This window comes from Ascaphus truei, chromosome 21 (genome assembly GCF_040206685.1).
Source record: "Ascaphus truei isolate aAscTru1 chromosome 21, aAscTru1.hap1, whole genome shotgun sequence".
NCBI lineage: Eukaryota > Metazoa > Chordata > Amphibia > Anura > Ascaphidae > Ascaphus > Ascaphus truei.
In genome coordinates this window covers 14,004,681-14,136,023 of record NC_134503.1, presented here as the reverse complement: position 1 = coordinate 14,136,023, position 131,343 = coordinate 14,004,681, and the positions used below count along the sequence as shown (strand labels likewise).

Below are 131,343 nucleotides of genomic sequence, written 5' to 3'. Positions count from 1 at the left end.
CCTTTGTGTTCTTGTGGAATTACGAATCCTGTAGGAATATGGCTGATACTTTGCTCTGTTCCTCGCAGTCACCGATGTACACTCTCTAGAGAACCTAAAATAAAATCTAGTGATAACCTTTCCACCCATTGCCAACAGGTGTCATGACCAGAAAGTTCTGCACTTCTATGTACAGATGAAACCCTACAAGACTCCACTGCATGACCCCGGCACTGCACTTGTTGTGTCTGACTTGGGTGTACAGTACTGATCACTATTTACATATTTACATGGACTATTGTGAACTTCTTGCCCTTTTATTTTCTGCACGCCGCATTCTGAAAGTAAGCCCCAATGACAAAGCTTTGTGCTCCGTTTAACTAATCTGGGTGCAGTACATAGTCTCATGCTTCGTTTTCCAAACTTGTCTTATTCTTTCTTTTTGCATTCTCCAATATTTTTCCTACGATGGCTTAAGCCCCATATATTCTCGTCATGATTTTTTGCTTGAAGCGCCGGAAAAATGTGATGATTTACCCACTGGGCACACAATAGTCTCGTTGGTACTTTCTAAGATGCTCTTCCCATTCTTTATTTTGCCTGGTCTTCCTCCTGCTTTTCAAGTCCTATGTTCTCTAATATCCTGTGTACGATGAACCTTCATGTCTCGTCACCCATGATTGTGTTCAATTCCATGTCACCGGTCACCCGATTCTTGTAATTAATTGAATTTTGAAAAAAGTTTACCAATTTCCTGTGGCTGGGCATCTCTTGCGGCAAGTACTGCAGTGAACACAAACATTTACTAAAAGGACCTGGTGGCAGTAAAGTGTGGAAAACTATAGAAAAGATTTGACGATGACCATATTGGAAGAGGGACAGAGGGTGCTTTGTGTACAAATTGTAAAATAATCTTCATGAATATGAATAGAAAGGAGGCGTGTTTAGATAGGGAGTTATCAACATTTCTTATCACGCACTTCAGTTATCTGCTCAAACAACAATCATGTTAAGGAACTGAAGGAAAGAAGGGACCAAACCCTGACATTTACCATAGGGGTTTAAGCACTCAGTTTGCTGCCTAGTGACCATGCTCTGTCATGCGGTGGACGTTACCCAAGTAAGTCACTGATAAACACATGGGGACATATTGGCAAGCAGTGGTATTCCATAAGATACCTTTTATACCAGAAGACATCTTCAAACCCATTCACTTTAATGAGGCAACAATAGTTGAAATAATAAGAGGAATAATATTATATTATTTCTTCTATAGGGCTGACAGTGTATGCAGCGCTGTACACAGTGAGTCATCTAATTACCTAATATAAAATCTGAAATTGTGGGGGGGGGGAGAAGGAGGGGAGGTAAGAGGGGACAGATTAGGCAGCCTTAATTTGAAAACAAACATGTAATATCTTATATTGCGTTTCATCAAACTGTTCAAATATAACCCAACCATAGTTTGATATGCAAACGCTCGCAGTCGCCTGTACTGGGGAGAATATTTATATGAAGGAGCTAAATGAGCTGTTTTGCGAAAGGAGTAGAGGAGAATATAATTTCAAAAGATGCACTTTGTTGTATAGGTCTCTCAGTACTTTTTGGAGATAAAGTGTCTAATCTGAGGGTATGTTAAAACTCTGTTCTGTACTTGGGATCTGTTTAGTGTCTTTGATATCTGCGAATGTTCTGATCTTTGTGTTTACAAACATGTCTTGAGCTCTAAAGTGTCCATTCCTAGTCCACCAGGTAAACTGCTCACCACCAAGGCCGGGGAAAAACTGGGATTTCCACAGATAGGCATCATGCCTGTATGTGAACTTGAGAGGGATATTTTCAGTTATACAGGTCATGAGACTAAATATCCCAAATCTAGACAGATATTTTCATGTATCTTCAGCTTGTCATGATCTGCAACCCGGTGATTGGGTCCACGTGAAGAATCACAAAATAAAGGACTCATTGGTAGTACGCAGGGAAGGTCCATATCGAGTCCTAATCATGACCAGCACCACAGTTAAATGTCGAGGCCGAGACACCTGGATACACGCTTACCCCTGTAAGAGGTCTTCACCACCAACAACACCAAGTACTTCTACACCACCTACAATACCTGAGAGGGCATCTCCTCTTGGGATCATGGATAATAAAAACCCAGAGCCTCACCAAGGAATAGGTTGAGGCACCTCAGGTGCAACAGCGATACAATCTTCAACCAAGGAAAAACAAGTAAAGGACTATAAAGCCCACCATGGAGCATCCACGCCGATCACGATATCGTCCCTGGGACTGTGAACAATGGGATGCCTGTATTTGCCATCATTTCAACCAGCACTCTGGTGGGGGTGACACTATCTTATGTGGTCTCCAGAGATGATCAGTGTATGGGTGGCAGAACTATGAATGCCACCAGCCTCCTTAACAGAACAAGAATGGAAATAACCCACCCATGGAAACAGTACCCGAATAGTTATCTCCAGGCCGCTTACACATATGCCAATATACTGAATGTTTATAACTGTTGGGTATGTGTTCATCTCCCTTTCAGCAGCCACAGAGGTATACCAATGCCCTGGAACTATACTGACCTTTGCCGACAACAGACGATATGGAACAGAACTGTTGGGCATCTTTGCCCAAACACTGAAATCGATATCTCTGCCTTTTTCCATAGGCCTAACCCCTCAGACTAATTTGCCTCTCCCTTCAGCCCTGACCCCGGAACCAGACCCCACTATTCTACTGATTCAGGATTTAGATCTCGGGTACGGGTCGGTCTCTACTACCCACCTCTTCCAACCGGGGTCTGTCTCCTTGACAGTACAAAACAATGGAGAAGGCCATGTCCCTGCAGGGCCAAATCCTGAGGAGTCACTCCAACCCCCTGGCTACGTTGGATATAACATTGGACTCCATTGCCTCCACCTTGCAAACCATTGTTACCAATTTTCTCTCTGCCTTCCCTGCTGATTCCTTTGGAAAGCTAAGGATGGTTATGTTTAAAATATATTTGAGTATTGAATTTTAATTAAAGCAAGATGTGGCCTTTACCACCATTTTAAAGAGTCTCATCTCCTCTCATAAAGTTTAAGGGGAATATGCGTACTGGGCGGGACATTAATTCAAGGGAGACGTTTGAGGCATCTGCCTGCTATAAAGCCTTACAGCTAGTGGAATAAAATCAGCATTTAGTTTAGGCTATTTCAGTACAGACTGGGAAATATGGGGCTTCGGGTGGCAAAGATTTGCAATCTTTACCGGTCCCGGGGCAATTTGCGAATGTATAAAGAAATTTGCAGAACCTTATTTTACTTTCTTCACATTACAAACCTTCAATAATTTCATACGTGCCTCAACGAAAATTGCCCACGTTTGTACGAATCAACAAAATAACTAAACAAATTGCAGAATCTATTAAGTCTAATGAAAATGAGGAGAGTGCAAACTACGATGTATACAAATGGCAAATTTGAAATCCATTAAAAAAATAGTGGATCTTGGCAATCTTTGCTAAATGCCTTTTTCATACATTTTGGTTATTCACGATCCGTGGAAATGTTGTCAGATCTGCGAATGTGCAGAACTGTTTTCCGTGTCTCCATATTCAGCTACTGTACACAACACTGTTGAGAACATAGAAATAATGCTTTTATCAAAGAACAATATTCTTGCAAACTGATGGGAGTATGTATGCATAAATATGGGATAATACACACTATTGAAGCCCCCGATGAAGCCACAACGGTGAAACATATGTTGGGCAGGCTAAGCGTCACCACCTAGTGCGCTGGCTATATCGGAGAGGTCTGTTGCCTTCTCTCAGTTAGAGTGTTTCGGAGCCTTCTAAAGGAAGCACAACACTCTGACTACTTTCCTATTTGTCATGGTTCTGAGTACAAGACACATACTTTGTGATCTTGAAATAGCTGTTCTGCTAAACATAACAGACCTCTAGGTTCATTTACCTTTGAACCCGTTGCTGGTACATATGTGTGTGTATATATCCGTATACTAGCATTAGCTGGCTCAACAAATATATTATTCTGAGCACACACACTACATTAAGCTATACTCTCCATTTAGGTGTAGTCCTCAAACTATATAGAACTGTATTGGTATAACTACCACTGTTAGTATAATTATATAGCAGTGGGACATTCTAAAATAGTTATTCCTAGCATACACTGTTAGTTTGAATTAGGCATACAGTTACCTCCTCCGTTTTTTAATTTATTTTAATCACTTTGGTTCACGTTAGCTTTTTGCTGCAATAAATATATTTTAATCATTTATTAATAAATAGTAATTTTTAACATAGGTATAGGTGTTCTCTTGTGCGGCTATTAGGGTGCTTTCTTTCTTTTCTTTGCTTATCATTAACCCCATCCCTGCCAGCACCACCTCCGCACTCTTATTGCAGTTTTTGTTCCGTCACCACACATTCACAATTTATTGGTTCCCCATATCTCCATTGGTGTAGTGCAAGGTGCACAATTTGACCTTTTTAGGCCATTCTATCTTCCTTTGATAATACACACTACCCTGAGCTTTCGTCGCTTTTATTGGTCATTAGATTAATAATGTAGGAGAAATTCCCACGTTTAATGTTAATAGTGATCATATGGTGGTGTGATATATTTATTAAATGAATCCCTTATTAAAATATTTCTTCCCATATCCACAAATTACAGATAGAATTGTAGCTCAAAGTCTTTATTCAAAGGTTTGTAACATTATAATCCAAGAGGATTCCCCTTGTAAACATTTTTTACAGCTATTTCCTCCTCTTGACCCACATGAAACTTTGTCCAATGCTATATCGTGTCCATTATAGTACGTTTATCCCAATCATGGGTTTCTGTCGCATAGCCATATTTCTTTTACTTATTGAATGGAGGATATGTGTCATAATTCTGTTGCTTGAACATACGTATTGTCCTTCCTATATACCTCATGCCACATTTACATGCTGTATGGCCATATATACTCTGGCTGGGTAACTCTTGTAGCAAGACTATATGAAAACAAAACATACCAGCGTGAGGTGGCTTTAAAGGGTGGGACGCTATGAAAAAGTTTTAATGATGAGAATAACACAAGAGGGACAGAGAATACTTTGTGTAGAAATTGTGAAATGGTTAATAATTCATAAATATGAAAAGACAGGGGAGGTGTTTAGATAAGGAGGAGTTATCAACATTTCTTGATAAACGTGTCTGTTCTCTGCTCAAACAACAATCCAGTGAAGGAGCTGAAGGAAAGAAGGGACCAAACAACCAACAACTATCATGTGGACTTCAGCAATCACCGTATTCTTGCTGGTGACCACGCTCTGTAATGCTGAGAACTCATGCCCAGGTAAGTCACTGATAAACACATTGACAAGACTTAGTATTATGGTGACTCTTCCACTAGATACTGAACAGAGATCTGAGTTCAGGATTCTATGAATTGTCACATTGGTTCCCCGAGCATCGGTCGCCTAATTTACCCTGTTTGTTTTTACGGCAAAAAGGTTTGTTGTATATTAGCAACAATATATAGTGTCAAACTGGGGAATGAAGGGCCCATAGGGCATAACAGGGGGAAAAATAAATATATATCATGGGGTTGGTGTTGGAGAAGAGAATGAGTAACATAATGGGGAGAGATTGTGAAATGAGGGGGTGGGAGTGGGGTGATAGAATGCCATGGGGAGTGGAGGTAGTGACACATTGAGAGAGTGACCGGATGGAGGGGGGGAGAGGGTGACCTGGTGAGGGGCAGAGAAAGAGACTTGGTGAGGGGAAGAGAGAGTGACTTGGTGAGGTGAAGAGAGAGTGACTTGGTGAGAGGTAGAGAAAGTGATTTGGTGAGGGGAAGAGAAAGTGACTTGGTGAGGGGCAGAGAGAGTGACTTGGTGAGGGGCAGAGAGAGTGACTTGGTGAGGGGAAGAGAGAGTGACTTGGTGAGGGGAAGAGAAAGTGACTTGTGAGGGGAAGAGAGAGTGACTTGGTGAGGGGAAGAGAGAGTGACTTGGTGAGGGGAAGAGAGAGTGACTTTAGGAGGTAGAAACATTGACAGGGGAAGAATTACATGAGGGAAAATGTGACCTGGGGATGGAAAAAAGATTGACCTGGGGATGGTTGAGTGATATGAGATGGAGCGTGACATGGGAAAAAAGAGAGTTACATGGGACGGGAGAGTGTGACATGGGAAAAAAGAGAGTTACATGGGACGGGAGAGTGTGACATGGGAAAAAAGAGAGTTACATGGGACGGGAGAGAGTGACATGGGAAGGGAGAGAGTGACATGGGAAGGGAGAGAGTGACATGGGAAGGGGAGAGTGACATGGGAAGGGAGAGATTGACATGGGAAGGGGAGAGTGACATGGGAAGGGAGGTGTGACCTGGGAAGGGGGAGTGTGGCATGGGAAGGGGGAGTGTGGCATGGGAAGGGGGAGTGTGGTATGGGAAGGGGGAGTGTGGCATGGGAAGGGGGAGTGTGGTATGGGAAGGGGGAGTGTGGCATGGGAAGGGAGAGAGTGACATGGGAAGGGAGAGTGTGGCATGGGAAGGGGAGAGTGGCATGGGAAGGGAGAGTGTGGCATGGGAAGGGGAGAGTGACATGGGAAGGGAGAGTGTGGCATGGGAAGGGGAGAGTGGTATGGGAAGGGAGAGTGTGGCATGGGAAGGGGGAGTGTGGCATGGGAAGGGGGAGTGTGGTATGGGAAGGGAGAGAGTGACATGGGAAGGGAGAGAGTGACATGGGAAGGGGGAGTGTGGCATGGGAAGGGAGAGAGTGACATGGGAAGGGAGAGTGTGGCATGGGAAGGGAGAGAGTGACATGGGAAGGGGGAGTGTGGTATGGGAAGGGAGAGTGTGGTATGGGAAGGGAGAGAGTGACATGGGAAGGGGGAGTGTGGCATGGGAAGGGAGAGATTGACATGGGAAGGGGAGAGTGACATGGGAAGGGAGAGAGTGACATGGGAAGGGAGAGTGTGGCATGGGAAGGGAGAGAGTGACATGGGAAGGGAGAGTGTGGCATGGGAAGGGAGAGAGTGACATGGGAAGGGAGAGAGTGACATGGGAAGGGAGAGTGTGGCATGGGAAGGGAGAGAGTGACATGGGAAGGGGGAGATTGACATGGGAAGGGGAGAGTGTGACATGGGAAGGGGAGAGTGACATGGGAAGGGAGAGAGTGACATGGGAAGGGAGAGTGTGGCATGGGAAGGGAGAGAGTGACATGGGAAGGGGGAGTGTGGTATGGGAAGGGAGAGTGTGGTATGGGAAGGGAGAGAGTGACATGGGAAGGGAGAGAGTGACATGGGAAGGGGGAGTGTGGCATGGGAAGGGAGAGATTGACATGGGAAGGGGAGAGTGACATGGGAAGGGAGAGAGTGACATGGGAAGGGGAGAGTGACATGGGAAGGGAGAGAGTGACATGGGAAGGGGAGAGTGACATGGGAAGGGAGAGAGTGACATGGGAAGGGAGAGTGTGGCATGGGAAGGGAGAGAGTGACATGGGAAGGGGGAGTGTGGTATGAGAAGGGGAGAGTGGCATGGGAAGGGAGCGTGTGACATGGGAAGGGAGAGATTGACATGAGGGGGAGCGTCACCTAGGCTGGAGAAGAGAGAGTGACCAGGTGGGGGGAGATTAAGTGACCTGGGAAGGAGTGAAAGAGACCTGGGGAGGGGAGAGAGGTATAGGAGGAGAAGGAAGATTGACATGGGAAGAGAGTAACCTGGGGACAGGGGGGAGAGACAGTGACATGAAAGGGAGAGTCACCTGGGGAGAGAGATAGTAATAAGGGGGGGGGAGGAAGAATGGCACAGGGATAGGAAAGAGTGACATATGGGTGGGGGGGAGGGAGGGGGACAAAAACCCTCCACAGTACACCATTAAAATGGACAAAAAACAAAAGGTGACACTGTGTGCTCATTTGCATGTTATTACCCAGAATCCCTGGCTGCAGTAGAAGCATTGTATGCTAAGAGATGATGGCAAAAGGCAGGGTTGCAGTCTGTCCAAGACTTGAAAATGTGTTCCCAAGTGAGATTTGCATTTGCTGCACCGTATGGTGGAGGGGTTCTGACGCTTTTAAACTCACTATAACTTATTTTGGGTTTGGTTGTAGCCAGTTCCAGCTTCACATTGCAAGTCAATATCCAGCCTCACTCTGATGAGACCCAAATGGGATCAGGGACAGGAAATAATGCATTTTTTAAAATTAAATAACTATGTAAAAATGTGCAGCCAGGGGAATCAAGCATCTGATCTCCTGCAGGGTGAAATCAAAATGAGTGGCCTGCCACCCCTTTAGGAACACCCCTGCTCTTAGGCTCGCTTGGGATTTCCCGGTCCCCCGGCAGGCCAGTGCATATTTATTCCTTTATAGGACAGAAAATAAAAACGTAATTGGGCAAAACACAATTTGGAGCTGGTGTGTAATCCTATGTGATACAGATGTTTAAAGCATGTTGTAAACAACATTGGGCTGGGTGCAGTATCCACACATTGAAAACAGAATTAATGGTATAAAACCTCCCTGAAAGCTGTAAACGTCTAAAACCTCACTCCCCAGGGGACATCTGCAGTAACAATGTATTAAATGCTCAGCTCTCATTTTTAGCACTGCCAGTTTCTGAGCCAATATCCATTCCTAACACTGATAATGCACAGTATATTTCTGGGCTGAAAGATTATCTGGAAAAGTATAAGTGGGTTTTGGTTTTGCAGCTTTCATTTCCTGAAGGGAACATTGTAGTTTACTCTCTTACCTCTTTTTTTTCTCACTCCCTCTTCCACCTCTTTACCCTGCTTGTCTCTGCCCACAGAAGTGAAGGTTGTGGGGGTTGGCGACTCGGACAGGTTGACCATCCTCAGAGGGTGCCCTGGGGTCCCGGGATCTCTTGGCCAAAAAGGAGAACCTGGATCATTAGGAGAGAACGGTGAGTGTGTCTCCCACACAAGACATGTGGAATCGCCATAGGCTGTATTACCTCTCAATGGGCCTACAAGAATCTGTAGAGATGTAGCAAGGACCTGTGATATTGTCAAACCTCTGTACACGCTGTTATATTAATAGGTGTAAGAATCTACAATAGAATCCCACATCTCCAGGTACAAAACATCTACCGAATGTAAATGTGAATGACCCCAAACAAAACATGGTGAACATTTCTCCGTTTACCCTGAACTCCGAACTCCACAGTATCATCTTTATATTAAGATGTAACAATCTGTTTTGTAACAATGAAATTCCATTAAATGTTTCCCAATTTAGCATTTTCCATGTGGAGAATAAAGCAATTCAGAAATACAATGAAGTCAATACATAAAAAAAGCTCTACATTGTTAAAACACAGTTGTGTAAAAATGTAACTAAAGTGGGTTTTTTTTCCTGCTAGTAATGTTTCCTCCCATGAATTAGCTTCATCAAATACAAATAGAGTCCTTGTTCAAAGCATCTCGTTCTAGGCGTTCAACAGATGCTATATAAGGAAACTGACAAACATATACACACTTGGGCCACACGCAGGGTCAAGAAAAGCACCAGTAAACATATTATTAACAAACGCAAAAGGGATTTTGTGGGGATTGTAAGTGAGTGATCAGCACTCCAAAGAAAACATACAAGTGTAACGTATTATAAATACACTGCTCACCTTCATTTATGGAGGTTTGATGTACAACAGTTTTCAGGTGGTTATGGTTGCTAATATATACAATATTGATTTGAAAAAATCTCTTATTTCTATAAGTATTGTATTGTTTTTCAGGACCAAAAGGACCCGCAGGGAACGCTGGGAAGGCTGGACCGCCTGGGCAAAACGGTTGGTGACAAAGTCCCAGTCCATACAGGTTGAAGGGGGTCAAACTGGCACCCTTACAAGATGCAGGAATTATAAAATAAACTTTATTTACTGCAGGAGCTGAGCTGCTGCCCGGGAAACTTGCAGTGGAGCCGCCAGCGAGGGGATCTATGGGAGGCAGTTAGCAGCAGAAAGTCACAATTGGAATTTGAATGGGGAGATGGGCAGTTGATGGCAAAAACCCAAAACAGAGTGAGAGAGCAACAGAGAGGAGACTGTAACTGGTTTAACCACTAGGCAAACTGAGCGGTTGCCTAGAACGACAACATTTTGGGGGCGGAAAACTGGGGATTCCATGTAGCAGTAGGGCTGCCGATGAGGGGGGTGGGGGAGAACAGCCGGGTCAACTGTCCCTAACGTGCCAGAGGTCAGAGGTGCCTCTCAGAGGCGGCCTGATGGAGGCCGGTAGAACTGACAGGCACCTCTGTGGACAACCTCTGACATGCACCTCTGTGGGACCCCTCTGACAGACCCCCTCTGTAGTGTGATCCCCCTCTGGCCCATCATCCAAAGCTGCAGGTAAGAACAGTCTGCATCCCACTCTCTCTGTTGTGGCCCTGCCTGCCCCCCAGGCACATAACCTTCATCTCTCCCTCACCCCGCCCTCCCCCCCGCCCCAGGCACATAACAATACCCCCCAGGCACATAACTGTACCCTCCCCAGTGCAATGAGAATGTACAATCAGTAACATATTCTCCTTTTTAATGTAAAATAAATGTCATTAATATTTTCTAAAGTTACACATTGTAGGAGGGGGGGGGAGACGCTAAGCTAAAGGTTCACCGAGAACACCTAAAGCCCTTGCACTGGCCCTGAATACAGAAAATGTATTAAAACATGGATGGTGAGGAAGGACAAGGACAAACTACTGTGACTATGCATTGGAGTCAGGAGCCAGGCTTTTAAAGAGAGAGACAGAGAGCCCTGTACACAGAGGCAGAGTTATATGGACAGAAACAAGAATACAATGGAAACAGCAGGACTGCCACCAACTAACAGTAGAGAGAAAGGACAATGATGAGATCATTTATTTTGATGGGAGCTTAATAGAGAGTTACGTTTAGGTTATATTGTATTAATAGCAGTTTACTTATTAAAAGAAAATGAATAGATTTTTTTGTAATGTAACTTTGATTCAAAAGTAAAGTTAAATATTTGTGTTTGCTCTGTGTAAGAGGGTTACAGAACTGGCCACCTGAACACAAACACGTTTCCACCCTCTTACACGTATAATGTATTAATTTAAGAGAATTAGAGGGAAACTCCCTTACCTTTGATTAGAAAAAGTGGTAGCCCTTTGAATTATGGGAATATTGGGTATACATTTGAACTGGGGGAAGTGGGTCGGTCATTCATTCCTACAGCCTGATTCCTAGATCATCCCTTTAAATGCTGAGTCCACTTCTCTCATCACCCCCTGATTTTCTATCAGACCTTGATGAAGTGATACCCTTCTGAACCACTGCTTCCTCTAAAGAGGTATTTTGAATATGCGTATTTTACCTTCAATGTACAGATAAATCTGCCCATTTTGTTTAGTCTGGCCAGTGGTTTTTTGGAGCTGTAGATAGAGTTAGATGACCCATGGTAAGGTATAAAGTCATGAATTGTTATTATCCTCTCTTGCATCTGCATGGAAACAAATATGTGTCCATTCAGCAGTAAGGTACAGATGTAGCAAGACTTACTACCCCCATATGCAGGAGAGGTTGTGATGTCTGGAGCGCCCGGGCCGGGGCTCGATCCCGTCCAAGATTGCAATAAATTGCCCAGGAGGATGAGCTCAGTGGGGGTCCCTGCTTCTAAATGGGACCACCATGGCAACATTAATCCTGCCGAGCCAGCCACGAGTCTGTAAGAGCTACGAGAGGAGAATCAGAGAGAAGCAGTCTCTCTCTGTCTCCTCTGCGCAGCTATTACAGACTGTCTGGCCCGGGCTGATTAACAGTGCTTTAGTCCTCCCAAGCCTCAAAATGTACTGCTGCACAAAGGCTGTAGATTTCAGCCTGTTGGTCTGTGCCCACGCCATCAGTAAATCTTACTACATCTGTATATGGCTAACAATTTTTCATTTAATGTTAAAAACTAACTTCAAAACTCATGCAAAATGATAGAGTACATTTGAAAAAAACTGGCCATATGCACATTTTGGAAACTGATACAAAGGGCCTTATCCTATATCCACCAATGTGACCATTAGACTATTTTTCGATGAAGTTCCCCATTGACTTAAATGGGGAATTTCAACCAAAAACATCCCGATCGTCAGCTTCAGCAAATTTAGAATAAGCCCCAAAGTCTTCTTGGACTCATAAGTTAGTGCTTTTATTGGTCAATTAACTTATTAATATATGTATGAATCTTAGCAGTATTGACAGACCCATTTTTTGATACATTGCTGGCACATAAAGCTGTAAAGTCGTTAATCCGATAATGTTTTCATTGTTTTTTGGAACAGGAGAAGCCGGCCCTGCAGGAATACAAGGGCAAAAAGGTGAGGGCTTCAGATAAGCACAACATAAGGGGAAGGGGTTTTCCATGGCAGGAAGTTTGGCAATATCCTTTTTTAATTTGTCCATCTCTGACAGCACTATTAACTATTCAAGATTATGCAAGTGGGAGCATCAATTTATGGGGTGAGAAAGAAGCTGAATCTGACGCAAAGATGTTTCTCAAATGAGATTTCATTTGATTTTAGCACAGAACACAACTAAAGGGTTAATAATATAGCTCTGACCCTGTGGGATGAGGACATGCATCCCTCCTCTAGAAAACGAATCACTCTCTAATCACCCATATCTACACTTATAAAAATAAATTAGCCCTGTATCATTAACACCTCATTCTGCGCATGCGTATTTTCCCATGAAAATATGATTGAAAATGTGAGATCTTTACCTTGCAGTAGTAGTTTCAAATAAAGAGAGACAGATTTCTTTCATAGCCGTTCCAAGCTTTTATTCTTCTCCGGCAAATAAGCTTTGTACAGACATGTGAATGGATAGATAACCTTTCACCTTGGTTGATATTAATGATTCAGGAATATACATTATGAAGCTTTTTTCTTATGCCCTTTTCTGGCTGCACGGTAAATGTGTTTTACATTTCATGACTAAATAATTCAAGCTTAAAACAATATTCCTTTACATCCTTATCTGTGCACCTTTATGTAAGATATTTGATCATGTTATCAATCTTTGGTCTGACATAAGAATTCCCTTGTTCTATAAAGATTAACTAATTTTCTAATCACAAAGATCTGACTACAGTATTTGTCTAATATCTAATACCCATCGTTATTATGCTGTCCATGTCCTGTAGTTAATTCATTGTTTTTTCCATCTCTAATATCAATCTTTATTACCCTGTCCATGTTCTGCCATTAATGAACTGTTGTAACTCCCAAACATTCCATTCTTATAACCTCTACATATATCTCAGTGAAACTCAAAATTCTATTTGTAATTTAGCAAGTTTATACAACGTAGAACTTATGATTCAAACTCAATTTTGTGTTATATATTAGTCATTCTACCCCCCCCCCCCCACCCCCTCTGATTTTGTCTGTGATCAATTTCCTATGCATTCTTTATCTTCTGCATTCCTTTGGCGTAAGGTGTACAAAGGGACATTCTTCTTTTCTTTGTATTCATTGTCCACAGCTAGTACCTAAATAATGCATTTAGCCTCTAACAAGGAACAGTTAAGAGAGATATTTTGCTTCTCTGGAGATTTACTTCCATTCTGTCTTGTAGACCTTTCTGTTGTCCCATATGGTCTACTAGCCTCATACCGAACATTAAATTGTTTTGTGCAGGAATACAACACAACAGGTAATGCTCAGTCTCTTGTGGGGAGCGCAGATGTCACCATATGGGGGGAATATATATATATATATATATATATATATATATATATATATAGTGTAGTGTGTTTAACACACTACACTATACACATATATATTTTTTCCCCCATATAGTGACATCTGCGCTCTCCACAAGCTTCTCCCTACAAACCAAGACAGGAGGAATTGGATCTTCTCCACAGAGGGTTGAGCAGCGAAGTTCACTATTTTATTTTAATCACTTATATTTATGAGCACTTTAAAATAATTTATATAAGATTTATCACTCACAGATCATTGCACCTCTATTAGAAGCATTCTCTGTTTTACAAATGCTCAGTCTCTGTTATGGGAGCTCCAAAAGGCAACAGGATGAATCCTCTATGGGCTGCCAAGAGGCCAGGTTTTCAAAATGTTTCTATTTAACAAAAACATAATCAAGTAACCTAGCCTTAATTAACAAGACAACTTGCTTAGGCATTTATTTCCCTGAAAACAAGACCTGCTGGTATGCCTTAATGATGGAACTTAAGAACCACTAAAAAAACAATAAACAATAAGCTTAAATAATGTGCTGCCAGGTATGGATCATTAAAGTGCAATACAGCACAATCAAATATAGACAGATTGCATAATCTTCATAATTCACTAAGAGACGTATTTTTCCCCCCACTAGGAGAGAAAGGAGAAATGGGCACAGCCGGGATATTGTATGGTGAGTGGAAGCCTTGAACACGTTAAATAGATTTTCCTGATCAAATATAATTCCTGAAAGCTCAGACTACAAATGACGTGAGATACAAAACACAGAGATATTACCTGTTTGAAACCTAATTACAGATATAGTAACAAACACCCTCATTGATCCAATGAAGAACTTGCCACCCTAACAACCATACAATTAGTGGATTGCTTAGGATGCCATTCCACATGCTTCACCTTTATCTGCCTGGTCTTCTGGCTGCATGTGTTAAATGGAATCTAGATAAGTGTAGACATTGTTGTACAGTATCAGCAGTAAACCCAATAAATGCAGGAGTTGAACGTGTTTTGTTCTAAGAAATATTCAGAGAATTGTTCTTGGTGGAATGAAGCAAAAGCAATAGATGTTGTATGATTATTGATACGTTTGAAAGCAATTCCTCTGATTGTGCATTTCATGCTTCTTATCTTTATCCCTTAGCTGCCAGGAACTGTAAGGAGCTGCTGGATGAGGGGTCATTTCTAAGTGACTGGTACACAATATATCCAGATGGGAGGCAGCCCATCAAGGTGCTGTGTGACATGCACACTGACGGAGGAGGGTGGATCGTAAGTCAACAGCTTGAAAGTCTTTCCTGTAACAACCCCCAAAATTAAACAAAATGCTGTAATAAAACAATTTTCATAGCCTCTTTCTTCAGACATCCTGTCACGAGAACATATTCTTACAACAAACCCCTTCTCATTAGGGATCTCTGATTAGAAAAACCTCTTTCACAGAATACCACCCCCTCATATTTATCAATAATACCACAAATACCACTCGCTTTCAGGGGAATTTCTAGCATAACCGCAGTAATTACATTGCCACCATGTTCAATACATTCCCACACACTCAAAAAACATTGTCCTTTGACTGAAAATCTAGCACAATAGTCGCTCATTGTATCCAGCAGCTATATCTGCTAGATCTTTCAATGTATTATATGCACTGATTAAAACCAGAACAGGAGGTATTTTATCTGGGTCTTTCCCTTTTTTGCCCTGTAGGTTTTCCAGAGACGTTGGGATGGCTCAGTGGACTTCTTCCGTGACTGGGATTCCTACAAGAAAGGGTTTGGCAGTCGTTTGAATGAGTTTTGGCTGGGGAATGACAATCTTCATATGTTAACATCATCAGGTAACAGTCATTGTGGCGTCAACTTCTCCGGTTAAATAAGCATCCATCAAAAAAAAAAAAGGCAGAAAAGTTGGAGGTTGTAGATGTTTTAAGTTCCTGAATATTTGACACAGTTAGCACTTGATGCAAACTCCCCTTTCATCTTGGAATTGACTTACCTTGTCTAAAAGTATAGGAGAAGTTACACAGTAACCTCAGCAGTTTACTTCTTCCTGTGCAACCCAGCACTTCCTAAGACCATCTACTCAAAGTCTGTTATTCATTTCCATGTGCGTCACATTCAACAGTTCTGCAATTGTTTATTTATATTAAGGATTGGCAGCTTAGCGGGTGCGAAATCTAAACTTCGCAAACTTGTTGGATTTTCAGTGTGTTTCAATGAACGAGGTTTTAGAATATTAACCACGCATCTGGGATTATTAATTAGGTTTTATGCCGACCAAACACGTATAGGAATTCTGTCTGCTTATCTTTTTATTTTATTAAACTGTCTGCTTTTATTGTATGTTTAATGTAGTAGTCTCTCTGTAAACTAAGCACTGTACTGCTTTTGTACATTAAATGTAGACTTTATTCAGTATATCTTTGGACTCTTATTGTACTTGCACGTTTTGTAGAGTAATTAAAATTTTCGGACACATTTTGTTACAACAGATTTATGTGTATTGTGCATATTGTGCTTAGTAAAAAAGGAACCAGAGACTTTAAGATTATCATTTTCTTTATCTTTGGTGGTGGCTGCAGATATAGAAATAATGTGATGGATTGAGGGAAGATATTATTATCATTGGTGGGACCTTGCTTATGTGAAGATTGGATCAGCTAGATTGATGTGTGTATTAACCCTTCTCACATATACAAGTCATGCAATCACAGGTGTGCTGTTCATGACTGTTTGCACAAAAGTTTAAATTCTCAAATCCAAAAACAATTGGGTTCTGATAAAACCAAAATATGTGAAACACCAATGAAACTACCCACCATCCGTTTATAGTCATGTCTGAATCCTAGGGCATGCCTGAGAGAACATGTATATCGGAATATATATTTGACAGTGAAACACTGTAAATAAGAGGTGGAAAGTGATCTCACACTTGAAGGCTGAAGTTCTATTTCAGCTTAAGAATTTTTTTAATACATAACAAAAAAATTTGATTCATACTTCCACCTCTCTCCACAGGCACCTGGGAGCTGCGCATTGATCTACAGGATTTTGAAAGCATAAAGTATTTTGCCAAATACGCATCCTTCAAAGTTTTGGGAGAGTCTGAGAAGTACAAGCTATTACTTGGGGCCTTCAAGGAGGGTAATGCAGGTAAGAGAAGATCCCCCAACATGTCAGGCAGGTCATGTGGACAATACATTGCAGCATGTAATGGGAATACAATAAGTCAATTGTGTTGCTGCTATTTTAGCCTCTTTTGGTGCAAATTATAACGGGAAGGGTAATTTATCAGTATCCCGGCTGCAATGCTGTTGCATGAACTTTTTTTTTCTAATTTTCAGTGTTACACCATTTTTGTAGCAGAAAGACTAAATAAATAAAGTACCCTACCATTGATTTCACCTCTGTGCTACCCTGAGAATAAATTGCACTGACCCAAGTAGTTTAAGAAATGTGCCCAATATTGTATTCATTGTTTCATTTCTCAGGAGATTCCATGGCCGTTCACAATAACATGGGGTTCACCACCAAGGACCAGGACAATGATGTGAATGCACAGAACTGTGCTCTACTGTACAAGGGAGGCTGGTGGTACTATAACTGTCACCATTCAAATCTGAATGGATTGTATCTGCTGGGGCAGCACAGCACCGATGCTGATGGTATCAACTGGAGCACTGGCAAGGGTTGGAATTACTCCCACAAATTTTCTGAAATGAAGATTAGGCCTGTAGCTAAGTAGAGGAACTGGATAAAAGAGAAAAGAGACCTGCATGCTGTCACGGTAGACCAAGCTTTTTAACACATGAATGTCTGGATCCTTGATTGAATACAAATGTGAAATAAAATTGTCCTGAAACAGGATTACACATTTTCTGTGTCTCCTTGCAACTCACAGAATCCTGTCTCCTTAGTTCAGCTGCTTGTTAGTTTCCCCTATTCCAGCAGCTGGCTGCATGTGTAAAGATACATTGTCACATATTCTTTTCTCCCCTTAGTGGTATTGGTTGCCTTTGCAACCTCCTATTCTTTTAGCTGAGAGTGGATTATTCCATCCCCCCCTTGTCTCCTTTGACAGTTAGTCTAATCCTGAGACTATTCCTGTTTCCCAGAAACACATACACTTCCTTTTCTACCCTAGCTGGCTGAGTAAGTACATCTCATGCTATTTACCTCTTGGCAAAGATGACCGATTTTTAACTTTCCCTACTATCAAGCACCCTCACTATAGAGAAGCCCTCTCTCACTGCACTACCATCTGCAAGTGACTTTGTATATTTGATGCCTTATCAATAAAGTGAAGAAAAGACAAAGAACTTGTGGTGCTTGTAAAAGGAATGAGTTAAGCTATCTGGCCATACTTATATCCAGCCTATACCCTGTGGCTGCAGAATAAAAATAAATTGTATTTATTTACATAAAGAACACACACACAACTTGAATTACAAAAATATCACAAATAATCACTTACTGGGATGGGGCAAAACAAAATAAAATGTCCACAGAACGAAATCCACAGAAATCAAGTCTCTAGGCATCATTCCCAAATGCGGGGTGATGCGCAAAAAGAGCTGTGTAACAGTCCTTGGCTAGTGGCGCGGCCTGCAACCACTCTTTCGTTCCCCCGATGCAGGATTCGTTAGCAAATCCTTAATCCTTCCTGTTGCAGGGTATATGCAACCACACGTGGGTTTCTTGAAAAGACTTATTTATTGAGCCTCAAAAATATGGCACACAAAAATAAAACAGCTTCTCTTCAGCATATATAACAAACAGAAAATAAATCCTGAGCGGGGCTTGGCCCTTTTCCCAACAAGGGCTGTTCAGAGTCCAGCGTAACAGTGCATCAAGACAGCGTAGTGAAAACAGACCTTATAGCAGGAGTTCTCCCTCGGCATTTCAGTATCTCACTGGTTTAGACAGGCTGCATGTGTGTGTAGCCTGGGGTTTTTAAAGCTCCTTTACGAGGCAGCTGGGATCAGACTAATTCCAATCCACCCAGCTGCATATTAACCCAGTCACTGCTGCACTGCAGACCTAAACATAGGTCTGCCAGGCATAGGGCTGACGTTTATTCACCCTGTTTCACTTCCGAATACTGGAAGCTGGATACAAATCTTTAGTTGCGCTGAAATAGTCTCGGTACCGCTCGCTGTGGCTTAAATGAATCAGATGGAACTTCTTACAAGATGGAACACTTAGATGGAACTTAGATGAATCTAAACCCTGATGGCTGAACAAACTTTTAAAAACTCCACCTGTCCTATCTTTACAGTCTGCAGCGAATCACTGCATGGGAACTAAACCTCCCACCTATGGGCATGCTCTGTCAGTACTTCAGGTAGCCTGGCAGAAGCTTCAATATGGCCACTGAGCATGTGTGACCACCTCCATCTTCTCTCACTTACCAATTAGCATATCTAGCCAAGCCTCCTTCCCTTGGGACATAATGCTTCCCTGTTGTAAATCAGTGGTGAGATTGACAGTCTTACCCCAGAGTAACGAGAAACAAGGTATATGTGATGCTCTAAAATTGTAACCAGTCCCTTAAATGGAATATCTAAATACATAAATCCACAATGGGTTAATCCAAGAAGCGATGGAGTGCCCCCAATATAGTTAAATAAGAACTGGTGGGGATAAGTGTGCTAGTGGAGTCGGCCTGACATCCACAACCATAAACACATAATAACACCCAACCAGTATGATAATAAAGGGACAATGTCCGTGGTAGACAGGAGTGAATAAGGCACTGCGGCACTTAACCTGTACTATCCAGGGGGCACTCTTGTCGTCAGCGGCATGCAATCCATCCGTTGTGGGTACAGGAAGATAGAGAGCGTAGATAGAGCACAGCCAAGGATATCCTGTATATTCCGTCCAGGAAGAAGAGAAAAAGCCAGGCCACTCCATAAGTAACAAAAAGAAAGTGATTTATTGCATGCTGGACATACAGCAAAAAGGACTAAGTGAACGCACCTACGCGTTTCGTACACGGGGTACTTTATCAAGGTGACAAGGATGTGAAATAGCTGCCTCTTTATATTTACCGGAACTACCTCTAAACCCATGGGGTGCCGCGTCACTGACCCGCGTTGCGCAGAGTCGCGGCAACATGACAAGCAGTCACTGGCATCTGCGCAGAATCGCGGAAACAGGGCGCACACAGCCATAGGTTGGGCAATTCAGGAAAAGTACAAGAATCAATACTAGAAACAATTGGCCTCCCAGGGGGGGAGACCAATGTTTTATGAATCTTTGGGAGATGGTGGAACACGGCAGTGGTGGGTAAAGGTTTGTATAGAAAGTCTATATCATTGTCATTTAACACTCCCAACATAGCGCCTAGATCTAGAAGGTGTTTTAACTCCCTTTGATATTTTTGGGTAGGATCAGATGGTCCGCCAGGCCAATGGAAACGACGTGACGTCAGCGCGACCACGTTCCGTGATGCGCGCTGATGACATCTATCCGTAGGCTGTGGTGCTCAGTGTAAGTAATATCTTGTACTTTACCTGAATTGCCCAACCTATGGCTGTGCGCGCCCTGTTTCCGCGATTCTGCGCAGATGCCAGTGACTGCTTGTCATGTTGCCGCGACTCTGCATGACGCGGGTCAGTGACGCGGCACCCCATGGGTTTAGAGGTAGTTCCGGTAAGTATAAAGAGGCAGCTATTTCACATCCTTGTCACCTTGATAAAGTACCCCGTGTACGAAATGCGTAGGTGCGTTGACTTAGTCCTTTTTGCTGTATGTCCAGCATGCAATAAATCACTTTCTTTTTGTTACTTCTGGAGTGGCCTGCCTTTTTCTCTTCTTCCTGGATGGAATATACAGGATATCCTTGGCTGTGCTCTACTTACCCCAGAGTAAAACTCCTCCCCACAAAGTACTTTTAAAAATGGCTTTTCATATCTAAATGTACTCATAACTTCAGTTCTGTAATGTTTCCTTACATGTGAGACATATTAATACATTCCGGCACGCATGGCGGTCCCAATGAGACTATACATCACCAGGTAATCCTACAATTAGGAGAAATATTAATATCTGTCTCTTAGTACCTGCTAGACCTCACGTGTCTTTTTTTTTTTTTTTTTTTCAAATAGTTTTATTAGGCATTGATACAACATATGATTTACAGTTTCAATACATTGCCTAATACGTAAACATTTTAACTTTTTCTGGGGTAAAGAAGGGGCAACCTTGGTTGTCCTAGAAGAAGGGGTCCTCTAAGAGTGAGGATAGAGGGGAAGGAGGGGGGGGGAGAGGGTGAGGGGGGGTTGGGAGTTCACATCCCGGGGGCCCTAAATCTGTGGCCCTTGGACCCAGTGAGTTGGCACAGGGGTTCGGGGGGAGTCTGGTTTCCTACTAGGGCCTTCATCTGTTGAGGAGCCACCAGGGTTCCCATATCGTATCGAAGGCGATAAGCTTTTGCCTTAGCATGGCCGTCAACTTTTCCATTATCATCACTTCATTGATCCTTTTTTTAATGGAGTTTTTGGATGGTGTTGTTTGTCTCTTCCAGGATGCCGCTATCTCGCATCTGGCCGCAGTTAAAATATGGGAGATTAATTTCCCAGTTGTCCGGACAATACCTGGTATTGGCCTTGCAAGTAGGAAGGTCTGCGGTTCTATAGGCAGTTCTAGGTCTGTGACCTCTTTTATCAAATTTTGGACCTTAGTCCAGTACTTAACAATTTCCGGACAGGTCCACCAGATGTGGGCCATGTCCCCTCTATGACCACAGCCTCTCCAACATAAATCTGACGCCAGGGGGTAGATCTGGTTCAACCTCGCTTGGGTGAGGTACCAGTGGAAGAGAATTTTATATACAGTATATTCTCCTTTGTTATGGTGCATAGGGACGTTCCTGAGGCGGCCTGCCAAATTTCCTCCCAAATCTCCCTTTCTATTGTGATATTCAGGTCTGCCGCCCATTTGAGCATGTAATCATGATCTTGGTTGGCTGTTGAGTTTTCTAGAATGGAATATATATCGGAGATTAGTCCCCTTTGATATGTGTTCGCTTGACACAGTCGTTCGAATTTTGTAAGGGAGGGGAATTCTGGGGTTGGGCACACCTTTTGGGCAAAATGACGGATTTGTAGGTATTTGAATGTGTCCAGTTCCCTAATTTTATATTTGGCTTTAACTTCTTGGTAGCTCAGGAGCGTGTCCATGCTCAGAAGGTCCGCGATCGTCCCGATCCCCCTCTCTTTTAGTCGGTCGTATAGCTTAGAACCGCATCCGGGAGGGAATTTGGGGTTGTTGGTTAGGGGCGTGAGTTGTGGGTTAGCTGAGCACAGCCCGAATCTGGTCTTGTGTTTTGACCATACTTCCCATGTAAACATGGACGCTTGTAGTTTTAGGTTGTGCGTCTGCTTATCTCCTTTATCTAAGCTCCATAGGCATGCCTGCAGAGAAGGCATTCTGGCATATTTAGATTCAATATCGATCCAGCAATGTTTGGCTGGGTTGGCATTCCACATAACAGCTTGTTTCAATTGTGCTGCTATGTAATATTTGTGTATATCTGGGACGGCCATACCTCCCCTTCCTCTTGGCGCCAACAGGACCGATCTTGCTACTCTGGGCCTTTTGCCCTGCCAAATGAAGTTAAACATTCTGTTTTGTATGCTCTTTAGATCAGCGCCAGGCACATGGACCGGGAGTGTCTGAAAGTAGTATAAAAGTCTAGGGAGAATATTCATCTTAACGGATATCATTCTCCCAATCCATGATATCTGGTAACCCTGCCACTGTTCCAAATCTTTCTTAATTGTACCCCAAAGCGCTGGATAGTTATCTTGGTATAGAGCTCTGTAGTGTCTTGATATATTTACCCCCAAATATTTAATATATACAGGACACCACCGGTAATTGAAATTTAGTTTGAGTAATTTCACTTCCTCATCTGGTAGGCTAATATTTAAGGCCTCCGATTTTCCACTGTTTATTTTGTACCCAGACACTTTACCAAAATCCGATAGTTCTCTTTGAAGGTTCGGAAGAGAAGTTTGGGGTCTGGTCAGGGTCAGAATGATATCGTCGGCGAATAGGGATATTTTAAAATTTGTTTCACCTATCTCGACACCCTGTATATTTAAATTGTTTTGAATTTTGGTCGCAAGTGGTTCAATCGTGAGGGCGAAAAGAAGAGGGGATAGGGGGCAACCCTGCCTTGTGCCATTTTTGATTTGAAATCTCTCGCCCGTTCCACCTAGGAGTTTAACCGCGGCGGAAGGGTTCTGGTAGAGAGCCCGGACTCCTTCCAGGAACATATCTTTGAAGCCAAATTTTTCCAAGGCCTTGTCTAGGAATAACCAGTCTATCCTATCGAATGCCTTCTCTGCATCTAGGCTCAGTATCATCGTTCTTGTTTTGGACATATGGGCATGGTCAACTATGTTTATTATTTTTCGCGTATTGTCCGCTGCTTGGCGTCCTGAGACGAATCCAACTTGGTCTGAGTGGATAAGTCTGGGTAATATGGGGTTTAGCCTATTCGCAAGTATTTTACTGTACAGTTTTAAATCGTTATTCAGAAGAGATATGGGCCTATAACTTCCACATTGGGTTGGGTCTTTCCCTTCCTTGTGGATTATTGCTAAGTTAGCTGAGGACATAGAGTTTGGTATTGGGGTCCCCTCCATAAAGGAGTTAAATAGGTTTAGGAGATGAGGTGTCAGTATGGGTAGGAACTTCTTGTAGTAGGAATTTGTATAGCCGTCAGGTCCCGGCGCTTTGGCGGATTTGGATGCTTTTACGGCCGCTGACAGTTCTTCCACTGTTATTTTACCGTTTAGCCTTTTGTTCTCCCCCTCTGTCAGGGAGGGGAGGTTACAATCGGCAAGGTAGTTTGTTATTGATGCTTCTGCGGTTAACTTTGGAATAGCGGAGTTGGATCTCAGATTGTATAATTTAGTGTAGAATTTGGTAAATTCCTCCGCTATTTTTTTCTCATTATAGACTATCTCACCAGACCTATTCTTGATCGCTGTAATCTGTGATCTTTTTTGTATGCCTCTTAACCTGCTAGCAAGAAGTCTATCGGCTTTGTTCCCTTTGTCGTAATACTTCTGGCCCGTCCATTTTAAAGCTTTTTCTACATTTTCTAATTGTATATCTTTTAGTTTAACTCTGGCAGCTGTCAGTAATTTGTAAATTTTCCGGGACGGGTTTTGTTTATGTTGCTGTTCTAGTTGTATAATTTTGTCAGTGAGCTCTTTGGTTAGTTTTACCTTGGCTTTCTTCCTATATGATGCTATCGAGATAAGTTGGCCCCTGATAGCCGCTTTGTGGGCTTCCCACAGGGTAGCTGGGGAGTCCACCGAGCCTAGATTTAGTCTGAAATAATTCTTTAGGGCTCTTTTGATCTCTTTTTCTATCTCTTTATTGTTTAAGAGAGAGTCGTTTAGTCTCCAATTATATGTGAATGTTTTTACAAATGGGGCCGTGAGAATGAGAGAAATCGGGGCGTGATCGGACCATGTGATTGGGCCAATATCTGTGTTGGTTGTTGCTTCTAGAACATTCTTGGTAGCAAGGAAACAGTCAATACGGGAATAGGTCTGGTGAGGGGCCGAGAAAAATGTATAATCTCTTTGTCCCTGATGTTGTGCTCTCCAAATGTCTACTAGAGAGAATTCCTTTATAATGTCCCTAAAGCTTTTCCCCAATCTTATTGCTTGGGGCGGATGCGGTCATCCCGGTGTGGTTGATTTGTCCTCTACTGGGTTTAGAACCATGTTTAGATCTCCTCCTATTATCAGGGAGGATAAATATTCCGGATCAATCTCCTCTAGGACTTTTCTGAGGAAGATCGGCTGATTCTCATTAGGGGCATAGAGGTTGATCAGGGCGATCGCGGATCCTGCCAGAGAGCCATACACCACAACAAATCTACCCTCTGGGTCCGTTGTGACGTTTGTTAAATTGAAGGGGGTGCCTTGCCTGATCAAAATGGCCACTCCCCGTTTTTTGCTACTGAATGTTGAGTAGTAACTCATAGGGTAAGCATTTTGGAAAGTTTTGGGTGGCTCCTGCGCAGTAAAGTGCGTCTCCTGGAGAAAGACAATATCACCATTGAGCCTTTTTAATTCTTGAAGGGCTAGCCTTCTTTTCCTATTATTCTGTAGTCCCTTTACATTAAGAGACACTAGTTTAATTGGTCCTTGCTTAGCCATTATCTCCTTTGTCTATGTGAGGTTTTTTTTTTTTTTTCTCGGAAGGATCAGTGGCTGGGTGTTCAGTTAGATGTTACTCTCGTCTTTTATGGGCCTTAGTTGACCAGGGTGTGGGGGGCGGGGGGGGGGAGAGGGTGGGAGGGGGCCTGCTGGGAAAGTGTCAGCAGGTAACAGTAAGAGATGAAAGTAGACCTTGTTCTGGTCTTAATAGAACAAGACCGACCTAACGGGTAGTCGGTTTGTCGGGTAAAGAACCCTTGGGGGGTGGGTCCGGTGACGGTAACCGTCCGAAGTGGGCGAGGTAGAGACTCTATAGTTCAATATTTTACCCGCTTTTCCCCTTCATTTTCTCGGTGAAGAGAGGGGGGCGCAGGGGTGGAGCTTATACGATGGGGGTCTTGGTGTAGTGCGGATCCAGTACTCAATATCTGGCTCGCCTTACCCTTCTTCAGCTTGGGAGTCCTCTATTTGCTGGGTGGGGGTAGTGGGTGGATAGGGTAGGTTTGGGGGGTGGGTGGGGATGGGGAAGGGAAAGTAGTCGGCAAGGGTTAGGGACAGGGATATACCTTGGCCCTTTATACTTGATTTCTTCTGCTAGGTCCTAAATAGACCCCTTATGTTCGAGTATGTATCTTGTTTAATGTGGGTTGGCCTAAGTTAGCGGGGTGTTACTTTTATCCCTGATGTCCATCCTAAGGGATGTAGCTATCCTTGGCGGGTATGAGTTGGCCTCCTGGATAGTTCTGGAACTGGGTGGGGGGGTTAGGAGAGGGGGGTAGGGGGGAAGGGGTAGGAGGGAGGGAAGAGAGGGAAGAGTGTTCTTTTTGACAGGATTTACATTGGAAGTGGTAGCCCCATTTATACATTCTTGATTTACCTATTACTTTAATGAGAGAACATTCCACGTTTATGGCTCTGTGCATTTTCCTTTGTCGTAGTCTCAGGAGAGAGGTAGCAGTAGTCGAACTCTTTAGCATTATATACATCTTCTGCTATGTAGCATATAACCGTGGATATCTTTGAGTCAAGTGTCAGTGCCTCTTCCGAGACGTCCTTCATTCTGATTAGGGATAGGGGGCTAGGAGGGGAAGGGGGAGGGGGGGCGGAGAGGGAGGGGGAGAGGGAGGGGGGGATGGGGGTAGGAGGGTGGTGGGGGCGGGAGGGGAGGAGGGGGGGAAGGGGGGGGAGCAGGGGGGGGAGGGGGGGAGCAGGGGGTGGGGAGGGGGGAAGCAGGGGTGGGGAAGGAGGGGGGCGGGGAGGGGGGAGGGGGCGGGGAGGGGGTAGGGAGTGGGTGGGGAGAGGGGGGCAAGGGGAGTACATGTACATGGCTCATTTGTCTAAAACATACTTTCTACAATGTGTAATCCTCAGTGGTATAGAGTACCAAAAATGACAACCTTTACCTCAACGCGCTATAGAGTTCGTAAGTGTGACCCTTTCAGTTGACATTTAGCATTACATTCAATGTATTTACTATTATTTCCCGTCGGGTTATTTCCACCTCTTGACCAGGGGGGTATATATATATATATTTTTTTTTTTCCCCTCCCTCTCCTCTAGATCTTAAACTCTTTATTCCTTTGGGAGGGAAATGGTAAGGGGAGGGGGGAACTGGAGGGGACGGGGACGTGGGAGTGGGAGAGTAAGGGTGGAGGAGGTAGAGGAGAAGGGGGAGGAAGGGGGAGGGGGATTGGGGGTGGGAATAGGGGTGGGGGGGGAGGGAGGGAACAGGGGGGATACTTATATATGAACTTTCTGCAATGTGTACTCCTCTTTGGTAAAGCGTCTGTACATCAATGTGCTATCATGAGTATGGCCCTTTGATTGACATTTAGCAAAACAGTACACATATTTACTATTGTTTCACGTTGGAATATATCCACTTTTTGATCAGGGGGGGAGTTTCTCTCTAGGTCTTAAAATCTTTATATCATTGGGGGGGAGGTAGAGGAGGAGGGGGGGCGAGGGGAAGGGGGGCGAGGAGAAGGGGGGTAAGGGGAAGGGGGGGGGGACGGAAGCACGGTAGCCCGGTAGGGGGGGAGTGGGGGGGTGGGGGGTAGGCGTAGGGGGGGGGGGAAGGCATGGGGGGGATAGGGAGGGAGTATATATATAGCTTCTAAGCTCTGGTGCATATTGTTATTACATTTCTTCCCTGTTTTGTCAGGGGTAACCATAGCCATTCTTTTTCAGTGAAGCGTTCTTACTTTGGGGCTTCAGATCAGTGAGCCTATAGGCAGAATTTCTTCAGATTTCAAGTTTTTTATGGGATATGAGTTGAGGCAGGGGAGGAAGGGTAGGGGTGTGGGGGGTAGCGGGGGGGGGGGCGGGGGGAAGCATGCAAGCGGCTTCCTCCGTTAAACTATAATATATAGCTTATGTTAACCGGGGTGGGGGTAAGGAAGGGGGGGAAATGCGGGATGGGTAGTTTTAACAGGGGGATTGATTTATCAATTAACTTTTACACAACTGGTGATAGAAACAATAATTAACTAAATTTCTAACATAACTGCCTATTAACTTTAATTTGGACTACCAACTGATGACCTACTAGGCCTTTAAACTAGATTGGGTTACAGACCCGTTCGGCGAGCAATCCTCGTTCTGAAGTCCTCTGGGTTTAGAGTTCGGGGGCTTAGTTTTTCCCGCCGGCAAAGACCGCGTCGTCGTCAGGTCCGCAAGTTGCGCGGCTGGTCTGTGACCCGGTCCCTGCTAAAGAAATAACAAGCGGTGGGCACCGCGGCTCCTCTCCCTTCATTCCGGGGAGGAACGGATGGTACGCCGGTCGCGGTCGGGAAGAGACGTAGTCTCGCGAGGATCCTGTTGATCACTTGTGTTGGTGTGCGGTGGTCGTCGGTCGGTCCGTGTTGCGGTTGCCTCCGTCTCGGGTGAGTATCTCTGGGCTTGTTTTTTCTTTTTTCCCCCTTTGTCACAGGGGGGATGTCGTCGGGGGCTGGAAAGGAGCGTGGAAAGGAGTGTCGGATGCCTCCATGGTCGTGGAGGTGCAGCTTTTCACAGGGGCCGCTACTTCATGTTCGTGTGGCGTTGTCCCGCGAGTCTTACCGGTGCTCGGACCGGGGGATCATCAGGTTCCTGGTTCGGGGGGTGGCGTTCTTTATTTTCCCAGGAGGCAGGGGGGGTTAATCCAAGGGCTTGGACCAGTGGGGTCATGTCTTCGGGGTATCTGATATTATAGAATTTTCCCTTGTGGTGGATTGTCAATCTGAAAGGAAACCCCCATTTATATTTTATTCCCTTTTCTCGTAATAGTAAAGTTAAGGGGCGTAATCCTTTGCGTCTATCCACGGTCTTTTTGGACAGGTCAGTGTAGACTTGGATGTCCTCCCCCTGGTATTGTATGGGGTCTTTCTCACGGCATGCAGACATAATTTTTTCTTTGGCCGTGTAACTATGCATATGGATGATCACGTCCCTTCTTCTGTTTGGGTCCTCGGATCTCGGGCCTAGAGCGCGATGGGCTCTGTCAATTTCGAGCTCTCTCTCGTCCAGGCCTTCACAGACGGTAGTGAAGAATTCTTTGAGGTATCCCCGGATCTGATTAGGGAGGACCTCCTCCGGGACCCCGCGCAGTCTAATATTCTGGCGGCGGTCCCGGTTCTGTTGGTCCTCGAGCCCATCTTTGAGTGCGTTTAGGGGTCCGTCCTGTGTCTTTTGGTGTCTTAATTTTCGGGGTAAATTTAGTTAAAATTCGTTTTATTTATGCGGGTCTCTGGAGCTCTCCTCTTACCCCTCCGTCTTGGCTGACGTCATCGGCACGCCCCGACCTCACGTGTCTTTAATCATTATGTGCAACTCGGTTCCACGGATACCCACATTATAATTGTTATCATGTTCAGCAGAGGACGTCTCATGATATTCTCATATTTAATAAGGTCACTCACTTTCATACCTTCTGTAGCAACGCCCCTGGCCACCCATAAAGCCCCTTGTCACTAGCATAACTGGACATCTGTCAGGACAAACTGTTCCCCTCTCCCTCTCCTCACTTAACACCTTAGAAGGTCAGTCCCAGACACAGGGGGACCACATCAGCATAGGGGCTCAGAAGTCTAAATTATGTAGTGCTTCCTCCGAGGTTTCCTGCTAGGCATTTCAAAGCCCAGTATTACACACCCTAAGTGTCATCTCCTGTTCTGGACTGAAGGAAGTAACAAGCCCCTAATGTCTATAATGTTGTCAGCTAAGTTAGGGTAACTGTAATGCATCAATTTTTTATAAGGCTTATAACTGATACATAACTTGGGCAGACATATACCATTAAGCCCTTATGCCCCGTGTAGGTTGTGGGTATTTTTTAACCCTTAATACGGTGATATGGCCCTCTTATGGTATTGTATGTCTTTATTTGTATATCGCCATTAATGTACATAGCGCTTCACAGTAGTAATACACATGGTAATCATAAATAACAAATAATATAAATAACAGGTTGTGGGAATAAGTGCTTCCAACATAAACGTAATATTTAGGAAGAGGAGTCCCTGCTCCGAGGAGCTTCCAATCTAATTGGTAGGTAGGAAGAATGTACAGAGACAGTGGAAGTGCTTCTGCAGGGGGCCAAGGTTTATGTATCATGTGTCTAGGTGAAAACATGTCCTAGTTGTTCCTGGAAGCCAGAGGTTGTAAGGAAGCAATCTGCTTGGCCAAAGTCAGGTCTGTTCCGGCGGGATCCATAATATGGCCTGTTTATTATGTCAAGGGGAGATCTATGGCAGGAGGTGGATCCCAGTGGCAGGAACAGCAGGAAGAAGGCAAAAGTGTACTTGGGGTCACAGGCAGAGGTGGGACGCAGGCGGCAAAGTAGCGTAGTCGGGGTCACAGGAAGAGGTCGGCAGCGAGGAGGCAGGAACAGGATGGGAGCAAAGGAACAGGACTGGGGCAAGGGAGCAGAACTGGGCAAAGGAGAAGGATTGGACAAAGGAACAGGAACAAAGCAACAGCAGCATAGCACCAGGTAACAGTGAAAACAGGAACCAAGCAGGTGCTGGAGGAACCAGTATAAATAGGCACTGATAGACAGGAAAGGGAGGTTTAAATAGGGCAGACTGAGAGACTGAATACAGGTGCAGGGTGTCATGATTCAGAGTATGGAAGGTTCTTTGAGAGAACTAGCAAGATCAGCAGCAGTCCCGGTGGATGTGCATGTGTTCTGCAGACCAGGACATCAAAACAAACCTGACACAAAGTGTTATTTGCACTTGAATTATTTCTTGTTTGTCAATTGTGTGGTGGGCTGGTAATTCACTCAGCCCGGCCAACACACAATGAAGTCTTCATTGGTGGAATATGGGTATCTGTTTTGGGCTAGGTGAAGTGCTTAGAAACAGTGGCGAATGGCGTAGACTCAGGTCGGTGAACATGTATTACAAAAGTGGTACCATTGTTTATCCCTAGCACTGAAGATCCTACCTCTGCGGGAGATATCAGGCTGAAAACTGGGAACCGAGGCCTGGGTCCTAGCCCCATCAGCTCAATTTCCATTGGTTAGTTTGAATTTCCAACTCCTTAAACCCGCCCCTTGGGCTGTCCTAAAGCACTATCACCTCCCATGGCCCAGATTGGCCTGTCTCAGGCAAGCCAGTGCTCTCTGATTGACCAACGCAGGCAATATCTTTGCTGATTCGTCGACAGTTGGTCTTGCATGATTTCGGATGGAGGCTAGTAGAGTATAAAAGCTTACGCAGATCAGCACTCCAGAGTTTTTCCATGGCTCAAATTGTAGCTAGTCTTGGTGTCAGAGACTACTGGTAAAATTGAACCTGGAATCGAATGGCTACCATCCCCATGTACTGGGATACTCTGTGGCCGATGGAACATGGAAGACATCCTGGGTAACGTAGCTACGGCAGCACCTAGTGATGTAGGATTCTGCTGTAACACTCTGTGTTTGTGAGTTAAGCTTGTATTTGTGCATTGCGTTGCTCCTGTTGGCTCCGGCCAAAATAAACTCCTTTGTTCTGTTTGCGATCCTGGTGTAATTGTCTCCCGTGACACTGATCATGAATTACACTGTTTTGTCACTGTTGTGAATTACTTGCCATCTTTGTGTGCTCTGAAAGTAAACTCTGAAGTCACAACAATGTGCAGCCTTTGAATCATTTGTGTGCAGTCTTTCAAGCCTCATGTTTGCTTTTGCTGACTCTCTTTTGCCATTCTCAACTCTCTCTATATTTGTTAAGAAAATTCAAAGATAAAGTAGAAGGCAGCATGAGACACTGTTTAAGATCAATCCTTGCAAGGAACAAAGCACAGCAATTGAGATAGTTCCTCTCAACACAGAAATTGGGCACATGCTAGGCTTGGACGATAACAAAACATCTCCCACGATAACGATATTGATGCATTTATCGCAATAACAATGTATACCGTGAAAAATATTTGATTTGAAAGAAAAGTCAGAAATTGTTCTATTAAATCTAAATAAAATGTGTTATCAATATATATATATATATATTAGATTTACTAGAGCAAGGGGTCATTCATTTCCAAACCCATGTCTGCACTTCACCTTTTCTCACTGACACTGCTCCCATCACCCCAACGTCCCCCTCATCCATCCACCATTTATCCTATCACTTTTGTCCTTAGATACGTACTCCCTCCATTAAAAAAAAACATTTGTTCTTACGAATTGTTTAAAAAAATCTGTTAATTCAATTTTATAAATTAAATGTGGTTTTAAATGGAGGGAGAATTTAAGGGTGAGAATGGTGGGATATTAGGGTGATGGAAGCAGTGTAGGTAAGAAAGGATGAAGTGCAGACATGGAAGGAAGGGTTGAGTCTCAGAGGGAGGGGAAAAGGGTCGAAGGGGTTACAGGGTCCCAGAAGGAGAGGGAAGAAGTCATGGGGGGCCATGGAGGGGAAAGGAGAATTGGGTTAAAGACTCAATGGAGTGAAGGGGTTAAGGCCCCCAGGGGGTAAGGGGTTAAGGACCCTGGGGGGAGAGGGGAAGGGGTTACGGTTCCCAGAGGGGAGAGTGGAAGGTAGAGGGAGTAGAGAGGGGAGGGGTTAAAACAATTAAACAAGTGCAGAGTAGTTCCTACCTTTCACAGCAGCCTCTGCTCTCACACACACTCCCCATGCTGCCATAAAATCCTACCACTCCCTCTGATTCAACATTCAGAAGCAGGAAGAGAGGGTGAGGACTGAGAGAGGCAATGAGAAGCATCACAGCGGCTGCACATCTGACCACAGGAGCCAGTCGACTTCCCAATATACTGTACCAAGATAACAGGTAATCTCCCATATCAGGACACGGGGAGATGACATACCCCTGTATGAATTGTGTTCACTGTAATTCTGTTATAAAGGATGTAACATTTCAACATCCTAGAAAGGGGAAAAGATATATCATCAAACATTTTCTTACGTGAGTTCAACTTTATGATTTATCTCTTATGTAGCCCTATGCAAAAGTGTATCTTGGTAAAATGATCAGACCACTTGAAAACAGTCAAAGAGCACACATTTTCTATTAGGAGGCTTATAGAACACCTAGTGTAATCCCTAAAGATTCCCCAGAGGCTAAGAATTTTCTTGAAGCCAAACATAATGTTAGTCAATTGTGTATTCAACTAATTGATTATATGGCACCCCTTAGGAGTGGGGGGGGGGGGAGAATCTCCTCTTTAAATGAGAAACCAAGTAGATCTATCAATTGAATTGTGTTCTGGAACCTGTTTAATTTTACCAGTCCTGAGGCAGCCGTCACTCCTCAGTGTAATGTTGCAACATTGTTACTCTCCCTTGGTTTCCCAGCCTGTTGACCTGCCCCTCCTCCTCTTGCTGGTTGGCATAATCATTGATTTATTTCCTTCTAGTCCAGGCTAGCATGCTTCCTTTTAGATCCAGCAGCCATCTTGGAACAGTCACCATTCCTACTCCTCTGGTAAAAGCTATTGTAATTTACCTATCCATGTTACTAAGCCACCCTATTTACCTAATATTATCCCACTGCCATCTTAGCTCCCTTTCCCATTCATTACTCCCATCCCCCAGTGTTTTCCCTCAGTACCTTTTTCCCCTTTTTATTTGTATTGTTGTTGCCCAAAATAAACACTTCAGCAACTAAGATGATTCTCTTGCTTGGTATATGGGATTGCGTTAAGCTGCCTGCCTCTACTCACTTGCCACAGTGATCTTGAGTCGGAATAAATTGCATAGCACCAAAAGGTATGAATTAAATTAGATTTTAGACCATTTTTGTGAAGTTCTTTCATAGGGATTATTAGTGATAGGATTTGGTGCCATTGGCCATTGAGAAGTAGATGTACTGTGAAAGGTATGGTAAATATGTTTTTATAATTTTTTTTATGATACTGTATATAGTTCATTGTATATTCTTCTTGGTTTACCACTTGACATGCATTTGTATATATTCATTGTATATATTTAATGATCTAGTCACTTTTAACACATGATATATTTAAATGTTTCCAGTATTTAGTTTAGTATACCTTTAAGAGACTTGTTCTCCTCATTATAGATCACTTACAGTATTCCTTGCTTGCATTCCAGGTGTTCTCATGTAGAATGCAACTTTAGCTATGATGTCATCACGTCTGTTGATCCGCAGATAGTTCCTGCGTTTCACTGATGTCACTTCTGGTTTTTTTTTTTCCGTTGTCACTTCCGTTTCACAAAGGAGATGATGTCACTATTATTACTCACCTACCTGATGAAGGGCCCACGTGGCCGGAAACGGTGTATCATCTGCATGCTCTATTGACGATTAAGATGTTGATTCCTTGCAAGGATTGATCTTAAACAGTGAGTCTAATGAATTGAGTGCTGCCTTCTTTCGCGCTTTTAATATAACAACAGCCGCATATTTCTTCGTCACACTATTTTCTTAGAGTACAAAATAAATGTAACCACTAATTTTGTGGTGTTACATTTTCCCGTCGCCCAACTGTTTGTGTATAAGTATCCAAACGTCATTAATAAAGTTAGCAAACACGTCAGCGCCTCCCTGTGGATGGGTATCTCTTGTGGCAAGGACTACATAAAAACGAAACAATAAATACCGGGTGAGGTCGTCTTAAAGGGTGGTTAGATATGAAAAAGTTGTAATGATGAGAATAACGGACGAGGGAAAGAGAATATTTTGTGTAGAAATTGTGCAATAGTCTTCATAGGTAGAAAGACAGGGGAGGAGTTTATATAGGGAGGAGTTTATATAGGGAGGAGCTATCAACATTTCTTGATAAGCTCATCTGTTCTCTGCTCAAACAACAATCCAGTGAAGGAGGTGAAGGAAAGAAGGGACCAAACAACCGACAACTATCATGTTGACTTCAGCAATCACCGTATTCCTGCTGGTGACCACGCTCTGTGATGCTGAGGACTCATGTCCAGGTAAGTCACTGATAAACACATAGACAAGACTTAGTATTATGGTGACTCTTCCATTAGATTCTGAACAGAGAGATTTGAGTTCAGGATTCTATGAATTGTCACATTGGTTCCCCGTGAATCAGTTGCCTAATTTACAATATATGTTTTGAGGGCAAAAATGTATCTTTATTGTACATTGGCAAGAGTATATTTACAGAAGTATCAGGCTTCATTGTCCCCACTGATGGGATATGGGCACCATCACTGCCATTGAATCCCATGGAAGCTCTCACTGGGAATATATTCCTTTGTGTGACAGAAAAGAAAAAAACAATTAAGCAAAACATAACCTGGAGCTCGTGTGTACTCTTCCATCAGGATACAGATGTTTCAGGGGTGTATGAAATAACATTGGGCTGGGTGCCGTGTCCACAAATTGAAAACTGGACTTTGATGATCACCGAATAATAAATAGTTTACAACCTCCCTAAAAGCCGTAGAAGCCTAAAACCCACTCCCCACAGGACATCTGCAGTAATGAGCTAATACCGATGACTAATATTGACAAAGCACAGTGTATTTCTAGTTGTAAGGATAACATTAGCACAGCCAATTCAGTTTAAGTGTAGTATTAATATCGATTCTCTGTTTAACCATCTCTTTCTCTATGTGGAGAATAGGTTGAGTCTTTCCACTTCAGAAGGTTGATTTTCCCACATTGAAATGTACTAATGATTACGAGAGAAGTCTGGTAATGATACACTGAGATTTATATTCTTCACCCTAAGAGAATGTCAGTTGCAGTAAACATTGCAGAATCCTTTAAACACATTCTCAGGGTTACAAGAGGCCATATGGTAGATTCTGAGCACAGCTGCAATCGTGGGCAGGTAAAGTGCCCATTTAACTAAAGATTATCTGGGAAAGGCTTGTGGGTCTAGGTTTTGCAGGTTGTATTCTCTGAAGGAAACAATGCAGTTTACTGTAGACTGTGGGTATCCAATCTGTCCCCTGGAAGCTCCCCCACACTAAATGCCTTCAGATAATCAATGGCACTCCAATTGTTAGAGACGCGTGAAACCTTTCTGAGAGATTGCAGGCTCAGGCCTCCTCTATTTTTCCTATTCATGTTCAACGTGTTTACTTTTACTTCTTTCTACTTCCTTCCCCCCCACCCCCCACCTCCTTTCTCTTCTGATCTATTCTAACCCTCTGTTCCTAATTCACTGCTTGTCTCTGACCACAGAAGTGAAGGTTGTGGGGGTTGGAGACTCGGACAGGTTGACCATCCTCAGAGGGTGTCCTGGGGCCCCGGGATCTCTTGGCCAAAAAGGAGAACCTGGATCATCAGGAGAGAATGGTGAGTGTGTCTCCCACACAAGACTTGTGGAATCATCATAGATTTCGACGGACCTAGAAGAGAATCCTTCATTGATATAATAGTGTGTGAAGAATAATATTTTTTTACTTGGTTAAGCAAGATACTAAAAAATATTTTAATTCCTACTGTCCTGTTAGCAATGTGTCTGCTCAGGAATTAGCTACGTCATACACAGATCTTCTGATGTCAGAGGCTGTATGAAGAAATGGATGGATACATACATACAAAATGTACAATCTGACCATTTATATTATTTTTCAGGACAAAGGGGATCTACAGGGAACCCTGGAAAGGCAGGACCAACAGGGGAAAAAGGTCAGTTGAACACAAATACTACATGATTTATACACTGGAGAGAACAAAAGAGACAACTCTTACCCATGATGAGAAGCATACAGGGAAAATGCAGGAGAAGATTAACACAGGAAGATTATGATATACATTCATTCTTGTAGAAAACGGTACTCCTACCACACCACACCTCAATACTAGCCAGCCCAGGACTTCCATCACTTTGCTAGTCAGTCAGACTTTGATAGACTGCTTCCTCCATAAGGAATTTTGAATATAGAACTTTTAACAAAAATGTATCCATCTATATTTCCCATCTTGCGTGGTTCTGTGGGGAGAAGTTCTATAAAGCAATAGGCAATGTTAAATAACACATCATATAAATAAATAAAGGAACTTAAAGAAAACACAAGCGCATTTTGAGAACTGGTGCATAGCTTCCTAGGGGTCATGTGGTAACCCTCCTACTAGTTAAAGTTAATCTTCCTTACAGATACTTATTAGCCTTTGCAACACTGGATAGACCTTCTACTGATAAACAAATGGCTCACAAACCTATAGAGTCATTAATGTCTGTATTATATTTCTTGGAACAGGAGTAGCCGGCGCTGCAGGAATACAAGGACAAAAAGGTGAGGGCTTCAGAGAAGCACGTCCTCCGAGAAGTTACAGACAGTGTCTTATGTATTGGAATGGCCAGATATGCCCCTGGAAAAAGAAAATACATCATAGTGCAATAATGTTTTAAAACCAATGAATGTGTTGTGAAGAGAGTCTTAGCTCTTGCAGATTCTCTACTCGTATTGTGTTCATTAAAACTTGCATATCCAAACTGTGGCTTTTTTTTAATTTGGGGAATGTAGTGCTCGTGTAGATCTGAACATAAAAGCATATAGCCTACCATAGTGCAGATCAGTTTAAAATGCTACTTTATTAAATAAAATCCATAAGAAATATACTTACAATATACACATTCTTTACAGGCAAGTAAAACATATAGCGCATAACATCCAGCCCCACAGGCAAGCTTCAGTCTCACCGCCTCGGCCGTGAGTGGCCCATCTGCTCTCGCTGGCATCTCACGTCTCGCTTGCGTCTCTCATGTCACTGTTTTTTGCCTACCAAGGGACAGGGTGTGTCCTGCTCTTGGGAGCTTCATTCAACGCATTTCACATGGTCTCAGCTTCGTCGGGAGACAGGACTCTCTTCACAACACAGTCATTGGTTTTAAAAGATTATTGCACTATTGAGTTTCCTTTTTCCCTGGTGACTTCATTTGCTCCCCATGGATCTTGGAAAAACTATTCAAAACAAGGAGCTACTAGAGATGGTTCCTACTAGAGGATCCGAGCAGGGAGTTGAACAGTATTTTTAAGTAATTCTAACATATATTATAGACACTTTGTCACCGAAATGTGTCACTATATAGTATTGATTATTTGTCACCACCTCTGCTTTATGCAGGTAAACGGTTTTGCACCTATTTTTGTATCTTTTGTACATTACCACTTTAAGTAATTGCACGTGGAATCTGCAGGGGCACCGACCTTTAACCCCTTTTGTGGGTAGATAGATATACGCTTGGTCAGCTATGTAACACCGCCAGTTATTGATTGATTGCACTGCTTCAACGGTTCAGCAGATATCTGACATCATGCCGTTGATCATTAAAGGCATTGCAACATCATGAGCTTTTCGGTAAACAAGCAATAACAATAGGATGAATACATTCTTTATTGATATGTTTGCGTTTGAAAAGTGCAACCAGATTAAGCAGCACAATCAGGTGCAACACTAACACAGTGCAGCACTCACAAACTCACTCGTGTTTTTACTCATTAGGAGATAAAGGAGACGCAGGCACAGCCGAGAATTTATATGGTGAGTGAAAACCCACGAATGTGTTAAATGGTTTCTCGTGGGGCCGGCTGGGCCCCCCCGAAGCCACCGGGCCTGGCCTGAGACCATCCTCTACTAAGGTAGGTCTATATTTTATATGTATTCAGGGAAGGGGGGTTATATGTATTTGGGGGTGTTTTTTTTTATATGTATTCAGGGAGGGGGGGTGTTTTTTATTTTTTATTTGAGGGTAGTATTTTTGGGTGAAAAATACATGGGAAGAGGGGAGGAAATAGAGGGGACCACGGGGTGTGAAATGGGGGGGGCTCATAAGACCGCCGACACGGGGGGGAGTCCGGTCGTTACTCTAGTCCTGTGCCCCCGGGAAATCTGTCTGCGGCCCTGCCTACAGTATCTTTCTCATCCAGCTGCTAGGAGCTGTAAGGAACTGCTGGATCAAGGATCATTTCTGAGCGGCTGGTACACAATATACCCTGATGGCAAGAAGCCTCTGACCGTGCTTTGTGACATGGATACTGCCGGGGGAGGATGGATTGTAAGTCAGAGGAGATTGCAAATGATTACTATTGTTAAAACAAATAATAATGTGCATTCTGTGTTTTGTCTTTGGCCACCGATCCTGTTATATGTATATTACAAACCCACATGCTTATAAGAGCAAATCACAGCATCAGTGTATCCTTTCATCTGGTAACAGTTCAGATCATCTCCTCTCACCCCTGTTGTGACCCTTTACTTAGGAATAATTCAAAGCATTTAATTTTAACCCTAACATGCCCATTCCCATGAGAGGATTTATATCACAGTTATAGTGACTTAGAAACAACGCCCCTTTAATAAATACACCCCCTGGTTGTCATTATCTGCTGTTCTCTTTGTAATAAGAACATACTCTGTATTATGGTCCCATAACATTCCTATTCACCCGTGAACATTATTTATAGTAGATATAGTAGCTGACAGCAGCTGTAACATGCATGTAATGTGCTAAAAAGCCTTCTCCATATACAGGCCCTACTGACGGCTCAGTGACGTTTCCCCTTGCAGGTTTTCCAGAGACGATGGGACGGTTCTGTGGATTTTTTCAGAGACTGGAATTCATACAAGAGAGGGTTTGGCAGCCAACTGAGCGAGTTCTGGATGGGGAACGATAATATTCACAGTTTAACATCTTCAGGTAAGATGGCGTTTGATCTTTACTTTGTCAATTTCTTCAACTGTTACTGCAGGCTTTGAGGGATAAAAGGACACACGGCCACATGTGGCCCACAAGGTGTTGCCATATGACACGTGGCCGCTCTGCCGACAGACCCTGGCAGTGTGTGTATTGTGGGGGAGGGGGGTATAGTGTGTGTGTGTATTGTGGGGAAGGGGGTATAGTGTGTGTATTGTGGGAGAGGGGGTATAGTGTGTGTGTATTGTGGGGAAGTGGGTATAGTGTGTGGGTATTGTGGGGGAGGGGGAATAGTGTATTTTGTGGGAGAGGGTGTATAGTGTCTATGTATTGTGGAGGAGGAGGTATAGTGTGTGTGTGTATTGTGGGGGAGGGGGTATGGTGTGTGTGTATTGTGGGGAGAGGGGTATAGTGTGTGTGTATTGTGGGGGAGGGGGAATAGTGTATATTGTGGGGGAGGGGTATAGTGTATATTGTGGGAGAGGGGGTATAGTGTGTATGTATTGTGGAAGAGGCGGTATAGTGTGTGTGTGTGTGTGTGTGTATTGTGGGGGAGGGGGGTATAGTGTGTGGGTATTGTGGGGAGGGGCGTATGGTGTGTGGGTATTGTGGGGGAGAGAGGTATAGTGTGTGTGTGTGTGTGTGTGTGTGTGTGTGTGTGTGTGTGTATTGTGAGCCGTTGATTAAGCCATCTGTGCTTAAGGGATATCCTTAAAACCTGTCCTGTTGGTAACCCTTGTAGACTGGATTTGGCCACTCTGCTGTAGTGCACGTTAAGAAGAGACGTGTGAGGTTTCAAACTCTCTATATAATATAATTGCATCTTTAAACAACACTCATGTTGAGCTAATCTAAGACCAATAAAACTATAACTTTGAACTAAGAAATTGTACAACCCTAAATTCAAGTCAGATTAATCTTCATGTGATGAAACTTCATGGGATCCTTTACATCATAAACAACAAGTGTAAGTAATATAGATGTACAGTATGCAGAAATTACTGGATGATCTGTATAGCTACAAAGGACAATGTTAGGAGCCCTCTAGTGTGAGATGAATAAGTTGCAACTTCTGCTGCTTTTGCAGTCAATTATTTGCCTTGTAAACCCAGAGGAGATCGTTCTCTTTACAATTCTCTGATTTCTCTCCCTATAACACTACATGTAGGTAATTTGTGTAAGAAAGAGGTTTGCTAACATAGGCATCTCAGTTAACTGCTTCTGCAGGGAGATCTCAATTTGTCACCCATGTTAAACCCTTCAGGAACCTTTCAGCTTCGCATTGATCTCACGGATTTTGATAACAATAATATCTTTGCTGCCTATGACGCCTTTGGAATTTCTGGAGAGCTGGAGAACTACAAGCTGATACTCGGGCCTTTTACTGGTGGCAGCGCAGGTAACGCTCAATCTCACAAACTATATCAGTTTTATCATAGAAAGAATATTACACCTGCAAGTTTTCATCCCACACTTACACCAGTGGGAAGGCCATCAGTATTACACACATATTGCCCTGTCAAGAATCCATGTCCCTAATAATGAACAAAGTACAGTAAGTAGGCAGCATTGCAAGCATCTTTCCCAGGGGCAAGGAAATGGTGCAGAATGTGTGAAAGGCATTAACAGACGGTGTATAAAAGTTCATGGTGAAAGAGTAAAGCTCTTGGACGATATTTATAAAAGATGTATTCTATAGGCTATTAAAATAGCGAGGAAGACAATCTTTCCAAATTGAATCCCAAAAAGTGAAACATTAAGCGTGTAAATAAAAATGAGTGACCTTCATACCTTTCAGTACGATCCCACCTTGACCACACATTGCACTGGTAGGTAGGCTTGCTGGGTAGAGTGCTTTGGGGAGCTGCAGAAGTACTAAGACTGAATGCAGTGACCCCTCTATTGATAGCCTCTCTTTAGAGAGGAGTCTGAACAAGTGTAGCACTATAGCACAGCTAGACCTGGAGAAAAGTCATTTCTTAAGGAGAAGTCATTAGACAACTTCTGTGGTGGCCTTTGGGATGGTTCCTACCTGTGAGCCAATCCGGAACAGTAGTCTCATCGGTCGCAGGTCCTAAGTGGCCCTTAGGCAGTTTCCTGTTAATGGCCATCTTAAGCTCCCGGAAATACCTACATGTCATGAATGAGAGTCTGCTGGACCGAAAAAGCTCTCAATGGCAAGACAGCTGTGATACTGCACCAGGAGAAAACTGAGTCCAGACACTGTAAAAATAATAATAATAATCAATCTGAACAGTTTGCTGCTTTACTCTAGAAAAGCTTTGCTCATGGCATTTGACACAATCATTCTGTTCTGTGCAGGAGACTCTCTCGGAATCCATAATGACCTCCCTTTCACGACTAAGGACAAGGACAATGATATACATGGCACTAACTGCGCAGAAGATTTTAAAGGTGCCTGGTGGTACGGATCCTGCCATAACGCCAACCTGAATGGACAGTATCTGAGGGGACAACACAGCAGCTACGCGGACGGAGTTATGTGGTTATCTGGCAAGGGATACCACTACTCGTACAAAGTAACAGAAATGAAGTTTAGGCCGGTTTAATGGAGTGTAGATTAAGAACACAGACAGGTCAGAGGCATCCCCTGGGCAGCCAAGAAAACTGCTGAGAATCCTTTGCCCTTTAACTTCTAGCATTCTGTGTATGAAATAGCTTCATAGATATTCTTACTGTAATCATTATACAATTATCAATTCATTGATATCCATGAAAATCACTGGGAATTTAAAGCTTTCACTGCTTGAAATGCTAGGTAATAATTATGCAAAGGGCTTAGAGTCTCTCTACCATGGTATATGTGGTAATCTAACTCCTGGGCACACCATTGTCTCATTAGTGACACTGTAACAGCACCTTTAAAAAGAGCTTGATTATTATTGTTTATAGTTCTAGGGTCGTGTTTACTAAGCAGTATTCTGCCATAAAACACCTTGTAGCACTGGAAGATACCCTAAAGCCTATTCAAGGCAATTGACTGTAAAATGTCCTGTGGCAGACGTATCAGTGGTCTTTTGGATGGATTAAGGATAATACGTATATATTCAGTCCTCACTGAAATGCGACTCTGTTTGTGATCGTGTCTGAAGTCCCCTCCAAACTATTCTATAGGAGCGATACGGAAGAAGACCGCGCTCGTGCTTCCAAAATATATGATACCCACTTGTTTTCTTTTCAACTGCTGTGTTGGAGCACTCGGAAGCTCCCGCAGTCACCGCACAATAGAGATCTCCAGAGACAGAATAAAGAGATACATAGAGCGCACCAGAGATCAGTATAAAGGCAGATTATATATTCAATAAAAAGTATATGCACACTTACAATTTGGAATACATTAGTGAGCATATAAACGATCGCCAAAAATGGAATCCCAGAGACCGTGGTCAGTGTCCTCCACAGGGATCCGTGTGCTGGAGTCTTCCTGTGTGTGGGGAGGTCACAGCACTTCCTGTAAGATCTCTCTCAATTCTATTTTATATTATACCGTATTGTTTATATTCATATTATTTACAACTTAAGTTGTGGCTTGGGGTTAAATCCCTTTGACGATTGTTGTTACACACTGACCACACAATAGATTTATGTGATTGGCCTAAACGGGTACCTAAACATGAGCTCCATGTTGTGAACGACCACCCCTGATGAAGCACGGATGTGCGAAACACATTGAGGTTACGTTGCACCACACCCTGTTGCGTAGTTCGCCAGAACTTGGTGGGCGTATATATCCCGTTAGAGTTCTTACAGGAAGTGCTGTGATCTCACCCCACACAGGAAGACCCCCGCGCACAGCACTGTGGGAAACACTGGCAACACATACTTTTTGTTGAATTTATAATCAGCTGTTTTCCTGGTCTCTGGTGCGCTCTGTATATTTGTTTATTCTATAGGAATGTTTCTTAGCCAGGGGTCTGACTATGACACCGCATTAACTTCCATTCAAGTAGTAAATTATGCACTAATTATGTTGTGGCAAATGAAATTGTTTTAATTGTTTATTTCGGTTTCAATCACTTTCAGGCAGCTTAATGAACTATTGATAAACTCAGGGGTGCCGCATAAATTTGAAGTTAACTGTGGGAAAATAAAATTGAGAAACACATGTATGTGGTTTTGAATAAAACAAATTAAATCTTTCTTTTTGCACTGTTTGATTTTGAGGTCCTGAAAACATCGACGGATTGGTCGCGATCGCTGGAAGTCATCTCAATTTGATTTTTCCAGCGACCGTAGCACTGTAAGCGCAGCCTAAGATCAGAAAGTGCAGAAATAGTGTTAAAGGATCCATTCCACAGCTTCACATTTACTGAGGCTGGTGGATGGAATGTCCAGGTCATAGTGGTCCTAATTCCCCTCACCTGCGCTCCTAATTACAGGAACAGGTATTTATGGCAGCTAGGTTTGCTGCTTCACTCTCTCTCCTGGAGGCTGGGGGTATCACCGCTCCCCTGTATCCAGTTCGGGGAGGACGCCTTCTTCACATATCGCAGTACCTGGAAGAATTGCCTGGACTATTGAGACGCTGTCTGTCCCCATCTATCAGATAACAACTCAATGTATATTTCTGTGCCTAAAGACTGTGGATATTATTGAGTATATGGTAACCCTAAACGGGAGTGTGTTATTTAAGCTGGGAACCAGGTTAGTTGGCCAGCAACAATTAGGTTGCTCTTATAGTGCCGGCGACAGCGATGCGACGTCGCGGCAAAACAAATGCATTGCCGCCGTCGCGTGTGCTTATAGTAGGCGCGACGCGACGGATTGGTCGCAATCGCTGGAAGTCATCTCTATTTGATTATCCAGCGACCGTCGCCTGACCGTCGCGTCGCCTGCACTATAAGCTTAGTCTTAGAAAGGATGAAAGGGACTATGTGAGAGTGGCCCACTATTGCTTATAAAAATATATTAATGTTTTTCTCCTTGGTGCTCACCCTCTGTTGACCCCGGCATCGCAAAGCTGGAGATACGTAAATATGAGTAGATATTGGAGGTAGAGGAAGCATCTTGTGTGTGGTCTGAAGAAAGGACAGGGTTATCCAGAAACGTTACTATATGTATGCCTGCTCTGATGCATTAATACAATAGAAATTTGTTTGAACTCAACATAAGGCTCCTGTTTGCTTCCTCTACCTCCAATATCTACTCAACAATTAGAAAGGCTTTTGCTGCTGTGTAGTTTGTTTTCCTAAAAGGTGTAGGCATTACTTTTATGATTTCTTTTTCTTAAAGTGACAGGCTGTATGAAATATTGTGTCATTAATATAAGAACAAACTGCTGAAGGTTAATGGCTGAGTGCGTACAATGAGTATTTGTTAAAGCTGCAGTCCCCTACGGGGACGAAATAAAACATGTAGAAGCCTGAGTTACGCACTATAATGCTACGTGTTATCCTTGTGTTTCTCTGAATAAGCCCAGGCAGACGTCACAATATATGCAGAAATATATTGATGTACAGAGATAAGTGTGGGGCTCATCCACATGATTATTGACACTGAAATGTTTGAGAACCCCTAATCTATGGCCCTCTGTAACAGGGGACGTATCCCTGTTCACAAATGTGCCTCTAATCGAGCAGTGTGGTGGTTAACTGCTGGTAGGCAATTAACTAACACCACCTGCCTGATTGCTTAGAAAAGCCTGTCTTTTGAGACAGGAAGTGAGACTCCTTAGCTGACACCTGAGCTGAACTTGGAGTCACTTGTCTTGAGCCCTGCCAGAAGAAACAGCAGAGCTGCTTTCAAGACACAGGGGAAACTTCTAAACCTGAATGCTGACAAACCCTGAAGAAAAGGTAGCAACCAGGGACAGAGAAGATTTTCCCTCCAAACCAACGAAGGGCAGATGTCTTGAGCGACAAGCTGACCACAAGACAAAGAGGACAAGATTCTAACCTGGAGCCTGACATTTTCTGTGCACACAAGGGTGCGGATCCAGGAGAGCAGAGAAGCTTCCCCTACAGCTGCCCAGCTAACAGATAAGACTTTTTCATATAAGACTATTATCTAGGTCTGTGTATTGATAAATGTCTCCATGATTTGGGGCTGGAAAAGAGCCTAGCTAACCAACCCAGTCAGAGAGGGCTGAGCTACATGTGTAGATAGTCTCCAAAGCAGAGAGATGTTTTCTTTGTTTGGCTCACTATTTCGCTTATGTTGCTTTTTTTGCTGTGTTTTAAGCGACAGGCACAATAAAGCCTTGTTATGATTTCACCTTACAACAGTCTCCATTGTGTACCTCTGCACATGTCCTCCTAATATGGTGCCAGAAATTTGGGATGAGATGTGGCCTGGAGATTGCCTGTGGAATTTTTTTTTGTGCTTTTGCCTGCATACAGTCTTGCAAACAAACCTGAGCAACAAAAACAAAGATTCACCTGCAGCAGAGATCAGAATTAAAGGGATACACACCCAGGCAGGAAACTTACACTGCACTGGAACCTACAAAACTACAGAAGGACTCTTTACCCCAATCCCAAGAGGAGAGAGACTGCTGAAGCAGCTAAACCTTATTTGCCTATCACAAAGTGTAATATGGTCATTGAAATAGGGGTTTTGCCTTCCAGCCATAGTCAGGGTTCAAGAAGTGAGTCAGCCCTTAAAAAGGGATAGGTGTTTGTTGTTTTCAAAAGTTTAGCTGAAGCAGTGAATACAGATGGTGACCCACGAGCGGTACTGATTTTGCTAATAAAGGTTGCCACACCGCATAGGGCTATCAGCTGTGAATGGAGTATATGCAGAAAAGTGTGAAAATTGATACATGACTGTGCTGAAGCAGGGGAATTTTTAGCAAACAAATGCAGAGTGTAAAATTGCCCTACCGGGGAAAAAGTAATTGCTGAACTGTGTAAAAGGTATTCCAAAGCCAATTGCTAAGTGTTGAGTCCCCCTGCCGGGAGTGAAAGAAATATTCCACTGCAAAGAATGTTTTTTTTTCTGCAAGTAAATAAGTCTACCTATGTATCTTGGGAGCAAAACAGACACACAAAGTGTGAAGTGTGGATGCCATAATACCCAAAGATGAGACTGAAAATTACTGAACTCAAGCAGAAAACCAAATTCTGTTGCTGAAGCGGAGGGATTGCACCTAGCAAGTAAATGGTATAAAGCAAATAGACGTTTTTACCTAGCAACTGCACATCTTGTATACCTGATAAGAGAAAATTCATGCACAGTACTGCTGATATTGTAAAACTTACCCAAGAAAGAAAAGTCTACAGAGATGCCTGTGAGAGCTACGACCTCTACAAGCAAAATATGCCCACCTGTAGCACTACCACAATTGGGGGTTCTAGCAAATACAGTGGCAACAGCTGCAATAGCGCCTCCTGAGGTCAGGAAGAAAATTACACCTGATAGCCTAAAAATGGAGGACAAGATGCAGCGTTCCTGTAATGAACCCTACCCCACGGAAGAGTGGCCCTTCCAGTCCAATAAAGAGAAAGACATCTCTTACGGGGAACACGAACCGAGTCACACCCCCAAAACACCCCAAGAATGGTGGGGGTGCCTGAACTCGGCACGAACCGAAAAGACCGCTCCCTTTGATGACGAATATGATCAGCAGGAGAAAGAGCGGGAGCAGTGGATCACCGAATATTTCCGTCAGCTATTACAGTTGCAAGAAAAACCGGGTGGATCCAGTGACGCTGCTAAAATTTCAAATGAAGATGGAGACCCCAGTATCCCTGAAGGGACGGTGTCATCCAAATCAAAAAGGCAGAAAAAGAAAAGCGGTTCTTCACTTACCGTGGAAGGAACAGACATGTCCGCAGATCCTGTGGAGGAAAAGGGGGGCCGAGTTGCCCTGCAGCCTAGAGAAAATGGAGAATTCGTCCCGCGGTTAACCGAATATCCAGAGGACCCAAGGCAGAAGTCGTGTACCCCAAAGAAGTGTCTGTCCGGTGCCAACAGTGAGGAACCCTCAACCAACCATCCCAGGGAAGCGGAGCCAGAACCAGTGAGTGTCGATCCCTTGACCTGCCCTGAGGATGCCCTGAAAAATGCCAGGCATGACTGTGATATACTCCGTGAACAATTGAAACAAAAGAAAGATGGTTACGCGGAGCTACTGAAAAATAACGTGAAGCTACAGGAACATGTGCTCGCAATGTACTCTGCAGCCAGGACAGAATTGGACGATTTCAAGACTGAGCTAGATACTGCAAATGCTACTATTTCCGCCATGGATGAAAAGCAGAGCCAATCTGATACAATGATGACTCAGCTGAAGCGGAAGTATGAGGAGGCACTAAAGCAGATGACAGTCTTTCAGCAAGAGGTTCACACTCTTCGCGTAGAGCTTAATGCCTCACAACAGGAGGTCAACAATGTCTGGACAGAGGTGGACGTATCTCAGAAAGAGTTTCAGACACTCCGCAGAGCACTGGATGCCTCACATCATGAGACTAACAGCTGCCGCACAGATCTGGAAGTTTCCAGAAAGGAACTACACAGTCTCACTGAAGAGCTGGACATATCTAAATAAATGATTGTCAATCTTAAGACAGATCTCAAAGTCTCTCAGAAGGAGCTTCAGACCCTCAACCTAGAGAAGGAAGTCTCACGCCAGGAGACTGACATTCTCAAAGCAGATGTGCTTAAATGGAAGGAGGACTGCAAGAAGGCCCTGAATAGTACATAGACTGAAAAAGGAGAAAATTTAAGATTACAAAGAAAAAAATTAAAACTCAAAGAAGAAAATTTTAATTTGACAAACGACATCAAGGAAAAAAATGAAAAGCTGCACAAGCTTAAAGAAATAAATAGACTTTTGGAAGGTGAGAAGTTTGAAGCAGAGCACCGACTGCAGAACCAACTGCAAGGTCTGCGTACGCACCTCGAGAAGGCCGAGGAGAAGCAGCGAACTCTGCAGGAAGACAATCTGCAGGCTGTTAAAGAAATTCAAGTGCTGCAGGAACGTCTGATTACCCAGTATGTCCCCTCAAAGCAGCATGAGAAACTGAAGGCTACCCTGAGCGTCGCCAAAGCATCGGCAACCCAGGTGACCTGGCACAAAAGGGAGCACAAGAAGGTCCAGAAACTAAAACAAGTAACTGTGGCCCAAGCAAAGAAGTTCATAGTGCTTCACAATGCAATAAAAATGTGGAAGCAAGCTCAGAGAAAGCAAAGTACGCAGATAAATTCCCTGAGAAGAGAATTGCAAGACGCACTCAAACAGGTTGAGACTCTGCAGACCAGTAACTTACAGATTCCTCCAATACGGAAAAAGGTATTGGCTCTGCCCAAGAACCAGTATCCCACAGTAACTAATGCCCGTGAGGACAAGGGTACAGTGAGAGTTGGAGACTCCACGCACCTTCAAAACAAGATTATGAAGTTTGAGCCACCTAAGAAAGCACTAGCCAAACCTACAGCTGCCCAACAGGCAACAAACAGAGGTAGGAGTGCAGAATCAAAGCCAGAAGAATCCTTAGCTGAGGAAGCTCTCTGTAAAAAGACTTTACTTGGAAAAAGTCCTCCTCGAGCGACTGAGGAGTGCTGATCTCATGCACCTTCGGGAGGAGACAAAAATAAACTGGAGAAAGGGCTCCAATCCCAGTGGGAGAGGGTTCTCTTCCTCCATCCACTCTCATTCGAGTCACAGAAAGATCTCGAATGAGAGTGGAAGGATGGGCTTTGGCCGTGGTAAGCCCGAGCTTCCCACAAACAGGGGAGGTATGTAACAGGGAACTTATCCCTGTTCACAAATGTGCTCTAATCCAGCAGTGTGGTGGTTAACTGCTGGTAGGCAATTAACTAACACCACCTGCCTGATTGCTTAGAAAAGCCTGTCTTTTGAGACAGGAAGTGAGACTCCTTAGCTGACACCTGAGCTGAACTTGGAGACACTTGTCTTGAGCCCTGCCAGAAGAAACAGCAGAGCTGCTGTCAAGACACAGGGGAAACTTCTAAACCTGAATGCTGACAAACCCTGAAGAAAAGGTAGCAACCAGGGACAGAGAAGATTTTCCCTCCAAACCAAGAAAGGGCAGATGTCTTGAGCGACAAGCTGACCACAAGACAAAGAGGACAAGATTCTAACCTGGAGCCTGACATTTTCTGTGCACACAAGGGTGCGGATCCAGGAGAGCAGAGAAGCTTCCCCTACAGCTGCCCAGCTAACAGATAAGACTTTTTAATATAAGACTATTATCTAGGTCTGTGTATTGATAAATGTCTCCATGATTTGGGGCTGGAAAGGAGCCTAGCTAACCAACCCAGTCAGAGAGGGCTGAGCTACATGTGTAGATAGTCTCCAAAGCAGAGATAGGTTTTCTTTGTTTGGCTCACTATTTCGCTTATGTTGGTTTTTTTTGCTGTGTTTTAAGCGACAGGCACAATAAAGCCTTGTTATGATTTCACCTTACAACAGTCTCCATTGTGTACTTCTGCACATGTCCTCCTACACCCTCCTTCAATTAAGGCAGAGCGTTGCCCACCTGTTAGATTTTTAGAAGATACCTGGTAAAGGCAATGTAGTAGCACTGTGACCACATGGAACCCAGATACTTCAGATCCAGGAGTAGTATAGGGTCCAATAATGACACGCTCCTGGGAGAAAGACATGGGTTACACAGTACAAAAAATGCATTACTAAAGTTATGTCACCACCTCCCTGTGGCTGGGGATCTTTGTGGCAAAGACTGCATCAAAACAAAAATATAAATACCAAGGTGAGGTCGTCTTAAACGGTGGGAAACTATGAAAGTGTTATATTGATGAGAAAAACAAAAGAGGGACAGAGAATATTTTGTGTAGAAATTGTGCAATAGTCTTCATAGATATGAAAAGACAGGGGAGGAGTTTATATAGGGAGGAGTTTATATAGGGAGGAGTTATCAACATTTCTTGATAAACGTGTCTGTTCTCTGCTCAAACAACAATCCAGTGAAGGAGGTGAAGGAAAGAAGGGACCAAACAACTGACAACTATCATGTTGACTTCAGCAATCACCGTATTCTTGCTGGTGACCACGCTCTGTAATGCTGAGGACTCATGTCCAGGTAAGTCACTGATAAACACATAGACAAGACTTAGTATTATGGTGACTCTTCCAATAGATTCTGAACAAAGATCTGAGTTCAGGATTCTATGAATTGTCACGTTGGTTCCCCGTGAATCAGTTGCCTAATTTACAATATATGTTTTGAGGGCAAAAATGTATCTTTATTGTACATTGGCAAGAGTATATTTACAGAAGTATCAGGCTTCATTGTCCCCACTGATGGGATATGGGCACCATCACTGCCATTGAATCCCATGGAAGCTCTTTGATATTCTGCGTTACAACAGGATATGTTGTGTTACCACTGGGAATAATGAGGCTAGATGCATCTATATTCCTTTGTGTGACAGAAAGGAAAAAACAATTAAGCAAAACACAACCTGGAGCTCGTGTGTACTCTTCCATCAGGATACAGATGTTTCAGGGGTGTTGGGAACACCATTGGGCTGGGTGCCGTGTCCACAAATTGAAAACTGAACTTTGATGATCACCGAATAATAAATAGTTTAAAACCTCACTAAAAGCTGTAGAAGTCTAAAACCCCTCCCCACAGGACATCTGCAGTAATGAGGGATTTAAAAGCTCAGCTCTAGTCTTAAACACTCGCAGTTTCTCAATTACTAACTAATTAATTAATAACAATTACTAATATTGATAAAGCATAATATAGTTTTTAGACTTAAGAAAAACATTAGCCCAGCCAATTCGGTGAAGTGTAATATGGATATTGATTCTCTTTTTAACTATCTCTCTAAGAAGATACCCATCCATTTCTCTATGTGGAGACTGGGTTGAGTCGTCCCACTTCAGCAGGTTGATTTTCCCCATTTACTGTAAAGCATCAGTCCAATCTGTCAGGTTTTTTTTAATTTTAATTGTATTTTTCCCTTTAATGTGTGTATCAATACAATACACACAATGATAAGTCATTAGGTAAGTTGCTGAGGTTACAAGGAAGAAGTCTGGCAATGATACACTGAGATTTAAGTTGTACACCCTAAGAGAATGTCAGTCACATTAAACATTGCACAATCCTCTAAACCAGGGGTGCGCAAACTGGGGGGCGCGAGATTCTCTGCGAGGGTCGTGGTGTTTACAAAGCCCCCGCGCTATTCCCGAACGCATTTAAATAAAATGCCGGGCAAGCAGGGATGGCCTCTAACTTCACTTAACTTGGCTCAGAAGGCTTCTGGCAACGGCGTCAAATGACGCCACGTGACATCGCGTTTCCATGGCAACGTGATGTCAGAACACTGGAGGCAAGGTAATAAGGGAGTGTGCGAGGAGTGGGGGACAGCCGGCAGTGGGGCGCAGGGGGAAAAGATTGCGCATCCCTGCTCTAAACTAATTCTCAGGGTTACAAGAGGCCATATGGTAGATTCTGAGCACAGCTGCAATAGTGGGCAGGTAAAGTGACCCTTTAACTAAAGATTATCTGGGAAAGGCTTGTGGGTCTTGGTATTGCAGGTTGCATTCCCTGAAGGAAATAATGTAGTTTAATGTAGACCGTGGGTATCCAAATCTGTCCCCTGGAAGATCCCCACACGAAATGCCTTCAGATAATTAATGGGACTGCAATGGTTAGAGACGAGTGAAACCTTTCTGAGGGATTGCAGGCTCAGGCCTCCTCTATTTTTCCTATTCATGTTCATCGTGCTTATTTGTACATCTTTCTACTTCCTTTTCCCCCACCTCCTTTCTCTTCTGATCGATTCTAACCCTCTGTTCCTCACTCACTGCTCGTGTCTGCCCACAGAAGTGAAGATTTTGAGGGTTGGAGACTCGGACAAGTTGACCATCCTCAGAGGGTGTCCTGGGACCCCAGGATCTCCTGGCCAAAAAGGAGAACCTGGATCATCAGGACAGAACGGTGAGTGTGTCTCCCACACAAGACATGTGGCATCATCATAGATGTCGATGGACCTAGAAGAGAATTCTTCATTGATATGTGTGAAGAGACCTTTTAGTTTTGAAAGCTGTGTACACACTATTATATTAAAGGATGTCACATGCTACAACATCTACATATCTCCAGAATCAATGCGGATACGAGAGAAAAAAAACACAATGATAAGCAATTAGCTAAGTTGCCGATCGATCCGTTCTCCTGTGATCGATTGGCGAACAATTACCCTAAATTCTGTGTCTGCTCAGGAATTAGCTACGTCATACACAGACCTTCTGATGTAACAGAGGCTGTATAAAGAAAGTGATGGATACTTACATACAAAATGTACAATCTGACAGTTTATATTATTTTTCAGGACAAAAGGGATCTACAGGGGACCCTGGAAAGGCAGGACCAACAGGGGAAAAAGGTCAGTTGTAGCCCATACTATATGATTTATACACTGGAGAGAACAAAAGAGACAACCCTCTTACCCACGATGAGAAGCACACAGGAAAATACAGGAGATTAACACAGGGGAAGATTGGGATATTCATTTAATCTGGTACATTAGTTATTACTACGTACCAGACCTCGCCTCTATACTGTACAAGCCAACTTTGATAGATCACCCATCTTGTGTGGTTTTGTGGTCTGGGGGTTGTTCTATGAAGCAATAGGCCAGGGGTGCTCAACTCCAGTCCTCAAAGGCCACCAACACACACACACATGTGTATATATATCTTTATATACACACATCTTAGCATATACCTATGTTTCAGCACAGGTGGCTCAATCAGTAGATTGACCCACCTGTGCTAAAGCAGGGGTATCCTGAAAACCTGAAACCTGAAAAACTGGAGCTGAGCACCCCTGGAATAGGCAATGTTAAATAACACATGATAAAATGTTCTATATCAAGTACTCCCCACACCATTTTTACTCTCCCTTTCATCTGCAGCAAAACATTTTCCCAGGTCTGAGATTATATAAATAGCTACAGTATGGGTAACAGTTTCACATTTCCACTAAGTTACGTGCAGAACAGTTTCTGGCATGTGATGTAGCTTCAAGAAATCCAAATAAGGGATCTAAAAGAAAACACGAGGAAGCACATTTGGAGAGCTGGCCCATAGCTTCCTAGGAGTCACATGGTAACTACTCCTACTAGTTAAAGTCAATCCTCTTTACAGATCCTTATTAGTCTTTGCAACACTGGATAGACCTTCTGCTGATAAACGAATGGCCCACAAACCTATAGAGTCATTAATGTCTGTATTATATTTTGTTTCTTGGAACAGGAGTAGCCGGCGCTGCAGGCATACAAGGACAAAAAGGTGAGGGCTCCAGAGAAGCACGTCCTCCGGGAAGTTACAGACAGTGACTTATGTATTAGAATAGCTACATACTGTATGCCCTTTGTAACCTATTTAACGCTGCAGGTTATTTATTGATTGCACTGCTCCAACAGTACAGTGTTTATTTATAAAAATGTTTTACCAGGAAGAAATACATTTAGTTACCTCTCGTTTTCAAGTATGTCCTGGGCACAGGGTTATGATGACAAATACATGGTTACATTAAAAGAACAGGGTATGCATTATATACAAGACACTGCATTCACAGTTAAAGATAATATATATTATAGGCGTATGTAACAGTTACAGAACAGATTAAAATGTGAGATATCTTTAGTTTTGAAAGAACTTAGACTGGTGGCAGCTGTGAGAGTCTCCGGTAGACTGTTCCAGTTGTGCACCGGTAAGAGAAGGAGGAGCAGCCGGATACTTTGCTTAACCTTGAGACCAGATCTCAGATAAGTGCTGCATGTGGTAGGGGTGAGGAGTGTCTTCACATAGGCAGGTAGCTTGCCCAGGAAGTATTTGAACAGTACAGTAGATATCTGATATCATGCCCATTGTTCATTGAAGACATTACAACATCACAAGCTTTTAAGTAAACAAGCAATAACAATAGGTAGAATACATTCTTTATTACTATATTTGTTTTTGAAAAGTGCAACCAGATTAAGCAGCACTAACAGGTGCAACACTAACACAGTGCAGCACTCACAAACTCACTCGTGTTTTTACTCATTAGGAGATAAAGGAGATCCAGGCGCAGCTGAGATTTTATATGGTGAGTGAAAACCCACGAATGTGTTTAATGGTTTCTCCAGGTCAAATTCAATTCCAGAAAGCTGTAATCACGTGATGTGAGATCACAACATTGAAAAATTATTTCCACCTAGGTTCAATAAGCTTACTTGGTTTCACTTCCCACTCAAAGTGCTGGAACAGTTATCACCCCGTAACGGCGTTATCTCCCATCGACGTGGGGTAATGTGTGCCATTACAATTACTGGTCAGCATGTATTAATAAGCACAAAAGATGGCACAACTGTGCTTTAGTTAAAGACCCTATTCCATTACTATCACTAACATTAATTAATCCCAGTGACATTTTATTCATTACATTTTTGGGATTGATGAATAAGCACTCTAAATCATTTCTAGTGCTAATTAGTATGAGATTGTTTACATGGAAACCCGGTGTAAAGTAACAAAGTGCCCTTCTCTGCTCCCTATTTCCCGGTTGGTCCTCTGACTGGAGTAGATACAGTACATGCGGATGTTCACTAAAATAAACAATGAAACACTGGCAAAGTAAGATATCTACTTAAAGGTTCTAATATACCATACAGCAGTTCTTCTACTATCAAGGATTTATCTGTTGCAATCAATATATGCAGGAGTAACCTCAATAAATACAGTGTTTCTCAGAAATACTCATATTGCAAATGTGGGAAAGGAACAACAAAAATATATGTTTTCTGTCCTTTAAACATCTTTGTAAAGCATATAGAGGCATCTAAATGAAGGTTATAAAAAGAGACCAATGAGTTTTTGGTTCAGCTGTCCCATAGCAAAAAAGTGCCACTTTTGGTCATATAAAACACAGTGGCATATATCCCTCTCCTGGTAGCAGCCGATTTATAATCTCAAGACGAAACATTACATGCATTCAGGACGCAGGATGGCTATCTATGAAGCCTAAATTGACCATGATACCTACAGTATCTTTCTCATCTAGCTGCTAGGAACTGTAAGGAACTGCTGAATCAAGGATCATTTCTGAGTGGCTGGTACACAATATACCCTGATGGCAAGAAGCCTCTGACCGTGCTTTGTGACATGGATACTGCCGGGGGAGGATGGATTGTAAGTCAGAGGAGATTGCAAATAATTCCTTCTGTTAAAAAAAGTGTGTTCTGTGTTTTGTCTCTGGACAGCAATCCTATTATTTGTATATTACAAAACCACATACTTATAAGAGAAAATCACAGCATCAGTGAATCCTTTCATCTGGTAACATTTCAGATCATCTCCTCTCACCCCTGATGTGACCCTTTACTTAGTAATAATTCAGAGCATTTCATTTTAACCCTAACATGCCCATTCCCACGAGAGGATTTATATCACAGTTATAGTGACTTAGAAACAACGCCCCTTTAATAATGACATCCCCTGGTAGTCGTTATCTGCTGTTCTCTTTGTAATAAAAACATACCCTGTATTATGGTCCCATAACATTCCTATTCACCCTTGAACAATATTCATAGTAGATATAGTAGCTGACAGCAGCTGTAACATGCATGTAATGTGCTAAAAACCTTCTCCATATACAGGCCTTACTGACGGCTCAGTGACGTTTCCCCTTGCAGGTTTTCCAGAGACGATGGGACGGTTCTGTGGATTTTTTCAGAGACTGGAATTCATACAAGAGAGGGTTTGGCAGCCAACTGAGCGAGTTCTGGCTGGGGAACGATAATATTCACAGTTTAACATCTTCAGGTAAGATGGCGTTTGAGTGGTTTTGTCAAATTCTTCTACCGGTATATCTTCAACTTTTACTGCAGTCTTTGACGGATAAAGAAAAGTTAGAACTGCTTTGCAAAGCAATGTGTGGCAGACCAGTAAATTGTGTGTCAAGCTCTAGAGTCTATACAATGGCTCTTCCAAGACATGCAATATAAAGGAGAGATAACACAGATGTCTGTTTTTGTATAATGTGTTTTGCTGTAACACTGTAGTGCAGGGGTAAGAAACTCCAGCCCCCAAGGGCCACCAACATGTTAGGTTTTAAGGATATCCCTATGTCACGTACAGCACACCTGTGAACACGTGACCTGTATATGGGACATGGGTTAATACACACAGCTATCCAGCTGATTCATTTTTCTCAATGCATGGACCCTCAAATGAACAATATTACCCCTAAATCAGTCCCAATATTCCATCTGTCACAAATGGCATACTTGTGAGCATATGATTTAGATACGCAACCAGGGTTAATACACACAGCCAACTAGCTGTCTCGCCTTTCTCCTTCGCAAGGTACTTTAAATTAGTTAATATTTACCATTACTCAATTACAATATACATCTTTAATCTATATCTATATATACACACACAAACAAGCCTGCAACAGACTAAATATAAAGAAACCAAAATCAGTAGAATCGCCTATAAAGAAATAATAACAATAGGATACTGACGGTGCTGGGGATAAAGCATATATGAAAACAAAAATAGAAAGAAAGCATCCCACGTAAAGCACTCTGGTGTAAACAAGTATAACACATTTATTAAAGACACATCATATGCAAACATGATAACATCCCTCTCTCACACCTCAAAAAGTAGGGAAAAACAGGCACATGCAACCTGTAATAACAGTGGGAACCAAAGCTAAAGCCAGAAATTTATAAGCAAAATAATAATCAAATGACACATAATATCAGAATGGTGAGGCTCAAAATAAAGCCTCCCTTCTGTAGACCGGCCGGTCAGCAAGGAAAAAGCTACTCAATTGAGAATGTTGATACCAAGACCTAGCTAAGGCAAAGACCCATAACAAAACCTGCTACAGCATGAATATGCACACACAAGCTGTTGCTATACAGTAGAAAAGGACAGCACTATGTCTAGATCCTGCTGTAATAATAACTAACAGGCAATGCAGAATAGCTGAAAAATATATGCTGTAAAATAGAAAAACAGTGTAATGTGCATATGATATTGAGGGCTGAAAAGGGACGGTGCTGGTAAGCTGCAGCAGTGTAAAAATCAGTGTCCTGTCTGAACTTCACATTGAAATGGGATGCAGTCAGTGCAGAGGATACTTAGCTCCCACGGAAAATCTCCTTAATAGTACAGAGTCCGATGACTAGGAGCCCGAGTAGGAACAACCTGGAGACCCGTGCCCGAGTATTGGGACGGATATTTACCGCTACGGCCACCAACTCGATACTCCATGCATCCAGTGCTCATCCCAACCACCAAATAAAGGGAGTGCCTGTTGGAGAATTTTTAAGACGCAAGAGGAACTGCTCTACTGACCTAACATTTAATCTTAGGGCACAAGAGATGAAGTCTCGCTTTGAAGCGAGAGGATACAGCAAATCTTCTATGAGGAGGGGGATGAAGATTACCAAAGCACGAACACGCACGTCACTCTTGATCCCAAAAGTAAAGGACACTGTAACAAGGGTCCCTGTTCAAAAAACTTGCCTCTAATCCAGCAGTGTGCTGGTTAATTGACCAGCACCTGGCTGATTAGAAGTGTTAGAAAAAGCCTGTCTTTGGGACAGGAAGAGAGACTCCTTAGCACACCTGTGAGCTGAACAAGGAGAGAGAGATTTATATATAGAAAACAATGCATTCGGCGCAAAAAGATATCACACATGATGAAGTAAGAAATTAGGTCATATATGTAAAAACGGGCCGAGAAGGTATTAATCACTAGAGCAATAGCAACATGGAAATATGAGACCAACACATTTATTTTTAGATTGTATCACACTTTATTACTGGCTACACCATTATTTGCATTTTTTTTATTTTCATATACACCATCACGTGATTTACCAGAGCTCCCCTTACCTGGAAGACTATAAATCAGAGGTCTGATCAAGAGTTTAACAGGCCATAAAAACGATTCTTATGTTTGTAGGACAATTTGTATCCACTGTTAATCTCTCGTTTGCCAGATTGATTAAAATACATAATCCCATTTGTGCCATATTAATTACACACTGCTTCAGCACAGATGGCTCAATCAGTGGCTCAGTTAATGAGCCAATGATTGAGCCACCTATGCCCAGGCAGGGATATCCTTAACCTCTATACAATATAATTTCATCTTTAAACAACTCTCATGTTGAGCGTCTCTAAGACAAATAAGACTACCAGAACCTTTAACTAAATAATTGTACAACCCTAAGTTGAGGTCAGATGAATCTTTCTGTGATAAAACTTCATGGGATCCTTTACATCATAAATAAGTGTAAGTAATATAGATGTATGCAGAAATCACTGGGTGATCTGTATACCTGCAAAGGACAATGTTAGCAAGATGAATAAGTAGCAACTTCTGCCATTCATTATTTACCTTTTAAACCCAGAGGAGATTGTTCTCTTTTCAATTCTCTAGGTTTTTTCCCCTCTTTCTCCCTATATCACTACATGTAGGTAATTTGTGTAAGAAAGACATTTGCTAACATAGGCATCTCTGTTAAATGCTTCTGCAGGGAGATCTCAATTTGTCACCTATGTTAAACCCTTCAGGAACCTTTCAGCTCCGGATTGATCTCACAGATTTTGATAACAACAAGACTTTTGCTGCCTATGACGCCTTTGGAATTTCTGGAGAGCTGGAGAACTACAAGCTGATACTCAGGAATTTTACTGGTGGCAGCGCAGGTAACGCTGAATCTCACAAACTATATCAGTTTTATCATAGAAAGAATATTACACCTGCAAGTTTTCATCCCACATTTACTGTACAGACATAGTGGGAAGGCTATCAGTATTAATGAAAAACACATGTATATTGCCCTGTCAATAAGCCATGTCCCTAATAATGAAAAGAGTAAGTAGGCAGCATTGCAAGTCTCTTTCCCAGGGGAAAGGAAATGGTGCAGAATGTCACAAAGGCAATAATAGACAGTGTATAACTGTTTAACGGTAAAAGATCAAAGCTTTTTGGACCATATTTTTAAAAGATTAATTCTATATGTATGCTATAAAATAGTGAGGCAGGCAGTCGTTTCAAAATTAATCCAAAAATATTAAGTGCATAAATAAATAGGAATGACCTTCATATCCCCAAGTACGATCACACATCCTGCCTATTATTGAATCAGAAACAGTGGTCTCATCGGTCACAGGTCCTGATTGGCTCACAGGCAGCTTCCTGTTAGTGGCCATTTTAAGCTCCCGGAAATGACTTAGGGGTCTATTCTAGTAGCTTTCATTTTAAAAAAAAAGCTCGTCCAGTTACGCTGCAAGTTTTTTTAATGTTGCCATCACGGTATTCAGAAACCTCAAATACCTGCGAAAGCAAAATGCCCAAAACTGGTGAGTAGCCAGCGGTGTGATGTTCGCCTCCCTAAAAAGAGCTAACCCGGCGACCTGCAGCTATCTGGCCTGCGCATATCTCGCCAGCGATCGCAAGATTTTAATAAAATTATTAAAACAGCTTCATTACCTTAGAACAGGGGTGCGCAAACTGGGTGGGATTTTGTTGGGGGGCGCGGAGGGTGCAGCGGTCCCACACTCTTCTCTGAGGCATTTAACTTAAATGCCGAGGGTTCGCGTGAGGCCTCTGCAACCTCAACTTACCAGGGTTCTGTAGTCTACTGGACGCATCGCCATGGCAACGCGGCATCACATGACACCGCGGGTCATGTAATGTACGTTTCGCCATGGTAAGACGCGGCAAATGACGCTGCGGGGTGACGTTACATGACCCACTGCGTCACTTGACGCCGGATCACAGAGAAGGGGGGCGCGAGCTCTGAGGCTGTCGCACGGGGGGCGCAGCTCCAAAACCTTGTGTACCCCTGCCTTAGCGGCAAGCCGCTAAGCCAATGAAGTGGTTTAACCTCAATAGCCTGTTTATTGGGGGCAGAGGGGGTGGATGAAGGTGGTAGTAGTCCCAGGGTGTGTGGTTAGGCCTGGCTGGAAGATTGCGGGAGGATTTAACCCCTTCACTACCATAGTGGTGGGACTGCTATGATAATGTAGTCCCGCTACCACCCGGTAGGCCTAAACATCCATCCTTGGGACTACTACCCCCTTCACCCAATCCCTCTATCCACAACAAACAAAAATACACACAACAACCCTACTACCCACCTCCTCTATCAGATATGGATAATAGTGCATTTGCCCATTCTAAAATCAAACATTAGCCAACCAGCATAAATAAAGTAAATAACACTTTCTACTTACCCCTGCCATCATGAAGGGCATCGTCGTAAGCATACTACAGGTCCATGTCCTCCGTTGCCTGCAAGATTATATGAAAAAATACAATCTAATTGCCCCATACCCCTTAATCACCTTAGCGATTATAACCGCTATAGTAATTAAAGGGTTAAACCAAACTCCCCCCACTACCCACCCGGGAGGCCTAACCATCCACCCAAGGGCCACTATATCCACCATCTAGCCATGGATTCGCACAGTGGTACATCATACCCATATAATGTGGGCATGATAAGCCACTATAGCAGTCAAAGGTCACCCTAATGAAAAAGCATGAAGGCCCAAAATACACAAGATATACACAAGAACGTAAACAACCCAACAATAAAATAAATAAAAAGCCTAATAGTACACATCAATAAAAAATGTATCACTAAAACAGCAAAAATAATTAAAATTCTATTATTCCAAAACATAAGAATACAATTAAATAAACAGCTATACAAGCAATTCATGAAATAAAAGCACTAGCCAACAAACAATTAATTAATTTAAACCGCTAACCAATCCTAAAATGTACTAAAAACAAGCCATCCAAATTCCAAACAATTTCATCCAAACAATAAACAGATATAGAAAAAAATAACCAATTGAAAACAAGCATTTGCAAAAAAATGCATTGGCTGTCACTGTATTTATCTGTACCCTAAAGGGGTACAGATTAACACGTTATCAGTCAATGGGCAAGCAAAAACATACAAATTAAATACAATAAAAAACCTGAAAAAAGATAATTACATACATTAAATATTTATCTTACCTTTAGAAGTCTTCACCCTCCGAATCCCGGCATATCAGGAAACTCTTGACCCGCGACGTCATCCACAGCAATTCGACTCCATCCTCCATGAAGATCAGCATCAAGTACCACAATCTTCTTTCTTTCTTCTTCTTTCACCGTCTCCTATCTTCTATAATCCTTTTCTTCTATCTTCTATCTTCCTTCACTCCAAACCCCATGTTAAATCCAAAACGAATGTTGCCACGTCGAGATCTTCTGCTACAATGAGACGTACAGGCCTTATATAGGGCCTGCAATGTCACATTTTAGGGTCAGATGTACAGCTCCAATCCGATTAGACGCTGTATCATTACAGCCAATGGGATTGAAGACAATCCCATTGGTTCCTGTATCATGTGATGTTTCATTTGTTAAAAAGGATGTGACATCACTTGGTACAGGAACCAATGGGATTGTCTTCAATCCCATTGGCTGTAATACCATGTGATATCGGCCATGTGGTTTTAAGGATGTGACGTACCTCCCTTGGAGATGACATCACATCCTAAGAAAAAAAGACTGTCACATGATACAGCGTCCAATCAGATTTGAACTGTACCATCTGACCATAAAATGTAACATCGCAGGCCCTATATAAGGCCTTTACGTCTCATTGTAGCGGAAGATCTCAACGTGGCAACATCCATTTTGGATTTAACATGGGGTTTTCATTGAAGGAAGATAGAAGAAAATGATTATAGAAGACGGTGAAAGAGAGAAGATTTTGGTATTTGATGCTGATCTTCAAGGAGGATGGAGTCGGATTGCAGTGGATGACTTCGCGGGTCGAGAGGTTCCTGATACGCCGGGATTCGGATGGTGAAGACTTCTAAAGGTAAGAAAATAAATATCCAATGTATGTAATTGTCTTTTTTCAGGTTTTTTATTGTATTTATTTATTTTTAGGTTTTGCCTTGCCGATTCTTACTGATAATGTATTAATCTGTTCCCCTTTAGGGTGCAGATAAATACAGTGACAGACAATGCATTTTTTGGCAAATGCTTGTTTTCAATTGGTTATTTTTTCTATTTCTGTTTATTGTTTGGATGAAATTGTTTGGAATTTGGATGGCTTGTTTTTAGTACATTTCAGGATTGTTAGTGGTTTAAATTAATTGTTTTGTTGGCTAGTGCTTTTATTTCTTGAATTGCGTGGATAGCTGTTTATTTAATTGTATTCTTATGTTTTGGAATAACATAATTTTAATTATTTTGCTGTTTTAGTGATTAATTTTATTGATGCGTACTATTAGGCTTTTTATTTATTTTATTGTTGGGGTGTTTAGGTTCTTGTGTATATCTTTTATTATTGTGTATTTTTGGCCTTCATGCTTTTTTATTAGGTTGCCCATTGACTGCTATAGCAGTTTATCATGCCCATATATCCATGGCAAGAGGGTGGGTATGGTGGTCCCAGGGTGGGTTGTTAGGCCTCCCGGGTGAGTAGCAGGGGATGGGGGTTAACCCCTTAATTACTTTAGCGCTTATTAACCACTACGGTCATTAAGGGATTAGGGACAATTAGATTGTATTTTTTCTTGTACTCTTGCTGCCGACGGAGGACATGAACCTGAAGTACGGTGACTAGGACCCCCTTCATCATGGCAGGGGTACGTAGAAGTTTTATTTACTTTATTTGTGCTGGTTAATGTTTGATTTTATAATGGGCAAATGAGCTATTATCCAAATCTGGATAATAGTAATTTTGCACATTACTGTATGTGTTGGGGGGGGGGGATTGTTGAGGGTAGAGGAGGTGGGTATTAGTGTTGTGTTTTTGATTGTTGGTTGTGGGTAGCGGGGGGGTGTGAAGGTGGCATTTGGCCCGTGGGGGGTGTTTATACCTACCGGGGTGGGGAGCAGGAGGGGTTAACCCCTTCATAACCTTAGCGGTATTGACCACTATGGTAATGAAGGGGTTAACTCCACCCGCAAACCACTCCCTATCCCCCCGCAAGGCCTAAACACCCACCAACGGCCAAATACCTTCACCCACCCCCGCTTCCCACAATAAACATGGCACCGGTAGTTAACCCCTTCATCACCTTGGCGGTTAGCCACTGGTAATGAAGTTGCCTGTAAATGCATTTTTATTACATCTGATTCATGCCGGGGGTCTCCGGTGCTGATATTAATATATATCAGCTCCGGAGACCCCTGGCATCAGTCGGGGGAAGGGAAAATGCATATTTTTTTCTAAATCCTCTCTCGCCGCCTCTCAGCTGCTTCTCCCCAGCCTCACACCAACGTTTCGTGGTGTGAAGATTTTGGGAGAAAATTGCCATTCTAGAGTCGCGGTTTGCCTCGATAAACTACTAGAAGGCTACTAGAATTGCACGAGTTTCAGAACCTGGTGATAAGTGGCTTATCGCCGCTCACCCGGCGATTGGTTTTGGACGGTAGCCAAACTGGCAATTCATGCCTTTATCGCCCACTTATCGAGGCTTACTGAATAACAGTACGAATTTTGGCCGAAAAGGCCTCTAAGTGGGTTATTGAGACTTATAGAATAGGCCCCTAAATGTCATAAATAATCTGCTGGACCAAAAAAGCTCCCGATGGTAAGATAGCTATGATCCTGCCCCAGGAGAATGAGACCAAACAATGTAAAACGAATAATAATCAAACTGAACAGTTTTCTGCTTTAATCTAGCAAAGCTTTGCTCATGGCATTTGATATTCTGTTCTGTGCAGGAGACTCTCTCAGTTACCATAAAGACCGCCCTTTCACAACTAAGGACAAGGACAATGATATACACGACACTAACTGTGCAGAAGTTTTTAAAGCTGCCTGGTGGTACGGATCCTGCCATCAATCCAACCTGAACGGACTGTATCTGAGGGGGCCGCACAGCAGCTACGCGAACGGAGTTATGTGGGTCACTGGCAAAGGAAACCAATACTCGTACAAAGTAACAGAAATGAAGTTTAGGCCAGTTTAATGGAGTGTAGACTCACAACACAGACAGGCCAGAGGCATCCCCTAGGCAGCCAAGAAAACTGCTGAGAATCCTTAGCCCTTTAACTTCTAGCATTTTGTATATGTAATAGCTTCATAGATACTGTATTATTACTGTAATCATTATACAATTACCAATTTATTGATATCCATGAAAATCATAGGGAATTAAAAGCTTTCATTGCTTGAGACACTAGGTAATAATTATGCAAAGGGCTTAGAGTCTCCCTACCATAGTACTGTGTGTGGTAACCTAACTCCTAGGCACACCATTGTCTCATTAGTGACACGGTAACAGCAACTTTAAAAAGAGCTTGATTATTCATTTTATAGTTCTAGGGCCGTGTTTACTAAGCAGTATTCTGCCATAAAACACCTTGTAGCACTGGAAGATACGTATGGGCTTTAATATGACATCAGTGGTCTTTTGGATGGATTAAGGATAATACGTATATATTCAGTCCTCACTGAAATGCGGCTCTGTTTGTGATCGTGTCTGAAGTCCCCTCCAAACTATTCTATAGGAGCGATACGGAAGAAGACCGCGCTCGTGCTTCCAAAATATATGATACCAACTTGTTTTCCTTTCAACTGCTGTGTTGGAGCACTCGGAAGCTCCCGCAGACACCGCACACTGGAGATCTCCGGAGACAGAATAAAGAGATACACAGAGCGAACCAGAGATCAGTATAAAGGCCGATTATATATTCAATAAAAAGTATATGCACACTTACAATTTGGAATACATTAGTGAGTATACAAATGATCGCCAAAAATGGAATCCCAGAGACAGTGGTCAGTGTCCTCCACAGGGTTCCACGTGCTGGAGTCTTCCTGTGTGTGGGGAGGTCACAGCACTTCCTGTAAGATCTCTCTCAATTCTATGTTGTATTATACCGTATTGTTTATATTCATATGCTTTACAACTTAAGTTCTTGCTTGGGGTTAAATCCCTTTGACGATTGTTGTTACACACTGGCCACACAATAGATTTATTTGATTGGCCTAAACGGGTATATAAAGATGAGATCCATGTTGTGAACGACCACCCCTGATGAAGCACGGATGTGTGAAACACATTGAGGTTATGTTGCACCACACCCTGTTGCGTAGTTCACCAGAACTTGGTGGGCGTATATATCCCGTGAGAGATCTCACAGGAAGTGCTGTGATCCCACCCCACACAGGAAGACCCCCGCGCACAGCACTGTGGGGAACACTGGCAACACTCTCTAAGATTCCATTTTCTGGCGATCGATTAAACACTCACTAATGCATTCTACATTGTAAGTGTGCACATACTTTTTGTTGAATTTATAATCAGCTGTTTTCCTGGTCTCTGGTGCGCTCTGTATATTTGTTTATTCTATAGGAATGTTTCTTAGCCAGGGGTGTGACTATGACACCGCATTAACTTCCATTCAAGTAGTAAATTATGCACTAATTAACTATGTAGTGGCAAATGAAATAGTTTTAATTGTTTATTTCAGTTTCAATCACTTTCAGGCAGCTTAATGAACTATTGATAAACTCAGGGGTGCCGCATAAATTTGATGTTAACTGTGGGAAAATAAGGTTGAGAAACACATGTATGTGGTTTTGAATAAAACAAATTAAATCTTTCTTTTTTGCACTGTTTGATTATGAGATCCTGAAACCATCCCCCACCCCCACCCCCCAACCTCCCCCCCCCCTGCAATTAATCCTTTACAAAAGATAGATATCTTGAATGAAATTAAAACTGAAAATAAATGTGGTGGAAATCTAGTTCCATGAATAGGAAATGAGGCGTGCTAAAGTTTAGCACCCTTCTGTGGATCTGAGCCCTTGTGTGCTAAAAGGTGCTAAGCAGTAAGGCACTTTAGGGTTCATCCATTCGCATGTTCCATAAAGTCTATCCCAATGCACACTCGTTCAGTTCTGCGCATCAAAGTTGCTTACTATATTATATCATGTATTCTTATCAGCAGCATGGTGCAGGAAAAATCAATGTTTCAGGGGATGAACATTAGGATTGGTAGCACTTTGATGATTAGTACCTAATGTGTGTCCATTGTGAGTCTGTTGTCTGATTGATATATATATTACAGGGAAGTAAAATAGTTAGTCCTCCTGCTATCCGGATGCAGCTATTATTATCCAGAGCAGGAGTTTTCAAACTGCGGCCCCTGAAACTATTAGATAATGACTAAATTCACACAGATTTTATTGCAGTTCGTGGAAAAGTGCTAATGACTTAATTTTTACATCTATGTCTAGTATTTTAATATGTTGTACATATTGTGACATGGTCCCAGGATATTAAGCAGCTGTCTGTCCGATTTAGATCAGAAAGTGCAGAAATAGTGTTAAAGGATCCATTCCACAGCTTCACATTTACTGAGGCTGGTGGATGGAATGTCCAGGTCAGAGTTTAGAGTGGTTCTAATTCCCCTCACTTGCGCTCCTAATTAAGGAACAGGTATTTATGGCAGCTAGGTTTGCTGCTTCACTCTCTCTACTGGAGGCTGGGGGTATCGCCGCTCCCCTGTATCCAGTTCGGGGAGGACGACCTATCACAGTACCCGGAAGAATTGCCTGGACTATTGAGACGCTGTTCCTATCTATCAGATAAGAACTCAATGTATATTTCTGTGCCTAAAGACTGTGGATATTATTGAGTATATGGTAACCCTAAACGGGAGTGTGTTATTTAAGCTGGGAACCAGGTTAGCTTTCCAGCAACAATTAGAAAGGATGAAAGGGAGTATGTGAGAGTGGCACACTATTGCTTATAAAAAATATATTAATAATGTTTTTCTCCTTGGTGCTCACACTCTGTTGACCCCGGTGTCTCAAAGCTGGATCCACGTAAGTATGAGTAGATATTGGAGGTAGAGGAAGGATCTGGTGTATGGTCTGCAGAAAGGACAGGGTTGTCCAGAAACGTTACTATATGTATGCCTGCTCTGATGCATTAATACAATAGAAATTTGAACTCAACATAAGTCTCCTGTGTGCTTCCTCTAACTACAATATCTACTCAACAATCAGAAAGGCTTATGCTGCTGTGTAGTGAGTTTCCCTAAAAAGGGTAGGCTTTACTTTTATGATTTCGTTTTCTTAACGTGACAGGCCGTATGACATATTATGTCACTAATATAAGAACAAACTGCTGAAGGTTAATAGCTGAGTGCCTCCAATGAGTATTTGTTAAAGCTGCAGTCCCCTACCGGGACGAAATAAAACAGGCAGAAGCCTGAGTTACGCACTATAATGCCATGTGTTTCTCTGAATAACCCTAGAAGACCGTGTCGGGAAGAGCCCAGACAGACGTCAGCGCTACGCTAGGGTGGCGTTTGTCACAATATATACAGAAATATATTGATGTACCGAGATAAGTGTGGGGCTCATCCACATGATTATTAACACTGAAATGTTTGAGAACCCCTAATCTAAGGCCCTCCTACAAAAGAAGGCAGAGCCTTGCCCATCTGTTAGAACAGGGGGGCGCAAACTTTTTTCCCTGCGCCCCCCTGCCAGCGGTCCCCTCACTCCCGCGCCCCCCCCCTAACCCCCACTTACCTGCGCTCCGGCGTCATGACGCAGCATCATTTTGATTACGCGCTGCCATGGCGACGCAGGAAGGAAGCCGCCGGAGCCTAGGTAAGTAAAGGTTTACAGAGGCCATGCAGCTCCCCCGGCACTTAATTTAAGTGCCTTCGGGAAGCGCGCGGGGCCTCTGTAAACCCCGCGCCCCCCCGCCGGCAGTCTCGCGCCCCCCACTGGGGGTCGCACCCCCAGTTTGCGCACCGCTGTGTTAGAAGATACCTGGTCAAGGCAATGTAGTAGCACTGTGACCACATGGAACCCAGATACTTCAGATTCATAAGTAGTATAAGGTCCAATAATGACACGCTCCTGGGAGAAAGACATGGGTTACACGGAACAAAAAAGGCGTTACTAAAGTTATGTCACCACCTCCCTGTGGCTGGGGATCTTTGTGGCAAAGACTGCATCAAAACAAAACTATAAATACCAGGGTGAGGTCGTCTTAAACGGTAGAAAACTATGAAAGTGTTATAATGATGAGAAAAACAAAAGAGGGACAGAGAATATTTTGTGTAGAAATTGTGCAACAGTCTTCATAGATATGAAAAGACAGGGAGGAATTTAGATAAGGAGGAGTTATAAATATTTCTTGATAAGCTCGTCTGTTCTCTGCTCAAACAACAATCCAGTGAACGTGCTGCTGGAAAGAAGGGACCAAACAACCGACAACTATCATGTGGACTTCAGCAATCACAGTATTCTTGCTGGTGACCACGCTCTGTGATGCTGAGGACTCATGTCCAGGTAAGTCACTGACAAACATATACACAAGATTTAGGATTATGGTGACTCTTCCATTAGATTCTGAACAAAGATCTGCGTTCAGGATTCTATGACCTGTGACGTTAGGCCCCCGTGCATTAGTTGCCTAATTTTCAATACAGGCAGTCCTCGGTTATCCGACACAATGTGTTACTCAAAATGGCGTTGGATAGCGAAATGTTGTAAAGCGAAACACGTTTTCCCATAGGAACACTGTTTTAATGAAAGGTTCCGTTCCTAAAGGCATTTTTAACACTAAAATACACCAAATATTTTACACAGACAATAAGATATGCAGCACACACATAAATTATATAGTGCATATATGTATTATATATATAATATAACATTATATATAATATAAAAATATAATATATTATATAGTATAATATAGTATAATATATATATTATATACACATAAACAACGTTGCAAAGCGTCGTAAGAGCATTGGATAAGCCGTTTTGGCATTGTAAAAATGAACATAGGTATGCATTGCATAGCGTTGGATAAGCCATTCGTTGTAAAACGAAGCGTTGTAAAACGAGGACTACCTGTATATCTTTTGAGGGCAAAAATGTATCTTTATTGTACATTGGCAAGAGTATATATACAGAAGTATCAGCCTTCATTGTCCCCACTGGTGGGATAGGGGCACCATCACTGCCATTGAATCCCATGGAAACACTTTGATATTCTGCGTTACAACAGGATATGTTGTGTTACCACTGGGAATAATTAGGCAAGATGCATCTATATTCCTTTGTGGTGGAAATATAGGTGCAAAATAGCGCTCATGCAAACAATGATAATTTAGAAACCTGTGATATAAAGTCCAAAAGGTAGTCCTGGAGCTGCCCAAAGAAGTTAATCTGGTATCTCCTAACCAGACTTGGGGCCTCATGCAGAGAGCATCGTTATTTCAAAACTCGCCATTTTTTGTTCAATTTCCCTCAGAAAACGGCATAAAATGGCGAGTTGCGAAAAACGCGCCATTTTTTTATTTCTATGTTTAAAACTCGCCTCGCGGCTGGCGAGAACCTCCATCGCGCCATTTTTAAAACTCTCCGAATGCAGAGAGGTGCGAACGGCAAGTAGCGGCTGTTCGCGCCAAAAAAAGGCGCGATTCTCGCATTTTTGCCGCGCCATGAAAATATGGCAAGATGGCGCTCGCCGCCTATAGTAAAGGGGAAAAAAAAGGCGCGAATTTGTTTTTACACGTTTCTGAAGCGCGCATCTCGCCAATTTAAACTCGCCACACGCATCCATGTTAAACATAGCAGAATTCGCACTTTTCTGCATATGGAGAATAAAACTCTCCAAAAAAGCTACTTTTTATGAAATTCGCCATTTTTAAAATTCTATGCTCTCTGCATGAGGCCCTTGGTATCGTAGAAGAAAAAAACTCCTGTGGCGCTGAGGCAAGGATAAGGATGGGATAGTAGACAGAGTTCTTCTCTTGATTGATTACCTCAAGAAAAAAGACAAAACATGCAGACAACACTGCAATAGTGCATTACCCAGGGACAACAAGGATTTTAAATAAAGAGAGCAATTTAATACATTATAAAAAATACATTATAAAACACAATGATTCCAATAAAAAACTTTCTGTGCCTCTGCACTTGAACAATGAATCTTGAAACTTGCTCCGCCTTAATAAAAATTGGAATCCTACTCACCAAAAGTGACTAGGACATGCGCATTTGTTTAAGGGTCTTTTTGCCAGGTGGACCGCTTGCCGTGGGGTGAATTGCACCAGTCAATGAAGGACGATCCCCTTCTATGCTCGGAGTCTGCTTGCGACCAGAGTCTGGTCGATCAACTCCTCCTCTGATGTCACCTCTCGGATTTCACAGCTACGGTGTCCCTGCGATGCCAAAAAACCTCCTACGCGTTTCGAAACTCCAAATAGTGGGTTTCTTCGTCAGGGATAGATGCTGCATGGGTCTATACTTCTATATATACCCCATTTCCTTTAATAATGGTGATTATCAATTGGATGACTCCCAGTTGAACAAAGAGTCCTCTGATAGAACTTAAATATAGATATTTCTCTACTGCTTCAAAGTAACAATACAAATATACACACAAATGTACACACGTGTTTCCTAATCAGTGGGGGAGAATTAGCCCTCCTTCATAATACTCAATGAGTAGAATATGGAATCACAGTACCTGAGCTAATGTGTCAGAGTTAATATGTCAATTATAGCGACACACATCAAAATACATCAAATTACCTGAAAATCAAACAATTCTATGCCAGAATAAGGTTGTGAATACAGAAATATTGGTTTTAACAGATGTTATTAACAAACATAGTCAGCAAAATATACAGTCAACGTAATACTGATTTATATGGGAGAGACAAAGCATCACGAAGGAACATAGAGCAATGACTTTGATAACCAATTTGCTATTTATCATTATGTTGTTTATTAGTGAACTAATTAGTTAAATAATATAGTGAATATGGTGAAAAACGTCATATTCATATGGAGAGGGACTCATTGTGAGTTGGAGAGGTTCAAATTACATCTAAATGGCAATGATAGAAATTTACAATTTACATTTAAGGAAAGTAAGAATTGCATGGAATTTTTGAACCTCCAGATATACATCGAAAACAATGTTTTACAAACAAAAACATTTTATAAACCGGTCCAAGCCAACAATTACCTCCTAGCCAGCAGTAACCATAATCCAAATTGGATTAGGAATATTCCTAAAGGACAGCTGGTTAGGATTAAACGCAATTGTTCTGACCCTTTAATGTTTGATGTACAGGCACAGGATTTAAAACAAAGGTTCATTGATCGTGATTACAATAGACATCAGCTAGATAGAGCCATTGAGACTGTAAGAGATATGACAAGATCCGACTTATTGGAATATAAACCAAAAAAGAGACAGGACAATATGACCAATACAGTGGCTTTTATTACACAATACAACTCTCTGGCTCCGCAGATAATCAAAACCTTTGGTAAATACTGGAGTCTTCTAAGGCAAGTTGACATTTTGAAGACATATCTGGAAGAAAAACCAGAAATATATTTCAGGAAAGCAAACAATCTCAAATCAAAATTGTCACCAAGCTGCCCATTCAGTAGGAATTCATTAACTACTAGGGATAGTATCAAGGGATACTTCCCATGCTCTAAGTGTATAGCGTGTCAGCATAGTATTAAGACTAAAAAATTTACATCAAACATTACACAGAAAGAATATTCTATTAAGACATTAATAAATTGTCATAGTCAGTTTGTTATCTACCTTTTGGAATGCCCGTGCGGTCTACAATATGTGGGCCGCACGGGTAGAACATTGCAAAGAAGATTAGGAGAGCATATATACAACATCAAAAGAGGCTTCGAGTCCCATAATGTATCTCTCCACTTTAAAACAAAACGTGCACAAAGTCCGGAAGGATTGAGGTGTCATGCCATTGAATGTCCCACATTTTGCAAGCGAGGAGGAGATAAGTTGAATTTCATCTCCAAAAGAGAGTCATTTTATATTTTTGAATTAAAAACGCTCAGTCCTCAGGGGTTAAATATCGAATTTGACTTATCAGCTTTTCTTAAATAGAATCACATAAATTGCACAGTAAATTGTCTGCTGACAAATGTTAAAAGTATTGCATTTCTGATCTAGCTGTGCACTACATGTGGTTGCCTGTGAAATCTCATGAAATACTACTAATTCTATTTTTATCAATTAAATTGTCTAGAAAAATTATGAAAAATTATTTAAAAATATCACAATATAATAAATAGCACTATTTTTCATATTTAAACATATCACATTTAATTATTATTATTTAATTTTAATTAATTGCACTTATAATTAATAACATTTTTACCATATTCACTATATTATTTAACTAATTAGTTCACTAATAAACAACATAATGATAAATAGCATATTGGTTATCAAAGTCATTGCTGTAGGTTCCTTCCTGATGCTTTGTCTCTGTTACGCCGGTGCTGCCCGCAGACCAGACCCATCCCCTGAGCTGAAGGGGGAAGTGGTAATACATGCACCCGCAGCAAAGGGAGCGTGTCCGGAGTGTGGTATGAAGCGTTGCCAGGCCAGGTGTAGTAAGGTAGACAATACTTGCCGGTACCGGTTGTAGAGATAGAGTGAAGGATGCCTCGCCGAAGTCAGGGAGTGGAGAGTGGAGATAGGTCGTAGTCCAAGCCGTGTTCAAGGGGTTACCAGAGTGAGCGTTGTCCAAGGAGTGCCGAGATCGAGAGCCAGAGGGGGTAGTCATACGAGCTGCGTCAGAACCTGTGAAAACACTGAGAGTATCCAGAAGTACTTCCATACAGAGACTATGTCGAGCAAAGACTGAGAGCAGAGAGCAGCTAGATAAAGCAGGAAGATCCAATTAGGAACGGAGGCGGGACAGGAAGAGCTACAGGGAGACACTGCAGATTGGTGCAGGCATAACAGGCCAGGTAAGTCTTGTTGGTAACTTGAGTATGCCCGTGCAGTGTGCGGCGGCGGAGCCTGAGGTCCGGGGGACGGGAAGAAGAGTGTGCAGGCTGAGCGTGCTCCGTAACTCGTGTACGCGCGTGAACCGAGCCAGTGGATGGTGCAGGTGTGCGTGCAGGAGGGCGTGGGCGCGCCCGGCGCTGAGCAGAGGAATCGCCGAGGGGAGTGATCCCGCAACGGCGGCAGGGGCGAGGAGCCGTGGAGGTTTGTTTTGTGTGTCCAGGGGCTCCCTGCGGGAAGGGGGTGCTCTGTGTGGGGAGCGTGGAGAACGCAGATTCCTGACAGTCTCTCCCATATAAATCAGTATTACGTTGACTGTATATTTTGCTGACTATGTTTGTTAATAACATCTGTTAAATCCAACATTTCTGTATTCACAACCTTATTCTGGCATAGAATTGTTTGATTTTCAGGTAATTTGATGTATTTTGATGTGTGTCGCTATAATTGACATATTAACTCTGACACATTAGCTCAGGTACTGTGATTCCATATTCTACTCATTGAGTATTATGAAAGAGGGCTAATTCTCCCCCACTGATTAGGAAACACAATCTGGGCTTCTATGATTCAATACAACAATTGTTTTTTGCTTACATAACAATTGCTTTTTACTTATATAGCTTATATTGCATTGATGTGTGTACATTGGCACGTGTGTACATTTGTGTGTATATTTGTATTGTTACTTTGAAGCAGTAGAGAAATATCTACATTTAAGTTCTATCAGAGGACTCTTTGTTCAACTGGGAGTCATCCAGTTGATAATCACCATAATTAAAGGAAATTGGGTATTGTGGCAGGACGGCCTGTAGCCGAGGTCAGGGAATAGTCCACACGTGTAGTTTCAGGATAAATGAAAACGTTCAGTGGTTTTATTTCTCCACAGCAACATAACATGCGGGTACACTGTCCCTTTAAGCAAATAAATCCTGCTCCACGTTGGGAGAAAACTGACTAACACAGCAGTCCTAGCTAGCAGGCTGGCTGGCTAAACCATACCCAAACCGTAAGAGTCTTTTTAAGCAGTCATGCAAACAAATGAAAGAAATCTTACTTTGGCTGCAGTAAGTAGTGTGCTGTATCCTTCTGGCTAGCAGCACATCTATCCATGTGCTCTCCTCTGACACAGCCAGCTACTGCTGGTAACAAGATCCTTATCTACCTTGCTGGCTCTCAGGTGTCAGCTTACATCATGATTAGCTAGCTTCCACCTGAGTTAACCCTTATGAGTCCTGGATGAAGCACTCAGACATATGTTTCCCAGGCATAACTGATAGGGGTTGACTTCACCCTGTCACATACCTCCCCTATTTGTGTGTGGCTAGTGTCCCACACGGCTGAAGCCCGACCCTCCACTCCTTCTCTTGACAAAAAATCAGCATTTCCATGGTCTTTTCCAGGTCTATGCTGAATATCAAAAGAGAAGGGTTGGAGGGCCATATACCACCTGGTCAACCTTGGATTTGTGTCCTTCATGGTGTTTAACCACTTCAAGGGCGCATGGTCAGTGACCAGGGTGAAGTGTACTCCGGCGACATAATGTCTCAAGGCCTCAATTGCCCATTTTACAGCGAGGCACTCCTTCTCAATAACGGAATACCTCACTTCCCTTGGGAACAGCTTCCGGCTGATGAACAGTATGGGGTGTTCAACACCATCAAATTGCTGAGACAGCACTGCTCCCAGTCCTACCTCTGAGGCATCCGTCTGGATGATGAAGGGCTCTTTAAAATCTGGGCTCCGAAGAGCGGGGCCCTCTGACAGGCACTTTTTTAGCATGTCAAAGGCGTCTTGGCACTCCCAAGACCATTTAACTTGGGTCGGGGCACTCTTTTTTGTCAGATCTGTTAGGGGTGCAGATATTTCTGAAAAATTGGGGATAAACCGCCGGTAATACCGTGCTAACCCCAAAAGGGAGCGGACCTGTGTCTTTGTCTGTGGGGTGGGGACTTCCTTTATGGCGGCCACCTTGCTAGCTAGTGGCCTTACTATCCCTCCCCCAACGGCATAGCCCAAGTACTTTGTAGTGGATTTACCCACGGCACATTTTTTTGGATTTGCAGTGAGCCCTGCTTCTCTTAAGGACGTTAGGACTGCCCTTAACCTTTTTATATGAGACTGCCAGTGTCTGCTATAGATGACAATGTCATCCAAGTAGGCCGCGGCATATGCCCTATGGGGTCGTAGTACCTTGTCCATTAACCTTTGGAATGTGGCTGGAGCCCCATGTAACCCAAATGGCATAGTGACGAATTGGTATAACCCGAGAGGGGTGGCGAAGGCAGTTTTGCATTTGGATTCTTCCGCTAGAGGTATCTGCCAATATCCTTTCGTGAGATCTAGGGTAGAGATATACTCTGCTTTCCCAAGCGAGTCAAGCAATTCATCCACCCTAGGCATTGGATATGCATCAAATCTGGATACAGCATTTACCTTTCGCAGATCCACGCAAAACCTCACCTTCCCATCTGGTTTAGGGACCAACACGATAGGGCTACACCATTCGCTGTGGGACTCCTCGATCACGCCCAATTCCAACATGTCTATTATCTGTTAGACTACAGTTTGACTAGAGGTGACTGGGGACTGGATCTACTGTACACTCTTTTACTCAAGACAACAAACGGTAAGCTATTCAGATCACACTATGATCCCAAGCTTGCTAACCTGCCTATTTCAACCCCCCACCCCTTTACAATTTGTTTACTGCAGTCTCTCCCAAAACTGACTGCACAATACACTGAAACCCTGAACTGACTCTAGCATTGCAATACAGCTAAACATTTGACAAGGAACAGGCACACACCTGCTGTTTAGTCTGCTCACACTCACTCTGCTCACAACAGCTCCTTGCAGCACTGCCTATCTCTGGCATCATGAACCTGCTATGTATTTCAACTGTTTTCTTTCTCCTGGCCTCATGGAGATGTTACTCCCTCTATCCACTACAAACTCCTCCATCCTGGCCCACACCCAACATCACCATACACCCTGGACTACTCAAAAGCCTTGCACTATCTACTGAATGTTGGTGGAGAACTCTAAAAACCAGCACACCAACCACCTCTCACTCAAATGGCAAACACCACAAATCTACAACTTGCAAACAACTAACCAAATTTCTACTCATACTATTACTCTCTTTAGCAGGTGATATTGAACCTAACCCAGGTCCTCCCATTTCAGCTCTGTCCCATGCCCCTGAGAATTCCACCTTTAAATTCCAAAAAGGGCTATCTGTCGCCCATATAAACATCCGGAGCCTGCTGCCCAAACTGGATGAACGAAGGGCATGGTGCCTTATGCATAAACCCAAAGCCATCGTTCTTACAGAAACATGGCTATCCCCTAAAACCCCTGATGCAAATATTGCCATTCAGGGATACTCCATTTTTAGGAGAGATAGGTCAAAAAGAGGAGGAGGGGTGTTATTTTATATTGCAGACACCTTACAATTTACACTGTTAAATTGCCCACCAAGCCCACCCTCTTTTGAAACTCTAGTTGGCAAAATCTGCCTCCCCTTTTCTAAGCCCATCTTGCTCGCTGGCATCTACCGCCCCCCTAAAGCCCCTCTACAATCCCTGACTGATATCACCCAATTTCTTGGCTCCATTTCCTCTCTGAATGAGAAGAGTGAGCTGCTAGTTCTTGGGGATTTCAAATTCAATTGGCTTGACCCTAAAAACCACAAAATCCAGATATAACTCAAGTCACTTAACCTATCACAACTCATTTCCCAACCCACACGGATAAACCTGAAATCGCATAACCATTCCTTGCTAGACAGGATTCTCTCCTGAAACCCCAGCAGAATCCAATCCTCTGGCATCCTTCCTGACATTTTCAGTGACCATGCAATAGTGTACTGTGTAAGGAAAATTAAACCGCCCCAATCAAGCCCTAAAGTTCTCCTCACTAGAACATTTAAAAACTTTAACCCACAACAGTTTCTGGATGACCTTACCAACTGCCCATGGCACAGATTCGATTTAATTCCCGATCCCGATTCTGCGCTCGACTATTTCCAATCCGAGTTTTTAAAACTCTGCGATACCCATGCTCCAGTATGCAAAATAAGGGTACGGGGGGCCCACCTTCCATGGGTTACAACGGACCTTATAGCACTCTACCAGTTCAGGGATGCCTTGTGGAAAAGCTACAAAGTAACTGGCACTACCAAGGATCTCAATCACTACAGATGCATGCGGAACATGTGCACAAGGCAAACAAGGCATGAGAAAGCAAAATATTACTCTGACAATCTCCACCAAAATACATCAAACCCAGCTAACTTCTGGAAGGTTATCAACAATATATTCCAGCCTCCTAACCATCAACAACCAAGTAATATCACTAAGGGGGATATTACTCTGACAAACCCCACTGACATTGCAAATGCATTCAATGATTACTTTGTGGGGTGTGCCACTAACTTATTAGCGAAACGCAGCACAATCCCCAAACATGAATCTCATCCTGGGAGTATCCCTACAGTCCCACCCCCTCCCAACACTGCCCACAATTTTCAATTTAGCCCAGTATCTGAAGAGGAGATTACACAAGCGCTCCTCAAACTAAAACTAAATTTCCCAAAACAAACTGTTTTTAAACACTGACAAGACTGTAACAATGGTATTTGGGACCAAGACTAAATTTGTAAAGCTTCCAGTGACTGAGCTCCTGATTAGAACCAACGCTAAAACCACCCTAACACCTGTCACTAGTTTTAAATACCTGGGCTTATGGTTTGACTCCCACTTAACATTCGGGATGCACATTGATACCCTGACAACCAAGACCTATGCCAAACTAGGGGTACTTTACAGGAACAAATCCTCCCTAAGTCTCCTGGTCAGAAAGCGTATTGCACAGCAGATGCTAATGCCAATTATTGACTATGGAGACATAGTATATGGCTCGGCTCCTCAAACCCACCTTAGCAAACTTGACACCCTCTACAATTCAATTTGTCGCTTTGTTCTCCAATGCAACTACAACACACATCACTGCGAAATGCTCAAAGAACTAGATTGGTCATCACTAGAGTCTAGGCGCAAAGTTCACCTTTCCTGTCTCACCCTCAAATACTTTCTGGGCAAGCTACCCAGCTACCTGAACAAGCTCCTCACCCCTACCACATGCAGTACCTATCACCTGAGATCAGACTCCAAAAGACTATTCATGGTCCCAAGACTCAACAAAGTATCCGGACGTTCCTCCTTCTCCTTCCGTGCACCCCAAAACTGGAACAACCTACCAGAGACTCTCATATCCACCACCAGCTTAAGTTCTTTCAAATCTAAGGCTGTCTCACACTTTAATCTGGTCTGTAACTGTTTCATACGCTCATAATATATATTTTCTTTAACTGTGCATGCAATGTCTTGTATATAAATGTATACCTCGTTCATTTATGTAACTGTATTTGTAACCATGTATTATTTGTTTTACTCTGTGCCCAGGACATACTTGAAAACGAGAGGTAACTCTCAATGTATTACTTCCTGGTAAAATATTTTATAAATAAATAAATAAATAAAATAAATAAAACTAAGTAGCCAACGTGGACCTGACTTACTACAATCTAGGTTCCTACGACTTGGTGCCCCAACCATTGCCAAACCAATTGCGTCCATAGTCAACTCTATCCTGTCTGCAGGCCATATCCCTAAGACCTGGAAAACTGCCAGAGTTGTCCCAATCTTCAAAAGTGGGGACAAAAACACTGTCTCAAACTACAGGCCAATCTCACTTCTCCCAATTCTATCCAGTCATGGAAAAATGTGTCCACTCCCAATTAAGCGATTTCTATACCAAGACAAATTTCCCTAGCCAATTCCAATCTGGGTTTCGTCCCAAACACTCCACCATAACTACCCTGCTAAAAGTTTGCAAAGAAATCCAGTGTGGAATGGAACGGGGACAACTCACTGGTGCAGTATTCCTAGATTTTGCAAAGGCTTTTGACACAGTTGATCATGTTATCCTGCTTAACAAACTCCAGAGCTCTGGAATAGGGAAACATGCTTTAAACTGGTTTCAGTCCTACCTATCAGGAAGATCCCAACATGTGTCCATCTCAGGCTCTAACTCCAACCCCCTGGATATCACCTGTGGTGTCCCGCAAGGCTCTGTTCTGGGGCCCCTACTCTTCTCAGTGTTCATTAATGATCTTCCCAAAGCTTGTAAGGAAGCCTCAATACACATGTATGCAGATGACACAATCCTATATGCACACAGCCATAGCCTCTCTGACCTTCAACACATACTTCAGTCTGACTTTTTGATACTCGAAAACTGGATTTCCCAAAACAAACTGTTTTTAAACACTGACAAGACTGTAACAATGGTATTTGGGACTAAGACTAAATTTCTAAAGCTTCCAGTGACTGAGCTCCTGATTAGAACCAACGCTAACACCACCCTAACACCTGTCACTAGTTTTAAATACCTGGGCTTATGGTTTGACTCCCACTTAACATTCGGGATGCACATTGGCATAGGTCTTGGTTGTCAGGGTATCAAACTAGGGGTACTTTACAGGAACAAATCCTCCCTAAGTCTCCTGGTCAGAAAGCGTATTGCACAGCAGATGCTAATGCCAATTATTGACTATGGAGACATAGTATATGGCTCGGCTCCTCAAACCCACCTTAGCAAACTTGACACCCTCTACAATTCAATTTGTCGTTTTGTTCTCCAATGCAACTACAACACACATCACTGCGAAATGCTCAAAGAACTAGATTGGTCATCACTAGAGTCTAGGCGCAAAGTTCACCTTTCCTGTCTCACCCTCAAATACTTTCTGGGCAAGCTACCCAGCTACCTGAACAAGCTCCTCACCCCTACCACATGCAGCACCTATCACCTGAGATCAGACCCCAAAAGACTATTCATGGTCCCAAGGCTCAACAAAGTATCCGGCCGTTCCTCCTTCTCCTTCCGTGCACCCCAAAACTGGAACAACCTACCAGAGACTCTCACATCCACCCCCAGTTCAAGTTCTTTCAAATCTAAGGCTGTCTCACACTTTAATCTGGTCTGTAACTGTTTCATATGCTCATAATATATATTTTCTTTAACTGTGCATGCAATGTCTTGTATATAATGTATACCCTGTTCATTTATGTAACTGTACTTGTAACCATGTATTATCTGTTTTACTCTGTGCCAAGGACATACTTGAAAACGAGAGGTAACTCTCAATGTATTACTTCCTGGTAAAATATTTTATTAATAATAATTAATCTCCCTCTCTACCAGGTCTTTTCGGCCCTCTGGCAATCTATAGGGACGGGACCGTACTTTTATGCCAGGTTCTGTCTCAATCCTATGGGACACTAAATTAGTCTGTCGTGGCAGCTCAGAAAAAACATCTGGGAACTGGTCACATAATTCTAGTAGGTCTGACCTTTGTTCTGTTGTTAACTGCCCTCCCATGGGAACCTGATGGTCATTGTACGTACTACCCTTTGGAAGCTGCGGACCCAAATCCGTCTCTCCTTCCCGAGGGTGGATGAACAGCGATCTCATCGTTTTCCAGGGTTTCAGGAGGTTCACGTGGTAGATTTGTTTACCCTTCCTGGACCCTGGTTGAGAGATCTCATAGTTCACCTCCCCGGTGCGGCGGAGAACTTGGAAAGGACCCTGCCACTTCGCAAGGAGTTTACTCTCTGATGTTGGTAGTAGTAGCATCACTTGGTCCCCAGGTTGGAAGACCCTCAAGCGAGCATTTTGGTTGTACTGCCTCTCTTGACGTTCTTGGGCAGATTTGAGGTTTTCCTTAGCAAACCGACCTATCATGTCTAGGCGGTTTCTAAGGTCTATGACATACTGAAGGGTATTCTTGGAGGGGGAAGGCTCCTCCTCCCAGGATTCCTTCAGTAGGTCGAGAATACCCCGAGGTTGGCATCCATATAGGAGCTCAAACGGGGAGAAGCCTGTGGATGATTGGTGAACTTCTCGTACCGCAAACAACAGGAAAGGGAGAAGTTCATCCCAAGCTCGCTTTTCAGTGTCCACAAACTTCCTAAGCATGGTTTTTAAAGTACGGTTAAACCTCTCTACCAATCCATCAGTCTGAGGATGGTAGACTGAGATCCGGACGGATTTTACCTCCAATAACTTTAGGACATCCTGCATTAACTTTGCCATGAAATTTGTTCCCTGGTCAGTTAACATTACTTGGGGAAGTCCTACCCTAGAGAACAGTTCTAACAGCCTGTGAGCAACCTGTTTAGCAGTGGCTGATCTCAGAGGGAAGGCCTCAGGATATCTGGTGGCATAATCTACCACAACGAGTATAAATTTATGTCACTTCGCAGAGGGTTCTAAAGGTCTGACCAGATCTACCCCAATTCTCTCGAATGGGACGGCTACCAAGGGCAGAGGAACCAAGGGAGCTGGCTTCTGTCCTTTTTGGCTAGTTAACTGGCATTCAGGACGTCTCACATAGTTTCATGATGTCACCATGTATGCCTGGCCAGTAAAACCGGGACGAGATGCGGTCCGTGGTTTTATCTCTGCCCAAATGACCACCCCATGGGAGAGTATGGGCTAGGGTGAACACTGTTTTAATCAACCCTTTAGGGACTAGCATCTGTCGAATTACCTCCCCTGTTTGTGTAACCTTATTCACACGATATAGAATGTCATTCAACAGTTCAAAATGTGGAAACACTTTTACACCCTGTTCATCCATTATCTTGTTGTTGACCTGTACCACCTTCTCATATTGTCTAGCCAGAGCTGGAACCTCCCTCTGCTTCTGACGGAAGTCAGGAAGATCCAGGTCTGGCAAAATTCCCGTATCTATCTGTTCCCCACCCTGGTCATCCCCGGCCATGACCTGCAGTCCTTTGGGCTGACTAATGTTACCAACAGTCCCAGCCTTTCTTAACCAGTCCTCTTTTTCCGCACGTCTCTGTTTACGTGTCTTTGGGACATGGTGTCTACGGGGAAAAATCTCTGGGGAAAAAGGGAACAAGTCAGAACAGGAGCAGGTAGCCAGGGAGCAACTCCCACTAGTAGGCTAGCCTCTTGATCCTGGATAAGCAGTAGAACGTTCGCCGTCGGGTATCTCTTTGTATCCCCATGGATACACTCGATATTCCAAGGAGAGTCATAAGATAGTCTATTGCTTGGAATTAGGCCCTCTAGGATCAGGGTTTTTCCAGAGCCCGAGTCCAGCATGGCGTTTACTTTTGTCCCCTCCAGAGATGCTGGGATTAACCACGGATTGTGGTCCCCTCGGAGACAAGCTGTGGCAGTGGTTCTGCCATATGAACAGTCCATCTCATCATCTCCTGAATCCGCAACCTCGGTCATCAGCGGAAGCTCTCGACGGGGCTCGGTGTTTGGACCTCTCCGCTGTTGGATGGGGTCCTCCCTTCTGGTTGGTGGGGTTATCCTCTCCACCGGGTGGGTGACAGGAGTCCAGGTTCTCGGGGAATACTGTGGGTGGCGGCCTCCCTTGAGTGATCCAGTGGCCTCGGACCCAGGATGGGCGTCTCTGCGGGAGTTTGTACCAGGAACCCTCCAAGATGGGAAAGGTTCTTCCGATCGGGTTGACTGGATCTCCCGAGCTGGCGGGTTGTAGACCCCTCGATTGTCTGCTCTCCTGCCTCTAGCATCACCGGAAGCAACTGGTGTTTGCACCAGCCGTTCCCAGCTATCCTGTTGGGTGTCGTCGCCCAGGAAGTTTTCCACCAAGCGGACCGCTGAATTCAGGGAAAATGCAGCGTGTCTTTTTACCCAGGAGCGGGAGGAGGGGGCAGTATCTGTATGAACTGCTCGAGCACAAACTGTTCAAGGATCTTTGCCTTGTCATGTTTTTCCGGTTGTATCCACCTGGTACATAAGTCTACTAAGCGGTGGGCTACGACCCGGGGTCTGTCTCTGTTTGTATATTTGACTGTCTGGAACCGCTGTCGGTAGGCCTCTGGAGTGAGGCCTAGGCGATCCAGAATAGCAGCCTTTAGTTGCTGATAGTCCATGGCCTCGTCTGCTGGAAGAGCCTGGTAGGCTGCCTGAGCTTCCCCTATGAGGAGTGGAGCCAGAGTCGTTACCCAGCGATCCACTGTCCAGCCATGGGCCGTGGGTACCCTTTCAAAAGTGAGGAGAAATGCCTCTGGGTCTTCGTTTGGCTTCATTTTATGCAGCATCACCGGTGGGTTATTTGGAATCCCTGGTCTGCCTGGGGCTGGGCCTTCGGCCAGCAATTGGAGTAGCTTTTCCTCTCGCTGGGCCTGTCGCTCATCTTGCTGGGCCTGTCGCTCAGCTTGTTTCTCTGCTAGCTGGTGCTGTTGCTCAAGGAACTGAGAAAAAATTGTCTCCATTTTTTTTTCTCGTCTGTGTGTGTGTGTGGCCCTTCAGATACAGGGCCCGTCCAACATTCCACTTCTGACACCACCTGTGGCAGGACGGCCTGTAGCCGAGGTCAGGGAACAGTCCACACGTGTAGTTTCAGGATAAATGAAAACGTTCAGTGGCTTTATTTCTCCACAGCAACATAACATGCGGGTACACTGTCCCTTTAAGCAAATAAATCCTGCTCCACATTGGGAGAAAACTGACTAACACAGCAGTCCTAGCTAGCAGGCTGGCTGGCTAAACCATACCCAAACCGTAAGAGTCTTTTTAAGCAGTCATGCAAACAAATGAAAGAAATCTTACTTTGGCTGCAGTAAGTAGTGTGCTGTATCCTTCTGGCTAGCAGCACATCTATCCATGTGCTCTCCTCTGACACAGCCAGCTACTGCTGGTAACAAGATCCTTATCTACCTTGCTGGCTCTCAGGTGTCAGCTTACATCATGATTAGCTAGCTTCCACCTGAGTTAACCCTTATGAGTGCTGGATGAAGCACTCAGACATATGTTTCCCAGGCATAACTGATAGGGGTTGACTTCACCCTGTCACAGGTATATATAGAAGTATAGACCCATGCAGCATCTATCCCTGATGAAGAAACCCACTATTTGGAGTTTCGAAACGCGTAGGAGGTTTTCTGGCATCGCAGGGACACCGTAGCTGTGAAATCCGAGTGGTGACGTCAGAGGAGGAGTTGATCGACCAGACTCTGGTAGCAAGCAGACTCCGAGCATAGAAGGGGATCCTCCTTCATTGACTGGCGCAATTCACCCCACGGCAAGCGGTCCACCTGGCGAAAAGACCCTTAAACAAATGCTCATGTCCTAGTCACTTTTGGTGAGTAGGATTCCAATTTTTATTAAGGCGGAGCAAGTTTCAAGATTCATTGTTCAAGTGCAGAGGCACAGAAAGTTTTTTTATTGGAATCATTGTGTTTTATAATGTATTTTTTATAATGTATTAAATTGCTCTCTTTATTTAAAATACTTGTTGTCTGCATCCAGACTTAATAGCATGCTTTGTGTGTTATTTTTGTTAGCCAATTCCAACAGATCAATAAATCGTCGGGTGTTATCCGCTGCCTGCCTCCCCTTAACAAAACCGACCTGATCTGGGTGTATTAGTCTGGGTAGGATGTGACTTAATCTGTTGGCCAATAATTTCGCATATATTTTGATATCGGTATTAATTAGAGATATTGGCCTATAGCTTTTACAATTTAGCGGATCCTTGCCAGGTTTATGTATAAGTGATATAGACGCCCGCAGCATGTCCCCAGGAATAGGGGCTCCTGCTAAGATAGCATTAAACATTTGGTGCAGCCTCGGAGCAAGTGATTCGGAAAATTTCTTATAATAAAGCCCCGAAAAGCCATCAGGGCCTGGTGCCTTTGATGGCTTAAGCTCCTTGATGGCCAGCGACACTTCTTCCAATGTGAAGTCAGCGCCCATAGCTTCTCTGTCTAGCTCTGTCAATCTCTCCAGTTTTGAGCTGGCTAAGAAATCTCTCAGTGCGCTGCTCGTGTTGTTATTGTGTGCCACCTTCTTACCGTCGTATAGGGAGCCATAAAATGAACCGAATTCTTCCACTATTTTTTTAGGATTGGCCGTAAGTACACCCGATTGTAAGCGTATAGCTTGGATATTAAACTTAGATTGCCTATCTTTCAGTGCGCGCGCCAGCATCGTATCCGGCCTGTTAGCTTTTTCATAAAACTTCCTCTTAGACCAACATAGGGAGTTATCCGCCCGGGAAGTCAATAACATATTCAATTCAATTTTTGTATCTTTAAGTTCCTGTGTCGTAAGTGGATCGGGATTGGTCTTATGACTCGATGAAAGGGAATTCAATTTGGATTGGAGCGTCCGAATTTTGGAATCCCTCACTCGTTTTCTTTTAGCAGTGAGATTAATTATTATGCCCCTTAGCGTTGCTTTATGAGCCTCCCATAAAGTCTTTTGATAGGATAGACTGGCCATACTTAAAAGAGACGCTCGCGGCATTTGGCTTCGGAAATCGGGTGAGTAGAGCGATTATGTCACTATACTCAGGCCCAACCGCCAGGGTCATACATCAGGGCTTCCCCTCGGTCCCATTTCAAATCCAGAGTGGCACAAGACAGGGATGCCCTTTATCTCCCCTCCTGTTCGCCCTATGTATTGAACCCCTCGCGGCACGAATTCGAGATAGCCCGGATATCTCAGGGTTAAACGTTTACTCCCAATCACATAAAGCGGCCCTCTATGCTGATGATATCCTATTAATTATCTCCAAACCCCTTACGTCATTACCTAACCTGTTTGACCTACTAGATAAATTCTCCAAGGTCTCAGGTTTCAAGATTAACCAATCCAAATCTGAAGCTCTGAATATCAACCTCCCTAGACATACAGAGAAATTACTGAAACTAAATTTCAATTTTAACTGGCAAAAGAACTCGATAAAATATTTGGGGACCTATATCACCAAAGATGCAAAAAGCATCTATAAAGCAAATTATCCCAAACTGATCTGGACTCTAAAACAAGACCTAATCAGATGGTCTTCCAAGAAGATTTCTTGGATCGGAAGGATTCACAGCGTTAAGATGAATCTACTTCCCCGTATCCTATACCTCTTCCAGACACTACCTGTGCCACTCAAACTGAAGGACATACTCTCACTTCAGTCTGGAATATCTAATTTTATCTGGGGAGGTAAAAAACCGAGAGTAAATAAGTTATCTATGAAGAGACCTATTTTAGCGGGTGGCCTAGCGGTACCCTGCCTGTTGTCATATTTTAAAGCGGCTCAATTAAGCCAGGTCATACAATGGCATTCCGACCCCAAATTAAAAAGATGGGTTGAGCTCGAACATGCGGCTTGCTCCCCTTTAGAGCTTAACAATTTGATTTGGCTACCTAAAACATCAAGGAAAAACACTATTTTACCGCTCACCTCAATAGCTAACTCCTTATCTGTTTGGGAAGCATCAAGATTAAAAAACTCACTTACTTCAGCAAATTCCCTGATGTCACCCATTTGGAATAATCGTAGCTTTGCACCGGGTCTTATTGGTCATAATCACTCAATTTGGAAACAAAAAGGCTATACTAGACTCAAAGATCTGGAGGGCCATGATCTAAAAATTAAATCTTTTGACCATATCAGACTAGAAAAAGACATCCCCCACACTGAATTCCATAAATACCTCCAGCTCAGATCATTTTATAATAAATTTGCCCCATACCCCCCATTGGCGAATTTTGAAAAGCTCTGTCGGGCAGAAACCGACACTAAGGGACTCATATCTACGATATACAGAGAGGTAATCGAGCCTGCAATCTCAAAGCACCAATCACCTACATTCCGTACCCAATGGGAAAGGGACCTAGGGGAGACCTTGGACGACGAAGAGTGGAAGGCTATATTCCTAGGAGCCGCAAAAAGTTCTATATGCACCACACTGAAGGAGAACGCATATAAAGTTCTTATGAGATGGTACCTCACCCCACTCAAATTATCTAAGTTTATACCAGGGTCCTCCCCATTGTGCCCTAAACAATGTGGAGGAACAGCTGACCTGTTACATATGCTGTGGTCTTGCCCGCTGATATACCCGCTATGGGAAAAGATCAGAAATTGGATCCAGAGAGTTTTCGATCTCACTATTCCCCCAGACCCGTGGCTGTTTCTCATGAACAGACCCCTAAAGAACCTATCAAAATCACACAATAAACTAATTGCACATTTTGCTCTAGCTACGCGGTGCGAGATCGCAGCACTATGGAAACGCCCCGATATTCCAATTATCCCAAAGATTCGGAATCGTATTTGGTTTATCTGCCAGATGGAAAAGTTAACGAGCTTAGTTAATGACACTGGTGACAATTATCTAAAAGTTTGGGCCCCCTGGCTTGCCCAAACAGACATCCCTGGGGTAGAGCGTAACACAATTTGGCTATAATAGTAATAAATGCGTTCTCCTTTGGGGGCATGAGAACCAACCCCACACCTAGAACCTCATACTCCTTACGCCCAATCACTTATTCTACAGAAAAGCCTCACTAGTTGATACATAGTCCTCACGCTGTCCTGGTGTTCCCCAGATGTATTCTTATTCTTGTCCTTGGATACACCTTCCCCCTCTCCTTCCCCCCCACCCCCTCCTTTACCTCCTCCCCCCCACCCCCTGGTTTTTTTTTTGTTTTTTGTTTTTTTTTGTTTATATATTATTATTTACCCCAGTACCTTACACATGACGATTCCCACTCACGTGGTTAAGTAGGGCTCGAAAAACTACGTGAGTTTATTATGCTTTTGTTATTGTATATGATATGCTAAATATGCACCTGATGTCTTTTTTTTTATGTATATCATGCATTTATGTATAATAAAATACAAGTTATAAAAAAAAAAAAAATACTTGTTGTCCATGGGTAATGCACTATTGCAGTGTTGTCTGCATGTTTTGTCTTTTTTCTTGAGGTAATCAATCAAGAGAAGAACTCTGTCTACTATCCCATCCTTATCCTTGCCTCAGCTCCACAGGAGGTTATATTCCTTTTTGACAGAAAGGAAAAAAAACAATTAAGCAAAACACAACCTGGAGCTCGTGTGTACTCTTCCATCAGGATACAGATGTTTCAGGGGTGTTGGGAATAACATTGGGCTTGGTGCCGTGTCCACAAATTGAAAACTGGACTTTGATGATCACCGAATAATAAATAGTTTACAACCTCCCTAAAAGCCGTAGAAGTCTAAAACCCACTCCCCACAGGACATCTGCAGTAATGAGGGATTTAAAAGCTCAACTGTAGTCTTAAACTCTGCCATTTTCTCAGCTAATAACAATTACTAATTGTAACAGGTTGAGTTATCCCTATTCATGTAATGTGCCTCTAATCCAGCAGTGTGGTGGTTAACTGCTGGTAGTCAATTAACAAACACCACCTGCCTGATTAGATGGCTTAGAAAAGCCTATCTTTTGAGACAGGAAGAGAGACTCCTTAGCTTACACCTGAGCTGAACTTGGAGACACTTGTCTTGAGCCCTGCCAGAAGAAACAGCAGAGCTGCTTTCAAGACACAGGGGAAACTTCTAAACCTGAATGCTGACAAACCCTGAAGAAAAGGTAGCTACCAGGGACAGAGAAGATTTTCCCTCCAAACCACAAGGAACAGATAAGACTTTTATTAAAAGACTTTTTATATCTGTTCATTTCATGCTATATGTTTGGGGCTGGGAGACATGCTTATCTAAAGGAGTTGTGAACTGCATAGTATTTTACTAGAAATACTCCCAAGTGAATAGAAGCTTTGTTTACCCCTTGTTTGGATGGTTTCCTGATGTTAAGGAAACAGGTGCAATAAAAGGCTTATTTAATTTCACTATAATCAGTCTCCCTTGCATACCTCTGTGAGCGTCCGCCTACACTAATATTGATAAAGCACAATATATTTTTAGACTTAAGAAAAATATTAGCCCAGCCAATTCGGTTTAAGTGTAGTATGGATATTGATTCTCTTTTTAACCATTTCTTTAAGAAGATACCCATCCATTTATCTATGTGGAGACTAGGTTGAGTCGTCCCCCTTCAGCAGGTTGATTTTCCCCATTTAAAGCAATCTGTCAGTTCTTTTTATTTTTAATTGTATTTTTCCCTTTAATGTGTGTATCAATACAATCCGCACAATTATAAGTAATTAGGTAAGTTGCTGAGGTTACAAGGAAGAAGTCTGGCAATGATACACTGAAATTTAAGTTGTACACCCTAAGAAAATGTCAGTCACATTAAACATTGCACAATCCTCTAAACCAGGGGTACGCAAACTGGGGGCGCGAGATTCTCTGCGAGGGTCGTGGCGTTTACAAAGGCCCCGCGCTATTCCCGAACGCATTTAAACAAAATGCCGGGGAAGCAGGGAAGGCCTCTAACTTCACTTAACTTGGCTCAGAAGGCTTCTGGCAACGGCGGCAAATGACGCCACGTGACATCGCGTTGCCATGGCAACGTGATGTCAGAACACTGGAGGCAAGGTAAGAAGGGAGTGCGCGAGGAGTGGGGGACAGCCGGCAGTGGGGCGCAGGGGGAAAAGATTGCGCACACCTGCTCTAAACTAATTCTCAGGGTTACAAGAGGCCATATGGTAGATTCTGAGCACAGCTGCAATAGTGGGCAGGTAAAGTGACCATTTAACTAAAGATTATCTGGAAAAGGCTTGTGGGTCTTGGTTTTGCAGGTTGCATTCTCTGAAGCAAACAATGTAGTTTACTGTAGACCGTGGGTATCCAAATCTGTCCCCTGGAAGCTCCCCCACACGAAATGCCTTCAGATAATTAATGGGACTGCAATTGTTAGAGACGAGTGAAACCTTTGTGAGGGATTGCAGGCTCAGGCCTCCTCTATTTTTCCTATTCATGTTCAACGTGTTTACTTTTACTTCTTTCTTCTTCCTCTCCCCCCCCCCCCCACCACCTCCTTTCTCTTCTGATCGATTCAAACCCTCTGATCCTTACTCACTGCTTGTCTCTGACCACAGAAGTGAAAGTTGTGGGGGTTGGAGACTCGGACAAGTTGACCATCCTCAGAGGGTGTCCCGGGATCCTAGGATCTCCTGGCCAAAAAGGAGAACTTGGATCATCAGGACAGAATGGTGAGTGTGTCTCCCACACAAGACATGTGGCATCATCATAGATTTCGATGGACCTAGAAGAGAATCCTTCATTGATATGTGTGAAGAGACCTTTTAGTTTTGAAAGCTCTGTACACACTATTATATTAAAGGATGTCACATGCTACAACATCTGCATATCTCCGGAATCAATGCGGATACAAGAGAAAAAAAACAATGATAAGTAATTAGCTAAGTTGCCGATCGATCCGTTCTCCTGTGATCGATCGGCGAACAATTACCCTAAATTCTGTGTCTGCTCAGGAATTAGCTACGTCATACACAGACCTTCTGATGTAACAGAGGCTGTATAAAGAAAGTGATGGATACTTACATACAAAATGTACAATCTGACAGTTTATATTATTTTTCAGGACAAAAGGGATCTACAGGAAACCCTGGAAAGGCAGGACCAGCAGGGGAAAAAGGTCAGTTGTGGCCCATACTATATGATTTATACACTGGAGAGAACAAAAGAGACAACCCCCTTACCCACGATGAGAAGCACACAGGAAAATACAGGAGATTAACACAGGGGAAGATTGGGATATTCATTTAATCTGGTACATTAGTTATTACTACGTACCAGACCTCGCCTCTATACTGTACAAGCCAACTTTGATAGATCGCCCATCTTGTGTGGTTTTATGGTCTGGGGGTTGTTCTATGAAGCAATAGGCCAGGGGTGCTCAACTCCAGTCCTCAAAGGCCACCAACTCACACACACACACGTGTATATATCTTTATATACACACATCTTAGCATATACCTATGTTTCAGCACAGGTGGCCCAATCAGTTGCTCAGTCATTTTGATTGACCCACCTGTGCTAAAGCAGGGGTATCCTGAAAACCTGAAACCTGAAAAACTGGAGCTGAGCACCCCTGGAATAGGCAATGTTAAATAACACATGATATAATGTTCTATATCAAGTACTCCCCACACCATTATTACTCTCCCTTTCACCTGCAGCAAAACATTTCCCCAGGTCTGAGATTATATCAATAGCTACAGTATGGATAACAGTTTCACATTTCCACTAAGTTACGTGCAGAACAGTTTCTGGCATGTGATGTAGCTTCAAGAAAACCAAATAAGGGATCTAAAAGAAAACACGAGGAGAACATTTGGAGAACTGGCCCATAGCTTCCTAGGAGTCACATGGTAACTACTCCTACTAGTTAAAGTCAATCCTCTTTACAGATCCTTATTAGCCTTTGCAACACTGGATAGACCTTCTGCTGATAAACGAATGGCCCACAAACCTATAGAGTCATTAATGTCTGTATTATATTTTGTTTCTTGGAACAGGAGTAGCCGGCGCTGCAGGCATACAAGGACAAAAAGGTGAGGGCTCCAGAGAAGCACGTCCTCCGGGAAGTTACAGACAGTGACTTCTGTATTAGAATAGCTACATACTGTATGCCCTTTGTAACCTATTTAACGCTGCAGGTTATTTATTGATTGCACTGCTCCAACAGTACAGTGTTTATTTATAAAAATGTTTTACCAGGAAGAAATACATTAAGTTACCTCTCGTTTTCAAGTATGTCCTGGGCACAGAGTTATGATGACAAATACATGGTTACATTAAAAGAACAGGGTATGCATTATATACAAGACACTGCATTCACAGTTAAAGATAATATATATTATAGGCGTATGTAACAGTTACAGAACAGATTAAAATGTGAGATATCTTTAGTTTTGAAAGAACTTAGACTGGTGGCAGCTGTGAGAGTCTCCGGTAGACTGTTCCAGTTGTGGGGTGCACGGTAAGAGAAGGAGGAGCAGCCGGATACTTTGCCTAACCTTGAGACCAGATCTCAGATAAGTGCTGCATGTGGTAGGGGTGAGGAGTGTCTTCCCATAGGCAGGTAGCTTGCCCAGGAAGTATTTGAACAGTACAGTAGATATCTGATATCATGCCCATTGTTCATCGAAGACATTACAACATCACAAGCTTTTAGGTAAACAAGCAATAACAATAGGATGAATACATTCTTTATTACTATGTTTGTTTTTGAAAAGTGCAACCAGATTAAGCAGCACTAACAGGTGCAACACTAACACAGTGCAGCACTCACAAACTCACTCGTGTTTTTACTCATTAGGAGATAAAGGAGATCCAGGCACAGCTGAGAATTTATATGGTGAGTGAAAAAACCTTGAATGTGTTTAATGGTTTCTCCAGGTCAAATTCAATTCCAGAAAGCTGTAATCACGTGATGTGAGATCACAACATTGAAAAATTATTTCCACGTAGGTGCAATAAGCTTACTTGGTTTCACTTCCCACTCAAAGTGCTGGAACAGTTATCACCCCCATAATGGCGTTATCTCCCATCGACGTGGGGTAATGTGTGCCATACCCCCATTTGATGAATGTGCCTCTAGGAGCATTAGAATTACTGGTCAGCATGTATTAATAAGCACAAAAGATAGCACAACTGTGCTTTAGTTAAATATCCTATTCCATTACTATCACTAACATTAATTAATCCCAGTGTCATTTTATTCATTACATTTTTGGGATTGATGAATAAGCACTCTAAATCATTTCTAGTGCTAATTGGTATCAGATTGTTACTTTACACCGGGTTTCCATGTAAACAAAGTGCACTTCTCTGCTCCCTATTTCCCGTTTGGTCCTCTGACTGGAGTAGATACAGTACATGCGGATGTTCACTAAAATAAACAATTAAACACTGGCAAAGTAAGATATCTACTTAAAGGTTCTAATATACCATACAGCAGTCCTTCTACTATCAAGGATTTACCTGTTGCAATCAATATATGCAGGAGTAACCTCAATAAATACAGTGTTTCTCAGAAATACTCATATTGCAAATGTGGAAAATGAACAACAAAAATAGATGTTTTCTGTCCTTTAAACATCTCCGTAAAGCATATAGAGGCATCTAAATGACGGTAATAAAAAGAGACCAATGAGTTTCTGGTTCAGCTGTCCTATAGTAGAAAAGTGCCACTTTTGGTCATATACAACACAGTGGCATATATCCCTCTCCTGGTAGCAGCCGATTTATAATCTCAAGAAGAAACATTACATGCATTCAGGAAGCAGGATGGCTGTCTATGAAACAAATTGACCATGATACCTACAGTATCTTTCTCATCTAGCTGCTAGGAACTGTAAGGAACTGCTGAATCAAGGATCATTTCTGAGCGGCTGGTACACAATATACCCTGATGGCAAGAAGCCTCTGACCGTGCTTTGTGACATGGATACTGACGGGGGAGGATGGATTGTAAGTCAGAGGAGATTGCAAATGATTCCTATTGTAAAAACAAAAAATAATGTGCATTCTGTGTTTTGTCTTTGGACACCGATCCTGTTATATGTATATTACAAACCCACATGCAAGAGAAAATCACAGCATCAGTGTATCCTTTCATCTGGTAACAGTTCAGATCACCTCCTCTCACCCCCATTGTGACCCTTTACTTAGGAATAATTCAGAGCATTTCCTATTAACCCTAACATGCCCATTCCCATGAGAGGATTTATATCACAGTTATAGTGACTTAGAAACAATGCCCCTTTAATAATGACATCCCCTGGTAGTCGTTATCTGCTGTTCTCTTTGTAATAAGAACATACTCTGTATTATGGTCCCATAACATTCCAATTCACCCTTGAACATTATTTATAGTAGATATAGTAGCTGACAGCAGCTGTAACATGCATGTAATGTGCTAAAAGCCTTCTCCATATACAGGCCCTACTGACGGCTCAGTGACGTTTCCCCTTGCAGGTTTTCCAGAGACGATGGGACGGTTCTGTGGATTTTTTCAGAGACTGGAATTCATACAAGAGAGGGTTTGGCAGCCAACTGAGCGAGTTCTGGCTGGGGAACGATAATATTCACAGTTTAACATCTTCAGGTAAGATGGCGTTTGAGTGGTATTGTCAAATTCTTCTACTATATCTTCAACTTTTACTGCAGTCTTTGAGGGATAAAAAGAAGTTAGAACGGCTTTGCAAATCAATGTGTTGCAGACCAGTAAATTGTGTGTCAAGCTCTAGTCTCGATACAATGGCTCTTCCAAGACATGCAATATAAAGGAGAGATAACACAGATGTCTGTTTTTGTATAATGTGTTTTGCTGTAACACTGTAGTGCAGGGGTAAGAAACTCCAGCCCCCAAGGGCCACCAACATGTTATTTTTTATGTGTCACGTACAGCACACCTGTTAGCATGTGACCTGTATATGGGACAAAGGTTAATAGACACACTTATCTCTCTGATTCACTTTTCTCAATGCATGGACCCTCAAATGAACAATACTGCCCCTCAATCAGTCCCAATATTCCATCTGTCACTAATGGCATACTTGTGAGCATATGATTTAGATATGCAACCAGGGTTAATACACACAGCCAACTAGCTGTCTCACCTTTCTCCTTCACAAGGTACTTCAAATGAGTTAATAGTTACCCTTACTCAATTACAATATATATCTTTAATCCACTGCCACCACCAAAGATAACGCAAAAACGATATTTGCCATGGTGTGTATATATGTATGTCTTTATTTATATAGCGCCTTTAATGTACATAGCTCTTCACAGCAGTAATAAACGTGAAAATCATATAGATAACAAAGAATCCAAATAACACATAATGGGAAGAAGTGCTTCAGACATAAAAGTAACATTTAGGAAAAGGATTCCCTGTTCCGAAGAGCTTACAATCTAATTGGTTGGTAGGAAGGACATATAGAGACAGTAGGAGGGCGTTCTGGTAAGTGCGTCTGCAAGGGGCCAAGGTTTATGTATGCGGTGTAAAACTATCACTCATAGATCTACGCATATGCTTCCTTAAGCAGGAGTGTTTTTAGTTGAGTCTTAAAGGTGGATAGAGAGGGTGCTGGTCGGGTATTGAGGAGAAGGGTATTCCAGAGATATGGATCAGTCAGTGAGAAAGGTTTAAGGCGGGAGATGTCTTTAGATACAAAAAGGGTACAGAGAAGACATCCTTGAACAGAACGCAAGAGTCGGGATGGTGTATAGCGAGAAATTAGGGCTGAGATGTAAGGAGGAGCAGAAGAGTGTAAAGCTTTAAAAGTGAGGAGGAGAATTGAGTGTGTGATACGGGTCTTCAATCCCTGTTGACTAAAGAAAACTATGCACTTAACCAGCAAAAATCTGTTGTAGCAAAATGTGTCCGAAAATGTAAATTACTTTTTACAAAGCGTGCAACAGTTCAATCAGAGCTGAAAGTATTAACTTATTAAAGTTTAGATGTAATATACAAAATATATAGTTATCAGGTTACAGAGAAAAAGATTATTACAATAAATGCAGACAGTTTCTTCAAAATATAAAAATAAACAGATTCTAAATTTACGTTATCGCATAACATTAATCAGACTTTTTCCAAAGAGCTCATGGATTGGAATATGAGAATTCACGTATCTTGTTGACATCGGACACAACTTGTTGAATTGTACTGTACTTCGTAATTAAAAAGTAAGGTTTTATATTATAAATTCCCTTCATTGTCAATAACAAAAGCCCACCTTTCTGTTTTTTTCAACCCACCCCTTTCATCAATCTCTAATGATATTTTTACAACTAAGAAAAAAATTATTTCTTGTGAAGTTTAAACTTTGCCTCAATATATAAAAGACTTCATAACTTTGTTTCTATAATACTTAGACACATGCCATCTTCACTGTTGTCTCTGTGTACTTAATATTCAAACCTGGATATGAAATATGACCACATAACCTCTATTTCTGCATATGAAACAGATATCAGAGATTATACATAGAAAACCCTGTTTTTTTTTATCATTTGATTTGTGTAATCTCAACGGTTATAAATATCTATTTCTTACCGGTATTCTTGCAAAGTGTGCTCAGGCCCAGGATATTCATATTTGGCAAACTACCAACTTTTGAACCTATAATTGCTTCCCACGCCCTCTGATACTCTGCAGAATCCCCCAAAGAATGCATTTATCAAATGTTTTACCAGGAAGTAATACATTGAGAGTTACATCTCGTTTTCAGGTATGTCCTAGGTACAGAGTTACGATGACAATACATGGTTACACTAAATTAACAGGGTTATACATTATATTTAAAGACATTGTGTGAACAGTCAAACATAATATATATTATAAGTGTATGTAACAGTTACAAACCAGATTACATTTTGAGAATGCTTTAGTTATGAAAGTACTTAGACTGGTAGCGGCTTTGATAATCTCTGGTAGACTGTTCCAGTTTCGGGGTGCACAGTAAGAGGAGGAGGAGCGGCCGCATTCTATGTTAAACCTTGGGACAGTGAACAGTCTTTTGGAGTCAGATCTCAGATGATAAGTGCTGCATGTGGTAGGGGTGGGGAGTTTATTCATATAGGCGGGTAGTTTGCCCGGAAAGTATTTTAAGGCAAGACAGTAAAAATAAACTTTGCGTCTAGACTCAAGTGATGGCCAATCTAGTTCTTTGAGCATTTCACAGTGATGTGTGTTGTAGTTACATTGGAGGACAAAGCTGTATATTGAGTTGTAGAGGGTGTCTAGTTTGCTAAGGTGAGTTTAGGGTGCTGAACCATATACTATGTCCCCATAGTACAGTATATAATTGGCATTAGCATCTGCTGTGCAATGCGCTGTCTGACCAGCAGACTTAGGGAGGATTTGTTCCTATAAAGTACACAAAGAATGCCTTTCAATGTACATTTACAAGAGTCCTGTTTATTCTAGTGTCAGGGAAGCCATATTTCAATCCCCACACTTACAAATCCATGTGTGTTATCTCTACATACCATCAGTCCTATAAATCAGAGGCCTTATCAAGGGTTTAACAGGCCATCAAAACAATTCTTATGTTTGTAGGACAATTCCTAACCAATGTTAACCTCTCGTGTGCCAGATTGATTAAAATAAACAATTTGTGCTATATTAATTACACACTGCTTCAGCACAGGTGGCTCAATCAGTGGCTCAGTTAATGGCTTTGCCACTGATTGAGCCACCTGTGCTCAAGCAGAGATATCCTTAAAACCTTTCAATATAATTTCATCTTTAAACAACTCTCATATTGAGCTTCTCTAAGACAAATAAAACTACCAGAACTTTTAACTAAATAATTGTACCCCCCTAAGTTGAGGTCAGATGAATCTTTCTATGATAAAACTTAATGGGATCCTTTATATCATAAACAACAAGTGTAAGTAATATAGATTTGTATGCAGAAATCACTGGATGATATGTACAGTATAGCTAAAAAAAAAAAAGACAATGTTCGGAGCCCTCTAGTGCGGGATGAATGAGTAGCAACTAAAGGTAATCTGTGTAAGAAAGAGGTTTGCTAACATACGGTAGGCATCACAGTTAACTGCTTCTGCAGACAGATTTCAATTTGTCACTGTAAGAACTTGCCCTGCCAATTGGAAAAAGGGCTGGAGGCCTTGTGACTGGACTGGATACACACACAGAGCAGTACCACACTGCTGACTTCCCGGGAAGCTTTGGCACCACACCCTGGCCCTGTTGATCTCCGGTCTGGTAAAACATACGGGCCTGGGAAAACGAAAGAACCGACACACGGACAGTGTTTCAATCGTTCCGCCTCAGTTTATTAAGCATAGGGTAAAGATTTTTATACAGAAAAAAGACAACATTGGTTAGAGGCGTAACGTAGGCGTAACCTGGGCGTGATTATGATTAGAGGCGTGATTTAGGGGCAGGACATATTAGTGGAATGATCTTGGGGCGTAATTCTCTCAAGACAGGCACTGTCTGAAGTACATGGCCCTTTCATTGTCTCGTTATCAACAACCTTCATTTCTCTAGCAACTATGTGAGGTAATTTTGCCTTTCCCAAACAACTAGTCTATTGCTTCTGATTAAAACAGCAGAAAGCTAGCAGCTTAAAAAATGTATCTCAGCAAAAAGCGGAGTAAAGAGAAAATATATCTTGGCAGAGGCTGAATACATGAGAAATTATATTTATATTTCAGCAAAAGGCTGACTTCATAATCTTAGCAGGCCATTCCAGACAAAATGGATGGTTTAACACAAATGCAGCTTCTGGCCTTACCTACAGTCCCTAACAGTCACCTATGTTAAACCCTTCAGGAACCTTTCAGCTTCGCATTGATCTCACGGATTTTGAAAACAAATATAGTTTTGCTGCCTATGACGCCTTTGGAATTTCTGGAGAGCTGGAGAACTACAAGCTGATACTCGGGAATTTTACTGGTGGCAGCGCAGGTAACGCTCAATCTCACAATCTGTATCAGTTTTATCATAGCTGAATATTACACCTGCAAGTTTTCATCCCACACTTACTGTACACACATAGTGGGAAGGCTATCAGTATTAATGAAAACCACGTGGATATTAGCCATGTCCCTAATAATGGACAGAGTAAGTAGGCAGAATTGCAAGTCTCTTTCCCAGGGAAAAGGAAATGGTGCAGAATGTGACAAAGGCATTAATAGACGGTGTTTAACTGTTAACGGAAAAGATCAAAGCCCTTTGGACCATTTTTTAAAAGATTAATTCTATATGTATGCTATACAAATAGTGAGGAAGGCAGTCGTTTCAAAATTAATCCAAAAAATAAGTGCATGAATAAACAGGAATGACCTTCATATCCCCAAGTACAAACACACATCCTGCCTGTTATTGAATCAGAAACAGTGGTCTCATCTGTCACAGGTCCTGATTGGCTCTCAGGCAGCTTCCTGTTAGTGGCCATTTTAAGCTCCCAGAAATAACTAAATGTCATAAATCAAAATCTGCTGGACCGAAAAGCTCCCAAATGCAAGACAGCTATGATCCTGCCCCAGGAGAATACTGAGTCCAAACAATGTAAAAAGAATAATAATCAATCTGAACAGTTTGCTTCTTTGATCTAGCAAAGCTTTGCTCATGGCATGTGATATTCTGTTTTGTGCAGGAGACTCTCTTGGATACCATAATGACCGCCCTTTCACGACTAAGGACAAGGACAATGATATATACGGCACTAACTGTGCAGATGAATTTAAAGGTGCCTGGTGGTACGGATCCTGCCATAACGCCAACCTGAACGGACTGTATCTGAGGGGGCCGCACAGCAGCTACGCGGACGGAGTTAATTGGGGAACTGGCAAAGGAGACAAATACTCGTACAAAGTAACAGAAATGAAGTTTAGGCCGGTTTAATGGAGTGTAGACTCACAACACAGACAGGTCAGAGACATCCCCTAGGCAGCCAAGAAAACTGCTGAGAATCCTTAGCCCTTTAACTTCTAGCATTCTGTGTATGAAATTAGCATCATATATATTCTTACTGTAATCATTATACAATTATCAATTCATTTGAAATTAATTAAAGTTACTGGGAATTAAAAGCTTTCATTTATGGAGACACTAGGCAATAATTATGCAAAGGGTTTAGAGTCTCCCTACCATGGTAGGTATGGTAATCTAACTCCTAGGCACCACATTGTCCCATTGATGACACTGTAGCACCCTTGATTATTAATTTTATAGACCTAGGGTACCCATGTTTACCAGGCAGTATTCTGCCCTAAGACACCTTGTAGCGCTGGAGGATTCCTTTAAAGCCTATTCAAGTCAATGGGTTGTAAGGTGTCTTCCAGCACCAGGTGTCCACTGGCAGAAGTATAGGCTTTAATGTGATATCAGTAGTCTTTTGGATGGATTAGGGATAATACTTATATATTTAGTTGTTACTGAAATGTACAGGTATATGGTTTTGAATAAAGCAAATTAAATATTTGATTACAACACTCCACCTGCAACTAATCCTTTATAAAAGAAGGCATCCTGATTGAAATTAAATAGGGTTGAAATCCAGATCCATGTTAGTTTGGATAAGTCAATTTGACCCAAAATCCACAAAAGGGATGCTAAGTTTTAGCACATCTAAGCTCACATCCATATGAATCAGAAATGAGGTGTGCTAAAGCTTAGCACCCTTTTGTGGATCTGAGACTGTGTGCTAAAAGATGTTGAGCAGTAAGGCACTTTAGGGATCAGCCATGTGCATGTTCCATAAAGTCTATCCCAATGCACAATCATTAAGTTACGCGCATCAAAGTTGCTTCCTGTATTATATCATGTATTCCTAGCATGGCGCAGAAAAAAATAAACGTTTCAGGGGGTGAACATCTCCCCTTCATCGGGAAAAATAGCACTTTGATTGACAGTACCCAATGTGTTTCAATTGTGATTTTATGGTCGGAAATATACATACACACATACACATACATACACATACATACATATTACGGGGAGTTGAAGGTTTGTCCCATGCACAATAACACCACAAAAGTATTCTATCTATTGTGCACGGTTTTATTAAGTTGATGAGTGCTGATCCCACATGATTATTTTGTGGTTATCATGTGCCATATTTACTAAATTGTGGTAATTCCTGTAAAACAGACTTAGGCTAAGGCCCCGCTCCCTCAGTCAGCACGCCCGCACTGCAGACAGGCGGGGCACTGACAGACACAGACCGCGATATGCGGTCTGTAGGGAGCGGGAGGTGGGCGGGAGTGGGAGGCTTGAGCGGGAGGGGGGGCGTGGCTTGAGCGGAGGGACCCGCTACTCTCCCCTCCCCCCCCCCCCCCCCCCGCCACGGGCTCGGGCTGGAGCTGCTGATGGAAGGTAATCAAAAGCAACACACACACACACACAGGCACTCATACATGCACACACACACGCAGGCACTCATACACATACACACACACACACACACAGAGGCAGGCACTCACGCACTCAGGCACACACATACACAAACACAGACAGGCACTCACGCTGCTTTCCCTCCACACTCCTCCCCGAAGCCTCTCCTCCTCATTGGCTCACAGCCACACCACGTGACGCGTCGACGCTAGGGATTACAATTCTCTTGAATCCCCTAGCGGCTGACGCGTCACAGCGTGTAGTGAGCTGTGCAGCCAGGGAGGACCGGGACCGGCTCGGGAGGATTCCCCTGCTGGTGGGGAACTCTCGTGTGGCCGCCCGCGCCCGGTCCCAGCCCTTATGGCTCTGTAAGGTGTCTTAAAGCTTTGCATCGCTTAGCAAATATGGCTCAATGTGCCCTACAGCTTAGCACAGTTCTGGGAGTTTGTCATGGTGCCGTGTTGGACTGTGAGCTTTGTGTGGCAGTAGGTCACTTATGTCTGTATTATCTTTTTCCTGTGTTGAAGGCAAAGAAAGCATCCCATACATTCAGATAATTAATAAAATAAGTGTCTAAAACACATGCAGTGAAATCAGATGGTAACTGTTGGAGATGGGATACTGGGCTTGATGAACCATTTGCACCCCAAAATGGGCAGTTCTTATGTTTAACAATTAAAAAACAAAGGAGTGATGACCCAAACAGATCACCAAGTTGAAAAAGAACAACTGCACACAGGGGATTCAGCACAAGCAAAGAAATAACTAATGAGTGCTACTCGAGTGTCCATAACTCTAGTGTCAACATAAAACCAACAAAGACACCAACCAAAAAAAAAACTAAGAGAGAAAAAAATACATCAATAGTATAAAATGTATTTTAAAATCAGTTATTAATAGCAGCAGGTCAATTGCATACTCACAAACATATCTGATAAAATCACTTTGATAATGAGCCTCATGATAAGGAGAGGTGATGTTTTTTTTTTATTCCGGGTGGCTAGGATGATAAAGATGGTAAACCAGCAGTGCTCCGCCTTTTGAATTTCCAGGACACTTATCCTCCATGAAGGAACTTCTGGTCTCTGTGTTTCCGTGTCTCACCGGCGCTCTGCGTTCCAAGCCTCATCTATGAACACATATACACCCTCAGCACTTCTCCTTCCTCTGATTGGTTGGTTCAACGGTCCACTCCTACGCATTTTGCCAATTTGGTTGGTTTCATAAGGGTTTACTTGACTACATCACCGGTCTCTTTTATAGACCCAGAACTGTGTACGTTCCTCCTACTCTCAAATATGATTATTTTAACTCTTCATGGGAAACTTATAATAACTTTCCTATATACTACTACGTAACTATATAACTACATATAGCCTACTCATTGCATTTCAAAATAATATACTAACAATCTCAACATTTTAATCAAAATATACAGTAATATAAAAAGTCATATATTACACATATATGAAAAACTTTCTAAAAAGATTTTTTCATTTCCTCTTCTAAGAACATATGCACATACAAAGTTGTTGACATTTTATACACTTGTAACCCATATTCCCCCCCCCAGACACAGATGCTATATCTAGCGTGTGTGAGGGCTGGCTACATGTGCTTTGGTGGTGCGTACCTGCCGGTAACAGGAGGGCCTGAGCTTCCCGCAATGATGTTGGGGACACAGGACCAGGCTTCTGGGGTAGTTGCCTCATTCTTTAGTGGTGGTGCAGCGCCTCCATCCTCTATACCTTCCCAGGGATATGGGGTAGGACCCTTATAGAAGAAATAACCCTGGTCCCAGGGTGGATGCTCCAGAATCACACACAGTCTCGGGTAAAATCAGCAATGTCTCTCTTTATTGTCTCTAGCTCGTACACAGCAGCAACAACAGCAGCACACAAGGAAATCCCAAGGGGTACAGCCTCTCTCCTCTCCTTTCCTCCAAGAGGTACTCCGACAGGATGGTCTGTAAGGGGCCTCAATACCCACCTCTGAGGATATCCTCTGGGTGGGGGTAGATCCTCCCCATCACCTCCTCATCAGGGTGAGAGGCATTGGTCCACCGGAGCTCTGCTCACTCTCCAACTATCATAGGCCAGAGTTATCTTTCTCGCTCTCCTGCTCCCAGGACAGAGCTCGACCTACTCCTCCAACTCCCAGGACAGACAGACTGTCACTCACAGGAACTGGCTGCTAAATAGAGTCAGCCCCACCCCTCATGATGTCAGCAGCACCTCCCCTCTGTCTCTTGCCGGCAGCAGAGTCAGGGGCCTGCATCTATCACTCAGGGCAGGGCGTGAAAGGGGAAAACCCATGATCACTACTGGCGCCTGCCCTTAACAGGACTTACCACAGTAGGAGAAAGATATGTATAGCCTGTGCTGTTTACAGGGGGCTACACACTATACAATGGAAACAGAGTTTCAAGTAAGACCAGAACTTAACCCCAGGAATCAAGGCACCAGAAAGGACAAAGCAGTTCAATAAAGAGGTTTTATTCCAGCCGGAGCCAGCAAGCACAACACAAAACAGAAATCCTAGCTGGCGTATTCAGGGTTCCACATTCCGTTGGGGTAGGGACCGTCCAGATCTCTCAACGCTGTGCAGCCATGTTCATTGGAGTTGTAGGGGAAGATGCAGGAGAATGCCAGAGACGCCGCCATCGCACCCCGCCGCCACTAGGAGATTTAGAAGCTGAACCCGTAGCCCGGAGGTAAGTGCCCAAAACCCGTAGTCTCCTGGGCAAACCTGGAGCGATGGCAACCCTGTTTACCGGAGCATCTTCTTGTGAGTTCCAGTATCCCACATTAACAGAGCAACTAAATTGTACTGCACTGATTTTAATGTGCTTACTGCAGGAGCATATGCTTTATCGAAGTCCCCTGCACCCCTAGTACAACCAATAATTATATCTGTATTATTGTATTACCATCACCGTAAAAAAAGTTCATTGCATTTAATGCTGCCTTGAAGTTAATTGAAAACTGCAGTTAAAATGAATGCACAAAGCTGGAGCTTTAGGTGCTTATTAGTTGGTTCCCTGTTGTCATGGAGAGGAACAAACCAGGCCCCAGACTGGGGCGCGCTTGGCTTGTTGTTATGGTAACCACGGCGGCCGGAACTGTGCAGCACCTGAGCCGCACGCCCCTTGAGAGAGGGGGACAGATCTCAGTAACGGACCGGAAGTGATTGTGTTTGTCAAGGCAGCTGAGGCGGGAGTGTGTTTCATGGCTGCGTAGCCCGAGACTGGGACGGGGGAGTGCGGGGACGGTGCGGCCATTGCAAAGCACGCAGATAGAAGTCTCCCGGTCCGTTGTATCCTCCCTGCGGCCTGTCCCTGTTTATCCCCTCCCGGGTCCTGTGTTATGGGACCGCTGTGTCTGCGGCCTTGTTAGCCCCCCTAGGCTCGGTGTGACCTCCCCGCGGTTCCTCCCGGCTCTGTGGCACCCAGCGGTGCTCGGGGGTCTCGGTGAGGATGTTCGCCGGGCTGCCGGAGCTCGGGGTCTCCAATGGGGAGGATCTGAAGGAGACTCTGACCAACTGCACCGAGCCCCTGAAAGCCATCGAGCAGTACCAGGTACCTCTTACTCAAGTAACCCCTTGGCTACCAGAGAGGATCCACACTGCCTGGCAATCACCCCCCCCCCCCTCTCTGGCAGCGAAGGGATTATCCAGCTGTGGGTGACACCAGCATCATGCTTCTGTTTACAGCTGTCATACTACTTGTTATTACTGCCCCTGTAGTCTAGTGGGTGTAAGACTGGGGCCATGGTACCTTCGCCCGTGCGGAGGCTGGTCAGTGAGCGGGCGCTTACCTGGCCATGGTGGACGGGGCATGCCTAGGGGCGTCACGGAGCTGGTTCGTCCTTATTGGACGAATTGCTCACGTGACCGGCCTGTCGCGGCAAGAAATCAGTATTAACTGATTTCTTGCGCAATGCCCGCACGCCGCCGCATGTACGCGAACACTGCCTTAAGGTAGTCTGTGCGCTCAGCGTGTGGATGCCTCCGCACGGTCTGCGATACCATGGCCCCAGCCTAAGAAGTATGAAACTGAGACTGCTATCACCAGTGAGTTGAATAGTATCACTTGTTCTCAGTAAACTTAAATTACAGATCTATAGGGTTTGGAGAGCTCTGTACACCTGTAATTCCATTCATGAAGGACCCCAATTTTAGCCCCCCACACCCTTCAAAGGACATATATGACTACTAAGACTTTGATCTACATGTTATCAGCACAGTCTCACAGATTTCACTGACTGAGAATTGTTGAATTAAGATAGAATGCATTTTGGGTAAGAATCCACAACACTCACTGACGTTTCCTTGACAGAGCCTACTCCTTTACCATTCTGCAGCCCTCTCCATTCTCCAAAAGACACAGTCTGAGGAGTAAACATTTACAACATGTTTTTGGGGTGGGCGGTGGACAAATCTGTCTTGACATCTGTTTAAAAAAAACAAAGTGTAGTACAACGTTAATAAACTCTGCACATGACACGTTTACACTTCTTTAAAGATTACTGTGCAGATATGTCCCATTGTGATACTATTTTCTCCTCATGTATGACTAGAATTGGTGTCAACCTTTTGAATTGGTTCCACCAGGCTATTTCTTCTTCCTATCCTCCAAATATTGTCATGTCTCCATGATTTTTTGTTAATGTTGGTCCGTGTGTTTGTGGTTGAAATATAATTCCATAATGAAAGATGGAGCATGGTGTTTATGATGGCTAACGTAATAAAATGTTTTAGATGTGCATAATCACGTCACAGATTATTTGTACTGACCACCAAACCTGTTCATGTTTGACATTGTAGACTGAAAATGGAGTGCTGCTACCTTCTCTCCAGTCAGCACTGCCATTCTTGGATCTCCATAGCATCCCACGGCTGGAGTTCCATCAAACTGTCTTAGATGAGCTGAGGGAGAAGTTATTGGAACGAGTTTCTGTCATTGCCTCAGAAGGAAAAGATGATGATAGGTATATAATTGCTAGAGGACATTTGTGACCGGTTTTCATTCTGCTGCTAATCCTATTACAGAGTATCTAACTCAGTGGGGGGTTTAAAAAATTTTTTTGATTGAGGGAGCGTACAATTGTGTAATTCTCAGGAACGCCAGCCCTCTCATATAGCGGGTCTGAGATCAGATGCATTGTAAGGAGCCCCAACCCTCTCTAACAGTTCGCCTGAGATCAGATGCATTGTAAATTCTTCTGTATTTGGTACAATTTTCAAATTACCTGAAAATTACAGGGAACCCTTTAAGAATGTCCAGGGAATCCAAGGATTCCTTGGAACCCCTGTTGAAAAACACTGATTTAATTAAAAGACACAGCTAGATTGTGTATTTATTAACACTGTTAAACATGGAAGTACTGACGTCATTATTCAAAAGAGTTAACTTGTATACTAACCTTGCAATTTAACAGTGAACCTGTATGCTTTACAGTGCATTGAATTTCTTCTACATTGGCTTAAAGAGCTGTTCGCAGGTTTAGAACAAAACAAAACAAACTGCAGCGTTTGACCTATTTAGCAGCAAAACGGGTCAAAAAGTTTGAAATTGTAGGTTAAAGTATACACCAACGTAATATTAATCATTTTGTCAAACTGTCATTACATTATGTTTTTGTTTTTTGAAGGTGTTTTCTGCCTTTTCTATCACTTCAGGTACAGAAAGTTGGAGGAATTATTGGAAAAGTGTTTTTCACTGGTGAAAATGCCATCTATCCAACCAGTAGTCATGTGTGTAATGAAGCACCTGCCAAAGGTAGGACAGGGATCTCATTTTTTTTTTTTTTTTAAATGATTAAATTATTGTTCAGCAAAAACAAGTTTTTATTCGAAAGAGCCATCTCTGGCCAGCCGGAGCTTTTAAGGCTGATAATATCCAGTTGTGATTTTCACATTGTGAGACGTTTCATGTGGCTGAGCTGTGTACATCTTTGGCAAAACTGCTAAAAACTATATGTCTGGGGCTGACAGGTGCCTGAGAAGAAGCTGAAGTTGGTGATGGCTGATAAGGACCTGTACAAAGCATGTGCAGTGGAGGTGAAGCGTCAGATCTGGCAGGATAACCAGGCGCTGTTTGGTGATGAGGTTTCCCCCCTGCTGAAGCAGTACATTCTGGAGAAAGAGAATATCCTGTTAAGCAGCGACCTCTCTGTCCTTCACAATTTCTTCAGCCTTTCCCCCAAAACCAGACGGCAGGGCGAGGTAAGAGTTGAATCCTACTGCGATTGCCACAAACCAAAAGCACACTTAACTTATGCAAGAATAAAAAATGCTGAGAAACAGAAATGGGGAAATACATTTTATAATCCTCCAGGAGGTAATATATTAGTAACTCAATTCTAGTTTTGGGGAATATTGCTGCATTGACCTTTTTGCTGCCAAATGGGCCTGCAACGCATTGCAGAGCATGGATGCCGGCCTCCTGGCAGTGAGAGCGTTAATAAATGGGGGGGGGGGGTATTAAATTATGGAATCATTGCACAATTTAATCTGGGCCTGAGATGGGAATGTGCCAATTAACATTGAATACTCTGATCAAGTTTTATATGACTGTTTCCCCATTAGGTGGTGCAAAAGCTCACACAAATGATTGGGAAGAATGTGAAGTTGTATGACATGGTCCTGCAGTTCCTGCGCACGCTTTTCCTGAGGACACGTAATGTACATTATTGTACCCTGCGGGCGGAGCTGCTCATGTCTCTGCATGATCTTGACATTAGTGAGATCTGCTCTGTTGATCCCTGCCACAAGGTAAGTCATATCACATGCTCAGAAAAGAGATCGACTGCTCAGTTGTCAAGAGACAAGTTTCGTGTTGTGCTCTACCCCTGTAATCTCTGATCTTTTCCTATGTGGGGCTCAGAGAATGCTATTCACAATGATGATGTGGACTGCACAGATAAAATGCATCAAAACTCTTACGCCTCCCCCCAGATACAAACTTAACACAAACCTAAAGACCCTACTTTCTTATTAATTCACATTGGCAATTCAACGCTAGTGCTGAGTAAGGAAATTAATGCTGCGGTGACCAGTCTACAGAACTGTAATTACGGACGGTTTTATTTATGTTCAACTCCTGCTTCTCCCTTTAATAATATGTGATGTTGAATAAAAACTCTATTTGTACACCTAGTAAGAAGATTAGACTGTAATTTCTTTGGAGCATAAGTTATATAGAGCTTTCCGCAGTTTGCAGAATAAGAGGAAATAATAAAGGAACTGATATGAGGAACGCAAGAGGGGGCAAGATTTTTCGTTTAAGGGGAGATAGACTGATACAAGAAAATATATTGTATAATAACTTTATTTCAGATTTCGCTTTTTCCTCCCGATGGGACTCAGTGTTTCAAAGTTACAGTATAGCACGTGGTTTGCAGCACATAGAATTGTTAGACACAGCCCCTGCCCAGCTTACAATCTGGTTTTGGTGCCTGAGGCACAGGGAGATAAAGTGACTTGCTCAAGGTCACAAGGAGCTGACAACGGGAATTGAACCAGGTTCCCCTGATTCAAACTTTGTGTCAATTGTTTTCAGAGTCGGTGTCTTTACTCACTGAGCCACTCCTTCAGCTATACTGAGCAAAACAAGTTTCAGAACACTACTCCAAAGCCATAAATGGGAAACATTGACTGTGTGTACTTCTGTTGTCGAGTATTCTCACCGCAGTGTCTCCCCTGTGCAGTTCACCTGGTGCCTAGACGCCTGCATCCGAGAGAAGTTTGTGGACACCAAGAGAGCGCGGGAACTCCAGGGCTTTCTTGATGGCGTGAAGAAGGGGCAGGAGCAGGTTCTTGGGTGAGGACAGATAATAATATTTTGTTTAGCCAAATTTCTGTCAAATAATGTTTATCACCGTAAATCATCTGGTCTTCACATAGTGTGTAATTCTTCTGTCTACCCCAGAGACTTGTCGATGATCCTTTGTGACCCTTTCGGTATCAACACCCTAGCTCTAAGTACCATCCGAAATCTGCAGGAGCTGATTAGCCAGGAGTCTTTACCCCGAGTAGGTAACATGGCCCTCCAGCTGGGCTTATTTCAACAAACGCGGCTGACCTTTTATCAGTTTGCAGAATGTTTTAACTTGTGGAGGGATTTCACAATTATTAATATTTTGAGCTGTTTGTTACTTACATACATTTTGATCTTTTTTTCCTCTATTACCCACACATGGCGAATAATACACAGTGACTTGCTGCAGTTGGAGCAGGACACCTTTTATTTACACTACCTTTTCATCCTGTAGGACAGTGCAGACCTGCTACTACTTCTGAGGATGCTCTCCCTCGGACATGGTGCATGGGATATGATTGACAGCCAGGTCTTCAGGGAACCCAAGCTGGTAAGATATAGAGGGAACATATAGTTGCATGCAGTGGCTTGTCAACGTTCCATAAGAATGGCTCTTTCAGTTTTATTTATTCTGTTAAACAACATATTTGATATTCAAAGAAATAAGTCTGCAGGATCAAGTGATTCTAACATTAGAACAGTATACTACACTGTTCTAAGCTACCTCCTCGGTTACACCCACCACTATACTTACCTATCACACTAGGTTGAGCTAGGTTTTCACGATCATGATTCTTACATCAGCTCGCTTTACCCCCAAAGATTCTTTCACAATGTGATAAGGCACGTTATGTGTTGCCAACCTTGGGCTTGAAGACCCATTCAGGGGTGCAAATCGTTGTGTTGTTTTTTTAAACAGGTTAGGTAGAGCTTCAATGCCAGAGCCCACGCCTCTGTTACCCAAATGACAATTATTTTTTTGGGACACTACTGTTGTATTTCTCCATTAATCATTACAATTATGTTAAATTGGATTTATTTTTGTGGTCCCCAAATGTCATGATTTGTTATTAACCATATAGCACAGGGGTGGCCAACTCCAGTCCTCAAGGGCCCCAACAGGTCAGGTTCTCAGGATCTCTGCTTCAGCACAGGTGGCTTAATCAGTGGCTCAGTCAATGACTGAGCCACTTGTGCTGAAGCAGGGAACTCCTGAGAACCTGACATGTTCGTGGCCCTTGAGGACTGGAGTTTCTCACTCCTAATTTAGCCCCTTGATTGCTGTAGTTATTTTACGGTTTAGATTACATTCTATGCAGCCTCTTGTGTATAAATAGCATGCCTGTAGTCCCCAAATCCCTGGCTTTGGCCTTGTTTCGCGACATTAAATCTCAAGATTGTTACATTCCAATTCGTACGCACTTTATACAAAAATGTGCTCTCTGCTCACACTTTTGCTCTTCATTATCCCACCTCTTCCCGTAGGATATCGAGCTGATCACCAAATTCCTTCCGTTGCTGATGGCATTAGTGGTAGATGATTACACATTCAACGTGGACCACAAGTTACCAACAGAGGAGAAGGTGGCAGTTGCTTATCCAAACACCCTGCCAGACGTCTTCACAAAGTGCGTGAACTGGTGATGACACTAGAGGGAGTGGGGATATTGAAGGAAGGTAGAGGTTTTTCTGCACAGGGAGAATGTATGTTAATGGTAGTGCCTGAGCGACATTACTGTACTTTAACTATTTGAGTGCTGGGGGAGACACAAGTGCCAAAGTCCGCGTGGTACATCATGATCACGTGACATCTGTGATGAGGTGAGCAGAAGATGAGTCTTTCTTCGGCCAGATCACGTTCCGCCCTTCACAGGAAGGCAGAACGCGATTTCACCTTAGACAACGAGCAGATAGCCCATAACGTATCCATTACGTCACGGTGCCCCAGGAGTGCCAGATACCATGACAGGGTGGCTGCGTCTTGGGGCACCCAAAGGATTAATGAATGAGCCCTCATAGACATTGGTTCTAGTATGTGGGGAGGTCGCAGCTTTCATAGAGACAGGTCTTATTCCTATTTAGAGGAACTTGGAGCTCACCATCCTTGTAGAGGTCTGGTCTCTATCGAATTTGCACAATGTATACTGCAAACAGACAATGTCTCCTCTGGTAATGTAATACCACAAAATTACCACTTTCACTGTGCAAAAAAATGTGTTTAGCTCCTTTGTGATTCCATCCGATGTGTCTCCGTGTCAGATTTCTCCAGGAGAATAAAATCGCCTGTGAGGTGGGAATGTATTACATGCTGCACATCACCAAGCAGAGGAACAAGAACTCCTTGCTTCGGCTGCTTCCGGCGTTGAGTAAGTAATTAGTTCACAGGAAGTCGTGGTGAAACCAGTGTTCTCCATCAAACCTTCCAGACACCCCGAGCCACATCATTGCTGGGCTTTTGTAAGTTTTTCTACAGTGATATGGGGGTATTAGAGGCAAGCAATTTGGTAATCGCCTACTGCAAAGGTCCGTTACACAGCCCAAGTGCTGCACTGTGCTTCAGAAATAATAATCAATGTCTGTCACTTATTTTCTTTCGTTACGTTTGTGTATTTATGTCCAGCAAATAAAAATCCCACTTGTGAGCACATTCACGCGTCTCAGGCTGCGGTCCCAGTCATCACGGTGACACGCGCGCCCGGCGGGGGGCGGGGGGGTGGGCGTCGCGTGCACAGCGCTAACCGCGGTCTTCAGGAAAGCGGGAGAGGTTGCGACGGGAGGGGGCGTGGTCGGGTTGTTGCGGGGGCGTGGCCATGACCTCACGCGGCTGGTTCGCCCTCATTGGCTGAACTGCCGGCGGGGGCGTGGCCACGGCTCCGTCGCAAGTTCCACACACCATTTTTTTGAGTGTGTGGAATCTTGCAGTACAGCGCGGCTGCTGAATATGCGCCGACGCGTGTACTCGGCCCTGAGCGACTGTGGGGCCGGTGCTTGTTCGCACAGTGCACGCCAAGGCGTGCGCTGTGGCAGTCACTGGGACCGCAGCCTCAGACAGGTTTGCAACCCTGCCTTTCACCATTATCTTTTAGCATATAATGCTTCCACGGCAGCCAAGGATTCTGGGTAATGACATGCAAATAAGCACACAGTGTCACCTTTTTCTTTTTATCCATCTTAACATGGACAACCCTTATAAGCAGTGCTTGACAAATCACCCAAAAATCTACTCGCCGAACCAAAAAATCTACTCGCCACCTAGTCCCGCCCCAACCCCGCCTCTAGCCCCGCCTCTAATCCCGCCCCCAGCCCCGCATTTAAAAAAAACCATAAATGAAATAAATTTAATACATTTCTAGTGAGAACATTCGTTTTTGACATAAGTTTATTTATTGTATTACATTATACTACAATTAGTCCTTGTTTTGTGTGTGTGTATGTGTGTGTGTGTATAAATGTCGAATCTAGAAAAAAAAGCCAGATGTGAATGACTAGTTTCCTGAACCCCTTAACTAGTGCCTGGATGCCCCTGCCTGTTCCCTACCTGTCTTCTGGGTTACGGGGGATTCCAATGTCTTCTGTGTGAAGCTTGAGTCAGATCTGGAAGAAAGCAGTATAGGTTATTTCGGTGTAGTATAGGGCAGTTAAGATATACAGGGTAAATAAAATATCCAGATCCAGATTGTGAGACAGAGAGAGGGTGAGACAGAGAGAGGGTGAGACAGAGAGAGGGTGAGACAGAGAGAGGGTGAGACAGAGAGAGGGTGAGACAGAGAGAGGGCGAGACAGAGAGAGGGCGAGACAGAGAGAGGGCGAGACAGAGAGAGGGCGAGACAGAGAGAGGGCGAGACAGAGAGAGGGCGAGACAGAGAGAGGGCGAGACAGAGAGAGGGCGAGACAGAGAGAGGGCGAGACAGAGAGAGGGCGAGACAGAGAGAGGGCGAGACAGAGAGAGGGCGAGACAGAGACCGAGAGAGAGACAGAGACCGAGAGAGAGACAGAGACCGAGAGAGAGACAGAGACCGAGAGAGAGACAGAGACCGAGAGAGAGACAGAGACCGAGAGAGAGACAGAGACCGAGAGAGAGACAGAGACCGAGAGAGAGACAGAGACCGAGAGAGAGACAGAGACCGAGAGAGAGACAGAGACCGAGAGAGAGACAGAGACCGAGAGAGAGACAGAGACCGAGAGAGAGACAGAGACCGAGAGAGAGACAGAGACCGAGAGAGAGACAGAGACCGAGAGAGAGACAGAGAGAGAGACAGAGAGAGAGACAGAGACCGAGAGACAGAGACCGAGAGACCGAGAGACAGAGACCGAGAGACCGAGAGACAGAGACCGAGAGACCGAGAGACAGAGACCGAGAGACCGAGAGACAGAGACCGAGAGACAGAGACCGAGAGACAGAGACCGAGAGAGAGAGACCGAGAGACAGAGACCGAGAGAGAGAGACCGAGAGAGAGACCGAGAGAGGGAGAGAGAGAGGGTGAGAGACGGAGAGAGGGTGACTGTGGGGGGATGGGGTGATGGGGAGACTGGGTGGGGTGATGGGGTGACTGGGTGGGGTGATGGGGTGACTGGGTGGGTGATTGGGTGGGGATTACTGACTGACTGGGTGGGGATTACTAACTGTCTGACTGGGTGGGGTGACTGGGCAGGGGGGTGGGATGACTGACTGGGTGGGGGGGTGACTGGGTGGGGGGGTGACTGGGTGGGGGGGTGACTGACTGGGTGAAGGGTATGACTGACTGGGTGGAGGGGGTATGACTGACTGGGTGGAGGGGGTATGACTGGGTGGGGGGGTATGACTGACTGGGTGGGGGTGTATGACTGACTGGGTGGAGGGGGTATGACTGGGTGGGGGGGGGTTATGACTGACTGGATGGGGGGGTTATGACTGACTGAGTGGGGGGGGTTATGACTGACTGGGTGGGGGGGTATGTTTGACTGGGTGGGGGGGTATGATTGACTGGGTGGGGGGTATGACTGACTGGGTGGGGGGGGGGTTATGACTGACTGGGTGGGGGGGTATGACTGACTGGGGGGGGGGGTTATGACTGGGTGGGGGGGGTTATGACTGACTGGATGGGGGGGGTTATGACTGACTGGGTGGGGGGGTTATGACTGACTGGGTGGGGGGGTATGTTTGACTGGGTGGGGGGGGTATGATTGACTGGGTGGGGGGTATGACTGACTGGGTGGGGGGTATGACTGACTGGGTGGGGGGGTATGACTGACTGAGGGGGTATGACTGACTGACTGGGTGGGGGGGGGTATGACTTACTGGGTGGGGGGGTATGACTGACTGGGTGGGGGGGAGTATGACTGACTGGGTGGGGTGGGGGGATGACTGACTGGGTGGGATGATGACTGACTGGGTGGGGGGATGACTGACTGGGTGGGGGGATGACTGACTGGGTGGGGTGGGGGGATGACTGACTGGGTGGGGTGGGGGGATGACTGACTGGGTGGGGTGGGGGGATGACTGACTGGGTGGGGTGGGGGGGATGACTGACTGGGTGGGGTGGGGGGGATGACTGACTGGGTGGGGTGGGGGGGATGACTGACTGGGTGGGGTGGGGGGGATGACTGACTGGGTGGGATGGGGGGATGACTGACTGGGTGGGGTGGGGGGATGACTGACTGGGTGGGGTGGGGGGATGACTGACTGGGTGGGGTGGGGGGATGACTGACTGGGTGGGGTGGGGGGATGACTGACTGGGTGGGGTGGGGGGGTACCTTTGGTGTCCTACACGTTCTCTCTCTCTCTCTTACACACACACACACACACACCACTCTCTCTCATACATACACACACACACTCTCATACACACACACACTCTCTGTGTAGGGGGGGGGGTAGCGGATGCAGCCACAGGAGCGGAACCGGAGGGCAAGCGGGACAGGGGGGGAAATCACCTGCCCCGCGCGAGCAGCCACGGGGACAGGAGCGGAGACCAAAGGGAAAGCAGGTTTGGGGGGGGGGGGGGGGAATCCCCCGCCGTCATCTCCTGCCCCACGCGAGCAGCCACGGGGACAGGAGCGGAGACTGAGGGGATGAGAGGGGAAGCGCGAGCAGGAGACCGGGACCGCGCACGCGAGGAGCAGCCATTACTTACCCCTGCAGAGAAGGGCTCCATTCCGCGTCACGACCGCGTCACGGCCAATCAGCCAGGAAGATATTTTTTTTTGTTATTTATTTATTTTTTTCAATTTGGGGGGGGGGGGGGGGGGGAGCGGAGACAGCCACGGGGACCGAGGGGAACACCCCTGCTGGCATCGGGAGCAGCCACTGGCACTGGGGGACAGCGGGGACCGTAGGGCAACCGGGACGGGGGAACATCGCCCGCTGTCATCTCCTGCCCCGCGCGAGCAGCCACAGGGACAGGAGCAGAACCGGAGGGCAAGCGGGGCAGGGGGGGGGGGGAGATGGGGGGAGAAATCCCCTGCTGTCATCTCTTGCACGACAGGAGCGGAGACTGGAGGGGATGAGGAGGGAAGCGCGGGCAGGAGACGGACCGCGCGCGCGAGGAGAAGCCATTACCCCTGCAGAGAAGGGCTCCATTCCACGTCACGACCAATTGGCCAATCAGCCAGGAGGATATTTTTTTTGTTATTTTTTTTTTTACAAATTTGCGCAGAGCAGGGGGAAAAAGTAGCTGGCCACGGGCCAATTTCCGTTCGCGCCTGGCAAGTGGGCGACCGGGTTTGTCGAGCACTGCTTATAAGCATATGCTTGCTGTGTTGCACAGCTTTTCAGCATAGCCTGGGTTGAAGAAGTGCACAGCCAGTAAACCTACTCGCAGGCATCTTTTGGTCTCATCAATGTGAGGCTGGTTATACTGGCTATGAAGCTGGAATAGGTTTCAGCCACACATTTATGTCCAACTTTAACATACTTTGGCACGATAGAGCATGTGGAAGGGGGGGGCACCCTGTGTTTTTATTTCCCACTTGTCGTAAAAATCGAGGGGTTTTTTTCGAGGATGAAGCTGTGATTGTGCACAATGTACTTTTTGTATACGGGTGACCTTGAAGTCACTGGCATTGCTTCTCGCACTATATCTTGTGCATAAATGCTGTGTAGACTTCATATAAGCACCAGCTATCTGGGTCCTGCTGATGCTCAGTGTCTTTGTCTTTACAGAGGAGACATTCAGTGATTCAGCTTTCGCAGACATCTTCCTGCATCTCTTCACCAGTAACCTTACCCTGCTCTCTGAGGAGTTTGGGACGGAGGAATTTTGCACCCGCATTTTTGATGGTTTTTTTCTTGCATCTTGCGCTAAGTAAGCTCCGCTTCTGCTCATGTTTGTAGCAACTCGTATGAGTGTCAGTACAGTAATAATACATACATACGCTGGTTAAATGGTGGAAACTATGAAGAGCCTATGAGTGGTGTACGTTATGTACACAGGAATAACTGAAGCTATTTGTTGAGTGACTTTACATCATATATTTAGGACTTGTCTGAATTTCCTTCATTTTGTATCTATTTTACCAGCAATGCAGTGTTTATAGCCCCTATTTAGAACAGGAGTGTGAAATGGATATTGACATTGTACTATATGTAGAATCACATTTATACCTAATATTATATTAGCCAATGTCAGGATGTCCTTGTGCCTCTTCTATCCAGCTGTTCAGGTTTCCTGCTTGACACAGCTATGCACATTACTCCAGTTACATAATAATGCAAACATGTGCGCAAAGTAATTTTCCCTTTTGTTAATGTTGCCAGGTGCGTCTTGCTTCAAAAGCTTTCCTTCAGTCCTTGTCCAAGTAAAACAAGGCTTGTACACTCCTTGGCTGAACACACTGATAAGTGCTCCGTGAAACAACTCTATCTTGCTGCGTCAGTCGGCTGCCTATTTTTCTTTGTCAAGATAAAGCACCTTTAATAAAGGTGGTAACCTTGATGTGTGGCTGTTATGTCACTGAACAAGGATTGGGGCAGTTTCACACTGGCCTGACAAAAACGTCATTTCGAGACCAGCTTCTCGTCACTTTAGCACTAAATGCTTCAACTACAAAGATTATAGACTGGCCATATGAATAGTTCGTGGTTTGGCCCAGGCCACGCACAGAGCTTTGGGTGTAGATACTCCAACAGAGAATCATTGTGCCCTGAAAGTAAGGAGTGAGGCAGAGTAATGAAGGGAAAGTTAGACTTGGGGCAGGAGCGGCCAACTCCAGTCCTCACGGGCCACCAACAGGTCAGGTTTTCAGGATATCCGTACTTCAGCATAGGTGGCTCAGTCATTGACCGCCACTGATTGAGCCACCCGTGCTGAATCAGGGATATCCTGAAAACCTGACCTGTTGGTGGCCCTTGAGGGCTGGAGTTGGCCACTCCTGACTTGGGGTAATTCATTAAAGTATGAAGCTGCTGTTTTTTGGGGTCAAAACCCCCAATTGACTTCAACGGCTTCTTCTGACTTTATTGAATGGACCCCGTAGTTGAGGGTCTTGGAGAGCTTGTTCTTGAGGCAAAGATTCTTAACTATTGCCTGCTGTAAGTCTTGGGATGGTAACCGTCCAGGTCACGCACTAGGGAGGAAGGACCTCACCATAAATGTGAGAAAATGACAGCCCCACTGTGCTCTCCGGGCCTTTTTACTTCATTCACAGCATCTTTATTTTGCAGGAAGGAGAATGTGCACCGGCATGTGCTCCGGTTGCTGCTCCACCTTCACCACAAAGTGGTGCCTGCTAAACTGGAGTCACTACAGAAAGCCTTGGAGCCTACCAAGACGGTGAGAGATGGGGGGGGTGTTCTTTTTTTACATTTGATTTTCATGCATGGGTGGTCCTGAATGCTTGCACTCTTTTTAAACATTGGTTAACCATTGATTTGTATCACTTCTACTTAACCCTTGTCATATTATTACAACGATTGTTATTATTATTACAAAAGCCTTGATTTTCAAGAGTAAAAAAAAAGGTAAAGGCAGGCGGTTTAGCTATATGATATTCAAAATTGGACCCTTTCAGCCTGCATGCTAGTACCTCATTTAGTTTCTGAAGGCTATTTCATTCTGCGTTGCAGCAATGCTGCAATCTTTTCTAGCAGTAGACAACCTAATGGTTATATATTTCCACAGAGTGGCGATCCTGTAAAAGAGCTTCACAACCAGCTGAGTGAAAAGCTGCAGCAGAAAAAACCAAGCCCACCAGCGCCGGACCCTGAACCGCCATCCATGGACCTTCCCCTGCATACTGTTTCCACACCTCCTGTGATCTAATCATTGTCCGCATATGTGTTGTGTTCTTTGCCATGTGTCTCTGAGCACATCTACAGACCAGGAGGGGGAGAAGATCCATCCAGTGTGATCCGAACAATGTGCTGCTTAGCTCGCTGATCTGGGGCAGCTTTATTGGAGGGCTGTATACAGCATAGACTAAGAGTACCCGGTACAATAGGATGCTTTGATGCAGTATATCCCCAGCACGGTCTCTTACAGTGATTCCCAAAGGGGTTTCATGAAACTGTAATGGCAGATCCCAGGCAGTATAGCCGGTTCCTGAGCCCGTATAAGGACTGCTCACTTAGTAAGGCCCCAAACTGCACCTTGGCATGGGTGGTAAAGCTGTCAAATAAAGCATGAGCTTCCGACGTTGCTCCCCACAATGCTTTGCTTCCAGAGTAGCAAGGCATTATGGGGCGTGACTTTGGAATCTCCCGCTGTAATTAACTGCTATACCCCCCCATGCTGTCTGCACATCCTGGAGTGCAGTTTGTAGCCACAAGCTCAGGACACTACTGATATCGGTCAGTGTTGTTCGCAATGTCTGAGTAGGCAATAAGATCTATTAATTAGGGCTATGAGCAACACCTTTTCTAGCATGGGATGCACAGTGTAAAAAAAAAAAAAGTGGGGGGAAACTGGTCTATTAGCTCAAATCTGTCTGTTCCAGGAGAGAGGGCGCCACCCAGTGGTTGTCGTGGGTTTCAGACGCACATTGCTTCTGTACAGTATGTGATTTCGCTTGGATTACTTGTCCCAGAGGCTGCTTTTAGTGTATTTAGTGATTCACCCCTTCAATGACAAAGTGGTCAGTCATTAAGGGTTTGCCAAGGCAGCATGTAAAAACTGCATTACTTTTTGATCTTTCTTACTTGAATAGCAGAAGAGCGTTTCCGTGTGGAAGGGATGCCGTAGCTTTTTTGGTTTTGCCATTGAATACTGTGTGTTTTGTATGGAGTAAGCGGGATTTAATTACATACCTAGAAATGAGCTCGGATTGCACGCGCTTATTTTGTAGACGTGTGTTTTTGTTTTATTATTTTTTTTATATACAGAAATAAAACAAGTTAGGATTAATACTGGTGTAGAACGTCTCCTTCTTTGCCTTTGCATTAACCCTTTCATTGCCAAAGGGGCCAGCAACGCATTGCAAAACCACACATTGCTGGCGGCAATGGATGGGGAAAGCCACGTTTTTGTGATTACCGGCATTTCGGCGGTCTAGGACATTTGGTCGCGGCTGTTTTGCTGCGACCAAATCTGCGCCGGCGTTTAGCCGCCACTCTAATTGCCGCCGGGACATCTATCCACCGGCTGCTTTGCCACCAAGGTAAGCCCCTAACGTTACCCCTTATCCTAAAAAACTTATACTAATGCTATCCCCCACCCTAAAACCCCTTGCCCTTAACCCCCACCTTAACCCCTAAAACCCATTGGGTTAACTTATTGGCACTGCGGCTGGCTGCCGAGTGTCCGGTGGAGGCGTAGGGTCCCTCAGCGACCAAACACCGCCGAAGACTTGGTCGAAGCAAGAAGGCTGCCACCAAATGTCCGATTTCTGTGCTTGGTAAACCAATATATGCTCAGCTGCAGAGACAGTAGAAGGTTTTAGATGACCGGTGATCAGCCGTAACAAAAAACTAAGGGATCAATCTGATGTTACTCAAACTTCTGGAGTGCACGATGGCTGCAGAACACGTGAAGATGAGAATGAGATACTATGTTCTATTTCTCATACGCAGACATTCCAGCATCGCCCATTAAGAGGAAGTATCACTTGCACTGCAGCTCCAGCTCTGCTCCATGGACATATGTAAGGGTTCCCATGTCCCGCTGCTTCCCCCTATTTCAGCCTGAAGACACCTCATTTTCTGAGCTCAACCAAAGCACGATGAGAGGCAATGGGATGAATGTCACAAATCATGCATCCTTCAATGCCACCGAAGACTTGAAGCAGGTTTAGTTTAGAAATGTTTCAGTAAAGTTGGCACGCAACACTGCAAATACATGTCTACTGGTGTTTCAATGCCTTGTGAACATCGGGATCTATTGCAGGAGAGGCCAACTCCAGACCTCAAGAGCCCCCAACAGGTCAGATTTTCAGGACATCCCTGCTTCAGCACAGGTGGCTCAATCATAATGACAGAGACACTAATTGAGCCACCTGTGCTGAAGAAGGAATATCCTTAAAACCTGACCTGTTGGTGGCCCTTGAGGTCTGGAGTTGGCCACTCCTGATCTATAGTGTAACATGTTTTATTTTTTAACTCCTTTAGAGCGCAATAACATTCTTTCATATTCAGGACTATATATTATCGCAGTATCTTAATCTCTTACTCCAGAAGTAAAGTCTGAGTCCACATGAAGGGATTCTGTGACTTACTCCAATGTGAACATGCATAAGGTAGTATTGCTTTGTCTGGTGTCATTTTGTGGTAGTAAGCCGCATTAATATAGCTGGCATTGTGAGCTTTAGGCTGTGCCGTCGACGGCGACACGACGGGTGACGTCACCCGTCGCCACAGGCGAAAGTTATGTTTCGCCGGGTGGCGGCGTCGCGGGATTCCGGCAATTTGATTTGTTCGAGGGCAATCACGTGACACGACGGCCCTTGAAAAATCAAATTTTGCCGGCTCAGGTTTTCGCACCGTCGCTTGTCGCCATCGCGTGCACTAGAAGCGCACGCGGCGGCGGCGGCAATGTATTTGTTTTCGGGTGGCGTCACCAACACTATAAGCGCGGCCTAAGAAATGACAGCACTACAAAAGGAAGAAATTACAGAATTAAATCCCAGCATTCTGAACTCTGCAGTAGTATATAATCGTAAATATGAGCAGTTCCTCGCCATTCACGCAAATTATGGATTGATTAGGTACTTATTTTAATTGCCAATGACATACAGGCTCATATTTAATAAGAAGTCTTCTGCCAAATGGCAATTCCTGATGCTGGAAGACCATTTACAGCCCATTCAAGTCAATTGGCTGTAAGGTATCTTCCAGCGTTAGAAGAGGTCCTGTGGCAGTAGACTGCTTCGTCAATGTAGCCCACAATGCATCTAGTAGGAGAGGTCCGTGTACCTTTTTAGATCAGTGTTGGCCAACTCCAGTCATCAATGGCCACCGACGGGTCAGGTTTTAAGGCTATCCCTGCTTCAGCACAGGTGGCTCAGTTGTTAACTGAGCCATTGATTGAGCCACCTGTGCTGAAGCAGTGATATCCTTAAAACCTGACCGGTTGTGGCCCTTGAGGACTGGAGTTGGCCACTCCTGTTTCAGATGCACTACAAACCTTACTACTCATTAGTTGTATGAAACATTATACACCATTGTGCTCTCCGCAGTAATGCAAATAGCTTGGCAACCGAGCACTTATCATTTATGCAAGTTTACAACCAGGACACCTGTCCGTTCCCTATTCTAAACATCATCATTCTCATCGATAAATAATAATTTTGGAATGTCTGTATGAATTGTCTCTTCTAGGAATTTACCCTGAAAAGAAAGGGAGAGGTCCACAATCCCATACAGCGGATATTTTTTGTCTTTAACATCTGCATGCCCATCCTTGATGCCGCTAGCACTGGAAGAACACGGGCATTGTTTAGGCTGGCCCCCTGCACATGTACAATAACCTTGGAGGGTGGCAGTCTTTTTCAAGAAGGTCTTGCTAAAGGAAGGACCCCTGGGAGTGCCCAATTTGGAACTCACTGAAGCTCCACTGTTGACTTGACTCCCTGCATGTCTGCAGTATTCCAAACTTACCTGAGGTAATGTGCTGCAGTCTATGCTGTTGTCAGGAGTGAACTCAAACTTAAGTTTGGGAATAAAAATTGCATTTTCATCTGCATTGGTCAGTACCAGAATGCCTTGACTACTTCTTACAACCTCTTTAACTGGTTTCAGACTTTGTACACTGTCCATAGGACTCCGATATTTGGGTTACGGTCGAGTCTGTATTTGGAATTACATCAGGACCCTTTTCAGTGACGTCTGTAATCCTATCATCCTTAGTTTGTCAAGTCTTGAATAATTGGTTGAAGGTTGAATGAAACTTGTCGTCTCTCGGTATGTTGCAAACATACGTTTCCTCACCAGACCCTCTTTGTGAAAACTGGTTATTGTGTTCGCCCAGGCCTCCTTTCTCACCAACGACCTCGGTTCTATGACTTTGTAAAATTGTCTCAGATGTGTCAGTTGGATGCCTTTCAGTTTGCTGTCCTTTTTCGTTGTGACAGGATGGGGAGGAACATTGTGTATCTTCTCTCTGCGCTTCTTCCACTCTTGATAACACATTTTGGACGCTGTCTGTAAGTTCATGCATTTCAGCCACCTTTATAATCTCTCTATTGCAGTGTTCATTCATTTCCTCTTTCTCAATAGAAACTCTTTGGAAGTTGGAACTTGACTCTTTAGACTGATCATCTTCCTGAAGCTTTTCCAAGGAACTAGCCTTAATGTGTCTGATGTGTTCAGAATGATCTGCTCTGCAGTGTTGCACGTTTAGGCTACATTGGGGAGTTGACTCCTTGGCATTATATTTTACTCTGGATAGCTCTTTTTCAGCCAGAACCAAACAATCGATCTGCTGTGTCGGAAGGTGGCTTTCTCTGTGGTCCATGGAGGAAGTGGTGGTCTTAAGTATTATATATTTTTTTTAAATTACCTCTCTAAAGTCAGAACACTAACCTTTGCCGTGGTTGGTGGATTTGTGAATACCATTCTCTCTCCATGTTCAGTTGTTGGCCTTGTGGTAGATGCTGGTGCACAGGCACACATACTTTTCGTAGACTGTGGGTACAGTGTCCTTGCTCTGCTGAGGAAGATAATAAAGAGAATGATGCTTTGTATGTCCAGATAACAATCAAGTGGACAATAGTAATATGTTGTCAACATCTTTCGGGCATCTCTGAAACCATGTCTGTGAAACTCTGGGGCATATTATGTTCATACATTTTCCCCTCAAGTAAGAGAAGGATTCAGTGCATTCTAGAGTCGACTGCTGTTATTTTTTTTGTAATTTGAATTCTGGATTCACTGGTACACAATGTGCGTGGCTTGGTGGTTAAGATTTAGAATTGTGGCAAAATATACAAGAGGATCATTCATTTTTTTTTCCCCCACCTTTTTCTGCTGTACAGAACAGGAGAGAACCTCATTCGTGAACTCTCATTCTGGAACTCCCAGTAATTAAGTTAAACAATGTATAGAGAAAAAGAACAACAGTTCAAAAGACCAGTGCTTCAGAGTGAAGGGCAAAGTAACATCAATTAATGGACTGATTGGTGAAGACAGAAAATAATTCACGTGAATGTTTTGTATCACAAAGTTTCCTGCATTCATGGCTCAAATATGGCGGTATATATGTGTACCTGAATGGAGAGGATAATAAAGCCAATGTCTGCCTGTGAAAACAGATATGGCTAGTTCTCCTCCTGGACCACAGGTATACACCCCTAGAGCATCAAGTATTTGAATCTTCATCCAATATGAAAGGGATAATGACCACTGGGATAGTACTCACAGTTTATTCATTGTCTTCATATGCATGCTTCCGGCTGATGAATAACAAGGCGTTGGTCCAGAAGTATGGAAAAAGAAGAAAAAAAATCAAAACAATTTATTGGGTGGGTGACAACATGGAATGTGGCATGTAGGTGCTCTGACGCGATTCGTGCTCATGGAGCTTTGACAAAGCGCAGTGAGCGCGAAACGCATCAGTGTCTATATGCCACATTCTATGCTGTCACCCATCCAATAAATTATTTTCAATTTTTAACATTCTGTGCTCAGCCCTATTTCTGCCCGCAGTGCTCCACTTCTTTTTCCATACTTCTGGACCCATGTCTTAAACAACATATAGGTCTGTGAAGCCTCTGAAAAGTAGGGGGTTATATATGAACACCAACGCGGCCAATCAATTATTCACAATTTTGTCTGTCAATGTTGGCATCAGAAGTAAAGAAATGATGTTCGGAGTTTGATGCATGTCAGTGTTTTCCAACAGACATGGTTAACGCCAGTTCAAAACTAGCATTTTGGTTATTGAGGGAAATTACAACAAAGATCCAAAAGGGGAAAAGCAGAGCCCAAGACACGGTGTAGATATCTGTTTGGTTTGCACACTTTGCAGTCTGAAACATGGCCCCTGCTGTACCTGTATAAACCTCCTATAACATGACCTTGGTTTGAAGGTGTGTACCGAGACTGTGTTAGACAAGATGTTTTGAGCTGGTCCTTGTGTGAGGTTTCTCCTCTGGTTTGGAGATATCTTTGATACGGGAGTGCTCTTTGTTCTGACAGGTGTATTTATTGTCTGTAAAACACAAAGGAACAACTTTTGATTCAAGAAATGTCAACATTTGGGACCATAATTGGGGAGATTTGAGGAGATTCAAAAAATGAAATTTGAATTGAAAAGTACTGAATTTTATCATTGCAGCTCCATTGAGATCGATGACACTGCTTATAATAAAAAAATCAGTGAGACATACCATAAAACAGTGAGACTCACAGATTATCAGTGACAGCAGACATGCATGTGATTCCCTTATATTATTAACCCTCTGAAAACTGTGCTGATTAACACAACCATTGATCAATAAGTATGATAAAGAAAGGATTCACCAGGGTGGCCTTGGGCATGTAAGACTTTGGTGCCATTGAACAATTTAAGGCAGCTCGCCATTTTACTAAAAGGTTTCCCTTTGACTTCATTGAAAATACAAGTAGCAAGATTGGTTTCTCTCATCCCTTCTCCATATCTCTCCCTCCACCCATCCCTTTCTCCATCTTTTTTCATCTTCCCTTTTCACTCTCTCCCTTGCTACCTCTCTTATTGTTTCTCTCATGTTTCCTCACTCTCTATTTCTCCCTCCCCTTCTTCCCCCTCCCTCCCCTTCTTCCCCCTCCCTCCCCTTCTTCCCCCCACCCCTTTTCCTCTTCCCCCTCCCCCTCTTCCCCCCCTTCCCCCTCTTCCCCCCTTCCCCCTCTTCCCCCCTTCCCCCTCTTCCCCTCTTCCCCCTCTTCCCCTCTTCCCCCCCTTCCCCCTCTTCCCCTCTTCCCCCTCTTCCCCCCCTTCCCCCTCTTCCCCCTCCCCATCTCTTCGTCCCCCCTCCCCATCTCTTCGTCCCCCCTCCCCATCTCTTCGTCCCCCCTCCCCATCTCCTCGTCCCACCCTACCCTTCTCCCCCTTTTCCCCTCCCTCCCCTTCTTCCCCCCTCCCTCCCCTTCTTCCCCCCTCCCTCCCCTTCTTCCCCCCTCCCTCCCCTTCTTCCCCCCTCCCTCCCCTTCTTCCCCCCTCCCTCCCCTTCTTCCCCCTCCCTCCCCTTCTTCCCCCTCCCTCCCCTTCTTCCCCCCTCCCTCTCCCTCCCTCTCTCCCCCTCCCCTTCTCCCCCTCCCTCCCTCCCCCCCTCCCTCCCCTTCTCCCCCTCCCCTTCTCTCCCTCCCTCCCCCCCTCCCTCCCTCCCCCCCTCCCTCCCCTTCTCCCTCTCTCCCCCTCCCTCCCTCTCCCCCTCCCTCTCCCCTCCCTCTTCCTCTCCCTCCCTCTCCCCCTCCCTCCTCTTTGCCCCTCCCCTTTGCCTCCTTTTCTTTCCCCCCTCCCCTTTGTCACTTCTTTCCCCCCTCCCCTTTGTCACCTCTTTCCTCCCCTCCGCCCACTCTTTCCCCCCTTCGCCCCCTCTTAACCTCCATACCCCCCTTTGCCTCCTCTTTCCCCCTCCCCTTGGCATTCCCTTCCTCCCTCTTGCCCCCCCCTTCGCCTCCTCTTTATCCCTCCCCTTCACCTCCTCTTTCCCCCCTCCCCTTCACCTCCTCTTTCCCCCATCTTTCCCCTTCTCCACTTACTCTCTGCCTCTCTTCTCCCCATCTCCTTCCCTTCTCCCCCTGTTCTCCCTCCATCGCTGTCCTTACCTTGTTCTCCACTTCACCCACCTCTGCTCTTTCATCCCTGTTATCCTCTCATCTCTACAATGCCAGATTCCATCTCTCCCGCGCCCTCTTTCCACCCCCTCATTTTTCCTCTGTCCCCCCTCCCCTTCACCCTTTCCCCCCCTTTCCCCCCCCTTTGCCACCTCTTTTCCCCTTTGCCCCTTCTTTCCCCCTATTTCCCTCTTTCCCCCCTCTTTCCCCCCTTTGCACCTTCTTTCCCCATTTCCCCCCCACTCTTTCCCCCCCCCACTCTTTCCCCCCCCCACTCTTTCCCCCCCCACTCTTTCCCCCCCCCCACTCTTTCCCCCCCCCCACTCTTTCCCCCCCCCCCACTCTTTCCCCCCCCCCACTCTTTCCCCCCCCCCCCACTCTTTCCCCCCCCCCACTCTTTCCCCCCCCACTCTTTCCCCCCCCCACTCTTTCCCCCCCTCTTTTCCCTTCTCCACTTACTATCCGTCTCTTCTCTCCTTCCATTCTCCCTCCATCGCTCTCCTTCCCTCCTCGCCCACCTCTGCTCTTTCGTCCCTGTTACCCTCTCATCTCTGCAACGCCCGATTCCATATCTTCCTCTCCCTCCCCCCACCTATCCTATCCCTCCCCCCACCTATCCTATCCCTCCCCCCACCTATCCTCTCCCTCCCCCCACCTATCCTCTCCCTCCCCCCACCTATCCTCTCCCTCCCCCCCACCTATCCTCTCCCTCCCCCCACCTATCCTCTCCCTCCCCCCCTCCACCTATCCTCTCCCTCCCCCCCCCTCCACCTATCCTCTCCCTCCCCCCCTCCACCTATCCTCTCCCTCCCCCCCACCTATCCTCTCCCTCCCCCCCACCTATCCTCTCCCTCCCCCACCTATCCTCTCCCTCCCCCCCCCACCTATCCTCCCCCTCCCCCCCCCACCTATCCTCCCCCTCCCCCCCCACCTATCCTCTCCCTCCCCCCCACCTATCCTCCCCCTCCCCCCCACCTATCCTCCCCCTCCCCCCCACCTATCCTCTCTCTCCCCCCCCCACCTATCCTCTCCCTCCCCCCCCACCTATCCTCTCCCTCCCCCCCCACCTATCCTCTCCCTCCCCCCCCCACCTATCCTCTCCCTCCCCCCCCCACCTATCCTCTCCCTCCCCCCCCCACCTATCCTCTCCCTCCCCCCCCCACCTATCCTCTCCCTCCCCCCCCCCACCTATCCTCTCCCTCCCCCCCCACCTATCCTCTCCCTCCCCCCCCACCTATCCTCTCCCTCCCCCCCCACCTATCCTCTCCCTCCCCCACCTATCCTCTCCCTCCCCCCCCCACCTATCCTTTCCCTCCCCCCCCCACCTATCCTTTCCCTCCCCCCCCCCCACCTATCCTCTCCCCCCCCCCCACCTATCCTCTCCCTCCCCCCCCCCACCTATCCTCTCCCTCCCCCCCCCACCTATCCTCTCCCTCCCCCCCCCACCTATCCTCTCCCTCCCCCCCCCACCTATCCTCTCCCTCCCCCCCCCACCTATCCTCTCCCTCCCCCCCCACCTATCCTCTCCCTCCCCCCCCCACCTATCCTCTCCCTCCCCCCCCCACCTATCCTCTCCCTCCCCCCCCCACCTATCCTCTCCCTCCCCCCCCCCCACCTATCCTCTCCCTCCCCCCCCCCCCACCTATCCTCTCCCTCCCCCCCCCCCACCTATCCTCTCCCTCCCCCCCCACCTATCCTCTCCCTCCCCCCCCACTCCCTCCCCCCCCCACCTATCCTCTCCCTCCCCCCCCCACCTATCCTCTCCCCCCCCACCTATCCTCTCTCTCCCCCCCCCCCCACCTATCCTCTCTCTCCCCCCCCCCACCTATCCTCTCTCTCCCCCCCCCCCCCCACCTATCCTCTCTCTCCCCCCCCCCCCCCCACCTATCCTCTCTCTCCCCCCCCCCCCACCTATCCTCTCTCTCCCCCCCCCCCCCCCCCACCTATCCTCTCTCTCCCCCCCCCCCCACCTATCCTCTCTCTCCCCCCCCCCCACCTATCCTCTCTCTCCCCCCCCCCCCCCCACCTATCCTCTCTCTCCCCCCCCCCCCCCCACCTATCCTCTCTCTCCCTCCCCCCACCTATCCTCTCCCTCCCCCCACCTATCCTCTCCCTCTATCGTACTGTACTTCGCTGTGCCATTCCTTACCGGACTCTTCTGTCCCCTGTCCCCGTCTCCCCGACCCATGCTCCGCAACTCCCTTATACAAAGGCCGCCGCCATTAAGCGTCCTTCGTTTCCTAGGCAACAACGCCCCCTAGATAAGCTGCTCTCAGACAGAAGACTGCAGAGCGCATCGATGAGCGTTCAGCACTTTGGACAGTTCCCCAGATCGCTCCATGTGCAATGCTCATAGGTTGCGAATGAGATCCAAGCAAGAGATGAGGGATTACCTGCAAGCACAATCACACCTCTATTTACCAGGGTTTAAAACGAAGATGGGATCAGCACTTCAGACCCACATCTCATTGTAAAAGCTCCAATAAAGGGATCCATTGATCTGCAAAATTCTACTTTGAATGACTAAAATCAATATATAAAATGTAACAAATGTGAAAGCTGTGTTATTACCAAATAAATTCCCCTTTAGCCGAGTTATCTGACGAGACATTGCAGCCCAACCTGAGCCTCAATGACTTTATATCTTTTAATGAAATCTAAAAAAAAACATTAAAAGCCTGAATTATTTGGATAAATTAGACCTTAAAGTGTCAGCTAGTGATGAGAGTATTAATTACCTGTACACTTTCTAAATGGCTCGACCTGAAGACAATGCAAATGACATAGCAATCAGATCTAACAGAAGAAACGGAAAATAAAATTATGCAGTTTCTCTCTTGCTACACCATAAGTAATTATAGCTAAACATCCAATATAATTTGAAGCTTATTAGATACAGTATTTTAACATACACACACACACACACACACACGTACGTGTGTGTATGTGTGTGTATGTGTTTGTGTGTGTGTATATGTGTATATATATATGTATATTATATATATTATATATTATATAATATCCTAATAATTTTTGTACAATGTTCTTGCTTATAGCAGTTGAAATGTGAGTACAGATGTGTTTGGCTGTTAACACCAATGCACCATGAAAGGTCCTCCTGTGGTTCAATTCAACCATGGGCATTTGTAGGCTTTGAGATCATAGTGGAAACTTCTAATAGACATAGTGTATATTTGTTGTATGTTGTGATACCTTTAAATGAACAAACATGTGAGTGTTTAACAGATTAGAAGGAACCTGTGAGATTTCAAAATACCTGCACACTGCAATTTCACCCAAGAACTCATCCACTCAAATGTATCAGTCTCCCACAAATCTAATCTTTGACATATGCTTTGCATCATAATGCAAATGACTATCTCCAGTTACTAGCATTGAATCTATCTGGATCTAGCGTTGGTTTGATAGAATCTGGGTTACTGTAAAATATTATGTTTGTAAAAGAAAAGCATAGGACAACATTAGCTATAGAAAGGCGATGTGCAATGTTATTCATATCATTTCAGGTCAGTGATTTACAGATCTAGCCGTCTGTCTATGGTTCAAAACACTAACAAGCTATGTGAAACACATGAAGTAGACAGATGCACAGCACATATTCAAGTGATATTACTGCAGTGTGTTTTCTTGTGTCAGGCTTGTCCGTGGTTCCAATGCAAATAAACTGGCTGTTTGAGGTGAACACGTCTTCATCATGGCAACTGCTGTTACCATAGAAACTGCAGCCCACCATCACTCATCCTTCATGTGACCTCTCAAAGCATCTGCCTGCTTCTCCTCCTCTTATCTAAAAAACATTCTATATTTTTCCTTCTAAACGCCTGCTGCTTGGGGGGTGTATAAAACACATTGAATAATGTGTTATATGAACCTGTAATAGTGAACTGAACAAACCAGAGTTATAACTAATAAAGTACTATATAGAGAGGCGGTGTTGAAAGTTGGTTTAAAAAGGAATTCAGGATCTCTTAAACATGGCAGTGATTTTAGATTTTGGTCAAAACTGGTCTCTAACTCAGCCCTATATATAGGGACAACTACTGTATTATTTTTTTCTCAGCTACACTTTAGCCTGCAATATTTATTTAATGGTATTCATGACTTTGCTGTGTTTAATATGCTAGCAACTGTATTACATGGCTAAAGGTCATATTTACTAAGGGGTGCTAAGCCATGAGATATATCATAGTCCATTTAACCGAATAAGCTGTAAGGTGTCTTCCAACGCCATATGGTGTTTTATGACTTTGCATCGCGCAGTAAATATGTCCTTACATGTTTTTACTTCAAATCGCAAATATATTCCACTAAATAGAAATTGAGCTTAAAGCACCAAAACATGCAAGATCCTATCTGTTTTTTTTTACTTCGAATAAGCTCTCTAGTATTAACTCCTAATACAATTTGAATTATGTACTGATCGTCCTTTGGTTGATATAGCAACCATTTTTGGAAAGTCACAGCCACTTCCTCTTTAGAAACAGGCTCTCACACACCTTTTTAAGCTCTGCCCTTTTACAAAAAAGTATCACAAACAGATCTGTTGCAGTGTTCCAAACAGCAGACTCTGTATTGCTCCACAAACTGTAACAATAATGTGTTATACTTAATACTATAATGTTACATTGCAGCTGTAGCATTTCACAGACTGCCTCACAGTCAGCAGCCATTTGAATAGCCCCACAAGCAAGATATTGGCTGACCAATCACTGGAGAACAGATCAGCAGCTTAGGTAATTTTTCTCATTAAAGCTACTCGCATATTGCTATAGTAAAACAAACAAAAAAAGGTGAATGCAGCACTGCTGCTTTGTCATGTAGTTACCTGCATGCACATTGTGGCATCACTTGCCAGCTTGAACTTTTCACTGGGACATGCTTAAACTAGTTGTCTCACTATCATGAATGTATTTGCATTAGTTACTTGAGCAGAGGTAGTAAGTGTATATGGTAGGATTCCATTTTCCACATTGCATTGTATAATGTCATTTTGTATACTAATATGGTTACTTCACTTCGTGCAATATAGTTGTTAACTACTGTTCATCGATTCCAATAGCAAAACAGTTCCTAAGATTCTAAAGGAATATAATTGCCACACTGCCCCCATACAGGTGTTGGGATACAAATAGTTACTGTAGGGTTTTACTGCTCTGTCCCAACATCTTGTAATATTTCAGCAATATCACTACTGTACTTAATTAATACTGTACTTTACCTATTGTTAACAGTAAACACAACCTCAATTGAAAAGTCTGGGAGAAAGTGATCAACAAGAATTGTAACTGGACAATTTGTTTTTATTGTAAGAAGATCTAGGACAGAGGTGCTCAACTCCAGTTCTCAAGACTCCCCAACAGGTCAGGTTTTCAGGATAGCCTTGCTTTATCACTAGTGGCTCAATCAGTCCCTTCTTCAGCACAGGTGGCTCAATCTGATTGAGCCAGCTGTGCTGAAGCTGGGATATCCTGGACACCTGACCCGTTAAGGGGGGCTTGAGGACTGGAGTTGAGCTCCCGTGATCTAGGCCAAACTTCAAAAATTGACAAAGTTAGATAAGTTTCATGCAGTGCCACAATATGTTCCAAGAGTTACTGCACTATGCTATGCACATCAGCTGTGTTAACACACGTTAACCTTAATTCGTCTTGCCTTCAAGATCTAGTATTACAAGTGGTGTTATTAATTACATGGTAAGGTCTTGGTTTGGGAAATTGTTAATAATTTCAAGGTAAGTTACAGCCCTTTCACTTACAGGAGGGTTATTAACTAAAGTCTCACAAATGCAAAACTATGGGAAAATACAGCA

The 131,343-nt window shown here is 44.0% G+C and overlaps 5 protein-coding genes across 5 annotated transcripts; all 5 read left to right on the top strand.

Annotated features, from left to right (window-relative positions):
- Positions 1-5,182: 5,182 nt before the first annotated feature.
- LOC142472177 (ficolin-2-like) lies at positions 5,183-17,592 on the top strand. The gene is made up of 9 exons (XM_075579037.1): positions 5,183-5,340; positions 8,799-8,912; positions 9,744-9,797; positions 12,296-12,331; positions 14,358-14,396; positions 14,865-14,992; positions 15,434-15,563; positions 16,744-16,878; positions 17,217-17,592. The coding sequence occupies exons 1-9, from the start codon at positions 5,271-5,273 to the stop codon at positions 17,468-17,470; spliced, it is 960 nt and encodes a 319-aa protein (XP_075435152.1). The 5' UTR covers positions 5,183-5,270; the 3' UTR covers positions 17,471-17,592.
- A 16,543-nt stretch (positions 17,593-34,135) lies between these two features.
- LOC142472173 (ficolin-2-like) lies at positions 34,136-43,691 on the top strand. The gene is made up of 10 exons (XM_075579034.1): positions 34,136-34,294; positions 35,520-35,633; positions 35,916-35,969; positions 36,542-36,577; positions 37,788-37,826; positions 38,213-38,340; positions 38,853-38,982; positions 40,244-40,378; positions 41,302-41,519; positions 43,380-43,691. The coding sequence occupies exons 1-10, from the start codon at positions 34,225-34,227 to the stop codon at positions 43,548-43,550; spliced, it is 1,095 nt and encodes a 364-aa protein (XP_075435149.1). The 5' UTR covers positions 34,136-34,224; the 3' UTR covers positions 43,551-43,691.
- Positions 43,692-49,784: 6,093 nt separating this feature from the next.
- LOC142472174 (ficolin-1-B-like) lies at positions 49,785-65,591 on the top strand. Its single transcript, XM_075579035.1, has 9 exons — positions 49,785-50,006; positions 51,765-51,878; positions 52,273-52,326; positions 53,198-53,233; positions 53,997-54,035; positions 54,990-55,117; positions 55,621-55,750; positions 58,526-58,660; positions 63,705-65,591. Exons 1-9 carry the CDS (start codon positions 49,937-49,939, stop codon positions 63,950-63,952), a joined length of 954 nt encoding a protein of 317 aa, XP_075435150.1. The 5' UTR covers positions 49,785-49,936; the 3' UTR covers positions 63,953-65,591.
- Positions 65,592-68,151: 2,560 nt separating this feature from the next.
- LOC142472176 (ficolin-1-like) lies at positions 68,152-100,029 on the top strand. The gene is made up of 9 exons (XM_075579036.1): positions 68,152-68,304; positions 89,723-89,836; positions 90,229-90,282; positions 91,166-91,201; positions 91,969-92,007; positions 92,995-93,122; positions 93,630-93,759; positions 97,969-98,103; positions 98,795-100,029. The coding sequence occupies exons 1-9, from the start codon at positions 68,235-68,237 to the stop codon at positions 99,040-99,042; spliced, it is 954 nt and encodes a 317-aa protein (XP_075435151.1). The 5' UTR covers positions 68,152-68,234; the 3' UTR covers positions 99,043-100,029.
- A 3,668-nt stretch (positions 100,030-103,697) lies between these two features.
- NELFB (negative elongation factor complex member B) lies at positions 103,698-118,671 on the top strand. Its single transcript, XM_075579033.1, has 13 exons — positions 103,698-104,110; positions 105,358-105,521; positions 106,213-106,312; positions 106,528-106,758; positions 107,122-107,307; positions 108,243-108,355; positions 108,464-108,566; positions 108,807-108,902; positions 109,838-109,980; positions 110,612-110,718; positions 115,494-115,635; positions 116,994-117,102; positions 117,451-118,671. Exons 1-13 carry the CDS (start codon positions 104,009-104,011, stop codon positions 117,589-117,591), a joined length of 1,737 nt encoding a protein of 578 aa, XP_075435148.1. The 5' UTR covers positions 103,698-104,008; the 3' UTR covers positions 117,592-118,671.
- The last annotated feature ends 12,672 nt before the right edge of the window (positions 118,672-131,343 follow it).

Excerpts from the sequence above, each read along its gene's own strand:
- LOC142472177 (XM_075579037.1), top strand. The coding sequence starts at position 5,271 with ATGTGGACTTCAGCAATCACCGTATTCTTGCTGGTGACCACGCTCTGT. Across the intron at positions 5,341-8,798 it reads TGCTGAGAACTCATGCCCAG|AAGTGAAGGTTGTGGGGGTT; the intron begins GTAAGTCACTGA and ends CTCTGCCCACAG. Across the intron at positions 9,798-12,295 it reads TGGACCGCCTGGGCAAAACG|GAGAAGCCGGCCCTGCAGGA; the intron begins GTTGGTGACAAA and ends TTTTTGGAACAG.
- LOC142472173 (XM_075579034.1), top strand. The coding sequence starts at position 34,225 with ATGTTGACTTCAGCAATCACCGTATTCCTGCTGGTGACCACGCTCTGT. Across the intron at positions 34,295-35,519 it reads TGCTGAGGACTCATGTCCAG|AAGTGAAGGTTGTGGGGGTT; the intron begins GTAAGTCACTGA and ends CTCTGACCACAG. Across the intron at positions 35,970-36,541 it reads AGGACCAACAGGGGAAAAAG|GAGTAGCCGGCGCTGCAGGA; the intron begins GTCAGTTGAACA and ends TTCTTGGAACAG.
- LOC142472174 (XM_075579035.1), top strand. The coding sequence starts at position 49,937 with ATGTTGACTTCAGCAATCACCGTATTCTTGCTGGTGACCACGCTCTGT. Across the intron at positions 51,879-52,272 it reads TGGATCATCAGGACAGAACG|GACAAAAGGGATCTACAGGG; the intron begins GTGAGTGTGTCT and ends ATTATTTTTCAG. Across the intron at positions 52,327-53,197 it reads AGGACCAACAGGGGAAAAAG|GAGTAGCCGGCGCTGCAGGC; the intron begins GTCAGTTGTAGC and ends TTCTTGGAACAG.
- LOC142472176 (XM_075579036.1), top strand. The coding sequence starts at position 68,235 with ATGTGGACTTCAGCAATCACAGTATTCTTGCTGGTGACCACGCTCTGT. Across the intron at positions 90,283-91,165 it reads AGGACCAGCAGGGGAAAAAG|GAGTAGCCGGCGCTGCAGGC; the intron begins GTCAGTTGTGGC and ends TTCTTGGAACAG. Across the intron at positions 93,123-93,629 it reads CTGACGGGGGAGGATGGATT|GTTTTCCAGAGACGATGGGA; the intron begins GTAAGTCAGAGG and ends TTCCCCTTGCAG.
- NELFB (XM_075579033.1), top strand. The coding sequence starts at position 104,009 with ATGTTCGCCGGGCTGCCGGAGCTCGGGGTCTCCAATGGGGAGGATCTG. Across the intron at positions 105,522-106,212 it reads GAAGGAAAAGATGATGATAG|GTACAGAAAGTTGGAGGAAT; the intron begins GTATATAATTGC and ends CTATCACTTCAG. Across the intron at positions 106,759-107,121 it reads AAACCAGACGGCAGGGCGAG|GTGGTGCAAAAGCTCACACA; the intron begins GTAAGAGTTGAA and ends TTTCCCCATTAG.